Genomic DNA, 121,034 nt, shown 5'->3' with positions numbered 1-121,034 from the left:
GAGAAGAGACTATGGTCCTTGTAGCGCCCCATTTGTCACACATGGGATAAAGGACCATTCTACAAAGAGTTTCTGTATACCCTTCATCCAGATTCTCCACACATTAACATTTTACCGTGTGTCAGTTATCTATTGCTGCAAAACAAATCACTTTAATTTAGTGGTTTAAAACAACAACCATTTCATTATCTCTGTTTCTGTGGGATGGGAATTCAGGAAGAGCTCAGCTGGGTGGGTCTGGCTCAGGGTTTCTCAAGTGGTTACAGTCAGATGGTGGCTGGAGCTTAAAAACAGCAAGGGGCTAACTAGACAACCCTCTCTCTTCATATTTCTCAGAGCTAGCTTTCTCACTACATGGTGGCTTTGGGGCAGTTGGAATACTTATATGGTAGTTGAAGGTTTCAAGGGTGAATATAATAGTAAGAGAAAAGCTGCATCTTTTTTTTTTTTTAAAGATTTTTTTTGATGTGGACCATTTTTAAACTCTCTATTGAATTTGTTACAATATTGCTTCTGGTTTCTGTTTTGGTTTTTTGGCCGCGAGACACGTGGGATCTTAGCTCCCCGACCAGGGATTGAAACCCACACCCCTTGCACTGGAAGGTGAAGTCTTAACCACTGGACCACCAGGGAAGTCCCTGCATCCCTTTTCATAACCTTGCCTCAGACATCACTTCTACCATATCCTATTGGTTGAGAAACATCACAAAGTCTACCTAATATCAAAGGAAGGGAACGTAGGCCACACCTCTCAAAGGGAGCAATGTCCAAGTCACGTAATAAGAGCATGTGGATGAGAGATATTGTTGAATCATCTTTGGAAAATGCTATCTGCTACCCACTACCATCTAATGACAAGAATTCATATGCCACTCAATGAAAAATACACTCATCCCTTCCCTCAAGACCCCCAAGTCTCATTCCATGACAGCACCAACTTGAAGTCCAGGATCTCAACATCTAACTCAGGGCCCAGTGTGGATATGGCTTTTCAGGCCCAGTTCCTTGGATATAACTCCTTGAGTACCAGTCCTCTTGACCTGAAGACCTGTGACGTAAAGAGACACATCATCTGCCTTATACGTACCCAGCATACACTAGAGGCACAGGCATAGGATAATTTCTATGGACATTATCATTTCGAAAAGGAGAAAAACAAGGCACACACAGCAGTTACTAGTTCATAGCGATTCTGAAATCCAATGGGCACACATTGCCAGTTCCTGGTTTAGGGTTCAGACACACTTCCATTTATTTATTTATATCAATGTTGACAGGGATTTTCCCCCCAATGTGTTATAATCCTTTCTTCTTATTATTTGTTTTGATGTTCAATGTGTCACAGATTTGGCCAGTGGAAGAAACTTCAAGTTGGCTCCTGTGTCCTTTGGATTTGTCCCCATCATTCTTTGAACTTTCCCTTGCTTTCTGGTAAAAGATGTTCCAGGCTCATCTTGTACTTTCCCTACCTCAGCCCTGGAATTGGCCATTCACCAGGAAGTGATGAGTCCTCTTGACTTTCTGACATTCCTTTTTCCATTCTCCCTTGCTTTCTAAATCTGCCCTTAAACATCCCCGGGATTCCCATCTCATTTCCCTCTCTCCTCCCTCTATACATACTTCCTGAGTGGCCTCAGGGATTCCCATGACTTCTGAATCTGTATCTCCATCCCAATCAGCTCTTCCAACTGTCAGACCTGTATATGTAATTGCCCTCTAGATATCTCCAACCCTATGTCCCACAGGCACCTCAAACTCAATGGGCTTAAATTAAACTTATTTACCCTTCCCCCCTCACAAACCTAACTTTCCTATATTCCCTATTATTGTTAATGACTTCACTATCCAAGAAAAACTTGAGGGTGATCCTAACCCATATCTTCTCCCCAACTCCTTATACCAGAACAGTTTTCCAACACTATCAATTCCATTTTTAAATAGCTCTCAGGTCTGTTCTTCTTTATCTCCATCACCTTTACCATCTCTTGCCTGGGTTATTGCAGAGCCCCCCACCTGGTCTCTCTTCCTCTAGTCTCTCCCACTTCTGACCCATCCTCAACACCAGCTAGAAGGCTCTTTCTAGAAGATAAATCTTATCAACATAACTCCTCTGCCTAAATCCCTATGGCTGCCCTTCTCAAACTGGCTGAAACAACTTCTGGGCATGGGGGAGTCATGTAAGGAAACATAGTGAGGACCTATAGAATAGTTATATCTTCCTCAAGCTTCAATTTCATTTAGAGATTCAGGAAAAACATTTAAAAATATTTTTTAAAAACCCTGACATATGATGAAGTAGAATGCAAGAATCACATGATTTTAAAGACAAGACGTTTAGAGAGTTTGAACTCAAGAAACCTCCAGGCCTGAACTCTCCACACTGCCTTTTGGGGTACTTTAGTGGAACGTTTGAGAAACACTGGCTTGAAGGATAAAAGTTCAGACTCTTTCACGTGGTAGAGAAGCTCTGTTCTAATCTGGCCCCTACTCACCATTTCCACTTCACCTTCCACTCCTCTTATGCCCCCAGCCTCATTACCTCTCACCATATATGTCAGCCACAAAGAGGAAGCACTTGTGGTTGGCCAAGAAACCAGTTCTGTTTCACAGCTGAGCCACCGTTATGGGGTTCACCCTGCTTGGAGTCCCCCTTTCCCTTCATTCTGCTAACTCCCACTCGTTCTCCAAGACCAGCTTTAGTGTCATCTCCTCTGTGACACTGTCAGGGACCTCCTCCAGACAGCTGACACGTTCTCTTTGGTACAGGTACTTTCTTGTCACGGCCTCACATCGCCTTGTGTTACGATACCACGCTTATTCACATCTCTCCCCACCCGAGGTCCTTACTCTCAGAGACCATATCTTATTTACCTTTGTACTCTTAGCACCTCACATGGGACTGAAAATAGCCAAGCAAGTTAAAAACAACTTGACCTTTTGTGCTTTGCCCAGGGTGACTGGGGAAGCCAAGTGGTTGAGGGAGTCTGAGAGTGGGTCAACTCTGGCTGACAGGGGGCTAGATTTTATGTGGGCACTTGTAGGGCTGCCCTAGTTGTGAGGTGAGGGCAGGGAGGAGTTGCAGTGCTGGTCACTGTTACTGACAGTGTTCGTTATTCATTTGAAACTAGCTAAAAGTGGGACAGGACACTCAAATAGGACCGATTCCCACATATAGGAACCCTTGACATGGTTTTAAAATTTACAAGGGACCCATGGAAACAGTATGTAATTTTGCTGAGGAATAAATTTTAATCCCAAGACTTGAAGCAGGTGACCTTATCTAGAGAGCAAACCTAACACCATCACCCCCACACCTGCTGGAGCTGCACAAGCCTTGGGTCCAATATTTCCTCTTTTATGTAACCTTGGGCCTTGGTTTTTCTCATTTGTTGTTGTGATGGTTAAGTGAGATAATGTATGAAAAATGACTGGCAGTGCCTGATACACAGTAAATACCCAATAAATGGTAACTATCAATAGTAACCAAACTCTCATTAAGGTCAAGAGGTCACTTGATTCTCCCCCTCAGTTATACCCTGATACATTATATAGGAGCAAATATGCAAATTTAGAATTTGCAAAGGTCTTAAGACAAACCTCCTGTGAATATTAATGACCTACTGTATCCAGATTGAATAGCACCTTTAGACCAGTGGCTTAGATTGCAAGATGTTACTCTGCTTTTGGTGGAAAATGCCCACCATGATGAGCAGGTGGGTGATAAAGGCTTGGATTAACTCGGATGAGTCTGAGGTGGACTCCAGGCCTCCAGGCCCCAGGACTTTTTTTTTTTTTTATTGGCATATAGTTGTTTACAATGTTGTGTTAGTTTCAGGTGTACAGTAAAGCGACTCAGTTATATGTATATGTATATCCACTCTTTTTTAGATTTTTTTTCCATATAGGCCATTACAGAGTATTGAGTAGAGCTCCCTGTGCTATACAGTCCTTATTAGTTATCTATTTTGTATACAATAGTGTGTATATGTCAATCCCAATCTCCCAATTTATCCCTCCCCCCCATACCCCCTGGTAACCATAAGTTTGTTTTCTACATCTGTAACTCTATTTCTGTTTTGTAGATAAGTCACTGGAACCCTTTTTTAGATTCCACATATAAGTGATATCCTATGATATTTCTCTTTCTCTGACTTACTTCACTCAGTATGACAATCTCTAGGTCCATCCATGTTGCTGCAAATGACATTATTTCATTCTTTTTAATGGCTGAGTAATATTCCATTGTATATATGTAGCACATCTTCTTTATCCATTCCTCTGTTGATGGGTATTTAGGTTGCTTCCACGTCCTGGCTATTGTAAATAGTGCTGCAATGAACATTGGGGTGCATGTATCTCCCAAGACTCTTCTCTTTCACCTGCCCCAGCTTTTGCATCAGCATCCCCTTGTCCTGCAGCTCAGTGGACACAAATCGTGCTTCTCTTCGTAGCGATCCCCACCTCAAATGTCAAGGGCCAATTCACGCGAAGGCAGCATTAAACAGAGGTTAAGGCAAGGTTTGGGAGCTACGTGGACTTGTGTTGAAATACTAAATCTATCACTCACTAACTCTACGGCAAGCTATTTAACTCAGTTTCTTCATCTGTAAAGTAGGGATAATAATAGTAAAAACCTCAGAGACTTAAGAATTAGGTGGGGGCTTGGGCTTCCCTGGTGGCGCAGTGGTTGAGAATCTGCCTGCCAATGCAGGGGACACGGGTTCGAGCCCTGGTCTGGGAGGATCCCACATGCCATGGAGCAACTGGGCCCGTGAGCCACAACTACTGAGCCTGCCTTTCTGGAGCCTGTGCTCCGCAACAAGAGAGGCCACGACAGTGAGAGGCCTGCGCACCGCAATGAAGAGTGGCCCCTGCTCGCCACAACTAAGCCCTCGCACAGAAACGAAGACCCAACACAGCCAAAAATAAAAACAAATTAGTTAAAAAAAAAAAAAGAACAGTTAAAATAAAAAGGAATTAAGTGGGATCCTGTTTATCAGGTGCTTAGGACAATGCTTGGCATGCTTGGCATTCAATAAACAGTATCAGTTTATTTTTATTTAAAAACTGAAGTGTTACATTCTTTATACAGACCTTCTCAAAGCAGGTAAAGCTCTTTGCTACCCTGGCACTTTTATTTGTCTCTCTCTCACAGTATTTCTTGTTTACAAAGGGGAAATTAGCATTTATTTAGCTGCTACTGTAGCCAGGCATGAACACGTACCATTTCCTATAACTTCCCTGGTCACCTCCTGAGGTTGGTATCATTCCCATTTTCACAATAAACAGTAGAGGCCCAGAGAGGTTAACTAAAATCACACAGCTAGTGAACATCAGGAGCAGGGTGGGAACCTAAAGCCAACACCAAAACCCAAACTTCCACTATCCCATGCTTCCTATGCCTTCTGTACTACAATTATTTCTCAATATGTATTTTCCCCAAACTAATCTCTAAATGCAGAAGCTGCACTTGATTAATTTTTGTAGTATCTAACACATTCCTGGCAGATATTCCATAAGCACGCATTACATGGAAGATGTAAAACTCATGAACGTAAACCTAGAGTTGCCACACGAATATAAGATGCCTAGTTAAATTTGAATTTCAGATAAACAACAAATAATTTTTCAGTATAAGTATACCACAGACACTATTTGAGACATATCTACACTAAAAAATTCTAAAAATTACTTGTTATCTGAAATTCAGATTTAACTGAGCATCCTGTATTTTTGGTTGTTAAATCTTGCAACTTTAACTTAGAGATTGGCCTTGAAAGGGACAACTTCTCCAGGGGTTCTCCTGGTAGCAGAAGGGCTGCTATGGCCCCTCACTCACACTCAAGTTTGACCTGATCCCAAGCTGCTCTGGGGGCTGGGACTGAGGCCATGGTGACCTGGACCTATTGGCCTTTCTTGGGCCTTACCAATCCACCTAGGTTAGGCCAGCTTTGGCACCTTAAGCCAAAGAAGCAGCCACTGATAAGCTTAAAGCGCCACCTGGAGGCCTTTATGGGTAGTACTGTAGCCAGGGGCCATCTCATGGACCCAGGACTTTGGGGAGCAGAGAAAGGCTGCACAAGGCAGAGAGAGGATAGAAGAGGAGGCCAGCCCAACAGTGGAAAGGGGCAGGGGAAGATATACCTTCCTGGCATTTTCAGTGTACAGCTGCTGCTCTGCCCCCCCCCCCCCCCCAGGAACTGAAGGCACTCACTCTTCAAAGGAGGTCATTTCTTAGGGCTTTACTTCTCCACGGCCCTCTGCCTCTCAGGCTGTCCCTTGCAGTCTCCAAGGAGTCATTGTCTTGTAAGAAGCACCAGAACCTCCATTCTGGAGGCTCGGTGCCACATTTCAGGATGAGTGGCATGAAAACAATGCCACGGACCGACAGCTGACAGAAGGGGAGCTGTTTGCTTAGAGCAGTGGTTCCCAAAGTTTGGTTCTCAGCACACCTGAACTTATAGAAGTGTTTGGCCCACAGCAGACCTACTGAGTCAGAAGCTCTTGGGGTGGGGACCGGTGAGCTGTGTTTAAATAAGCCCTCCAGGTGATTCTGATGCAAAGCCAGAGTTTGAGAACCACTGGCTTAGAGGAAACATGAGTGGGGTGGGCAGGACGGAGCCCACAATGAAGTGCACATATGGGAAGAGCTGCTACATGAATGAGGTGGCTATTTGCTCTGTGCTCCTCCAGAGGGAACAGCTAGGGCAAATGGGCACGCGTTGCAGAGAGACAGAATTCAGTTTCAATTAGGGAAGTAATATTGAACAAACAGAGCTCTGGGGGAGTGGGATAGTATGCCTGGGGAAGGCACTTCTCTGTCACTGGACTAAATGTCCTGGATCCTGGGGGCTAGACGATCTGTCAGGGATGTGGTAGAAATTTCTGCAGAGGTTAAATTAGATGTGTGTAAGGAATCCCCAAACTCAGAGAATCCATAATTCATTCTTTTTGCAAATCATCTTTTCTTCATCTGTTCTGTCTCTTTTTTTTTTTAACATCTAGCAGTTGGAAAACACTTTTTTTAAAAAAAAGTTAATTAATTAATTTATTTTTGGCTGTGTTGGGTCTTCGTTTCTGTGCGAGGGCTTTCTCCAGTTGCGGCAAGTGGTGGCCACTCTTCGTCGCGGAGCGCGGGCCTCTCATTATCGCGGCCTCTCTTTTTGCGGAGCACAGGCTCCAGACAGGCAGGCTCAGTAGTTGTGGCTCACAGGCCCAGTTGCTCCGCGGCATGTGGGATCTTCCCAGACCAGGGCTCAAACCCGTGTCTCCTGCATTGGCAGGCAGATTCTCAACCACTGCGCCACCAGGGAAGCCCTTCTTCTGTTCTCTTTTATCAAGAGTAGGGCAATACTTTCTGGTTGTTCTGAGAACCTCTTTCAGCTAAGTATTTATAGCACATTGTGACAAAAGAGCAAATACTGGACCAAATGGATTTTCTAGCCTCCTGGTCAGGATTTTCTCAGGGCTGCTCCTTCCGGACCCATTGTCTCCTAGGCTGCTGCCCAGCTGCCTTCCAGGGGTTTCCCTCTACACCATTCCTGATCCTCTTACCTACGTTGAATCTCCGATTCCCTTTATCCCATGTCTTTCTATTTTTTATTACAGTTTAATATGTTGGGGCACACCCTCAAATGGATTCCTAAGAAAGGGTACAAGAAAGGTCAAGCTTTTCAATCTTGCATGTCTAAAAATGACTTTTCACTGATACTTGGTTGACAGATTGGTTGGGTGTAGAAATCTTGGTTGGAAATTATTTTCCCTTAAAATTTAGAAAACATACTCCATGATCTTCCATCTCCTAGTATTTTTTTTTGACAAATCAGCTTTCAGTTTCCAATTCTTTGTATGCAGCTAGTGCCTTTCTCTTGCTAGCTCTTGACGCATTATTTCCATTAATTAGAAATGTCTTGATTATGTCTGGAAACTCATATATACAGAATCACTGTGCTGTACACCTGAAACTAAAAGAACATTGTAAATCAGCTATACTTCAATTAAAAAAAAAAAAGAGAGAGAGAGGATCTGAGCATATTTGGTAGTTTATGTCATACTTGTAAAAGAAATTTTGGCCTATTACAGTGAGTGCCCCAGAACTAATTTAAAATGTGTAACTTAAGACTTATGACTTTATGTCGAAAACTTACTAAATTTATGCTCAGCAGAGAAATATCTAATAAACCTCTAAGCTCACTATATTTCTAAGTTTGTCAGATTGGTAATAATTATTTTGTACTTGGGAAAGGTTTTTAAAAAGGAAATAGAATTTTAAATGTAATTTTAAATGTTGTAATGTGTTTAAGTTTATAAATTGAATCAAAGTCCCCTTAAAAGTAAATGATAAAATTTGGTAGGCTTACAACTTTTAATGGAATAATAAGGTCTATAAGCTAAACTGAAAAGCTAGGAAAGTGTCCCCAGGCCTTTACCACTCTGCTGCATCCACAGCCACTGAGACCTCACGAGGCCTCCGAGGGTTGTGCGGAGATTCAGGGCTCGTCACCAGAAACTCCAGTCCTCACCCATGAAAAAGGACCCATTTTCCTTGCCTCTCACCATGCCCTGCCCCCCATCTTTCAGTGATGGAAAAACTTTTGATGCCTGACAAGCATATTAATAAACTCATGAATATATAGGCATACCTAAGATGCCCATAAAATTTATTGTCCAAACCAAGACACATTTGAAAGTGAAGGGGGCGCTATAATAATTATTCTGGAGGGCAATAGACTTAAACCAGGACTGTCTGGGCAAACCCGGACAAGATACCTCTAGGTATAAATGTGTGATTTGTAAATATATGAGGGGAAGCAGGTGAAGAACTCAGCTGCCATCATTATAAGATGGTGTCAAGTATCAACAAATGTTAGATCCTTTAATGTTTTGCTGGAAAAGTACTAAGAGCCCTTTCAAATGTGTTATCAGCAACACGGTCAAATAGCCGTTTATTAACTTAGGACTAGAAGGTCTACGCTCCCCGTGTATCGTGAGATTTCTTCTTTATACCTTGGGTGTCATGAGGCCCATCCTCCTCCACTGCAAGAACTGCAAGGCAATTCTTAGTGTTAGGTTGTACCTGTAAATAAAAGTCAGCCTGTAATTGGAGTGAAGAAATTGAGGGTGATGGTTGCTTAGCTGCTGGCTGGTTCAGTTTCCCCAAATGCAGATTCTTACAAACGATCAAGTGTTACCTTTAAAGTCTGAGTCTGTGGTCTTTTGTTTTCCCACAACTACATACGTACAAAGGCAACCAGTGTCTTCCTGGGTATCTTATTTTTTTTTTTTTTTTCTATAAACCACCTGGTACCGTGCACATGACCTGCCAAATGAGTTGCCATGCCATTTTTTTAAAATTAATTAATTAATTAATTTATTTTTAGCTGTGTTGGGTCTTTGTTTCTGTGCGAGGGCTTTCTCTAGTTGTGGCAAGCGGGGGCCACTCTTCATCGCGGTGCGCGGGCCTCTCACTATTGCGGCCTCTTTTGTTGCGGAGCGCAGGCTCAGTAGTTGTGGCTCACGGGCCCAGTTGCTCCGTGGCATGTGGGATCTTCCCAGACCAGGGCTCGAACCCATGTCCCCTGCATTAGCAGGCAGATTCTCAACCACTGCGCCACCAGGGAAGCCCTGCCATGCCATTTTTCATTCAAACACTTACAAAGGAATTTTGGCAGTTAATCAAATTCTGGTGTGCTCCCATGGTATGGGGAAACAGGGTAACACAGGCGCTTTGGCCCAGTATCATCCCAGGGACTTGGCATCCTTCACAAGCCCAATAATGGTATTTCCATCTGGCTCCGAAACCCCATTAGAACTTATACACACAGCTCATTTCATTATAGTGAAGGGCTCTGTCCTAACTGCAGTGTTCTGGGTATTTCTTTTGGTCATGGGCTGCCTTACTTGCAGGAGGGTTGCTTATTTGGTGAGAGCTGGGAAGGTTCTCCGGCTGCCAACTATTTCCCCATTCTACCTAAAATTCCCTCATTAAGGTTTTGTTTTTTGGGGCTAAGAAGTACAAGTGACCCCATAGTACTGGTAGCAACAATTTCACTCACTCTTCAGTGTGAAAGTGTTTGATCAGATAACCCCCCAACCTCTGGCTGAGATCTAAGAGAAGGTAGATTAGTCTTGATGCAGATGGAAGGGTTTGAAGGCACAGTGGGCCAATCCAAAAGATGGGGTTCCGGAGAGCCAGAGAGCAGCCTGCAGGTCCTTCAAAGACACACTGGCCTTGTACAGTCCTTTGAAATGTGATTTTGTGAGACCATGATTCCAACAACCAAGGGTTCCAGTGTGAAGACGGGGCTATGGGTTTCCAAAATGGTAACCAAGAGAATAGGTGACAAAGGGTGGGTGCGGAAAGCCTAGTCCCACCCCCACTCCTGCCTGCCTTTTGTATCTGATGTTTTCCCCTAATTATTCCTGTTTCAGATAACTCGGCCCAAACTTGTCCTGGGAAATTTGGCACCAAAAACCTTGGTTCTGTTCCCACCAGGAGAGAGTACTGACTACTAGCTGTTGGGCCACTGAGGCTCCCATCTCTTAACATTTTTAATCTTCAGTCTCTGCTCAGGCCTCCCAGTGAGCTGCCACCTGCCACCTAACACAAGTGAAGACCCAAAGCTGACTTTTTTAGCAACTGAAGCCTCATCCCAGCCACTGTGGAAGAAGAGGTCCCCTACCAAGCTCCCTCTTCTTTGAAGAAACACAACTGAGACCAAGTGAGAAGTAGCTACAGTTTAATACAAACCTGCACCAGAACACAACGAGTCGGGCTGTTTTGTTTTTGCCTCAGTCAGGTGGCCAAAGCACAGGACCATGTGTCGTCTTGGGGTTGACACAATCTTAGCACCATGACATTTACAGAGGAGCGAGGAAGTCACTTGGGTGCTGGAGGCTCCATCCCGACCCCAGGCGGTGCCTGCCAGCTGGGCAGCTGGAGGGGGTTTGGGTTTCCGAGTGGTTCTGTGGTTTCTGGGTCAGTATCGGAAAAGCCCTCATCACGGCATTGGCTTGACCGAGACCTACTGTGGACTCCTAGCACTACACACACGCGCACACACACGCACACACAGTAGCACAATTTTCTGGTAACTTAATCCCACAAACCTAGAGAGCAGCTAAGGCAAGAACAACAGTATTTATTCAGCAAGTACAAGACCAGTTTGAGAGCTGCGTTCAGTGCAACCAGAGGCCCTTTTCATTCCAACCAAGAGCCAGTGGGGCTGGTGATGGGGCTGGCTGGAGCTCGGCACAGGGGCAGGGAATGGGTGGCAGGGGGTGACCTTTCATTTGGTTCCTTGAACCTCCTTCTGATTTTCATCTAGAAGCTCCTGGGCAAGGGTGGGTCTATGTAAGGGTCAGGGGTGAATGAAGCGGAAGGCCTTCGATGGACCACACCAACATGTGGTCTCCCAGAGCCACGGACCATGCAGCTCTCGGGCGGAGGCACTCAGAGAAGGTAAAGCTTTCCTAGCTCAAGCAGGGATGCTCTGCCCCCTGGCCACCACCACTGCTTGGCTCTTTGGCATCTGCCCAAGGCCCATGACCCAGCAAGGGCTGAAAGGGATAAAGATGATGCGCACTGTACCACGGGGTCAGTGTCACACAATTTCCTAGGCTCAGACCCCACCGACTGTCCCCATGGCCACCACCCTCCATGAGTGTCTTTGTTGCCTCTGCTTCCTGGGTTAGTGTCTCAGTCCTCTCAGCCCCTGAGTGAGGAAGAGGAGCATGAGTGGAGAAGTGAGGATGTGGGGACAGCTCAAACCACATGGCAGGCCTCCAACGAGTAACTGGCTCTGGCTCAAACAGTGATACGCGTCAGTTTGTTTACAAGAAAAATTTATCTACCTGTGCAAAACGAAGCAGAATGCCTACTGGGAGAGTAAGTCTTTTAGTTGGTTAAACTCTCAGGTGGGATCTGCAAGAGATGTCACTCCACTCCTGTCCACAGCTAGGGTACACAGCCAAGCTCTTAAGGGCAGTCCTGGACATTTCTGGAGTCAGAAGGCCTAAGCTTTCTGGGCCACAGCTGTGAAATGGGGAGAATAATACACACTTTGTTATCATGAGGAGCAATTGAGAGCTCATACATGAAAGGGCTTTGACAATGTGAAAAGCACTACAGAAGTGTGCCGGGTACGACCACCGGCCCAAGAGGCCAGGAGCCGCGTGTCAGCCCGGGTGCTCAGACCAAATGTGCAACATGATGTCACTCCCCGAGGGGGAACAAGGCTTACCCAGGGCAGCCTCTAGTGTTTCCATGGAAACCACCTGGAGCTTTGGAGGCAGGGAGGGCCCAACTGGGAGGCGATGGAGGCCACAGACAGGTTAGGGTGAGGTGCTGACCACAGGAGACTGCAGCCCCTGAGCAGCGGGGTTACAGCCAGGTCCTGCTGGCCTGGCCTCCCACCTGGCATCTAGCCAGGCTGCTCCCCCAAGTCCCACCCCCATCTCTCTTAGCAGGCATGAGGCCTCTCGCCAATCACACAGAGGAGCGGCGGGGCCTCTGTCCAGTAGGCGGAAGCCTACAGGCGGCTGGGTGTGTGTGTGGGGTTAGTGCTGGGAGTGACCAGGGCCAGAGATGGGAAAGGCCACCCTGCTCCCTGAGGGTCTGCAGGGCCAGCATCCCGGGCACCCTCTCAGGATGCAGGAAACTAGACCAAGAGGGGAGGGAGGGAGAGGAAGACTCCAGGAAGGGAGAAAAAGGGCCCTCGAGTCCAGTATCCCCCTCTCACCCCTGTCAGCGGTGCCCTAGGCTGTCTGGTTGGTGTCGATGCAGCATCTCCTAAGGTCCACATCTATTGCTGTTTCTATGCTATGCTAGTGACACGAAGCACCGTCATTTTTCACAGGATGCACAAACAAGTCAAACCAAACCACTGCGCAAACCAAACGTGCAAAACAAAATCATATACACGCGCCTGGCACCAGCCTCATGCCCGCCCGGCCAGCCCTTCTGGGCCTGGGACTCCCGGGGGGTGGCAGAGAGGAAGCAGCTGGCAAAGGGCGCAGAGTGTCCCAGCCACAACCAAACAGGGGCGGGAGATGAGTGGGGAAAAACGGGATGTCCTGGGCATGGCTGGGATGCTAACACCGGTCTGACTTGGGGAAAGTGACCACTGGGCCGAAGGGGATGGGGGAGGGAGTCCTTTTCTTTTAAAACACATCTGCTAAAGTGCTCTGGACAGCTGGCGGGTCAGCCAGGGGCAGGGCACTAAGGTCGGGCTTTCCCAAGGCCAGCCCAGAGGTGGGTGTGAGAGGAGGGGCGGGGCCAGGCTCTATGCATTGGGCTCTGTGCATAGCATGGGCCCCCGGGAAGCCTGCCGAGGCCAAGGCAGGAAAGGACTGCAGCAGGAGGAACACATCTCAAAGTGCCTGTTAGGGTCGGCTCGAAGCACAGTGAATCACGTGTCAGACATGGGGAGGGCTCCCCGTGTCCCGGGGCCCCCTCAGGTGGTGCGCTGCCCAGCCCAGCCTCTCCCGCCCCCTGCAGCTGTGGCCGGAGGGCGTGTGGGCTGGTGGCAGCGGTGCATCTTCACTTGGGGGGCTGGTCAGTGCCTTTACCAAATGCCACTTGACCTGCCTCCGGGGGGAGCGAGGATCCGAGCTGAGGCTCGCTTTGGAACATGGTCATCGATCTGAGAACCTGCAAGGAAGGAAGCAGAGGGTGAGCTCCCCTGGGTAATAAAACCAGGTCCTCCGTGCTTAGGATCTAATTTAATCCTCAATCCAACTCCATCCCATTTTACAGGTGGGGAAACTGAGGCTCAGGGAAGTTAACTTGGCTAATGTCACACAGTGTATAAGTGGTAGAACCTGGACTTGAACCCAGGTCTTCCTGGCTCAGAGCCTCCATGATTAACTGCTTTGCTACGCCACCTTCACTGCTGTCAGCCCTGGGGGTATGGTCTCTCGCCAAGCACACGGACCAGGGAGCTGCCTGTTAGCAAGTGGGTCTTTGCACATATGCCTCAGTGAGCAAGAGAGCGAGAAGGAAGGGTGCGCCACTGCTTTGGAAAATCAAAGAACAACACCCCAAAGGCCCCCACGTCTCGAAGTCCCGAGACTTAGAAAAGAAGGTCTGGGGACTTCCCTGGCAGTGCAGTGGTTAAGACTCCACGCTTCCACTGCAGGGGGTATGGGTTCGATCCCTGGTCGGGGAAATAAGATTCCCGCATGCCCTGTGGTGCAACCAAAAATAAATAAATAAATAAATAAATTGAAAAAAAGAAAAGAAGGTCTGTGCCCCAGGGAGTGTGGTGGGACATTCTTCAGCCTGTCCCATTTAGAACAGACGAGGTTTGGGGCGGAGGAAAGGTGAGAGGCTGCCTGATGTCTGCTGAACCTGAGAGCAGCTCCGCCCAGTCTTGGCTCTGCCCGAGACTTGGGTGGGAGCAGAAGCCAGGGGCCAGAGGGGGCTCGCAGCTCTGGGGGCTTTGCTGCTTCTCCCGGGGCTGGCGGCTGCAGGAAGGGGCAGGCCCAGGCAGCCGTGGGGAGCTCCACCTCCTGGACTGGCGAGGCCGGGGCTCCCACTGACACTCCACCCCGCAGATCCCTTTCTGACTCCCTGCACTCGGTCCCGTCGCTGGTGGCAGTAGCAGTGGCCCCCAGGCTGGGGGAGAAGTTATCTCCGTAATGAGATTGGCTCTGAGACGATGGGGAGGGTGGTGGAGAGGACCCCTCTCCACAGGTGGTCAGCTCCTCAGTCAGGAACCACCTGAGCTGCTGCCAGCACACGGCTGGGCACAGAGGAAGCTCAGCGGGCAGCCGTGGCCCTCGGCTCCCCTCTGGTTTAGTTCTTGGCCTCTCATCTTAGGACAGTTTGTGGCTGCCTCTCACCTCCCCTAGGATCTTGCTCCTCTCACCTGCCGGCCCCAGCACGGCTCTTGCAGAGCGGAGGCTTGGTCTGCGCCAGGGCTAGTCGTGAAGGCCGTTCAGTGAGACCCGGCCCCTGCCCCTTTCAAGTAGGGGTCATGGTTTCCAGCAAAGCTGCTTGCAGGACCGAGGCATCTTACAGTCTCTGCCTGCTCTCCAGTGAGGCTCGCCGTTTATGCCGCAATGACCTCCACCTTTAACTATGGCCAAGCACCTGGGACACACGCCGTCGACGATAAAGTCTCTAAGCATAGACACACCCCATATATTCTATATTGTATTACATACAGTACAATTCCTGGCAGAAAAGAAGGTGGCAGACGAGCAAACCTGAGGCTAAGATGAGGGAGGAAAGGGTATAAGGGAAATACCACGACTTTCAGCGAGGCTGGTGAGGAGCGGGGTGGGAAATGGGGGTGCAGACCCACGTAGCACAGAGTTAATGCTTCTGCGCTCAGATCATCTCTGGGGCATCCCTATGTGCAGGGCCCTCAAGATATCTCAAGGGATGAAACTATTTGAACTTAGAAACCATGGGGAAAGGCCCAAAAGGGCCATGGCCTGTTAGAGTGGCTGGTGCCCAGGGACTGGGAGAGCCCTGCCAATATTTGTGTGTCTATAACATGGGGCCCAGCAGTCATCACCGGGCAGGGGATCGGGGAGGGAGGGAGAAGATGGAGAGGAAAGCAGCATAAACCCCTCTGCCGGGGTGGGGTTCCTAGTCCCTCTGCCCTCCTCCTGTCCCCTCACTCAGGTGGAGATGCAGGTGCCAGGCCAAGTGGCCCTTGCTCTTACCAGAGAGGCTGAAGCTGGATTCATGAAGGTCCCTCATGCCTCCGTGCCGGGTAACAGGCCGGGTAGGAGTGTCTGCGAGTGGCGTTCCCATCTCTTTTTTCCCAGGATGCACAACGACAGCTACATCCCCCAGGTAGGGAGTGCGGTCCACTCCCTTCACCTTTAAGGTCTAGTGAAGGTGGAGAGCAGAAAAAGGGAAAAGATGATGCCATCAGAGCACAGACACCATCAACCATCAGGGCCAAGCCACCACCACCACCAGAGCCTCCTTGATGGCTGATAAGACTTTGGACGCTGCCACTCTTCTTAGGACCCAAATTACTGCATGTGACAAAGCCTTCCTACATCTTGAACCCAGGGGTAGAGAATCCGCTTGTACCTCCTAAACAGTGCATATGTGTGTGAGTGTTTGCATGCATGTGCATAGAGATATCCACTGACTCCCCTTGACATTGGTGGAATGTTTTCCAAGGTAGCGGGTAGACTTCTGAGGTATTCAGCTTTAGAGAGCATCCCTCACATGGAGCAATGTCATCCCCTCACTTGCCAGGCTCTCAAGAGGCCAGGCCTTTTATTGTGATCTGACAACTTTGTGGGAATAGAGGTTAAATACAGCTGATTTGGAGATTAGAATCCCCCAGCAGCAATAGTAGTTAATTTTGTACTCACAAAGGCAATAGAGTTAAGAGCCTATATTCTACAACCAGACTGCCTAGGCTTCACTCCTAGCTCTGTTACTTGTAAGCTGTGTGACCTTGTGCAAGTTATGTTACCTCTCTGTGCGTGTTTTCTTATTTATAAGAATACAGAGTTGTTATGAGATCAAATGAAATAGAACACGTAAAGCTCTGGCACATGGTGAGTGACATGTAAGTACCAGCAGCTGTTATTATTGCAGGGGTTATTATTGCTGTTATTATTTCGGGGCTTAATCATATTACAAAGTTCGGCTGCGAGAGGAAGTGTGTTGGAGCGTGTGCATAAGGTCTGAAGGGGCAGCATAAATAATCTACACCCCAGGCACTCTTCAGGGACATAACCTCAATCTCCTTGCTGCACAATGCTTACTGAAACCCTTGTTGAGAGAAAGAACAGATAACGGTGATTTCTGGAAGGCTCTTCAGCTTACATATTCCTTTGTATTCTCCAACAGATCTGTAGTTGAGCTCAGTCCTCAGAATGTCAAAACTGGTCTGAAGTGTTTTAGCCTTTACCAGGCTTCAATTTGGGGTTCCGGGGGTGAAGGGTGGGAGTACAGACCTGGTGAATCCTGGTTGAGTGACCTTGGCAGGACCCGGCTCCCGGCAGCCCCTTGCTTTGGCTTTATACACTGGTCCCAACCCCAGAGCTGCTTTCTTTCCTGAGGACCCTGCTCTGTAGGGACTGCTTATTTATAATTTTGCGGAAATGAAGTTTTTTGCGTACCTGCATTGTTACATAAGGGCTATACCAGAGAATAGGGAATAGAATTGGCTTTTTCTTGAGGACCTTATGTTGTCATTATAATAAGTGCTTTGGATAAAGGACCTCTGAGTTGAATTTATATCAGTCCTAGAAGCTGAGCTCTTCCACTATGTCTGGCCCTAAGAGCGGTCTGCTGTGAATTGGTATCTGTCTGACATTTTTGTGAGGTTGGTTTTTATTTATTTATTTATTTTTATTATTTTTGGCTGCGTTGGGTCTTCGTTGCTGCACGTAGGCTTTTCTAGTTGCCGCGAGCAGGGGCTACTCTTCGTTGCGGTGCGCGGGCTTCTCATTGCGGTGGCTTCTCTTGTTTTGGAGCACGGGCTCTAGGCGCACGGGCTTCAGTAGTTGTGGCACGCGGGCTCAGTCATTGTGGCTTGCGAGCTCTAGAGTGCAGGCTCAGCAGTTGTGGCGCACGGGCTTAGCTGTTCCGCGGCATGTGGGATCTTCCTGGACCAGGGATCGAACCCGTGTCCCCTGCATTGGCAGGCGGATTCCTAACCACTGCGCTACCAGGGAAGTCCCAGGTTGGTTTTTAGAAGGGCTTCAAACACTTTCTCTGCCCTCTTTTGATCCTATTTCCTGACTAAAACATCTCTTTTTGGGAAAGCCACAGAACTGTTTAAAGATTTTTTTTTTTTTCAAATGAGATATAATTCACATACCATAAAATTCACCATTTAAAAGAGTACATTTCAGGGGTGTTTAGTGTAATTCACAAGTTTGTGCCACCAACACTGTGTAATTCCAAAATATTTTCATCACCCCCAAAAGAATCTCCATCCCCGTGAGCAGTCACTCCCATTCTCCCCTCTGGCCAGCCCTAAGCAACCACTAATCTATTTTCTGTCTATGGATTTGCTTCTTCTGAACATTTCATACGAATGGAATCATATAATATGTGGTCTTTTGTGACTGGATTCTTTCACTTAGCATGATGTTTTTAAGGGTCATGCATATTGTATGTAGCATATATTAGCACTCCATTCCCTTTTATGGCTGAATAATATTCCATTGTATGGATACACCACATTTTGTTTATTCAGTAGTTGATGGACGTTTACGTTGTTCCCACTTTTTGGCCTTTATGAATAATGCTGCTATGACATTCATGTACAAGATTTTGTGTAGACATATATTTTCATTTTTCTTGACTACGTATATACCCGAGAGTGGAATTGCTGAGTTACTTTGGCAACTCTATATCTAACATTTTGGGAAATGCCAAACTGTTTTCCAAAGTGGCTGCACCATTTTACATTCATTTGACAATGAATGAGGGTTCCAATTTCTCCATATCCTCACTGACACTTGTTATTTTCCGTTTTCTTATTTTAAATCATTACCACCCTTGGTCAGGTAGTCTTGTATGTGAATGTGTCGCTCTTACAGTTCCTTGTGGCACATCCCCCAGAGGTGGGGCTGAGGTCTTCTGCCATTGTCCACATCTGGGAAGCATATTGGAGATGGGACCATTCACCTACCCGAGAGATCCTGAGTTCGCTTTTGAATTGAATACTGGGATAACTAAAGTCATGCTTTTTTTTTAGGTAATCCAAGTCTGCTCCCTGATAGAAGACCTGCATTTGGGCTGGGGCTCCCAGGCCCTTGGTCATGATATTTCTAAGAACACCCACCGTTTCTAGACAGAATCTGGAAATAGCTAGGCAGGAGCATTTTGAACCATAATAATATTGCTTTATGCCAGAGGAAGGGAAGGGGAAACCTCATGATGCTTTCACCCGTCAGTTTTGTCAGATTTGTTCTTTTCTGATGATTTGGGTTCTCCACCCAGAGGCCAGGGCTGCAGTTGGTTCCCAGCACCCGGAGTTGTCAGGAAGGACAGGACAGCTCTCAAAGATAAGGCTGGACAATCAATCCCCAAGCAACGAGGGAATAGCCAGCCTTCTTTTGGGTGAAACTCTACCCAGAGTTCAGTATCCCTGGGGATAAGGTGGAGCCCCAAGCTTCAGTGAACACCCAGGGTGTTTATGGAATCCGAGGACTGGATGAAACTCTCACGATAAGACCTCAGGCCACACCCCCATGGCCATGAGCTAGACCTAGCTTGACCACTCCACTGGGGGGCCCAGACTCAGCAAAGCCCACCCAGCCTACTGCAGTCACAGGGCGGCTGTGGGGAGTTTGGGGAAAGAGCATCTCCAGGGCAAATATGACAACCCAGGCCAAGCCAGGAGTCCCCTGCCCCGAGGGATGACAAGAAGCCTGGATGCCAGGGATAGCTATGAGTACCTCATAGTATCCCTGGGCTCCGAGGGAGTTGGGGACCCTTCCCAATAAATTTTACTTTGTTACAGGTGCTCCTTTTCTACTATTTTGATTGTTCCCAAAGAGACTATTCAGGCAATAAGATTTGGTGGAAAGACAGAGTGAGAACATCTTTGAGATTTAAAAGTCATATAAGATGCCGCCGCCAGGGGCCTTCAACCTGTTCCCACACGTCTTTTCCGCCCCTGCCCCTCACCTTACCTTTTCTCTCTGGACCAGCTTCTTGTAGACAGTGTCTGGGAAGGACCTCAAGGGGCAGAACTTGCCGGTGCCCTCAGCGCACATGAAGACGCCGTTCTCGTACACGACCCGCCCCCGGCTGATGGTGACCAGTGGGACACCATGGCAGCGCATGTTCTCGTACAGGTTGAAGTCTCCTCCCTGCACCTGGGTGCTGGCTGAGATGGTCCTGGTGGGAAGGCAGTGGCGGGAGAGAACACTCTGAGAGGAGGTAAAGATGTCACAGCTCAACAGAAGGGAAGGTACTTAGCGGGAAGGGATGATGCTCAATGGGAAAAGGTGATGCTCAGTGCAAAGGGATGCTGCTCAGTGGGAAGGGATAATGTTCAGTGGGAAGGGATAATGTTCAGTGGGAAGGGAAGATGCTCAGTGGGAAGGGAAGATGCTCAGTGGGAAGGGAAGATGCTCAGTGGGAAGGGAAGATGCTCAGTGGGATGGGAAGATGCTCAGTGGGAAGGGAAGACGCTCAGTGGGAAGGGAAGATGCTCAGTGGGATGGGAAGATGCTCAGTGAGGAGGGATGACTCCCAAAGGCTAGGATGGACTGTGTCCCCCCAAATTCATATGTTGAAGTCCTAGCCCCCAGTACCTCAGAATGTGACTGTATTTGGAGATAGGGCCTTTAAAGAACTAATTAAAGTGAAATGAGGCCATATAGGTGGACCCTAATCCAATCAAATGGGTGTCCTGATAAGAAGAGGAAATTGAGACACCAGAAGTGCACACACAGAGGAAGTGCCATGTGAAGACAGAGGGAGAAGATGGCCATCTACAAACTAAGGAGAGAGGCCTCAGAATGAAATCAACCCTGCTGACACCTTGATCTTGGACTTCTAGCCTCCAGAACTGTGAGAAAATAAATTTCTACTGTTTAAGCCTCCCGTCTGTGGTATTTTGTTATGGCAGCCCTAGCTGACTAATACACTGGGCTACACTCTAGGGGTCTTTCTGCCAATAGCAATCACTAACAGCCACACCTGCAACAGCAGCAGGGACCAGCCCCAGGCTGGATGCAGAACCCGGCTTCTCAAGTGCCCTAATGAAGAAGCAGTGTGGGGATCCCAGCAGGGAGGTGCGTTTCTTTGCAATTCAACTTTTTACCTTCAAAATCCCAGCACATTTTTGTCTATCTTGTTCACTGCTAGCTTCTGCACCTAGAAAAGTGCTCAGCAAATGGTGGCACTTTTCTATCTGTTGAGTGACTGAATGAAATTTAACATTAAAAAACAATTCCCATTACCCTGTTCAAATCTCTGAGTAAAGATGATGCCCTGGGGCTTCCCTGGTGATGCAGTGGTTGGGAATCCACCTGCCAGTGCAGGGGACACGAGTTCGAACCCCGATCCGGGAAGATCCCACATGCCGCAGAGCAGCTAAGCCCATGCACCACAACTACTGAGCCTGCACTCTAGAGCTCGCAAGCCACAATGACTGAGCCCGCGTGCCACAACTACTGAAGCCTGTGCACCTAGAGCCTATGCTTTGCAACAAGAGAAGCCACAGCAATGAGAAGCCAGCGCACCGCAAGGAAGAGTAGCCCCCGCTCGCCGGAACTAGAGAAAGCCTCCGTGCAGCAATGAAGACCCAACGCAGCCAAAAATAGATAAATAAAATAAATAAATTTAAAAAAAAAAGATGATGCTCATAACAGATGAGTTATCCTGTGGTTTGATAACTCCTGATGCACTTCATTTACCCACTCAACTTGTGTTCATTAATGCCATGGGTGTCAAGCGCTGTGTGCTCAAGGGGACCCACACCCTCAAAGAGAGAAGCAGAGTGGGCGGAAGAGTCCGGAACTGAGTGTCAGGACGTCTATCTGGTTCAGCCAATTATTAGCTATGTCATGTGGGGAGTCCCTCTACTCTCTGCTCTTAGTTTCTTCAACAGTAAAATGGAAATAAGAACTTTAGGCTTAAGTGCTTCTTGGGGCTATGTGAAAAGCAAACGAGATAGTTGATGTGACCTAGCTCTGAAAAACTGTAAAGTGCTGTGCACATGGAGCTGCACTATAGCAGATCTTCAGACCTTCTTGTTCACTGTTGCATTCCTAGTGCTTGGACCATGGCAAGCCCTCAAGTATTTGTTGAATTGAACACACCTTAGGGTCATCTTGCTCTATGCTATAAGTAGTGCAAAGATGATATGCTTTTGGAGTTCTGTAATATAAGGTCCTTAAAATCCCAAGTCCCTCTAGCCCTGGAGACTAGCAGCAGGTTTTACTTTGTAGCTTCTGGGTCCCACACCACCACGTCGGCATCGGCTCCAGGGATGATGCGGCCCTTGCGGGGATACAGGTTGAGAATCTTCGCTGCATTGGAACTGGTAACAGCCACAAAACGGTTCTCATCCATCTTTCCTCCAACCTGAAACATTGCAAAAGTGTTAGGTCAACCGAGGTCCTGTGTGTGTGCCTCAAACCCCAGGTCACCCTTGACCCTCGCCTGAGGGCTTTTAGTTGGTCAGAACAATGGTGTTGAGAAGGACAATGTCACGGGCATGATTTCAGATGAGCCAACCTGCTAGGCTTGGTTCCATGTTACTCCTCTCTCCTTCTTGCAGCAACGGGGGCGGGTGGGCCCTTGTTCCAAAAGGTTGCTTTCCTGGTGCAAATCTACCTCCTGTTTGTAAAACCAGGTCTACTCGGTACTCACTCTGGATAAATCAGGAGCTTCCCTGCATCCACGAAGGGACATATATTCTCTGCTGGAAAGGCATCTTATCGTCCCACCCACGAAGGCACCGTGGACTCTTTTCAAAGGGGATTCCGGAGCTGCCTCATGGGTCTTCCCTGAGCTGGTTGTTTAGGCTTGAGGATTTCAAATCTCTTTGGGCTCATACTCTATGCTGCATCTAATCTGTGATAGGTCAAGACCAAAACTACTTATTCTTCATGGGCAGAACAGGAGGTATTCAAATGAAGTCCCAGTCTCTATTTTTATTATTGGACAAAAGATATCAAGATCTTTAAAAAGGTTCGTATCCCTTGGCCCAGAAATCCGCCTCTAGGAATCTTTCCTCAGGAAATAATTAGAAATGCTGATGTACACTCATGAACAAAGAGATTCTCTGCAGCATTATTTCTAAGAGCAAAAATTTGAAACAGCTGAAAGTTCCAAACATCATGGAAGGATTAATTGAAGTATGGTACTTCCTTTGGAGGGAATATTATTTAGCCATTAAAAATATGTTTTTAAAGAATTTTTACTGATATAGGAAGACACTCAAAATACACTGTTAAATGAAAAGAAGATGAACCCTGTAATTAAAATAATGTACAGTACATGCATAGAGCTGGAAAGAAATACACCAAAATATTAATAATTTCCCAGTATGGAATTATGGGGTTTTTTCCTAATACTTTTCCATATTTTCCAAATTTTATGCTAGGCCTTATTACCTTTCAGATCAGGAAAAAAAAAAGACCTTTTCTGTTTTCCTTTTGAGTGAAACAGGAGCTGTGGTTGACCCAGCCCTCCTAAGGGTGAAAATTCTTCTGAGGCCCAGAGTGGGGAGGGGTCCCGGGAACATACCACTCCTCTCTCCCAGATGACGCTCATGCGGTCCTGCACGCCGCTCACGCCGTGTGGGATCTTGGTGAAGTCCTCCTTGCCCATAGCTTTCTGCTTCGTGGTGAAAGGCCGGTGATCTGACGCCACAATGTTCAGAGTATCACTGGGTAGAGAGAAGGACATGACCAGTAAGGGGAGGGGAGGCCAGGGTCCCAGAGGGTGGGGACAGGGACAGCGAAAAACCTTCACTTGGAAACCCGGCAAAGCTGGTTTCAATCTCGGCTCTGCCACTTCATAGCTGTATGACCTCTAGCGAGTTACCTGTGAGAACCTCAGTTTACACATCTGCAGAATGAGCATATGTGCCAACTGTGGCACAGAATGCCAGCGTCACGGGAGACACTGAGAGTCTTTGGATGTTAAGAGAACTAACGGGTGGAGAAAAATTGAACTTAAGAGTTTAACTAAGGGCTTCCCTGGTGGCACAGTGGTTAAGAATCCACCTGCCAATGCAGGGGACACGGGTTCAAGCCCTGGTCTGGGAAGATCCCACATGCCGCGGGGCAACTAAGCCCATGTGCCACAACTACTGAGCCTGCGTGCCACAACTACTGAGCCCGTGTGCCACAACTACTGAAGCCCGCGCGCCTACAGCCCGTGCTCCACAAGAGTAGCTGCCACAATGAAGCCCGCACACCGCAACGAAGAGTAGCCCCCGCTCGCCGCAACTAGAGAAAGCCCGCGCGCAGCAATGAAGACCCAACGCAGCCAAAAATAAATAAATAAATAAATTAATTAAAAAAAAAGAGTTTAACTAAAGTGAGAGGGTGGAGGTAGTTTTACTTCCATGGAACCATATGCCGACTCCCTCTCATCTCCCCCCTCAACCCGCACCAGGCCCTGCTGGCAATAAGCATGTGCTTGGTAAAACACTCAAGTTCCATGTTAAGCTTTGCTTGGATGTGAGGGCTCTCCTGGCCCGGCAGGGAAGAGGAAGGACAAGACGGAAGAGAAGTCTGCCTTGATGAACCAGCAACGACATGCCAGTTGTTCATCACCGCTGCCATCCGTGAACATGGTCCTCAGATGGTTGCTGAGGTTACGGTGGGTAAGGCACGGCCAGGCTCTCAAGGGGTTCCCGGGCCAGCTCAGAACTCGGGGCAGAGACTTACATCGGTGAGAGTGCACATGGCATGCCACTCTGTGGCATGGGCTGGTAGCTCCCTGCGCCAAAGGCGCTGCTCTGGGCCCTCTCAGGGACTGCGGGAGGGGCTCTTCCACAGAGCAGAGGGTTTATTCTGGGGTATCCTGGGGATCCCCACATCCCCCAGACCTGCAGAACCCACCAGAGATAAACAGAATCTTTAGGTTTTCACTTTCTCCTCAGGGATCCTGCAGACACCTGGGTAGGGCTCAGATCAGAAGATGCCCATCAGAGTCATGGGCTGAGGGTCTGGGACCCCAGGATCCCATGCTTTAACTGACGAGTCTTACTGAGCACCCACTTTTCTAAAAAGGCCCCTACACAAGTAAGTGCTCACTAGGCAAGAGTGAATGGGGGGGCACATTCTAGAGGGGATTTTGGGGTCCCCTGATGCTGCCCTGAATCTGGGAGGTATGACAGACCCACCCCTACTCTTTAAAGTTTAAAACACCACTGCCTTTTGTTAAGTACTTTAAAAATATATATGTTCAAATGAAGAAATTTCTGATCCCTTTGAGAAGTCAGATTTTAAATAAAGGACAAATCCTTATATCTATAGATTGTACTTATTACCCTGGTATATTCAAAGAAACCACATCCTAAAGTAGATCATTATGAAGCAGCTCATATTTTCTTATAGAAATATGATAATTGGTGTCTGGGTTTTCTATCAAGTATTTTGCATAATACCAATTATCATCAATAATGTCATAGAAGCAAAATTATAGTAATCATAAATTCCTAAAAATGTAAAAACTATGCTCCAAATTCTATAAAACTGCACGCGTTTACAATATGCACTGATTAAAAAAGGGATTCAGGGACTTCCCTGGTGGCGCAGTGGTTAAGACTCTGCGCTTCCAATGCAGGGGGCCTGGGTTCGATCCCTGATCCGGGAACTAGATCCCACATGCCGCAACTAAGAGTTCGTGTGCTATAACTAAGGAGCCAGTGAGTCGCAACTAAGGAGCCCATGAGCTGCAACGAAGGAGCCCGCCTGCTGCAACTAAGACCCGATGCAACCAAATAAATAAATAAATAAATATTAAAAAATGGGATTCAAACTATTCTCATAACAGTTCACATGAAATTATAATTCTATTTAAATGAATAGAATTTAGTTAAATAATTTAAATAAATTTGACAAAATAGGCTAGATATAAAAACTTAAATTATTCGATTAATAATACTTTTCTTCCCCTGCCTATTTAAATTTGTGTGTGTTTGGGCACAGTAATTTGGGTGGGTTGGGGGTTTTACTACCTTTTTGTTCTTTCAGGAAATTTGCTTGTGGCAAGCAGAGGTATTTCAAAAGATTCTTTGACCTTGGAACTGAGCCCAAATTCTTATAGTGGGTTCTTGATACTTGTTTGTTTTTGTTGTGTTGATAATGATGAAAAGGAGGCTGGTTTTTCCCAACAACAAGCATTTTTAAAAGAAAGAGCTGATCTGGCATTTCTCCCTTTCCTCTCTCAAATTGGTTAAATCTGTCAGAGCTGCCACTGCTCAGAATCACAGCAAAACTATGGGACAGACTTTAATTACTGTCACTGTGCCACAGCATATCCTGCCCCTCCAGGGGCCACCTTCACCCCGGGACCCTACTGCCTGCACTCCAGTTGTATTTGGAAAGCCCCACGCTGCTCTTTCGGTTGTTAACGTAGCAAGATGTGGAGTGGAAATTTTCCAGTTGTTAGCCAACCAGGACTGAAAACTAAGGACATGGATGAAATAAAAGCCCCATTATCTAACGACAGCCACCTCCAACTGGGGCTGGTCACTTCCCTCAACACCCCCCCACCATCACCCTAACAGAGGTGTATCACCACCCCCAGGTCTTGTAAAAGCAGAAGACAGGGAGGGCGACTGAGGTGTTGGCAGAATGGTGAGTCCTGCAGTCTCTCCCTTCTTCCTCTTTTCATGGGTTGAATGGTGCTTTCCTCTCCCCCAACTAGTCTCCTCAAGAGGGGACATTTCAAGAGGTTCACCTGTGGAGAACAGGGGTGACAGAAGAGGGCACCTGCCTGGGTGGTGGACGGGTGGGCTTGCCTGAGCCTCTGGGTGAGGAGAGCCAGGGGTGGGGGCCAGCCTGCCCTCCCACCGTAGGGAGTGGCAAAGCTGTGTGAGCTTGCTCTGGGCCCAGATACTGTAGAAGGTGGCCAGGCTGAAGCTGCTCGGCCAGATTCTTGTTCACAGGGAATTGCTAGTTCTGGAAGCCGGGAAGGTACGGGAAGAAGAGGTCAAGCTGGACTCCATCTCCTGTGTCAGAGGATTGCGTGAGGGTGGCTCAAGAGAGCCTGTATCTGGGCACATGCCCCATACAAGGAGGGCCCCAAAGGCCAGTCACTTTCAGCCAGAGAAGCAGCAACGATTAGTGCAGGAGGACAGATCATGCTTGGGTATGGAGTGGAATTCCCCACCCCTTTAATCCTAACCCCTACTAATTCTCTGAGCTGGGGGTGGGGAGGGGAAGAGACTGACTTTTAAACTGAACTGGACTTCAATAACCAAAAGAGAAGAAAAAGCAATGGCCTTTACCATTATCAAAATGTCACTAGAGGCAAGAAAGAATTTGAAGCAAAACGAAACAAAATCTTTCCATGTTTGTGTCCCACCAAATTCATACTATTCATTAAAGCGTTTTATTTAGACCTAGATTGAATGGGGAAAAGCAGTGTTAGAAAAAGAGGAGCTGGGGAAAGGGAGGTCTGGAGGAAGATGTTAAGGGGAAAGAGGGAGAAGGTGCAGAAGAAAAAGGGGAAGAGGAAAGAAAGGAGGGAGAAACACACAGAAGGAGGGAGGTACATACAATGAGAGAAAACCACATGGGACATAATGAGAAGAGGGAGAGGTGAAGAAAAAAAAGAGATAGAAAGATGCACAAATTTTCTAGGGTAAGTCAGAGACCACATTCTATAGTTCCCCAGTGGTCTCCAGTGTAAGGTATCAATGTCCTCTGAAATTCTGAATAGCCACTGTTCACAGTTTTATATATGCTCTTTACTCGTCACCTCAGAAGCTCTCATCCAAATCAAGTGGTCATAGGAGCTCCATGGATGGCAATTATCTGATGGGCTTTGGAGAAGCTAACAAAAGCAACATCATCCTCTGGACATAACGAAATCAAACTTAGGTCAGGTTTGGGGCCTCTACGATATCACCTTAAAGATCTACAAATTCCCGGAATGGCGCGCATTGTGAGATAACGCCGTGCGTGGTCCTGCTGAGACACCTTACTTGGCCAGCAGGCTCATGAGGTAGGTTGAGGTGTTGGTGTCCAGTCTCAGGGGAGGCACTGTGACGTAGGCGGCTGCGTGGGACCAGTCCTGGTGGTAGTAGTGTAAGCCCGTCAGTGTGGCATGCGCGGTGGTGGTCTCGGCCAGCACGACCTTCCCTGAAAGAAGAGTGTTCAAACCATCACCAGGAGGCCAGTGAACCTGGGAGATCATTGGTCTGAGCCTCTCATGGGGCAGGTGAAGGAGCTGAAGTCAGAAAGGAAGGGACTTGCCCGAGCTCAGCTGGGCATTTGAGAGCACAGCTGGGGTCAAGGCCAGACTGCTCCCTGTCTCCGTGCTGACTCCAGGCAAGAACAGAAGGGCGAGGGCGCTGACGCGGGGCAGCACTGATCTGTTTTCTGAGCAGGCGGCTGCTGGGAGCAGCTTCAGGAGAATACTGGGGGTGGCATCCGTAGCAGGGGATGGAGGGCAGGGAGATGGAGGTGGGAGGCTGGAACAACAGCGCAGGAGAGACAGCAAAGGGGGTTCCGCTAAAGGAGAAGCAAGAGGCAGGATTTGGAGGGCAGTGTGGTGGGAAGGCTGAAAGCCCTTGCTCCTGATTTATGTCCTCAGGTTTGTGACCGTGACCTGTTTCTCCTGTTACTGGGCCCTCACTGGCACCCCGAGCCGGACTGGGAGTACAAGCACGTACAAAGCCTTCGGGTGCTGCCAGGTGCTCCGACACACAGGTGCCCTGGGGCTGGTACACTGGGTTCCTGAAAGGGATGCTGGGCCCTCACAGTGTCATTTCTCCAGGGACTTCCCAGGCATTTCCCCCCTGAAATGTCCATTGGAACTGGTCCAGGATTTCATGTTGGTTACCAAGGCAACCACTAGCAAAACCCAAGAGACTGAAAAAAATACCAGTTAATGAGTTGATTGAAAACTTGGAAAATTTTACCAGACCCAGGAGAGGTGACGGACACTTCTGTAAAGCTGTTATGCAAACAAATGTGCAGAGGAAAACACTGGTGCTAATGGACTGAACCCAGGCCAGTGCAGGGTGCTTGTGAGGAAGACAGCCAGAGAGAAAAGGGAAAGGCAGGCTCAGGGCCTGGCCTCAGGAGCCGGGCTGGGAAGTGCATGGAGCTGCTGGGCCCCACCACACATGGGTGCTGCTCAGCCCAGCCTACGGACTCACCTTGCATCTTAGCAGCTGCAATAACGTCACCGGCCGAGATGCTGGACACGTTGACCAGGTAGATGGGACAGTGAGTCTAAGGACGGGAAACATGGTGGGAAGGAGAGAGCATCAACCCCATAACCTAACAAGGACCAAGGTGACCGGCCCAGCCCAGTCCTGGCCCCAGCGCCGCTCCCTGCATCGCTTAGTACTCCCCTCAGGGTGGCGGTCTTCCGCTGGGAATGCAGGGCTGGTGGCTGCAGGCTGGGGAACCCCACGAAACAAGGAGGGGACAGGCAGCGCCCAGCACCAGAGCCCAGCAGGGGGACATCAGGGCAAGATGTCAAGTGCTGAACCTCACATTTTCTACCAGCCAACACCAAGACTATTTACAACTTGAAATGAGGGACTCTTAGTTTCCTATTCATGAACGTGATGACCTAGAGACAGTTGTGTATTATATCCCATATCTAAAATGATGATATCTGCCATCTGAGGGCTGCTTTATCAGTAGACAGAATGTACCCTGGAGAAGAAACAATACACAAGAGGTTCAGGGCTCACAGTCTACACCAGACAGGACCGGTCTTGCAAATGGACACCTGGATTATAATACTGATTAGCTTTTCCTCTATCAAGCTGTGTGACCACGGTCCATGGCTTCACTTCTCTGGGCATGTGTTTGAACTAAGAAAATGAGGAGCTGCCCTTTTGTTATTCAGATCTTTCCTAATTCTGGGGTAAGTTTCCATCAGGAAGTAATTGATAGCATAACTATTGTTATGACAGTAAAACAATGTCCATGTCCAGCTCCTGGACTTATAAAGGGCTAAAGGGAAACTGTTTTCCCAAATGTTATTCTAATGCCTTCTTTGCCTATCAGATTAGGAGGATAGAGAATTTAGGGGCTGGCCTGACATTTGATGTGCTTGGCACAAGTTTCCTGACTAATTCTGAGACCAACTGCACCTCCAACCTCTGTGTTCCCCTGGTGTTCCTAACACCACATCCTCTGCTCACAGCCTTCGGGGTAGCCTAGGTCTTTCCGGAGGCGAAGTTCTCAAGTGTTAGCGCCCATTAGGATCATTACCGGGCTTGTTAAAACACAGATTGCTGGGCGTCACCCCCAGTTTCTGATTCAGTGGGTCTGAACAGGCCTGAGCATTTTCATTTCTGAGTTCCTATTTCTTTTTCTTTTTAAATTAATTAATTAATTAATTAATTAATTTTTGGCCGTGTTGGGTCTTCGTTTCTGTGCGAGGGCTTTCTCTAGTTGCAGAGAGCGGGGGCTACTCTTCATCGCGGTGCGCGGGCCTCTCACTGTCGCGGCCTCTCCCGTTGCGGAGCACAGGCTCCAGACGCGCAGGCTCAGTAGTTGTGGCTCACGGGCCTAGCCGCTCCGCGGCATGTGGGATCTTCCCAGACCGGGGCACAAACCCGTGTCCCGTGCATTGGCAGGTGGATTCTTAACCACTGCGCCACCAGGGAAGCCCCTGAGTTCCTATTTCTAACAAACGATGTTGATGCAGCTGGTCCAGAGACCACACTTAGAAAACTAGAGTTCAGATTATCTGAGCAAATAGAACACTTAATGATGGTTTAGGAGGAGAAAGGATCTTGGTACAGTGTTCTACTGTTTTTAAAGTGCTTTTCCTTCCACGACTCCTTTGATCCTCACAACCATCCTGCGAGGAGTGGGTGATATTATCATTCCAATTTTAGATAATAAAATAGTCTCTCGGAGTGGTTGATTGACTTGCGTGTGACTGGAGGCTTGTCTTTGGTCAAGGCCCCAAGGTGTGTGCTCATTCCCACCACCACACTGCATCAGCGCCCCCTTACCCTGAACCATACCAAGGAAAAACCATGAATGGCCCAGAGGCAGAGGTTCGAATCATGGTTCTCTAAGCAAACGTCTCTCTGCTCCTCTACAAGGAACAGATTCCAGCTGCCATGAGGCTCTGTGGTCCCCACCTTGCCCTGCCTCTGCTGGGAGGCATTTCCATTTGAGCAATGAACCAGGTCTCAGCAAGCTCAGCAGGGCAGAACGGAGAGCCGGTGGCAGGGAGGACTCCTGCCAGGTCTGTGGGAATAGCAACATTCATTCAGCAAACGGTGTTCATTTGCGGTCCTGGGAGCCAGGCATGGGGCTGGCACCCGGAGCAGAATGGGACTCTACTGTACAGGCTGGGCTCTGACCCCAGAGTTGAGAATGGGCTGAGGGTGAGCTGGGGTCTACTTACTCTGTTTGCAATGGTGATAACTCGGTGAGTGGCTTCTGCTTCCAGCTGTTAGAAACAGAGGACAGGAAGAAAAAAGCTTCACCATCTCCCCAAGCAAGCTTACATCTCCCTGACACCCCACCTCGTACGCAGAAAGTGCTGGAATGTCTGACTCAGAGCTGGAGTGACAAACAGCACCCACAGGGGCTGGCTTGGGGGAAACCCTGGGCAGGGGCACCAAGCTCCAACCACCTGTGCTCACACTGAGGGAACCCCGGGACTTAGGGTTCTAGGCACGTCTTTGCTGGATGCTACTCAGGGCTTAATTAAAAGACAACAAAACAAGAGCAAACGAAAAGCTGCAGTCACATCTCTCCCTGGTTTCTGGTGCATTCTCTCCACAGCCATCTCAGAACTGTAGCAAAGGAGCAATACTGATTGATTTCAAGCTGGAGATTAGGCTAGATCAGGATTTCTGAACCTCGGCACTAGGGGCATTTTGGGTGAGATAATTCTTTGTGGTAGGGGCTGAATGGACATTGCAGGCTCTTTGGCAGCATCCTTCACCTCTACCTAGTAGATGCCAGTAACATCCTCCCCCCAGGTTGGGATAACCCAAAATATCTCTGGACATTGCCAAATGTCCCTGGGGGACAAAACCTCCTTAGATGCTCCCCTTTAACCAGTAGATGATGAAGGTGGTATTCTTGCTATTACTGCCACTACAGTCAGCACCACGCTCTTCCCCTCATAGAACTCCACAAAGTCCAGTCCTGTGCGCATCCCCCCACCCCTCTGCTCACAGGCACTCTCAGTGCCTTGTTGAAGCTGGTGTGTCTTTCTCTATCAACTCTGAGGTGCCCAAACAGGAGCTACATTCAAGGGCTCTGGCAGACAGAGACAAACCCACGGCAGGAGTAAGGTGGGACCCCCGCCCACACCAGGCTGACCCACTATAGGCTGACTTGGTTCCTGTCTGATGGCAGAACTATCACATCCTGTCTCCAGCTCCTCGTCCCTCAATGCCTCCCCATCAGTCCCTCATGGACATCCAACCACCACTCTGCATTTAAGGCTTTGAAGAAATGGAAAATAGCTCTCCCCTCACCACTGGTAAGGCATGTCCGAACAGGGTCATAGGGCAAGAACACATTATTTATCTAATGTGATCCTCCAGAGCTGAATTCTTCAGCAAGGGGGACCTGGGGGCATTTGTGTCGACACCCTGCAAAACTGTGCAAGGATAAAACCAGAGGGCAGAGGGAGAGCAGGGCTTAGTCACCATCTCAGCAATGAATAGGAAAAGGGGGAAAGAGCACAGACACGCATGTGCCTCTCGTTTCTGGTGGGAAGGGTCCAAAGTCTTCCACAGATGCTCAAAGGGATCTCAGGCCCAAAATGCCAATTCACTGGCTTATAGTCTGGAATTTCTTCTAACATCTAAAGGCCCTTTCAGTCTGTCTTTTCTCTCCCGATTCAATTTTGGCCAAAGCAACCCCTGGCATGTTCACATGGCCTCCCTCAGACCCTTGAAATCAGCTCCCAATGAGGTGGGTCTGTTTCCCCAAAGTTGTCTTCCCCAAGGAAGCTCAAGGCCAGGTCGGCTGTAGCACGGAGGAAGCTGTTTCCTGGGAAGCTTCCAGATGGGAATTTCACACATGAAGAAAGCAATACCATACAACTCGTATTTACTGATGACTCTTCTATCCTAAAGGTTCTGTGAATCTATAGGAAAGATGATGACAGAGAACACGGATGTCTTCCTCACCTCCTCTGGACGGCTGATCTCAATTCCTTCTGGGCCTGTGATACCCAAATCTAGCGCCTCCTTTGCACCCTGAATAAGAGCAAAAGAAAGAAAATTGAGAGAATCATAGAGATACAAAAAATACTGAACCCAAGGGACAGTAAAATATGCTCAGCACAGCCCATTCCAATAGGCTTGCTGCTTTTCTCACTTCTGTAATACTCATCTTATAAAGAGGGCAGGATTAGTACAGGAGATCCCCTGAGTCTCACTTCATAATGATTGAAAATATCTTTTCCTCTTAAAAATACGGTTCAGTCACCAGCCAACAGGCCTGGGACACTAAAGACAAACACTGTTTATTGATCTGCAAATCAGAATTTCCTCACTGGAAATCTAGTTAAATCTCCAGCTTCCACAGATGCCTAGATTAACCTTTACCCCAAGTATCCTACTTAAGACCCAGTAGTACAAAGGGGCTTGTCTGTCTTGGTACCAGTGAGAAGATCTCTATAATACCTCAGGTCCGCTGAGGAGGTACAGGAAAGTGGAATGTTGACCCTTATTTATTCTGTACGTCACATCTCATTAAAACTATTTCTTGGAGGTGCTCCAAATTCCTTTGTGATAATGGAATGTAAGTATCATATTTGAATGAAGACATCATCATCCAAGACTTAAAAACCCTTTTGGACTATACAGAGAGATTTGTTTCTTACAGACACTAGAAAAGTTTGGATTTTTGGACAAAGATCTGTCATCTGGTCTGTTAACATCTCACACTTTCTTTTATAATTTGTTTTATCTGAACCCTGTAGGGAGGGTCATGGGTGGTCAGGAATCCCCCCGAGAACTGTCTCTATTGGTGCTCCCCCAACTTCCCCCAACATTCTCTACTGCCTTGCCTCGGCCACGAGCTCCCCATTTTCAGCATGGACCCGGGCGATCGCCCCAATATCCTTGCAAGCGTGCAACACTTGGTACAGTTCGCTGTCCCGAAGCATGTACAAGTCCTTGTAGGTCATGAACATCTGGAACGAGTTGACACCCTTCTCCCTCACCAGGGTCTCCATTTCTGCTTTCACCTGGAGAGCAGAATGCAAAGGCAATGCCACATGAGTACGGAGAGCCAAGAGGCTGACTGGCAGACGCTGGCCCAGCGCAGAGGAGAGGTGGCTCTGTCGCCACATGACCACCTGCAACCTTGCAGTATCTCACTCTCCTCCCACTCCACAGGCTGCTGTGAGGTCATGTGAGCAAAGGGATGCGGAAGTGTTTTGAAAATTGTCCAGCGTGACACAAATATAGAAACGAGATCTGGGCATGTTTCTCCTATCACATAAGCTTGTCCTGTGTTTCTGCCTCCAAATCAGCCTTATTGGTAAATGCACTAATGACTTTTACACCTGTGGCCAGTTCCCTCCGCCCCCCATAACAGAAGGGGTGTTACAGAGAAGGCGTACTAATGCTAAAAATCCAGAGACCTGGGGAAAATCTAACTTAGGGACAAAGCCAAACATGAAGCAAAGTTATGTGAATAAGGAGATTCATCCCAACATTATTTATACTAGGAAAAAAATGGAAGAAACATTGGTCCAACAATAGGAAAACAAATTGTGATTCATCTACCTGACAGAACATTAGGTGGCCATGGCATTGATGGTCATGAAGGCCATGCAGCCAGATGGAAAATGCTCACACTTAAGCGAAAGAGTTACTATGTAAAAAGCAGGTATGAAAAAATACCAGAAGGAAATAAGCTAAAATAACAATAGTGATTGTGTTGGGGGTGACTGAATTATGTGCTTCCTTTCTTTTCTATTTTTAAAATCTGTAATTAGAAAAAAAAATTTTGGTTATTATAAAAAAGAATTAAAAATTCTAGATGCATGAAAATCCCCACAACCTTTGGGGACTTAGGGATAGCTGACTTGGCCTCAATGTTGCTGGGAATCTAAGCGGACCCTCTCTATTCCAGGCCACCGGAGGAGGGACGGGACAGAGGCTCAGCGTAGGGGTCGCCCATCCAGGAGGGTGTCCGAAGTGGACAAAACTTCCATCTGAGATAAGGGATGGCTAACATTCAGCGTGGTCTGCACCTTTTACCTGGCACCAGGAGGGGGATCTTCATGTGTGAGGTTGGGGGGTTCCAAGGCCTTTCATAAGCACCAGTTTGGATATAATGGAAGAGACTGTGTAAGCCCCATGCTCAAGGCTTGTACCTGAGGGCAGAAGTACAGCCAGGCTTTTAGTCACTGTCTCAGAAGGGAGTCAGGCCCTTTAGATCAGGATCCACAGCTGGAGAACTTTGTAAAATTTCTTAATGCTTATTTATTTTTAAGATTCCAAGGCACCCACTCAAGTACTGGCACATGGTGACTAATGAGCACTTGATGAAAGAATGAATATCCAGGTTGCTTCCCTGGGGTAATAAGCAGTAAGACTCCAGAAGTGAAGCAAAATCTAAATGCCTGTATATCTGTATTCAGGAAGAACAAGGAAGAGGGAATCCGGGGAGCAGGGACTGGACTCTGGCCCTGGGGCCTGGGCAACGGGAGGCCAGGGAAGCCAGGGGCACAGAGGCTGAACTGAGAAAGGGCCCAGTGGGAGCCACACACCAGGAGCAAACTCAGGGTGCCCAGAGCAGGAGCTGGGGCCCAGCAGGAAAGAAGCACCCCAATCCATTCTTACCAGGCAGCACTGAGCCGGGACGGGACCCTCCGTTCTGAGACCTTAGTGCTGTCACTCCAAGCACAAAATGATGTGACCCTCAGGGCTGACCCTTACTGAGCTTGCTACTCAGCAGCAACCCCTTAGGGGTTGCTACATAAGTGGCACCTTATGTAGAGGATCAGGACATGCTGAGCGCCCTGTGGTCAGAGCGCTGGAAAACTGGCTCTTTAAATTAAGCAAAACAGGCCTCCCCCCTTACAGAATCATAAGTGTTTTTTCTTTTGGCATTTGGAGGAGTTAGGATGGTGGTGGGAGGGGTGTTCCACACCGCAGGACAGCATCACCCCCCTCAGCTGGCTCTCACCAAATGGCCCCTCCGCCAAAAAGAGCACTGGTCCTTCTTTTGGGGTTCCACCCAGCGCTGTTACCTTGGGTGCCCACCAGGGGATCCCCACATGGAGGGCGTAGTCACAGCAGACCTTGGGGTCAGCCAGACCCCGGCACTTCTCGTAGGCATCCACAAGGGAGGTCTCCTTGTCAGGCAGAACATGGCCGATGATCATGGTGGTACCTCCAACTAGTGCTGCCTGAGGGAGATGGGAAAAGCAATCTCGTCACATCTCTACCCGCACCCAAGTCGCTGACGTGGGGACACTGGGTCCTCAGGTGGACATTCAGGACAACCACAGACCCTCCCGCACAAGAAGCTGGGAGGCCCAAGTGCAGCAATGTTTGGGAAGCTGTAAGGAGCCGTCAACACAGGAGCCAGTGTGTAATCTTCATCATTACTGTGGATCCAGCACACAAACCTGCTTCTTCCTCATCTTGGGTTGCAGCTCGGTGCTTGGGAAAAACCACTTAGTGTGTTACCAGCGCCTGTATTTCCAAATGAGAAGATTCCCCCCAGACAATTTCTGACCAACTTGAATATATAGGTGATGTAATCAAATGTCTACCACAATGTAATATAAGTCTGTTTATAATATTATTTTAGTTACACATATATATGTAAACCATAATAAAATGTTAATGTGACTATATTGTTTTGTTTCATTCGCTCACATTTCATGAAACAATTCTATTCAAAGTTTTTATAGGCATCTTCACATCAGGGTCTTTGTCTTCAGTTTTTCCAAGAACATTAACTTCATTTCCATCTGTCTTATTTGAGATAGAGCATTTTAGGTCCCCATACGATCTATCAGTGAAAAAATGATCCTATCCACAATCTCCACGAGATACCACTTAAAAAGAAATCTTTTAAAGGTCTCATTTGCAATCACAAACAATGCTCCCAGGAATAATTACTAAATCTGTATTAAAGGTCTGCCCTCACGTACTTTTTTAAAAACCAGTTTGGTCAGGTGACCACCATGAGCTTCCTAAACTAGCACTGACCAAAGGCTATTCCAGGCTAATGGGTTGTTCTCCAAAAAAACTTTATTGAAATAAAAATTGAGACAGGCCCCATAATATGTGAAACTTTATGAGGGCTTTAATATAGGTGACTCTCTTTTCCTGATGAATTAAAATTTGGACAAAACCTACTCTTTTATTTGGATCCTCACTGTGACTGGAATCAGCTCCAAGTTCAAGTCCCTGCTATGCCACCTCCCAGCTGGATAACCTCAGCCCGGTTGCTTGACCTCTGTGATGCAAGAGGTCAAGTACGTTTTTTCTCTTTTTTTCTTTTTGCTTTTAACATTGTTCATTTATTTATTTTTTAAATATTCTGTTACAGAGTCTTTACCTATACCATGGGACCAGCTTCCTTGCTGGAGAGCTGTGAAAGTCAAGAGAATCATCATTTTGTAAAGTTTTGTCCTAATATGTGTGTTTAATTATTCAGAGTTTAGTTGTTTATCTCTGTTTTCTGTATGGGAGGAAAACAGCACAATGAAACTGTCTTGATGATTTCATGCTTCTCTATCCAGTTAAATCATTGATCACGAATCAGAAATATTGCTGGAGAATAAGGGACTGAAAAAAAAATTAGTTCAGTGGCCAAGCAACAATTACAATGAAAGCTCTTGCAACACTGATTTTCCATGCTGACCCTGGCTGGCCGGGTGAGACTAGTCCCCTTGTTGTCCTGGGAAACCCAGGGGCCTGACTTCTTGCATAGCTTAAAGCAACCAACAGAGGGTGTTAGTTCTGCGGCTCACACGCAGGAATCGTGATGTGGGAGATGGAGAGAAGGGGAAGAGCAGCAGATTGTAGCTTTACTAGCTGGCTTCTATTTCTGATTTTGCTGGATTGTGCCAGAATGATTCACCCTCGTAGCAGGTGGTTGTACTCTATTTTGTCCTGAAATGCATTTCTTGCTTTTATGTGTGGACACGGGGGTGTCTGGTATATTGGGATGTTACACACTAAATTGTTTTACTTCTTCTGTGGTTCTAGATTGTTTTCCTTTGCACCCTCGTCTGTCTGTAGACTTGCATAGAAAAAAAAAGGGAACATGGAGACAGCACAGTGGAATAAGAGAGCCAAGACTGTTCTTAGCATCTGTTGGCTTCTGACAGTAGAAAAGGAGGTCTACCTGCTGAATCTCTAGTTATAAGTTACAGATCAAGCTAACAAACTGTTACACAGAGTATATTCTGTGCTCCTACTCTAACAGATATATGTTCATAATGACTCAGAAGGCCAGGCTTGAGTTCAGAATTCTCAGAATGCTTGCAGTTCTGAGCTATACTCTAGGGGATGTTGGCCTTCAGCCTCTGCGCCTGCCTCTAGCCCATACTCTCCAACTCCGGTTATGTGTCCTGCAGCCCGCGGATCTAAGCTCTGCTCACTCCTGCCAAGATGCTGCCCTGGGGCTAGGCGTGCACAGAGTGGTGGTCTGGCCCCCAGAAGGACAGATTCAGGCTAATGTAGGCCCTGGCAGTGCTCAGGCCCTTTGTCAGGGGATTCCAGGGCCCCAGAGTGTGGTCCAGGATTGAGACAGTGGGCTCTGGGCAGACGTGGGGGAGTTGCCTGTAGTGCAGAGCCCATGGCAGAGACTCCTCTTGCCTGGGTCCAAGGATAGTAACTGAAAAGCGTTCTGGAAGCATCAGAAGCATCGGGCAGTGGTCCTGACTTTCCCAATTGCTGGTTGTAATCCTGTGTGCCTGCTCTGCTCTGCACCTCACCGCTGGGGGCCCACAGCAGCTCAGGTGGCAGTGGATGTGAGAACCTCTATAAGCTGGGAAGGGGCATATAAATATCTGGAATAATCATTACTGCTGTTACCCCAAGCCTCAAAGCAAAAGTTTAATGGGATCAGTAAACACTTTCCCAGCTGCGGGTTCGGGATCCCAGACCAGATGCTGGATGCACTAGTGCTGGTTTCTTCCCAGGCAAGATGCACACAGAGCTGGCTTCTAAAATATGCACAGTTCCCACCCACGGGATGAATGCCGACAAGCTCAGTCTTTGCAGGAATGTGATATCACAGATGTGACAGACCTTTTTACTGTCATCCCACACAAAACAGCCTTGTAGAAATCAACAGCAGAGCGTGACCCAATCCTGTTCCGGAGGCTTTCAAAAGGATTATATTTACGATAATCAAAAGGAAAGGTGATTGTGTGACTGCTGAATGTTCATAACTGTCTTTATGCAAGAAAAGTAAGCTGTGAAAGATCTTTAGAAATCAATAGAAATGATGTTCATGGAGGTTAAGTCTTCACATGGAACAAGGGTGATGCTATAACGAGTGAAAAAGACAGAATTCAATAAGCGTACCCAAGATACTTAGAAGTATGTTTAAACACACACACACCCACACAAAGAAAAAAAATAGAAGGAAATATACCAAAACATTAACAATGACTGTTTTGGGATGATGAGATTCTGAGTAATTTATTTTTTCTAATTTTATGAAATTTATTTCATAGAATATATGACTTTCATAATACTGTATACATAAAAAAAATTAATTTGGAGGAAACTAAAACTACTTAAAATTTAGTTAACCATGTTTATGTATTTAAAATACTTTCTTTTAAAGTTATGAAACATTTCAACCATACAGTAAAAGTACAGAACATAATACAACACATACCCATGAACCCACTGCTCAAATTTAACAGATGTTAGCTTTTTACTGTATTTACCTTACATGTTTTTTAATTTAAAAAAATGAAAGAAAATATTTCGAATACAACTGGAGCCCTCCATCCTATTCCCATCCCTTAACCCTGAGGTTGATATAAATTTCTCCCATCCATGTTTTTATACTTTTACTATATTTGTTTTGCAAATCTGAAAAATGTACACAAGTGGTATTATACTGTCCATGTCCTTTTGCAACTTGCTTTTTTTATTTGACAGAATTAAGATTCATTTATGGAGAGATATTTCATTCATCTAAATTAATTCACTGTATGAACATTCCTCCAGGTATGTAGTCATTTCTGAGTTCACGGACATTGACTGCTATACCTGATGCTTGAACATTCTCACGCACACCAGGGTGGTCCCTGCATTCAGGGTATATGGTGCCCGGAAGTAGAATTGCTGCTTCCTGACACATACGCTTCTCCAATTATGCCAGACACGACCATGGAACAGCTAACACTCTAGGGCCTACTGGAGCCTGGTGGCTGACCAGAACTGGCCATTTATCAACCCAGGCCCTTATTTTTTTTTGACATAAACTACTATCTAGCCAAGCATTCCCCACTGTGTATGTGGCATTCATTTCTATTGTGAATGTGAGACTTCACATCTCTCACTGTTAAGTTAATATGGACTTTAGGACCATTTGTTTAACCAACAGACGCAGCATCATCACACACATTTGGCAGGATATGAAACATAATTTTACTATTTCAAAGGGTTACCATTATTTTGTTTTTGATATTGATGACATACCACTGGGTAAATCTGGGTTTATTTGATGCCCAGTCATGTCACATCCACTTGTTCCCTAAGAAAAACCAGTATTCCTTTTTTTTTTTAACATCTTTATTGGAGTATAATTGCTTTACAATGGTATGTTAGTTTCTGCTGTATAACAAAGTGAATCAGCTATATGTATACATATATCCTCATATCCCTTCCCTTTGGCGTCTCCCTCCCACCCTATCTCACCCCTCTAGGGGGACACAAAGCACCGAGCTGATCTCCCTATGCTATGCAGATGCTTCCCACTAGCTATCTATTTTACATTTAAAACCAATATTCTTAATGGTAATCCATTTTATGTCACAGTTTCCAGGCATACGCTTGGCAGGAACTTGTACTGAACTCAACCTAAACCTGTTATTATAAATGTCATCTTTATGCTTCAGAAGTTATCAGACCACTGTGGGCACATGCGGGTCTCCGTATTGACCAGGGACCTGCTCAGCAAGTTGGAAAGAAATTTCAGATATAATTTATTTGCTGACATCACAGCGTTGGAAAGAACAGTGCATTGGCCCTTCCTGGTTTTGTCAGGACAAAGATCTTTGGAGAGTCATTCTCTACCATCTTCTACGTTGCTGCAGCTCTAATCACGTTTTGCTGAGTTCCCAGTAGCAATGGTTTTTTCTCTACCCCTCCACCCTGCCCCCAAAAGGGAAAGGCTTGGTTCTCTGGCTCCAAGGCCAAGAACCAATAGGTCAAGGCACAGACTTTGTACCCTGTTGTTGAGAAGGCACTTGGGCCAGAGCTTATCTGTGGGGTTTTTCATTAGGGGTGGGGGAGGGACTTCCTGTGAGCATATTTTGACACTAGTGCTCAGAAAATGGGTGTGTTTGGGGGGAGGTGATTGGAATCATAATAGCAGGGTCTGCTAGTATCTAGATGTATAGATTAAGGGCAACTCAATCTTCACAGAGGGAACAATCCTACACTGAGAATTAAATAAGAAGTATTTGGATGTGCTTTGTAAACTAAGTCCAATGCAAACGTTTCGACATTTCTTAATGCAGTTGAGAAAGCCATCACTTGTTCAGACGGATCTGCTTCTCTTGGAATTGCTGAACCACTTCCTTTTCTTTTCACATTGAATTTATCTTCCATCTTTTACTCATACTCGCTCGAAGTACAAGAGAAAAAAAAAATAACCAGATCAGTGGTTTCTCTCTTGCTCTGAATAACTTCCTTGCCCTTCAGGGATCTTGTTGGCTGCTCCCTGGCCCTCAGGAAAGCCAGCTCTTAAGCAGCACCACTCCTTGGGATGTGAGAGACTCCCCAAAGAAGGGCCTGAGCATTTCGTCAAGTGAGATGATGTATGTATGGTACCTAGAACCATGCCTGGCACTCAGTAAACACCTTTCTCATCCCGAAACGTACGCCCACCAGCCAACGCCAGCTCCATGGGTATGTGGCTTATGCAGTCCCACAGTGCCCTGTGTTCAGACTGGCTCTGTCCTGGTTTAATCTTTGCTGTCATCTTGAAATTCTTAATAGTTTTTAAACAAGGAGTCCCACATTTTTATCAGCTACATTGACCTGATCTAGGGAGGTCACGCTCGTAACAGGTTTACGCTGGCTTCACTGCCAATTCATCCAGCTCACACTGGGGGCTCAGGACCCTGACCCTTTCTCCGATAATTCCCTTTAAGGCCGCTTGAATGCTGACCACTGCTCCAACCTCTTTTACAGTCTCCCCAACACCTTTTATCAAATGCCCCTTTTCTCTGAAAAACAAACAAAACAACACAAACCCTCCCAGCAACCAGCTTTTCTCCAGGACACCAAGTGATACATGATTGTTCCTTGGGACCACCCACTGTCCCTCTGGCTACATACAGCTCCCAAGCCTTTTCTTGACCAGTTGAGCTCATTCTTCAGCTGACTGGTTTTCTCTAAATTGCACATTTATAATTAACTGCACTTTTCAATTTCCTTTTACTTTTCACTCCTACCTTCTGGGTCTCAGCCTCTATTACTTCATCTAGGGCATGGTCCCACTTCTGACCTTGCAATGCTCTCACTGTAAGCATTACCATATCTAAAACTCACCCTTCATTCTTTGAATTTTCACCACAGGAGACAGGCAACATTCAATCTGCAATATACCTTGGGAAAAGGACATTTTCCCACACTTAACCTGCTTGCCATTTTAAAAAAAATTTATTTATTTTATTTATTTTTGGCTGTGTTGGGTCTTTATTGCTGTGCGCGGGCTTTCTCTAGTTGCGGCGAGCGGGGGCCACTCTCTGTTGCGGTGCGTGGGCTTCCCATTGCGGTGGCTTCTCTTGTTGCACAGCACGGGCTTTAGGCGTGCGGGCTTCAGTAGTTGTGGCTCACGGGCTCTAGAGAGCAGGCTCAGTAGTTGTGGCGCACGGGCTTAGTTGCTCCGCGGCATGTGGGATCTTCCCGGATCAGGGCTCGAACCCGTGTCCCCTGCATTGGCAGGTGGATTCTTAACCACTGCACCACCAGGGAAGTCCCCTGCTTGCCATTTTTAAAACACATTAATGTTATATTTAGAGGCAAAATAGTAGAGTGACAAGAACCAGACTTTAAGGCAGGCAGATCTAGGTTTAAATCCTAGCTCCATCACTTATGGTTATAAGACCTTGGGCAAGTTATTTAATCTCTTTGAGCTTCATTTTCCCCATTTGTAAAATGGAGTAATAATACACCCCTTGTGGGGTTACCATGAGGATTAAATGAGATAATGCACGTAAAGCACCTGGGACAGCACCTGCACATAGTAGGAGCCCAATAAATACTAGTGATTTATACTACTATTATAGCTATTATAGTTAATAAACAATAAGCATAATTTGTAGGTAGCATGAATGTGCACACCGTGTTATGTGTACCAGATGCTCCAGAAGAAGGGAGAAATATAAGTACCTTAGAGTCCAGTCAGCAAACAGGACGAGAAAAAAGTTCATTTCTAATAGAAATGACTTCAAAATAATGAGAGTACAAAGCAGCACAAGATAACATTCCTCAATGGTGATGGCAACATCAAGTTCAACAGACCAGAGGCGGGGAAGGACACAGTAGGATGGGCAGGCTGAGGGCTGGAAGGGGACAGGATGAGACACTCCGGGGTAGGAAATGATGTGGGCAGAGCCGGGGACACAGCCAGAGGACAGAGAATAGATCTGTTTGGTCTTGGCTGAGGCAAACTGTGTGGACCTTGATGAGCTTGGATTCCATCAATCAGCAAAGTTTAGCAACTTGTGTGTGTGGAGGCGGTGGTGATGAGGGGGCTTCGGGAGTGTGGGGTTTAGGAGCACATTTACAGAGAGGACTCTGATCACCCCCATCTCTGGACATGTCTGTAGTCACAGCAGGCTTCCGGGCGGAGCAAGAACATGAAAATCAGACTCCAGAACATGGCCCTGACTGCTCAGTGCAAACTCGACTGCAGTGCTGAGATGATGGACCTCAGCCTGGGGACTGGGATGAATGACATATGTGAAACCTGTTTCGGGGAAGAAGTAGCAGCCAGGTTTGATGACAGAAGAGGAGGGGATGTAAATAACAGGGGAGGTTTTATGCCTGTGTGGCTGAAAAAATAGTATCAGGAGAGGAACAACCAAATTTAGGAGGGAAGGGAGTCTTTAGAAATCTTAAGGCAGAGCTGATGGAGGGACAATGGAGCAGATGAAAATTGCTAATTATAACCAACATCCATTGAGCACATACTCTGTGGCTATTTAATTCTCACAACAGTCCTGTGAAATATGTATTATTATTCCCATTATTCAGATGAGGAAACTGAGGGTTGATATTCATATCTATTAGGTTGGGAAGGACATCTCTTCCCATCCATTTGGGAGGGGGGTGGATAGAGGAGGAGATGACCTGAGGTGACATGGAGGAGAGCTGAGGGTGCCCAGGCCCTTGGTCCCAGACTTCTTAGCAAAACAGAGGAAAGGTTTTGGGAAAATTAGGAGTGTCAGTCTGAGCCAAGACGAGGTTTAAGAAAACTGTATGGGAAATGCACTACAGAATCAACGAGGGAGGGCTGAAGTAAACTTGCCATATTATAATGGGTCAGTTCCATGAAGCCAGGAGCTGGGACCGAGAAAGCAGGCTGGGATTGCTGAGGGAGTGGGGAGTCCAGGGACAGACTGACAAAGGCATCCAGGTGGAGGTCCAGCACAGCCAAAAATGGGGAGGGGTCCCAGAGCAGAGTTTGGTTGGGGCTTAGAGTGACATCTGAATTTTTATGTTTGTTAGAAATACAGTTCGATTCTCCGATGGTATGTGAAGGCAGGGTGCTCTGGTGGGAGAGGCCTGAGCTCTGGAGCCTGGCACACCTGGGTCCGAGATCTGGCTTTATCGCTGAGGAGTCCTGTGGTCTTGAGCAAGTAAGCTCTGGCTTGGGAGGATGGGGGTGCCATTCCTGGAAGCAGGGGTCCCTGGGAGAGGAGTGGGGTTGTGGTGGATGTGTTGAGTTTGGGGCAGGTGCATGGAGGTGTCTAGGTTGTAGCTGTAAACCTGGGAGTCATCAGTAACAGATCACCTGGAGAGAGAAGGTGGGGAGGGGGAGAAGGCAATCTGGGATAGGATCCTGAGAAGCAACCACAGAGGAGAAGAGTAAGACGAAGACAAGACCATGGAAGGAGACTGGGAAGGAGAGCCAAGAGGCAGGAGGAAGAGCAGGCTGGCACAGGGTTATGGAAGCCAAGAAAACCCTGTCACCAACGCAAGAATCTCCCTGGCTCACTGGCTTCAAGAAGAGGTGAGCTGCCCTAGAAGTTAAGATGCCTTCGAGGGAAACCCAAGCTCCCCTTCCCAGACGTGAGCATACCAGGGTAGCCTTCAGGTCTCAGGGACAGTGAACACATCTGCTTGGGAAGCCCTGATTTAAGCCTGCCTGGCTCCGGCTCAACAGGTAGACCCTGGGCACACAGGCCACAACCAGCTGCAAGCGCTGCTGAGAGCGAGAGAAAGGTAGGGATTCAGTGTGAAATCCCCATCTGCCCTCCTCCCTTCAGCCCCGTCCATAAAGAACAGGCCTGACTGCTATGCTGTGGGGAGCAGCTGGGTCAGGCACAGGTCAGACCAGGCTGGGCAAGAGCTCTTGCTCCCCCTTCCCTTCTGTTGCAAATTCCTGAAGACAAAGAGGTGCTGGCTTTCTCCAGGGCTGCTTGTGCAGTGGCCTTGTGGCAGAAGTGCCGGCTGAGCCTGGGAAAGCTAATTTCAAAGGACCCCGCAGGGAAAGATGGCTCCTCGGCTCTGGATTCTCAACCCTGGAGGGGCCCAGGGCAGCAGGGGAGTAACCCCCACATAGAAACTTTGGGATGAAACTAGACCCAGAGAAAATCTCCTGAAGGGATGCAGACCAACACAGGGACCTGGTCCCCACGAAGTGCTGCAGGAGAGGGTCACCTGCACAGCAAAGTGCTGCCCTCACCTAATCTTCATGACCACTGTGTTGGACAGATGTTTTCACCATCTCAGTTTTTGAGACATAAGCCAAGACTGGGATCCAGGTATTTTTATTCCAAATCTCATACTCTTCCATAACACTGAGAATAGATTTGATAGCAACAAATAGTAACTAAGCACAGAGCCTCATAGCCTGGGGCAATCCCACTGCAGATTCAGGGTCTCCCACTTGGTATACTTAAAATAGACAACAGATAAGGAAGTATATACATCAGCCCTAACATTTTCTCATTTTGGAACTAGGAATACATGAATACCAAATGGTGGGAGAAATGTAAAAGCATGCATGGCTTTTATCATGAGACGATGCACATTTCTGTGGTTAAGACATTTCCTTTAAATCTGGGAATGAACTGTGTTAAGTCCCAGACCCAACAGACTAGCATGTCCTAGGGACGCAGAAGCTAGCAAAAAGTGACACCACTCCCGCGGAAGCCATCGGACCACTGTGGCAGTTAGCACCTAGGCTGAACTCACGTTCAGGAGAGAAATGAACATTTACTGACAGCCTGCTTTGTGCAATGTTCTTAATATTATTAATATTTATTATCTTATTTGATCCTCAGAATGACTCTGTAATTTAAAGCAAGGGCTCAAACAGATATTTGTATACCCATGTGCATAGCAGCATTACTCATAATAGCCAAAACGTGGAAGCAACCAAGTGTCTATCGACAGATGAATGAATAAACATAATGTGGTACATACATAAAATGGATGTTATCCAACCTTAAAAAAGGAAAGAAATTATGACACATGCTCCAACATGGTTGAAACTTGAGGACATTATGCTCAGTGAAATAAGCCAGTCACAGATGGACAAAAAATGTATGATTCCACTTCTATGAGGTATCTAGAATAGTCAACTTCATAGAGATGGAAAGTGTAATGGTGGTTGCCAGGGGCTGGGAGGAGTGGGGGATGGGAAAGTTAGTATTTACAGAGTACAGAATTTCAGCTGGGGAAGATGAAAAAGTTCTGGAGATGGATTATTGTGGTGACAACATTGTGAATGTACTTAATGTCACTGAACTGTACACTTAAAAATGATTAAAATGATAAATTTTATGTTATATATATTTTATCACAATAGAAAATTTAAAATACATGATTCTGTAGGGTAGAGGTTACTCCTCTCGTCTTACAGATAAGAAAAATGGGGCTCAGAGGAAATCATGCAGCCAGACTGAATGAGGGTCTATCTGCCACTAGCACCCTAGGTTTCCTTTACATTATGCCGCCCCTTCTAGAGCTCAGGATAGCCCTGGTCTGACTGCGGGGTTCCCTGGCTCCAAGATTCCTCTGTCAAAGGATGGAGAAAAGCCCAAGTGAAATTGGACCTAACTGCAGTTTAGAAACAGAGGGGTAGGTGTGGCTTGGGCTTGAATTACAGGGCTAAACCTGAGAATTGTGCCAACATCTAAAATTATGAAATGAGGATCTCCAGGCGTCTCTCTAATCCAGAATGATTATCTTCACTGCCGAGCATCCAATTTAAATCATTGTGTTTAATACAAAGCCACAGAACAGAGCAGGCTGTCTCCCGACATGCAGTTACCATGGAGACCGGAGATGATCCTCAGAGGGAGTTATGTGGCGGAGAGAATGTGGCTGCCAGCTTCTGAGAAGCCAGAGGGCCAGGGGAAACCGTTCTAAAATAGAGCCCAGAGATGCTCTTTGTCATCTTCCTCCTTAGCAAAGCCCCTTCTAATCCCAAAGCGGGAAAGTTTACAGGTAAGCAGGTCATGACCATCTTTATTAAAAGTCCAGGCTGCCCACAGATGCCAGACAAGAGGGGTTTGTCAACAATCCAGAAATAAACCACATGTAACCCCATCTGCTCTCCTTCCCTCATCTACTCCAGTGTTGGCGAAGTCTTCATTTTGGTCCCAAAGCTCAGTGATAATAGTGCCATCAAGCTGCCGAGGAAGGCTGTCCTGAGGCCGTGCTGGGTGCTGATGCTGGGGAATGCGGGCTGGCGTCTGCTCTGGGAGGCAGGGAGGCCTATGCCTGTACTTACTAGCTTGGAAAGGCATTTCACTCCCTGAGACTCAGCTTCTCCACCTGCAAAGGAAGGAAAATAAGGCCTGCCTGAGGGGGGCTTTAAAGATCATGATACGCGTATAAGGGATACAGAAATGCTGGGCCTGACAGGGCAGTGCAGCCTTCCTGGAGGGGACAGCGGCTGGAAGCTTAGCTGCAGGTCCTACGCAGAGCCATGCACTGCCAGGTGACACCTGGGGGTCTGGGAGCCCAGAGCCCGTGAGAGGCTCCACACGCTCCAGGCTGAACACTGTATTTTCCACACAGCAGGAAAAGCAGCCTCTTTGATGGGCCACTATGTCTGGGGCTTAGAGATGCAGAACGACAGTGCTCTCCCAAATATGAGTCCTAGTTATCTTAAGCCTGGCAAAGTGAGAGTCAGGGCACCAAACCAGGAAAGAGCTACAGCCCAGGCCTGGTGGTAACAAAGGGTACCAAACAGAATGGAAACCTGACAGAGGGAAGGGGAGAGGGTGGCAACAGCTCAGTGGTTAGAATTTCAGTTCATGTAAGTTTTATCCTAACCTAGTCCGCTCAGAACTCCCCGGCCCACTTCTGTTCTCCACTGACTCTAAATGTAAGACAAAGAGGGAGCAGAATGAACTCTTCCCTATGACGTCATCACAATTTATTATACATAAAGATATGGATCATGTGATGATAATATATCGAGATCAATATGTAGCCAAGTATCATGGAACATCCTCATGGACCTCATCTGAACCCCCAGCACCCAGTTAAGTTCCTTTTAACACACACACATCGCAGATTTTTTCTCTCCAAATAACTTTAGAAAATTCTTAACTTTTGGCTAACGGAAAGGGACCATGCTAAGGGCTGAGAAAGTTTATCAGGTGCTTGGTTAATGCACTCAGTTTACTGTTCTCTTAAGTTTTTGGTTTACAGCCTGCACTAAAAAAGTTTGCTTCCAAGGAGATAGAATAGCCAAAACAACTTTGAAAAAGAAGGACAAAGTTGGAAGACTCATACCACCGGCTTTCAGGACTTACTGTAAACCTATCATAATCAAGACATTGTGGTATAGGTGTAAAGATAGATACATAGATCAAAAGAACAGAAAAGAGAGTGCAAAAATAGACCCACACATATATGGTCAACTGATTTTTGACAAGGGATGATCTTTTCAACAAATGGTGCTGGAACAATTGGATAGCCATATGTAAAAAAACTGAACCTCAACCCTTACTGGATACCATATATAAAAACTAACTTAGGGCTTCCCTGGTGGCGCAGTGGTTGAGAATCTGCCTGCCAAGGCAGGGGACACGGGTTCGAGCCCTGGTCTGGGAAGATCCCACATGCCGCGGAGCAACTAGGCCCGTGAGCCACAACTACTGAGCCTGCGCGTCTGGAGCTTGTGCTCCGCAACAAGAGAGGCCGCGACAGTGAGAGGCCCGCGCACCGCGATGAAGAGTGGCCCCGGCTCGCTGCAACTAGAGAAAGCCTTTGCACGGAAACGAAGACCCAACACAGCCAAAAATAAATAAATAAATAAATAAATAAATAAATTTAAAAAAACCAAAAAAACCCCCACCAGCTTAAAAATAATGATAATAATAAAATAAATAAATTAAAAAAAAAAACTAACTTAAAATGAATCATAGACCTAAATGTAAGAGCTAAGATTATAAAACTTCTAAAAGAAAACATAGGAGAAAATCTTAGTGACCTTGGATTTCACAAAAATTTCTCAATTACAGCACGAAAAACAAACTATGAAAGAAAAAGAATTAATAAATTGAACTTCAAAATGAAAAACTTTTGCTCTTCCAATGACATTGTTAAGAAAATGAAGAGGTAAGTCATAGCCTGGGAGAAAATATTTGCAAAACATGTACCCAACAAACGACTTGTAGCTAGAACATATAAACAACTCTGACAACCCAATAAAAAGAAGACAAACAGTGCTCACTTTGGCAACACTAAACTTGGAACAATATGGAGAAGATTAGCATGGTCCCCGCACAAGGATGACACACAGATTCCTGAAGCATTCCATATTTTTCAGTTGTAAGGTAAATAAGTACTAGGGATGTAATGTATGACATGATAAATTAACACTGCTGGATGTTACAGGTGAAAGTCATTAAGAGAGTAAATCCTAAGAGTTCTGATCACAAGGAAAAATTTTTTTTCTTTTTCTTAAAAAAATTTATTTATTTATTTTGGCTGCGCCAGGTCTTAGTTGTAGCACACAGGACCTTCACTGTGGCATGCGGGCTTCTTAGTTGTGGCATGCATGTGGGATCTAGTTCCCTGATCAGGGATCGAACCTGGGCTCCCTGCACTGGGAACGTGGAGTCTTACCCACTGGACCACCAGGGAAGTCCCTCTTTTTCTTTTATTTTGTATTTATATGGGATGATGGATGGTCACTAAACTTATTGTGGTAATCTTTTCATGAAGTATATAAGTCAAATAATTATGCTGTACATCTTAAACTTATACAGTGCTGTATATCAACTATATTTCCATAAAACTAGAAAGGAAAAAATAAAGATTTACCTATTCTTTACATTTCATTAAAAAAAAAAAAAGAAGACCAATGACTCAAAACATAGGGAAAAGATGTGAACTCTTCACCAAAGATATACAGAGGGCAAATAAGCACATGTAGAGACATTCAACACTAGAGAAATGCAAATTAAAACCATAGTGAGCTACCACTGATACATCTGTTAGATGGCTAAAATTAAAAAGACTGACCATAACAAGTGATGGCAAAAATGTGGAGCCTGGAAGGAACAGAAAATATTACAACCACTTTGGAAACCAGTTTGGCAATTTCTTAAAAAGCTAAAGGTACACCTACCATATATTCTAGGCCTCCCACTTCTAGGTAATTACACAGGGGAATGTAAGCATATGTCCACACAAACACTTGTACACAGATATCCATAGTCGCTTTATCTGTAGTTGCCAAAAACTTAATAATGCTAAGTCAGAAACTAGACCAAAAAAGAAATACATACTGTATTTTCCAATTATATAAAAATGTGAGAAAATGCAAATTAATCTATAGTGACAGTAAACAGATCAGTGGTTGCCAGCGCAGGGAAGGATTACAAGGGACACCAAGACACTTTGGCGGGGGTCAGTGATGGATATGTTTATTATATTAATGGTGATGGCTCCACAGTATATACGTATGTCAAAGTGTATCAAACCATACACTTTAAAAATGTGTGGCTTATTGTATGTCAATTATACCTTAATCAAGTTGTTTAAAAAAAAAGTGTAACACATAGAATAAAAAAAAAAAAAAAGTGGCTTCCTGGGCTACCCAGTCGTGACCTTCTTCATTCTGTACATACTCTTCCCAAGAATAGAGTTCACCAACATACATCAAGTTTAATTTTATTTTTAAATATTGAGAACACTGTAGAGAGTTTAAATCTAAAGAAGAAAGTTATTTATAGATGAGGGGTTGAATTCGTTAATCTCCAGTGGCACTTCCAGCTCTAAAACTGTGTGCACGAGTGAGTGCACGTGTGTGTATGTGAGAGTGCGTGTGTAAGTGTGCGACTGTGAGAGTATGTGAAAGTGTCTAAGTGTGTGAGTGTGTGTGTAGTGTGAGATAAACATTTGTGACTGAGGGACTTCCCTGGTGGTGCAGTGGTTAAGAATCCACCTGCCAAAGCAGGAGACACGGGTTTGAGCCCTGGTCTAGGAAGATCCCACATGCCACGGAGCAACTAAGCCCGTGCGCCACAACTACTGAGTCTGTGCTCTAGAGCCCACGAGCCACAACTACTGAAGCCCGCGCGCCTAGAGCCCGTGCTCTGCAACAAGAAGAGCCACCTCAATGAGAAGCCCGCGCACCGCAACGAAGAGTAGCCCTGACTCGCCGCAACTAGAGAAAGCCTGCGCGCAGCAACAAAGATCCAACACAGCCAAAACAAACAAACAAACAAAAAAAGAACCACGCTGGTGAATGAGTAAGTTCTTAACTATAGCTGGCCTACAGCTTTATCCTCACATAGTCACTAATTAGGGATCCTTACAGCTCCTAATTTTTAATTAACAAGAAATAAAAAAGGATCAGAAGGAGAGAAAAACATGGTTGGCTATAGGGATAACCTGAGGGAACAATGAGGCAGAAACCACTTAGGGGAGAAGATACAGCGTCTACACACATTTCTACCTGCCAGTGAACCATTCTAAGATGTGCACCTGACATTCAACACAGAAATATGGCCACTTCAGATAGGAGGCAACCTCAGTGAGGTTTTGGAGAAGAGATATTTTCAACTGAGATTTTTGAAGCCTTCCATAAGGCCATATTCAAATATTTCTTGAAATATTAAAAAATATTCAGTCTTTAAGAAAAGAAATAGGAAGAAGAAAAATACATCATTCATGTACTATATGCATCACTGAAGTATACATACAATACATGATGTATTTTTCTTCTATCTTTTTTTAAACCTCAGAGATGCTGGATGAGAGTATAAAAGCAGAGCTTGTATGAGGTATGAAAGGTTTCCAAGATGCTTGGGTTTAATCACAAAGGGTACATTTATCTTTATTCTTGAACCAAAGGTTTTCAAAAGCAATAATCTCTCTGTATAGATCAATTCTTTGCAAACACTCTTATTCTAGGAATTGAGGAGCTGCTTGGTCACCATAGGAGATTTTTTTCCAATGCTAGACGTAAAAATTTGTAAGAAATGATAGATCTCTCTTATGTTTGTTCTAAGAAGAGTCAACCTGGCCTACATGTTGGCCTGCCAATTAACGTAGATGTACAGTGAAAGTTGCCAGCAAGGTTTTGTTATACGAGATACCTGATTTGAAGCAGGACATCTTTAAATAGCTCCTGCTACCTGCTGAGTTTATGACTGGATATTTCTGTTTTTAAGAGAAAGAAAGGAGAAAGAAAATTATCCAGAAGTCATCACCAGTACTATTTAGGCTCCATTTGAAATCTATAACACACACAGTCAACCCTGACAGTAGAGATAGAAACCAATTTTGTAATTCCTATTTGATGTCTAACACTTTAATATGTATGCTTGTGAGCAAACTGCACAAATGGATTTTCCAGGGGTTGGTCCTCAATCATCACGATCTATTTATTTAACAAAAACACTCATATAGTGCTTAGTAAGCACCAAGTACTACTTTTAAATATATTTTTTATTTTAAAATTTTTATTCATTTTTTATTTTTGGCCACGTGGCTTGTGGGATCTCAGTTGCCCAACCGGGGACTGAACCCTGGCCACGGCAGTGAAAGCGCCGAGTCCTAACCACTAGACTGCCAGGGAACTACCAAGTACTATTTTAAGTTCTTTACCAGTAGTATCTCAACACACATAAAGTATTATCATAATCTCCATTTTCCAGAGAAGGAAACTGAAAGACAGAGAGAGATTAACTCGTCCAAATCACACAACCAGTAAATGTGGAGCTGAAATGCAAACTCTGGCCGTCCACCCCAGCCTGTGCTCACGACTGCCACCCTATGTAGACGTTCATCTATTTCTTGAGCATCTATTGTACTACATGTTTAAATCTTTGTGAGTCTGTGGTGAGTCACGAGTTAAATATAGATTGTCGTCTCTGCCCCTCAAAGTTTTCAATCCAGTTGAGAGACAAACTTTACATAGGAAACAATTTGAAAGCCCCAGGATGACACTTTATTTCAGCTGAGGAGAAGAAAGTGGATCCTGGGGCTGAATTAGCTGGAGGAGGAATGTGACATGAGCTTGGTAGGTCGTGAAGGCCTTCTGTGGACGGGTGGGAAGGGATGGCAGGAGGGAACATGGGACATTCATAGCGAAGGGGGCTGAGAAAACCCCCTTCCTGATGGATGGGCACATGTCAGCAGTGAGGATTGGATGGCGAGGGCAAGGTCAGATGGGGAGCTGTCCAGGGTGAAGATCTAGGACTCCAAAGTAGACAGCAGGGAGCCACTGCAAGTTCTCAAGCAGGACATGACCCTGCTGGCAAAGCCGGGGACATAGGCAGCACGGGTACTAGATGGACAGTAGAACAATCTCATTGCAAAGCCCAAGTGGGTGGATCAAGTAACCCTAGAAACCAGACAGAGCCAAGGCCAGGCCTAGGGTGGAAGCAGGTACTCACAGCCTGGGGACTAACAGTTATCATGCACGTACTCTGTGCCAGGCACTGTGTGAAGTGTTTTTCATGCATCAACTCATTTAATCCCCACAACAACCATTTGTAAATGGTAAAAACTGTCAGTTCTAAGGCACTGACATCAGTGTTATTCCTCTAGGGACAGTGGTGTGTTATAAAGCTGCCATCTTGGGGAGGCAGAGAGCTTACTCTGCTGTCTGCCTGATGCATCAGTTCCTTGATGCCTTTATCTGGTCCAGGCAAATTCGGAGCCACACGGTGTCGAGTTAACTATTTGCATGCAGCCTACTGAGAGGTCACAGGCTGTCTGAAAGGGGTGACTGTCCAGAATCTGGGGTTTCAGGATCCTCTGAGTGATGTGGTGAAAAGGGCCTCAGACTGAGAAACTTACAGTCTGGTCCAACTACCTCTGGGACTTGGGGCAACTCATTCACTCTCTCTCCCTATCAGTGGGAGGGTGGGGCTATATTTCTAAGGTCCCTCCAGTTTTTTACTGGAATGAAGTGAACTTGGGAACATCAATTAATAAGCAAGACTGTATGAGTCTGGATCCCGATAAGCAGGAAGTGTTACTGCAGAACAAAAAGACTGGAAAGACATTTTGGCTAGAATTAAACAGAAATGGACAGAATAACAGAGTCAAGAAAAAAGAAGAAAGGAAGTGAGCAGCATTTAAAGGTTTAATGCCAAAAGAGCAAGTTTCAAAGGCAAAATAGCAAAAACAGTCTGCCCAATGGATAAATGGGTTCCTTGGTAAGAAGGTTGGCAGGCTGGACACCAGAGGGAATTTATTTATGTCCCAGCGGGTCATATCCCAGGACTCTGATAGGTTTAGTCCTCTGCAGTGGGAGGAGGGAGGTAGGGTCAGGACCCTCCACCGGGGGTGGGAAGTGGCAGGCCACCTAGCCTGTGCCACTGTACATCTGCTAGGCTGATCCTGTTCTAGACAAACACTCTTCGGGTTAGGATTTGGCTCCCCGTGTGGTTTGACTACAAGAATAGATGTCCTGCTGCTGATGGTTTTGAGTTAGTGGGAGGCTGTCTCAGTGACCAGATGGCCCTGGCACAGACAAGAGGGAGTCTCTGGGTCATCAAAGAAGAGGGACAGACCCAGCCGGATTTCTATTTGATGACATCTTGACCGTGGCCAATTCGCCGCTCATTGATGATGTCTATGCCGTACAGACAGGAGGGCAGAGCACAGCACCAGGGACACTTAGCAAGTACAGGGGTTCTAGGCCCCAGGCTGGGGCTTGGGAACCCAATAGTGGGACCCTATAATGTAAATAGAAGGAGAAAAACAAATAAATAATACTGGCAAGGGTGAGGCAAGACAAGCCCAAGTTTTCAAAGGGGATTCAGATGTCATTCTGGCACATAAGGTGAGGGTCAGACAGGCAACAGGAGTAACAGCCAAGACAACATGCCATTCAAAATAGCCGAGAAAGTTCCTTAATAATCCGCATGCTAGTGTTAGGATCATCAAGGATGCTTAAAAAAAAAATACATGGGCTTCCCTGGTGGCGCAGTGGACAAGAATCTGCCTGCCAATGCAGGGGACACGGGTTTGATCCCTGGTCCGGGAAGATCCCACATGCCGCGGAGCAACTAAGCCCATGTAGGTTCTGCTGAGCCTGTACTCTAGAGCCCGAGCTCCGCCACCGCAATGAGAAGCCCGCGCACCGCAACGAAGAGTAGCTCCCACTCGCCGCAACTAGAGAAAGCCCGCGTGCAGCAATGAAGACCCAACACAGCCAAAAAATAAATTAAAAAAAAATTAAAAAAAAATACAGATGGGGGAAGAGGCAGACCTAGAGACATTGATTTCATTAGTCTGGGGTGGAGGGTGCAGGCAGTAGAGAGGAGGGGTCTGGACATGTATTTTTTTAAAATTCCCCAAGTAGTTTTACTGTAATTTGCTTCCAAAGGTTGAAAACCATTGGCCTAGACAGTGGTTCTCAGTCTATTTTTGGAGGAGTGGGAGGCAGAAAAGGCATCAAGGAAGCATTTCCCCATTGTCCCTGCTGCCCCCTCTATCACCATCTTAGTGAAGGGGCTGTGCCTGTAGTTTAAAAAGCCTGATTCTGATATTCCCACCGGGCCACGGAGAGCCACTGGTGGGGTGGAGCTCAACAGCCTGCATTAACATTCTTATTATGTAATATTAGATTCACACCAAAGAATAAGCATAACTTATGAGTAAGCTAAGCAGGATAATGATAAAAGACCCCCGTGACCCAAGTGAAATCCTAGACCTTTATTAACATGGTTGGTGTCACTGGCTCTCCTCCCTCCCCTCCTGCCCCTGCCATCCCACAGGAGATAACCCCCTTCCTCCATGGGGGCATTTTTAACAAGCAGGGCGTCCTGGCATCTCTGGAGACCAGGTTCTGGGCCTCTGGGAGGGAGGGGCCTGCAGGTTGGGGGTGTGGAGGAGGAGGGGTGGAGGATGGAGTGCCCGGGCTGTGAGCAAGAGGGGCAGAGGCAGGGGAGCCAGGGAGAGCGCGCCCCAGCCTCTAACAGAAGCAGAGGCGGGCAAAGCGTGTGTTAAAGAAGCGCTAGAGAAACCCCTTCAGACCCAGTACAATGGAGACCCAGATGCTCTCAGAAAAGCCAGGCTTTCAACGGTTTTGTTTTCCCAGCCCTGGCTGCTGCTGCCCAATTGACAGGCAGGCCATAGCTCAGGGGGTGCAGAGTTCAAGGCCCTTCGGATCTGTCAGATGAGAACAAAAAGGCGCAACTTGATCTCTCTTTCTCTATAGGCTAATCACAAGGGTGAGCTTTTCCTTGGGGTTATTATTCTATTATAAACCCATATGCTTAAAGCAGATCAACTGTTACCTTTCTTAGAAGGTGCAAAGTAGGTCAGCGGCAATCTATCAGGGTGCACAGCCTCGGCCTGAGTGCCACAGGCTGTGTGAATAATTAAATCCACACATCCCTGAGATCAGCAGTGCAACAGGAGAGCATTTTCTCTCCCCAGGAGACTGTCAGGAATTAGAGGTAAGAGGAAGCCAAAATATCCAGCTGTAGGAGCACCAACAGGGAGGAGCAATCCAGGAGTGGAGGGGAGGGGGGACGGGGCAGGAAGCCAGTTCTTGGGAGCCTGGGATGTCTGAGGCAGGACTCTGGGCAGGGTCTCCCAGAGGGGTCTGGGGAGGACTGCGTCAGGGGCTGTGTTATGAAACAGACGCTCAATATGAGCTGCGGCACAAGGACAAGGTGCGATCTTACTTAGGGGGTGGATATAACAAAAAGTCAGTTTAGGTGACACGAGCAGCCAGAGTGGCTTGGGGTTTATGGGCCTTAAATTTCCTATAACTTGGGCCTGGCATGGATTGGGGGTGTCTGATCCTGCAGGAACTGGGACCCTTAATCACACAGGGGCTGTTTTGTGCTTTTCCAGAGACAGCTGCTTCCACGGATGAGAAGCCTGGAAAAGATCAAAAGTTATCCACCACCTTGCACAAAGATGCACATGCAAAGGTCTTCATTTGCTATAAAGAGCTGAAGGCTCTCAGGGGAAAACTCGTCACTCCTGGCTAATGAGGCCCCGGCAGATGACAATGTGGAAAATAAAACAAAGAAAGGCCAGCCTGCTCTCCCAGAGGCTGGTAGGCAGCATAGTGACAGTGTGGCATCCGACCCTGGACTAAAGATCTCCCAAGTGGGGAGAGTAACCAGCAAGCTACAATTTTTGGTGCAAGGCTGCACACTGCATACAATTTTTGGTGCACACTGCAAAATGGACCCCAGCATGTACTGGTGTGGTAATCAGAGTTATGTTGGTGGTAAATACTGGGTCCTCTCTTACTCTCTTGCTGGGAGTATAAACTGTTACAACCAAACTGGAAAACAATTTGGCAGTCTGTCCTAGAGCTAAACATGTGTGTCTTCTATGACCCAGCAATCCCACTCCCAGGAATATGCCCAGTAGAAGTGTGCACACACGTTTACTAAAAGACATGTATGAGAACATTCACAGCAACAGCATTTGTAATAGCCCCGAAGTAGCAACCACCCAGATGCCCGGTGATAGCAGAATGTCCAGGTACCCTGTGGGCTCTTGTACAGTAGAACACTATGAAGCAATGAAGTACAACATGCAACAACATGGGTGAATTTCACAAAAATAATGTTGAGCAAAGGAAGCCAACGCAAGGGTACAGGCTGCCTGATTTCATTTACATAAAGCAAACAGTCAAAACCTATGGTGAATATACTGAAAACCACCCACTTCTGCACTTTAAATAGGCGAATTGTATGGAGTGTGAATTATATCTCAATTAAGCTGTTATTTTTTAAAAACTATGGTATTTGAAGTCAGGATAGTTGTTATCCTTGGTGAGGAGTAGTGACTAGGAGGGGGCACAAGGGGGGCTTCTGGGTGCTGGTTACAAGGGTGTGTTCAGTTGTGACGATTCTGTGTACCTTAGAACCTGTGCGCTTCTCTGTATGTATGCTATACTTCAATAAAAATAACCACAAATGAAGCAGGCCTGGCCTGGCAAGGCTCAAGTGCATGGGGATGGTGAGCTGGATGTGCTCACTCTCTTCAGAAAGGCCCCGACTGCCACCAGAGTCCCCCCGAGAGGACCCTGCAAGAGTTTATGAGGATGGGGCTCCCCATTCATTAGTGAAGCATCACCTGCAGGGCCCTGGAGTAATTCTCAGAGGAGAAAGTAGGGCGGGTCCACCAATCACTTCTATTCCCAGGGCTTGGCTCAAGTGGGCAGGTGTGGCCTGGGATGCCAGAGTATTCAGTAGGCCTGGCAGCATCCTTGCTTCAGCAGAGGCTGGGCCATGGCTACTGTGACTCCTCACAGCTCAGCCTTCCGGGGGTCTGATCTGTTGCGCCTGGACTGGGAAGGAGGCATATCCTCAGGGAGACCTTAAGGGACATCTGCCTGAGGTGGGCCAGCCTCTGCCTGCCCGGCAGCCCCAGCCAGGCTCTTCAGGGTGGGTTTGGGGAGCCTTATCAGTTGCTGCCTAACAGCCGGAGCACTGGAGCCCCCAGGAAGATGGATCCCAGGGGGAGTGCACTGAGCATGGGAGAGGGGCTCCCTGAGAACCCCAAGTAGAACAGAGGTGAGATTTTAAGGTACAGGGCCAATGGGAATTTGAGGCAGTGGGCCAGAGTAGGACATAGGATTGCTGCCACTGGTGGACTCCTTTCACCCAGGGAGCATTAGAGGCCAAGTCCTTTATAAATCAGACAGTACAAAGGGCTGCTGCCAGGGCCAGGGACTTCTGACCCTCAAGATGCTGATTCAACTTTGCATTTGAAAAAAGTCTTCATAGATGAATCTGATGCACAGCTGGATGTAGAGACCGCATGGATAAGTATCAATCACGTATTCATTCAACAAACAATTGCTGGCCAGCTACTCTCATTCCAGGTCTAGGCCAGGCTCTGGGAAAGCAGAAGAATACAGTCAGGCCTTGCCCTTAAGGAGCCCATAGTCTGGTGTCCAGGGAGAGGCCTGCATATTACAGATAATTACAACACACAGGGATGACAGCAATGACAGGATTCTGGAGCACAGAGAAAGGGTGAAAGAACCTATCTGGGACTCTTTTGGCGAAACATAATTTCCTCCTGATTCATTTGTTTCACAGGTCTGAATTTTTGTATTTTGCATTTAGGGACATAAAGTAGCTCAGGCCCAGCTCAGTAATTCTTAAATATTGTCCATGATAATTCACTCTGAAAAGAGGGCCTACCGCCAGTATCTTTCAAGCTGTTTTTAAAAAGAACAAGCTAGGAAAGATAATAAAAGATAGTTATCTATGTCTGTTTCATAATTTCTACCATTAAAATCATCTAGAATAGGCATATCTACTTTTCACAATTTTGGGGAAATTAATTTAGCTTATCATACATAAAGCAGTCCTTCAGACCTACCCCCCCCACACACACCTCCCGCCACACACATGCACAATAACAGACTCCAGCTAATTCTCCTCTTCCTCTAGGTCTGTACTACATGACATAAAAATATAAAAATAAAATCAGTTCCTGGCCTGGGTACCTCAGTAAGCGATGTGATCAGCAAAATAGGCTTAAATGCCTTCTTTTCCATAATCATAGAAATCTATGACATTTAGCCTGAAATTTCCTATTTTAGTTGCCACAGTGGCCCCTTCAAGAGCACCCTTCTCCTTTGAGCAATACAGCAGGAGCGCCCTGTTCATGTGGATCTAGTCTGGAGCAGCCCCAGAAACAGAGGAAACCACCGAGGAAGGCACCCTCCCCAAACAGAAGCATTACCTTGGTCCCGTGGTAGAAGTCGTCCACGCATGTGGCGTTCATGAAGGTCTGGTGGAAGTGGGTGCTGGTGTCGATGCCTCCAGGGATCACCAGTTTCCCAGTGGCATCAATCACCTTGGCCCCTCCGGGGATCATGAGCTCACGGCCCACCTGCTGGATGATGCCATTCTCAATGTAGACATCAGCCTCGTGGGTGCAGTCATCATTCACAACCTTGCCTCCCTTGATGAGAATCCGCACACTGGCTGAATTGGCAAGCATGTTCCTGTGAAAGGTGAGAGGGGGCACTGGTCAAGGTCAAAATTCCTTTTCACTGTCACCAAGGTCCCACCCCTTCCTGTGAGAGCCCAAACTCCATGGGAAGAGTAAGTGAGCAGGGATGGGGAGGAAGTTTCTCCACAGCCTGAGGACACTGGTCCTATAGCCAGCTGGGGTCACAAGCCTCCCACTGACCTCACAGCAGGACTCATTGGGAATCATGACACCACAGCAGTAAGGGTGAAGCTGGGGCCCAAAGAAACATCAATTTTCACCTTCTCAAAAAGTTGTGGTGGTTCTAAAGCATTTTCATACCTCTTGTCTCATTTTATTCCTAAAACAACCCAAGAAGTGGCATTTTACAGATGAGAAAACTGAAATTGCTAATAAGGAATTTATGGCTACTAAGTAGCCAAGTCAAACCTAGACGTCTTGTATGACCAATGTCCCCACTATACCATATGGTCCTGAAGATATCAGAGGCTCCTGGGACGTGTCTCAGAGAGCCAAATTCTCCAAGCCTCACAGCTGCTTAATTCATGTCATTCTTCAGATGGATTCTGATTCAGTTCACCCTCCTATGTTTGTCTCAAGAAGTCCATGACCACACTGAAGCTCCACAGCTGGTTGCACGTTGATAAGCTCATCTGATATGCTCAAGTCCCACCCCCAAAGATTCAGTTTTATTTGGTCCAGATTGGGTCCCCAGAATCAACTTTTCAAAAGCCACAGAACTCTACCATACACTTAGAGAAGAATTAACCCCAATCTCTTCCAGAAAATAGAGAGGGAAACCTTCCCAAATCAGTTTATGAAGTCAGTACTGCCCTGATACCAAAGACAGACAAACACAGTACAGAAAAAAAAACAAACAAACAAACTATAAAGTAATATCCCATGAATGTAGATACAAAAATTTCTAACAAAATATCAGCAAATAGAATTCAGCAATATGTAAAAGAATTAAAGAATCCCACTATGCAAATGGGATTACTTCCAGGGATGCAAAGCTTGCTCAATATTTGAAAACCAAACAATGTAATCCACCATATTAACAGTGCTTTTTCTGCATCACATAATCATATAAATTGTTGCAGAAAAAGCACTGGACAAAATTCAACACCCATTCATGATAAAAAACTCTCAGGAAAGTAGGGAAAGAAGTTAACTTCCTCAAGTTGATAAAGAACATCACCAGGGACTTCCCTGGTGGTGCAGTGGTTAAGAATCCGCCTGCCAATGCAGGGGATACGGGTTCGATCTCCGGTCTGGGAAGATCCCACATGCCACGTGCTGCAACTACTGAAGCCTGCACACCTAGAGCCTGTGCTCCCCAACAAGAGAAGCCACTGCAATGCCAAGCCTGTGCACTGTAACGAAGAGTAACCCTTGCTCAGCGCAACTAGAGAAAGCCCACGCACAGCAACGAAGACCCAACACAGCCAAAAATAAATAAATAAAAAATTAAAAAAAAATTAAAGAACATCACCAAAAAACCTACAGCTAATACCAGAATTTATGAAAGACTGAATACTTTCCCCCTAAACTGGGAATAAGGCAAGGATGTCTACTCTCACCACTGTTATTCAACAAAGGGAGTTCTAGCTAGCACTATAACAAAAGAAAATGAAATAAAAGGCATATAGACTGAAAAGGGAAAAATAAAACCATTCTTATTTGCAGGTGACGTGATGGGGGCTATGCAGAAAATCTCCTAGAACAAATGTCAGTTCAGCAAGGTCACAAGGTACAAGATCAACATACAAAAAGCTATTGTTTTTCTATATACTAGCAATGAACAAATGGACACACAAAAAAATTGAAATACTTAGGTAGAAATCTAAGAAAATATACAGAATTTGTATGCTGAAAACTACAAAATGCTGATGAAAGAAACCAAAGAAAATAAATAAGTGGAGAGACATACAATGTTCATGGATTGGAAGACCCAGCATAGTAAAGATGTCAATTCTCCCCTAACTGATATATACGTTTAATGCAGGTTGATTTGGCAACTATCTTGACCATTCAGTATCTGAACAGAAATGATTTTTACTTAGGCTTAGAAAATATAGGACACAATCTGACCAGGGGAGGGAGACTACACCACTGCAGTGTCTCTGTGGGCTCAATAAAGCCCACCTTTCTACACGGTAAACTTATTCTTCAGGATCCAATCAATTGTTCCCTTTTCTGAGAAGCCTTCCCCAACTCTCTCTGTACCTTCATGTGGCACTGGAGTCTATCTCCACCTCTGGACTAAGTCCTCAAAGTCAAAGGCGCAGCAGCAAACATCATTTCTGCCTGGTCCTCATCCCCAGCATCCAGTATAGGAAACTCAAAACTGTTCACAAATGAACAGTTTTGGCTGCATCTACTTGTTGCACGCTGATAATCAAATGGTTTAAAGCAACAAGCGGTAGGCCAATTCCATATTTGTTGTCCAGGACATTTGGCAACTCTATGTCCAGGATAATGCTCAACTTTCATCCCTTTTCCAATACAGCACATCACTGTGAACAGAGCAAAGGAAGCGACATACTATCTCTCATCCTCGTCATTTCATTTTGCCTGCCACTAGGCAAGGTACAGGAAGCTTGTGTCCCAGGATGAAAAGGTCTCACAATCTGTTGAAGGAATAGCTCTTGTAAGGAAATAAGTCAACTATCTGGAGAGCTTAGCCTGCTCTCCTGGACACACTTGGTTAGGCAGTTGTTTTTTTGTTTTTTGTTTTTTTTGTCAAGTTGACCAGATTGGAGTGTATGGAATCTCCACACCAAGAAAGTTTACAGTACCTATTCAGCCTCAACTGCCAGGTCCTCCTGCTGTTAGGAGAGGGTGGTCTGCTGGGGGCGGTGCTGGGAAACAAGACAGGTGGCTGGGAGTGAACCCTGTTCCCTTACACAGCAACATTGTCCCCCATGAACATCTGGTCCCTGCCAGGTATCATTCTGACCTTTGGGGAGAAGGGGTCCCTCCCCTAGTGTGGAAGGCCCTGGGTAGAGGCAGTGGGGAGGAGTTGGGTAGGCCAGAAGGACGGGGGGACAGGGACAGTCACAGCAACGAGCCCATTGTCTGAAGCTGGAATGAAGCTGACATATTTCAGGAGAACTTTTGTCCTAAAATCTGAAAACTGGAATTTTAATTTAACACACAATAATCAGGAAATGAGTTTGGTTCTTAGGTGATGGACAAAACCATTCTGGCCAAAGAAGTCCAGAAAGCCTCAGAGATGCAGTCTCTCTCTCTCTCTCTCTCTCTCTCATTACAAAGCCAAGGCCAGGTGTGACCACAAAATGGGAGATGCAAGTTATCAGAGGGAAATGATGGTAAGACACACACAATCCTCTGTGCAAATATATAATCCTCACCTTTTAAAGCAGCTTTAAGTAAGAGGAAAAATAGGAATATTTATGCTGGGAAGTTGCTGCATAGTCATTATGTCAATGTGGTAAATGAGAATATTGATTTGCTTATTAATCCAGAACACATGCTCATAGCACACACCTGGAGGGCGGAGACTCTGAAAGGGTGATGTGATGATGATTTATGGGGGATTCTTATCTGAGCTTTGATGCTGGAATCATAAGCCAAGGGTGTTTTCTTCAATAGAAATAAGAAAACAGCTTTTAGTAAGCTAACACCCTGTGCCTGGAATTTAATTCACATGGCAGCCCCGAGAAGTAGGAACAAGGCAGGAAGTATTAGCCTCGTTTTAAGATGAGGAAGTAGAGGTTTTGAAAATAACAGCTAGGGACTTCCCTGGTGGCTCAGTGGATAAGACTCTGAGCTCCCAATTCAGGGGGCCCGGGTTCAATCCCTAGTCAGGGAACTAGATCCCACATGCATGTGGCAACTAAGAGTTCGCATGCCACAACTAAGGAGCCCAAGTGCTGCAACTAAGGAGCTGGCGAGCCTCAACTAAGGAGCCCGCCTGCTGCAACTAAGACCTGGAGCAACCAAATAAATAAATACTAAAAAAAAAAAAGTCTACCTTTAAAAAAAAAGAAAAGAACAGGTAGCCCATTAAAGGTCACACCACTCCAGCGTGGAAGGATGGGCTTCATACCCAGGTCTGTGACTTAAAGGAAAGGTTATCAGAGTTAACTCTGGGTAGAAGAGTTTCAGGTGATTTTTATATTCTTGATAGTTTTCTATATTTTTCAAATTTTATACAATAAACTTGTATTACCTTTTAGAATCTGAAAAGTTGTGTTAAGAAGGTTTTTTTTGTTTTGTTTTTGTTTTTTTTAAGGTACAAAGAAGCCAGAAGGAATACAATGTGACCCTTCATTCAGGTCCAGTGGGCTCAGTCCCTCCCTCTGTCACCTTCCATGCAAAGAGATGAAAAAAGAACCTGCTACCACCAGCCATAACACTGAATCCTTCTCTAGAACCCTTGGGCTGCCACCATGACTCACCCTGTCGTTTTCCACTTCCTTCTTGGAAATCCCTGAAGGCTAACCAGGCTCTGAAAAGGCTGGGCTCCCTCAACAATACTGGAGAGTCCTGGAACCTCTCTGGTGTGGAGATCCCATTCACACAGCCTGACCTAGTCCTAGAAATCCAGGCTGGACTGGACTCCCAGGACTACCTTAGAGGGAACTCATTCTCAGAACTTGGAGGGTGCTGTTAATGATCTTAACAATTAGTAAACACCTACTGTATACTGGGCCCCTCCCTAAGCCCATCAGATACATTATCTTATTTGATCTTTACAATACCCTGAGATAGGTACCATTATCGTCCCCAGTTTTACCATGAGGAAGCTGATGCTTAGAAAAGTTAAAGGAACTTCCTCAAGGTCACACAGCTAGTTTGTAACAGAGTAGGAATTGAAAGCCAGATAGTCATTTTCAGAGCAGTTATGAACTGAATGTTTGTGTCCTCCCAAAATTCATATGTTGAAGTTCTAACCTCCAGAGTGGCTATATTTGAAGATGGGGCCTCTAAGGAAGTTTTTAAGGTTAAATGAGGTCATAAGGGTGGGGCCCTGATCAGATAGGATTAGTGTGCTCAAAAGATGAGACAACAGAGAGCTTTCCCTCTCTCCCCTACCCCCTCTCACCCCTGTGCACCATGCTTATGAGCAGAAGAAAGGCCATGTGAGGACACAGTGAGAAGGTGGCCGGCTACCAGCCAGGAAGAGAGTCCTCACTGGAAACCAACTCTGTAAATAATGGCTTCAGTATAAATAGTGGCCTGGCTGCTAGGTCTGATTAGGCACAATACTGTCAGCTCCCTCCAACCCTCTGGCAGACTATCAGCTTCAGACTGGAGGTTGTTGTCATCATAACTACCTGCAGGACTTCAGTCTTTTGGGATCACCAAGGCCTTAGAACACTCCAGGCCTGGAGTGGTGTGTTTGGATAATATCATAGCTCCCTGCCCAAGGTGCTTTTGGAGAATATCTTTTTAAAATGAACATTTATGTGCATGAAAATATTCTATAACTTCACTCCTTCTCAGTGTCAAGCACTGGAGACAACTCTGAAGGGACACAGGACTTGCTCTCAAGAAACTCAGTCTAGTGGGCGAGAGAGACACAAATAATTGCATTACTAAGTGGCTAAAGTGTCCAGGGGACACTGGGTGTCTCTCACCAGGTACCAGACACCACAACTCTGACTGGATGAGGCCAGCAGGTTGGTGATGGGAGGGGTGTCTTGTTACACAAGTATCCTCCCCACGTTTCTACATTTCCAGATTGTCTACATCACCAAGATGTCTAATCCCTCCTGGTCCCCCCTTGCTGTTGACTTGTGTGACGGTTGACATTCATTATGCTTCTCACCTCCCCCAGCAACCTCATTAGCACCTCATTCCTACAGCTTTCCCTGCTAGTCTTTGCTAAATGAAAGAAAGGAAAGACACACTGGCATCTTTTCCCACAGTGTGCCTGCTGTCTGTGACTGTACTGTCCATGTATGGACATTACAGAGTGAGGGAGTGGGTGAGTGGGGAGATAATTTGGACCTCTTTGGAGAGTCCCCCAAAAAGGGAAAGGATTTCAGCACAGTTGTTGAAACACGTGCTTAAGCAGTGCAAACGCCACCGGCTATGACTGTCTTTCCCTCTGCTCTGGTTGGGACAGCACATTCAAAGAACATTCTCGTCAATGGTCATGGTCAAGAAGGTCAGGATCAGTTTTACTAATTCATGATTCTTCAAGTCACCGATTTTATCCCCAAACATCATAACTGTATAGATAGAGCCAATATCCGGCCCACTGGCTTACTACATGCTATGGATTGAATGTTTAGGCTCCCCCTCCCCCAGATTCATATGTTGAAGCCTTAATCCCAATGTGATAATATTTGGAGATGGGATCTTTGGGAGATATTTAGGTCATGAGGGTCATATAGTGCCCTTATAAGAACAGACACAAGATCCCTCTCTCTCTCTCTCTCTCTCTCTCTCTGCCATATGAAGACACAGAGAGAAGATGACTGTCTGCAAGCAAGCAAGTTCTCGTCAGGAGCGGAATTGGCTGGCACATTGATCTTGGACTTCCCAGCCTTCAGAGCTGTGAGGAGTGAGCTTCTGTTGTTTAAGCCACCCAGTCTATGGTATTCTTATTATAGCAGCTCAAGCTGACTAAGATACCACATTAGATAGAAATAAACATTATAATCAAATCATCATTAAGTAACAACTGGGCCTTAAAATAAATACACCTCCTCTAAAGACTTCTGACTGTATCCCCACAATCCCATTCGTTTAACCAAAAACTTTGATCATCCACCTCTTCTGTTTATTCGAACAAAAGGATTCAAACCACATATCTGTCCTCCCAGGAAGAAATGGGGAAAAACTGCCAGATAGTTCAATGCTATTGAACTATTCAATGGAATTCCCTCCAGTCCTGGACTTTACCAACGGTGACCTTGAATCAAAGGGAACCAGTCCAGGACTAATGGGGTGGTGTTATGCTACAAATATTAAGGATCTTAAGAATTTTACAATTTATTCAGGAAATGACACCTTCCACAGCAAGATGGTGGATATCTCCAGTATGCAAAGATTTATCCAAGTGTACCCAGCTCGTATCCCCCAATTTCCTGGTCCTTATGTTCCTAAACCAGTGGTGGGTCAGAGCTAAGGTGATGTGCAGGCTGGGGGAAAGAGGGACTTCCGGATGGGGAGGGACAGCGGTGCAAGCTGGGAGCTCAGTCTTTCATGAGAAAGCCTCTTTATGTTTAAAATAGTAGCAATTATTGCTATCTGCTCTCCAACAACTGTCTTGCTGGATGACAGTACATTTCCCGCACCGCCCACCCTCCTGCCCTTTTTCCTGCTGCTGAGCAGCTTCCAGGGCAGAAATGCGTGGGGCCGGGGGTGCGTCCTGCCAAGTGGACAGTCAAGGCTACGGGCAGCTCTGCTTCTCATTTACGAAATGCACACTCCTAGAAGGTGCACAGTGTTCGTTCCGCCGACCCCAACACCGTGTTTGGAGCTGCCTGCTTCTGTCATCACCTTCCACACTTCCCCGAGCCTGCAGGGAGGCGTGAGACGAGAGCGGCACAGTCTGTCCGGCACAGCTGCCTCCTGCCGGCAGCTCAGCAGGGCGGACGCCGGGCGGCTTCACGCTGGGCACAGACCCACAAACCAGAAGACTGCAAAGGGACACTTCTTACAGAAAGACCTTAAAACTAACCTGACAGTAATTGGTTTAAGATGTATATTTCCTCTTAACAGGCACTGGTTTAAGACTCATATTTCCTCTTTCAGTAGAATCCACAGGAAAATGTGTGATTTTACACACACTTGGTCACTGTGATAGCCAGGAATATGCAAGAGCTACACACTGCCCCGTGACATGAAGGGTCTGTGGCATTTAAGCCTACCCTAATGGCAACCCGGAGTAGAAGCTGGAGGGGAGGTGAAGCTGCTCAGGTCACAGGGGACACGCTAAATGAATGGCATGTCTTGTCCCTTGCTCCAAGCAGATAACATTTGCTAAAGGATCAAAGGACAATATATGTCACAGGTTTGGAAACGAAAACAAAACCGTGCAGCTGTTTTTCTTCTTCTGATCAGCACATAGGGAAGAGAGACAGAACAGTGGGAGAGGGGTGTTTGTGCTTAGAGCACCCTGGGATGATTCCGGAAAGGGGTTCTCTCGGAGTTGAAAATGAGAATAAATTAAAGGTTCAGCAGAACACAAAAACCAAAAAAAGAGAAGTTTGAGGTGAGTGGGAAACAGCTAAGTGCTTAAGTTAATAGATTTATTTTTTAAAAAAAGTAAATTGCGGGGCTTTCCTGGTGGCGCAGTGGTTGAGAATCTGCCTGCCAATGCAGGGGACACGGGTTCGAGCCCTGGTCTGGGAAGATCCCACGTGCCGCGGAGCAGCTGGGCCCGTGAGCCACAACTACTGAGCCTGCGCGTCTGGAGCCTGTGCTCCGCAACAAGAGAGGCCGCGACAGTGAGAGGCCTGTGCACTGCGATGAAGAGTGGCCCCCGCTCGCCGTAACTAGAGAAAGCCCTCACACAGAAACGAAGACCCAACACAGCCAAAAATAAAATTAATTAATTAAAAAAAAAAAAAAGTAAATTGCTTTCTAAATAGTGAAGCACTAAACAGTTCTTAACGAATGCTAAAGCACAGTGTAATTTTATAACTAATTCTTAATGGGCTTTATCAACTCTTGAGTAGATTTTAAATAACATTTATAACCTACATGTAAGGTACAAAGAATAACGACACAAACACCTGTGAACTCAACATTGTTATTACCGTGTTCAAGAGCCAGTACCTCCTTCATCCCAACCCACATTCCCCTCCTGGAGGTAACTTCTCCCCTAGTCAATTTGTATGAATTAATGACTAATAACAATTAGGTGACAAGTAAGAAAAACAAAAGGACAAGATCACAGCTGCTCCCACCCCGTGACCACCTCTCCCCACATCCCATAGTCACACATCACCTGCTCTATGACTGATTTCTTCACCACCTAGTTTTCTGCTTGCCAAGGTAAGAAGGAATCTGGGAAACTCCACTATGCTAAGAACGAAGGAGTGGGGGCGTTTTAATATCATCCAAACGCCCACTGGACCACTCCACTGGGATGTCCTACAGGCAGCACCATTCACCTGGCCCAAAACCAACTGCACTGTCCCCATCACCCACCCAGAAATCTGGGACTTTTCCTGGATTCCTCTCCAACCCAGGCCAGTATCAGTGTCCAGGAGGGCTGGCACGCACCTGGGAGTTTTGTGCAAAAAGTTTTGAGGGATTCTGGAAGTAGAAGTCAACCGTGGGAAGAGGAACTGGGGGAGGTAAAAGGGCAGGTCCTCTGTCTCTCATCTGGGGCTCTCCAAGGACTGGTGGGGACCTGGAGGCCAGGGAACTGGACAGGAAGTACGGCTGGTCAGGCCAAGGGGTAGCTAGCTCAGTGAGGGCAGAGGCTACAGAGGCTGTGGCCGATGTTACACCCACCCTGAGACACACTGTATCCTTCATCTGCTAGCAACACACTGTTTCTGCATCTAACTGGCCAGCCAGGAAGCCTCTACCATCCCAGGGGCCCTGTTTCCTTTAACCCAGGGGCTGGGCAGGGTCAAGGCTATGGGTGGCAGGTGAGGGCTGGCCCAGGGTGTTTGTAACTGGGGACCATCTGTACAAGACCATGAAGCATCTGCATCTGGAATACTGCCACCACCTTTGCTACCACATGGTACAGAAGGTAGAATTAGACCAGGTAGGACAGGAAAGGGCAAGACTACTGGTGAGAGCCGAGCACCAGGGCAGCCTCTTCAGGCAGTAACAGGAAAGGGGATGACCGCAGTCTGTCAATGTGACGGATGTCAATGTGGTGACCAAGGAAGGGCTTGCCCCTGAGAAAGTGTAAAATACCAGCTTAGGACTGGGGAGCTGCTACAAGTAAAGTCCAAGAGGTGGGCCTGGCTTCCGGGAAAGTGTATATAAATCCAAGGGGGGTGAGTCCTTAACAGGCTAAGATGAAGTAAGTGGTTTTAATCCCATGGGTTCATCTGGCCTGGCCTGGCCCAGCAGGGCGCGGCTTACCAAGGGAGCACCGTCAGTGCTCAAGAGAGCAAAAGCGAAATTCCAAAGGATTAGCTGTGAGAGAGTGGTAAGAAATGGAGCCGCAGGCCACTTGTTCAACAAGATTAGCTATGAGAGAAATTGGGTAGTTGTTAGAAGGCAAAGCTGAGCGTGCATGTGAGTGTGTGTGTTGCTGACCCGCAACAGGCTTCTCCGTGTGCTGACACACGTGTGTGTCTGTGTGGGCATCCCGGCCCGGCATGCCCAGTTTCTGGCATTTGGGCAGCAACGTAGCTCCTTTCAGGTGCCCACTTACTCACTGAGGTCAGGAGGCTCATTTGAGACCCGGAGAGGCTGAGCACCAGCAAACACCAGTAAGTATGAGTTAAATCCCCCTTCCGTGAGCCCAGCTGCCCAGGGCCCTGGAAGAAGGGCAGAGGAAGGTGTGCACACACTAGAGACAAGGCTTCCTGACTCCTGACTGAGGCTTTAGCCAGAGAACACCTGGCCTTTCGTGACAAGTAGTGTCACCACCACCACCACCAGAACCCTCCCGGTTCTGGCCAACCCTCTGGCAGATTCCTCAGCCCTGCTGTGCTTTCCATGCTCTCGCCAGCTGTCTCCAGGCCCCAGAAATAATTCCATCAACTCCCTTGGAAGGACGGCAGCTGCAGCTCAAGGGTCTCCAGCGGCCCACAGAGTGGCTGCTTCCTAGAACGCCAGCCAAATGGCAGAGAGGGCCAGCGCCATGGCCAGAAAAGGGGGAAGTGCTCTTCTCACTGAGACCTACATTCTCAGGCAGGGGTTGGGGGAAGTCACAAGCAGGGGAAAGGAATGAGTTTTCCCAACTATAAAAGCATCACAAACCTGGGCTACGTGATAAAGTCTAGATTTGGGATAGAAACAGAGCAGGAAAATAAAACTACTCTTTTAAACTGAAAATGAGTATGAATTAACTACAGCCATATACAATGTCTTGAAAACAATAATTGAAGGAAAGAAGCAGGACACAAAAAGTAAGTAAGGTATGATTCCATTCATATAACATTCAAAAACAGGTAAAAGTGAATTATAGGCACATAGTGGTAGAACTATGAAGAAAAGGCCAAGGAAAAGGTTCTCAGAAAAGTCAGGTTGGTGGTTCTCTCTGGGGGAGAGGGGGCTGTGTTTGGGGAGGGCCACAAGCTTCTTGAGAGCTGCAAATACTCGAGTGTTTTACCTGGGTGGGGGTTAAAATAATTTAAATTTTTCTTTAAACTGTCCATATATTTTCTGTGCTCTTCTGGATGTATCCCATAAAACATTTCACAATTAAAAAAAAAAAAAAAAACAGAACTGCATGCCAGTATACAAAAATGGTATGTCAAGTACTATTACAACCACGTGAAAATATGCATTCAAAAAATAGACCAGATGAAAATAAACAACAACGTTTGTTATGGGATTGTAGGTGATTTCCCCTTCTGATTTTTCAAATTTTCTATATATTAATCTTATAATGAAAAGTAAATATGGTCATTTAAAATGACATAAATACTTCTATATTGTTTGAAAAAAATTGACATAAGGTGAAAGACGTTCTCTCTTCTTTTCAGTAGGTCTTGCCATCACCCTGCCACCTTCTGGAAGACTTCCTAAAAGGACTGGGCTTTGAAACAAACCAATCTCCTTCCTTATATTGACTCTTAAGTAGATTTCAGAAGGACACAAACTTTTTTTCTCTGTGATATGACTCCTTTAAAGAGGTACCAGATATTTCAACTTGGGCTTAAAATGTGCTTCCAGGCCTCTCTCCCAAATGCAATGCTTTTACCTGCCATTGACTTAACACCACTAGTTCTTCCGCTCAATCAGTGACCCACTTCCTGTGCCTGCTTCTGCCAGCTGCCTTCTCATGGACCGGACTCACCTCCATCACTGAGGCAGATGGGTATTTTTACCCCAATCCAGAATTCCTGGAGCCTGAGAAGCAAACCTCATCAGTGCCCAAGGACAGACATGACTAATGGAACCCAACTTTGGGGAGATGGGCAGCAAGGCGGGTGAGCCACGGTGAGCTTATCAACTCCCTCCTAGAGACAAACTCACATGGGTGAGACAGCTGGGCACTTGCGGGAAGCACCTGGAGTGGCAGGCCAAGTGGGCATGCTTAGGAGGCTTAAAGAAAGGACTAGGGATGAAAATGACCAACTTCCCCTTGACTGGGGCAGTGATGCCATTAGCCTGATTGCGTCCGTATTTCAGAGACCTGTTTAAGGGAGCAGCGATTAAGAATGAGTGGGACACAAAGGAAGCAAAGGAGGATATGAGGAGGAGATGGAGTGGGCGACGGGGTAGGGCCGTGTGACTGTGGGCACATCCTTAGCAGCTCCAAGCCCATCTTCACAGCTGTAAAGTAGCCATCGGCACCATCCATCCACATCATTGCTATTAAGCTCTTTTTGTGTCAGCTCTTTTTGTGTCACACACAATTTCATATAAATCTTACAACAACCCTGTGAGGTCATTAAACATTATCATCCCCATTTTATGGCCAAGGAAACTGTGGGTTGGAATTCATACTTACTAGACTGGAGCTCCTAGAGAGCAAAGGTTATACCTTATTTTATCCTTCCTAGGGTTTGCATGCAGAGTGGACTCATTAAATGCCAGTTGAAGGAAAGCAGGAGGATTGATCATATGGACAGCGGTGGGAAAGCATTTTATGAGTACAAAGTGTTAGCCACAGTAATGGGCTGTTAGCAATGGCAAAGAAGGCATCTCAAAAGAGAGCTCTGTGCCAGTTGTGAGGGTGTTTGGTGCAAGCCTGGGGCAGAGGAACAAAGCAGGCATTCTGTGGGATGAAAAAAAGACAAGAGGCAGAAGTAAGCAAAGATGGGCTGGGAACGGCAAGCCGACTAACGGCCTTGGAGCAGAGAGTTTAGGCTGGGATGAGGAAGCGGCTTGGAGAGCCAGGGTGTGCAGAGCAAGAGGCTCAGGCTTCTGAATGAGATCCGCAGGGCCTGGGAAGCCCTGGAGCATTCAGAGCAGGATGCTGAGTATGGTCAGGGGATAGAACCATGATTCGGGGGCTGGTCTTCCTGCTTGTTTACCTGGCACAGGTTGAGTGGAGGCTGGGAGAGCAGTGACTGCTGTGATCCCGGCATGAGGATGCAGTAGGTTAATTACGTAGTGCTCACGGAATAGAAAAGGAAGGAGCAGAGCTTGGAAAGGACTGAATGCTGGGAGGGTCTCTGGAGGAAAAGGAAAACAGACTGGGGACGACAGTAAGAATGGCAGCATGGGCAAACAGAGCGAGCAGAGAGCTGTGGACAGATGGAGACCAGCTGTCAGGGCACGCCTGTGCTTTGTGGAAACGCAATAATAAACGCTGATTTCAGCTTCTCTCTCTAGGAATCCCTTAGGTCAGTCAGAAGATGGCAACTGACCCAATCACCCAAGGTAAGCAGGTGGCGGAGGCCAGACTGTTAACATTTACTGCGTGCTACTATGTTAGGGGCTGTGAAGGCTCATAACACATGGCATTTCATTGAAACAACCTCACAATTGCCCTTGGAGGTGATAGGCTATCTCCACTCGACAGATGATGACGAGGTGATGACTAGCCAACATGACACAGCTTCACGGAAAGGAATAGGAGTAGGGGTAATTCTAAACACCAAATAATACCAGAAGCAAAAGGTCTGGACGGTGCTAATAGGCTAACATTTTTATTTACTCGTTTGTTGAACATTTAGGAGACACTTCAAACAAAACACTCTACTCAAGCACTGTTCATTCTACCCACTAAATCTGTTTCTTAAACTCTTTTCTCCAAACCCACCACCTCAGTCCAGGTCCTTGTCAGCTACCTGGATGAGGACATCACTATTACCTGGATACTTCTAATTGGTCTCCCAGCCTCCACACTCTTAGCTCATTGAGCTTGCTAAGATGCAAATCAGATCACAGGGGCAGGCTTAGCACCTGCTAAATGGTACTGTACCAAGTGCCAGATGCTGCATGCCTCCACCCCCCAGCCCTGGAGCTCACAAGTTTGTAGTGGAAAGAAATGCATAAACAAAAATTTCAATATGAGTTAAGAGAATAGCTGTGTCAGTCCCAGGAGGGGCAGGAAGCACTTAACATTGACTGGGATAAAGGACTGCTTCGCAGAGGAAGTGCCCTTGAGGTAAGTCTTGATAGTTGCTTAGGAGTTCACCAGACAGTGGGGGAGAAGACAAGCATGGGCGTTGCAAACAGAAGCAGAGCAGTGCTTTTGGGATGGTTGATATATTTGATTTATGAGGATGGAGAATAGGCAGAGCCCAGATCATCCAAGGCCTGGTGGGCTAGGCCAAGAGTGTGGGCTAGACGCTAAGTGCATCAGGAAGGCTTGCTGATATGGCAAACAGGGAAGTGACATCATTAGATTTACATTTTACATAAAAAATAAAAGTATAAAGTACTAGAAGGAAACATAGATATTTTTATAAATTTTGGATGGGTTACGATTTTCTTAGCATAATCTAAAGCCAGAAACTATAAAACATAAGATTGATGTAGATATGACTAAAATAACAATGAAAAACTGTGATGCAGCAAAAGATACCACAAACTACTTTTAACAGAGACAAATAAAAACTGGTTATGACATGTTTGCACCATATAACTAACCCTAACTAAGGATACCTGTAATACGTAAGAGCGCTTATAAATCTTAAGAGAAAGACAAACACTCCAGTACAAAAAATAGGCAAAGGATATGAATAGGTAACCCACAGGGGTGGGGGGAATATAGACAGCTAAGAAGCAAATGAAATAATGTGCATCTTTATGAATAATCAAAGATATGTGAATGAAAACAATGAAATTACGTTTTTCACTTATCATAATGGCATAGATAAAAGAGAACAAAGCCCAGAGCAAGTGAGAAAAGCATGTACTCACTCTCAGACACCATTAGTAGTTCAAATTGGTACAATCTCATCAGAAGGAAATCTGTATGAAATCTGTCTGTATGAAAACTTAAAATGTGCATTCCACATCTAAAAACTTCTTCTAAGAAAATAGTTGGACCATTGCACAAAAATGTATTATGTGGGTATTTTGTTGCATTGCTGTTTATAATAGCAAATATTTTGAGAACAAGCTGAAGGTCTATCAATCTGAGGACTGTTTAAATAAATAATGGCATATTCACACAATAGAAGGCTATGCAGCCATTGAAAAGGATTGTTTAGATCTCTGAGTACTGACATGGGAGGCTGTCTATGATCTAGCGCTAAGTTAAGAAAAGCAGGTTACAGAACAGGACCTGTGGTGTGTGTATCTACTTGTGTATTTACATATAAGTGAGATTTCATTATATATATATATATATGAATATTAAATCTCATTTATATGTAAATCTCATTTATAAATATTCATCTATATACATAAACTCACACATAAATGAGCTTTCTGCATAAAACACTATTAACTGCAGTTGTCCCAGAGAAAGGGAATTGCAGCAGGACTCAATCTCTCGGTACTATCTGATTACATAAATATTTTTATAACAAACTAGCTGTGGAATTGACGATAGCCCTGGTCAAGCGAGCAGCAGCGCCGGAGGACACTCTGAGGAAGTCTGTGCCAGCGCAGGCAATCCACTAGCGAGTCAACATCTCTTGTACATTTATTCAACTACCATTCATCAGTGCATCTCATGGCCTATGGGATCGCTCTGCTCTGATGTCTCACTGGCCCTTCAAACTCATCACATCTAAAACTAAGCTCATCATACTCTTTCTGCACCTGGCTCCTCTTCCAGTGTCCCCTGTCTCAGTGAAAGACACCCCACCTCCCACCCTGGGACCAAGCCAAGCACCAGGGGCATCATCTTCAATGAAGAGAGCAAATGGGGGCCACCTCCACAGGCAATAGTGAATGGCCCCCTTCCTCCACTCCGTTCACCGGGGCCCCAGACAAGACAGAGTCTTTTCAAATGGCTGCAAAATAGGAGCTGAACACCCTCTCTAACCCGGCCCATCTGGCTGCTGCCTTCCTTGAATGAACAGTTAGAGAGAGGGTGCAATGGATTGTTCGGGGTCCAAAAGCTTTTCCTGGTTGTTGAGTCTGAAAAAGTAGAGATACCTTCATTCACTTAAACAAAAAGAGCTAATGAGCCTTTCCTTCAGCACTTGCTGGGCTGTGGAGCACCTGCTGTGTAACTGCCAACAAAAGGGATGAATAAGTCTACATCTCTTGAAAGCAAGTAAATGGGAGTAATGGGAAGTCTGGTTGTCTGCCCATCTAATTCACGCTGAATGCCAGCATTTCCTCTTTTTCTTGTTCATCTGCTCATACTAGAAAAGGGGAGGGGTTGGAACTGATGACAGACTCCCAATTACCTTTATAAACACAATTTATTTCCCTTTCCTTCCCAGAAGGGCTGGCCAGATTCCCTAGGTTCCCAGTCCCTGGCAGCCTCCGCTCTAGCCCCAGCCCAGGCCAAGGACCAATCCCTGAAGACAAGTCTAAAGACTAGAGTCCAACATGCTAAGACACCCAGTTAGGACACCTGGCTCTGGACAAGCCCTGAATGTGCGCTCTACCTCTTTTGCTGTAGAGGGTCAGACCCCAGATTCCACATCAGGTACCAGATGCCTTGCGCCCAAGCCTTGCTTGGTAAAGGGTCCACTATCTCATGCCTGGTAGGCTGGCATGCTCTTCCTTCTTGTTGCTTATTGCCTTTTCTGGGAGTCGAGTCCTGTCCATCTGTGTCTGAGGCCCCTCCACCTGTTGGCACACTCTTCTGACACCAACTGCTTCCTCTCACCACCTGTGCCCACACTTCCGTCACTGTGCTCTACCTGCTGTTTTCTGACACATGCCTGGGTTCCTACCAGCTGTGGTCTCCACGGTCATGGGTATGCTGCGCAGTGGAATGAAGGCACTCCAGTGTCTGTGGCTAGTTTTCCCCTCACCCCACCCCCACCCATTCCAGTTCTAGTCCTTCCCAATTGGCCTGCTTCTGTTGAGGGTCATCAAGTGATCCACAGAATGAGGCAGCTTACGTGATTAAAACATTTATCTCATTTACAATAGCACCAAAAACATGATGAATTTGACAAAAGGTGTGCAAAACTTGTACAACGAAAACTACACAACGTTGTTAACAGAAACTAGAGAAGAACTAAGTAAATGAAATATTTACTTTTTTGTTTGTGGATTGGAAGACTCAACATTGTTAAGATGACAGTTCTCCCCAGTTTGATTTAGAGATTCAACACAACCTCAATCAAAATCCTAATATACATTTTTATAGATATTGACAAGCTGATTGTAAAGTTATATAAAAACGTGTACGACCTAGACTAGGCAAACTATTTTGAAAAGGAACAAAACTGGAAGACTTACATTACCTGATTTCAAGACTTACTATAAAGCTACAGTAATCAAGACAGTGTGGTACTGGTTTAAGAATAGACAAATATATGGATAGTGCAGAATGGAGAGTCCAGAAATAGGCCTACATATATGTATGGTCAATTGATTTTTGACAAAGGTACCAAAGTAATTCAATGGAGGGAAAGGTAGTTTTTTCAACAAATGATGCTAAGCAAATGTACTTCCATGTGGGGAAAAAATGAATTCAAAATGGATAATAGACCTAATCATAAATACTAAACTACAAACCTCTAAAAGAAAACATAGGAGAAGGTCTTTAGGATCTTGGGTTAGGACAAAAAAAGCATGAACCCTAAAAGATAAAATTGATAAATGGAACTTAATCAAAAATTAAAACTTTTGCTCTTCAAAAGATACTGCTAAGAAAATGAAAAGTCATAGACTGGGACAAACTATTTGCAAAACATATACCTTCAAAGGACATATCCAGAACATGAAGAGAATTTCTTTACTCAATAAGAAGACAAACAATACAATAAAAAATGAGCAAAAGATCTGAAAAGGCGCTTCACAAAAAAGATACAAATGGCAAATAAGCACGTGAAAAGATGTCAACATCATTGATTACCAGGGAAACGCAAATTAAAACCATAATGAAATAGCACTGCCCATTAGAATGGCTAAACTTAAAAAGACCAGTAATATCAAGGTTAGAATGGATGTGGAACAACTGGAACTCTTGTGCATTGCTGGTAGGAATGTAAAATGGTGCAACCATTTTTGAAAATATTTTGGCAATTTCTCATAAAGTTAGACATACACTTACCATACTACTCAGTAGTCCCACTCTATAGATATTTGCCAGAGAGATATAAAGATATGTGCACACAAAGACTTATCCTTTTAATAACTTTTTTCATAATAACCCCAAACTGGAAACAACCCTAGCGTCTACCAGCAAGTGAATGGATAAACAAATTGTGAGTACAGTACTAATTCCAAATAAACAAGGCAATAATACTCATTAATAAAAAGGAACTAACTCCCAGAGAATGGGAAGAAGATTTGCAAATCAGATATCTGACAAGGGACTTATATCTAGAATATATAAAGAATTTCTACAACTCTGTAATAAAAAGACATAACCCAATTTAAAAATGGGCAAAGGATCTGAATCAACATTCCTCCAAAGAATATATATGAATGACCAATAAACACACGAAAAGATGCTCATTTAGCAATCCGTGGGATGCAAATCAAAACCACAATGGGATACCACTTCACACCCACTAGGATGGTTATAATAAAAAAGACAGATAATAGCAAGTGTTGGCGGGGATGTGGAGAGAAACTGGAACCTTCAGGTACTGCAGTAGAAATGTAAAATGATGCACCTGCTTTAGAAAACAGTCTGGCAATTCCTCAAAAAGTTATAGAATCACTGTATGACCCAGAAGTTCCACTCTTAAGTATACTGTATACCCAAAAGAAATGAAAACAAATGTCCACACAAAAACTTACACAAGAATGTTCATAGCAGCATTATTTATAATAGCCAAAAAGTTGAAACAATCCAAACCTCCATTAACTGGTGAAAGATAAAGAAATGTGTCAAATCCATGCAATGGAATATTATTCAGCAATAAAAAGAGAAGAGGTATTGAGTCACGCTACAACATGGGTGAACCTTGAAAACATCATGCTAAGTCAAAGAAGCCAGTCATGCTGGAGTACATATTGAACCCATTTCTAACTAATGGGCTGCACAAAACCAGGCAATGAGGCTGGATTTGAGCCATGGGATACCATTTGCTTGCCCAATCTATAGCTAGAGTAGGGTTTCTTAGTCTTGGCACGACTGAAATTTTGGGTTGGTTAATTCTTTGTTGCAGGGACTATCCTGTGCATTGTAGCATATTTAGCAGTATTCTTGGCCTCGACCCACTGATGCCAGTAGCACCTGCACAGTTGTGACAATAAAAATGTCTCCAGACTTTGCCATATTGGCCCCTAAGGGGCAAACTCTCCCCTGGTAGAGAAACACTGATCTACAGTGATAGCAGATCACCGACTGGGGAGGGAGAAGGAAAGGGGATTGAACAGAGGGAGGCACAAGGGAACTTTGGGTGGTAATAAAAATATTCCATATTTCAATTGTGGTAGTGATTACTCAGGTATATAAATATGTCAAAACTCTTAAATGAACACTGAAAATGGTTATGTCTATTTTATGTAAATTACACCTCAGCAAAGTTGACTTAAAAGCAACAAAAACACATTAAAAAGAGGACTGCTAAAGGGAACTCAGAAAAAGAAGAGATATAATTTAATAGGAATTATATTTAATGCCAAGCTTCCTGGCAGTTAGAGCAAAGGGGGAAATGGTTTGGGAGGGAAGGGGAAAACTCTTCTTATTATTGGATAAAAGGGAGGCTCCGATTCACCCAAAGGAAAGGCATTTTGAATCCCAAATAATTCCCTGTTCTCCTCTACCTAAACGAACTTTCAAAAGAAAGTCTTAGAATGTTTTCGAGAAAGCAGGTCTGCTCTCTATGTAGATAATTCTAGAAGGAATTTATTGGATTACTCTTTAAGGAAAATAAGAAACAGATATATTTTATTGCAGTTTTGCAGAAGGAGCAGAAATATTTTCCCAGTGGTCATTTTTAATATAGAGCGAACAATCAATAAAAGGCTGAGGAAATATCATTAAATTTTAACTCAGCAATGACATTTCTGTGGAGGTTAAAGTGATATGGTCCAATTATAAATTTACATCTGGTGCTCTAACCTAGAGTAAAAAGCGAATACAAATGTATCTTGTACACCCTTAAACTGGGAATGGTAAGGAAGGTGTCTAAATATTGCTCCTCTAGTTAGGCCACCCCAACCCCAGCCATCGCCTATGCCAAGTTCATCCTCCCCACCTCCTCTCCCCTCAGCCTAGTGTTCCAAAATTGAGGAACGCTACAGGTGATTCCAGAAGGTACGTGTCCCTCCCTCCCCCATCGGAAAGTAGAGCATTCCTATGAAAACCTTCTAAGCAAAATGGCCTAAAGCAAAGAAGCAATTACCTTTGGACACATCTTGCTAATGGATGCACAAAATAAATCTAGATAAAGCACAGATGCCCACAGACACAGTTCAAAGCTATGGCAGCCTGATGCTGAGATGCCGAGTGTAGCTGCCGGGGAAGGAGCTTGGCGGCGCCACTCCTATCTTGAGGTGCGCGTTGCCTCTATAAAGGGTCTCAGCAAAACAAAAGCTGAACACTGTTTTCGCTTTTTGCCTTTGTTCCTAAAAGCAGAAATCCTCTTTCTGTCGGTTAGTGAAAACAGGTACTCATGTAGGTCTTTCGTAAAACCGAAGCAGCCATAAAATGAGCTTTTGAAGCGGGAGACACCTGTACACGTCCCCGGACATAAGTGACCCTGAATCATGAGTGAGGAGGCGGTTTCTTTTCCAGTTCTCTTTTTCTACTTTGATTACATCATGGAACACCTCTCAGGTGGTGGGTGTATCTTGTCTAATACTTAGCACTTGCTAATTTCTCTTTTTTAACAAAAGAGCAAAGTCTAGTTTGTTACTGGAATTTAATAACATCGGTTGGCTTTCATTCTATTTATTTTTCTAGTTATTTATTTATGGCAAACATTTCCATTTACGGTATTGATATAATGTTTCCTTTTTTAAAAAGTCAAGCTTATTTAAAGAAAAATATTAAGCATCTATCTCATAGATGATATTGTAATAAGAAAAACGTTAAGAAGGTGTATAAAAATGACTCAGTTGGAGAGACAATACTCTCGACCAGGGGTCTCCAAACTTTTTCTGTAAAAGGCCTTTGGACCAATTTGGGTTCTGTCACATATTCTGTTTTGTTTTAAGTAATCCCTTAAAACTGTAACCACCACTCTAAGCTGGTGGTGGTTTGCCCACCCAGGGTCTAAGAGCTGTGCTGTCCAATGAGGTAGCCACTAGCCAGGTGTGGTTACTGAGCACCTGAAACGTGGCACTTGAAACTGAGGAACTGAAATTTTCATTGTATTTATTTTTAAGTGGCTAAGGCACTATGCAGTGCAGCCAATGATTAAGGAAACATATAACTATTTCATACCAGCCTTAAAAGAAATGGCAATGGAAAGGTAACTCCCTCTCAACCTTCCTTTGACTTTCCCTGCCTCTGTAGTTCATCAATAGTTGTCAATAAATTACATTTTGATGGCAATTCATAGTCATTACAATCAGGAATAAAGCAGGGATGCATTCTCTGACTACGATTATTAAATGATGTTTGCAATTTGCTTAAAAATGCAATAAGAAAATTAAATCCTCAAGATAAAATGGAAAAAAAGAGATAAATTGTACTATGATTGTATACCTAGAAAACCTGTGAAAATTGGTAAGACAACAGATTATAAGATAAATAAAATCAAAATAATTTTCTCCTATGCTAGCAGTCAGCCAGCTTGAAATAGAAACAGGAAAAGATATTGTGTTCACAATAGTGAAGAACACTGGAAAACACTTAAGCATAAAGAAATAAAACACTAAGAATAGTCCAGAAAAGGCAAATCTAAATATAAAGTATTTTCTCTATTTGGATCTATTTTGTTTAGAGGCTGCCCAAGGTTGGGGGTGGGAATGGGAGTAAATGCACATGGGCTTGAGTTTTCTTTTGGGGGTGATAGAAATTTTCTAAAAGTAAATTGCATGATGGTGGCACAACCCTTTAAATATACTAATAATCAGTGAATTGTACACTTAAAGTGGGTGAATTTTACTGTATATAAGTTATATCTCAATACAACTTCACACAAAAAGAGACCAAAAACAAAAAAACTAAGACAGGCACAGACTCTTATAGAACTCCTCAAAGTACATAAAATAGGATCTAAACACAATGAAACATATATATTCACAGACAGGAAAAGCTAATATCATAAAATGTCAATTATCCCAAAATTAATAGATAAATGTCATGAAATTCCTATTAGAATTCCCAAAGGGTTTATTTTGAAACGGATAATAATGGAATTGAGAAGAGTCAAGAAAATTATGGAAAGGAATACTGTGGGGTAGGTAAAGGACTTCCTTAGAAATAATAAAAGATACTATATGAAATTACTGTAATTAAATCTGTACGGTATCAGCATATGATTAGACAGAGAAGTGGAAAAGAGTAAGGCGATTGGTAGCAGATTTCAATTAAATCCAACAGAAGAGATATTTCAGTTCAGCAGGGGGAAAAATGATTTACTTAATAATAGATGGTGCTGGCATCACTGGCTATTTGTCTGGAAGAAAATTAAGCTGGCTCCCTACCTTACAGCATATACCCAAATCTGTAATCCATCTGGAATTTATTTACATGTAAAACATAAAACAATTAAAAATATTAGAAGAAAGCCCAGGAAAATACATGTATAACCTAGAAGCAGGGGAGACCTTTTACGTCTATCTAGAAACCCAGAAGCCATAAAAGAAAAGTCACATTTCTGACCTTACAAAAATTTTTAAATGTGATATTACAGAAGATGATCTCATTTGATATAAAAATGATATCATAGAAATAAAGTCAATAAGCAATAAATAGCCTGAGAAAACATGTGCAGTGCATATGACAGCTATGAACTCTTACAAATTGATAAGAAAAATACAACCAAGAGAAAGATGGGCACAGGATATGGATAAGTGATACGTAGAAGAGCAAATCTAAATGACCCACAATATATAGAAGGATGTTCAACCTCGCCAGTAATCAAGGAGATGCAAATAAAAGTCATAATGAAGTACCACTTCATATCCATCAGAAATGGCAAAAATTCCAGAGTGATACCTGATGTTGGCAGGACTTGGGGGAGGAGGGGTGGGGGTTGGGAGAGGTTGCGTAGGCGTTGCTGATGGAAATGTAAATTATTACACACTTTTGGGAAACAGTCTGAAAGCCTCTGTTAAAATTTTTAAAAGATCTCTGACTCAGCAACTCCACTCGTAGGGCTCCATCCATCGAAATAAAAGCACAAGAACATAAGGAGACATGTACAGAGAGTCTACTGCAGCACTGCTGGTAGGGCAAAAAACCCAGAAAACTGGAAACAAATTGAATGCCCATCAATGGGGAATGGCTGAAAACCTGTGGTACTATCCAAAGGAAAACTGTTTCTCTATTCACAACACTTCTGACACTAACCACCGGAAGTTAGTGCAGACTCTGGAAGCTAAGGCTCAGTCCCACAAGATTGTCCCCAGCTGCAGATGCCAGTTGTCACCTGTACTTCTGACCATCCAACTATAAATCTGGGGTTCCCACAATGCCCTCTTCGAGTTTGCTAATTCGCTAGAACAGCTCACAAACCTCAGAGAAACACTTTACTTACTATTACTGGATACAACTCAGGAACAGCCAGATGGAAGACATGCACAGGGCAAGGTATGGGGAAGGGACTTGGAGCTTCCATACCCTCTCTGGTGCACCACGCTCCCTGCACCTTGATGTGTTCACCAATGTGGAAGCTCTCTAAACTCCTTTGGGTTTTATGAAGGTTCCATTACACAGGCATGAGTGATTAAATCACTGGGCCTTGGTGATTAACCCAATCTCCAGCTCCTTTTCTCTCCCTGGAGGTGGGGTGAGGGGTGAGAGGTGGGGCTGAAAGTTCCAAACCTCCATCATCTAGTTGGTTCCCTTGACAACCAGCTCCATCCTCAGAGTCACCTTATTAGCATAAACTCAGGGAAGGTGGAAAGGGGCTTATTATGAATAAAAAGACACTCCTCTCACACCAATCACTCAGAAAATTAAGAGTTTTACGAGCTCTGTGCCAGGAATTGGGAATGACGACCAAATATATATTTCTTTACTTTATATCAAAACACAAAAGGGTAGATTGTGGACTAGGGTGCAGATACTGCATTTTTTAAAAAAAAACTTTTGGCCACGCATGTGGGATCTTAGTTCCCTGACCAGGGATCGAACCTGCGTCCCCTGCGCTGGACGCGTGGAGTATTAATCACTGGGCCACCAGGGAAGTTCCTGCATTATTTTTTTAAGATTAAAAAAATGAAGCTTCAACAGTCACAAAAGTGGCTTCCCTGATGGCGCAGTGGTTAAAAATCTGCCTGCCAATGCAGGAGACATGGGTTCGAGCCCTGGTCCGGGAGGATCCCACATGCCGCGGAGCAACTAAGCCCGTGCACCACAACTACTGAGCCTGCGCTCTAGATCCTGCGCGCCACAACTACTGAAACCTGTGTGCCTAGAGCCTGTGCTCCACAACAAGAGAAGCCACCGCAACGAGAAGCCCGTGCACCGCAACAAAGAGTAGGCCCCGCTCTCCGCAACTAGAGAAAGCCCGCGCGCAGCAAGGAAGACCCATCGCAGCCAATAAATAAATAGATAAATAAATAAATAAAATAACAAAACAAAAAACAGTCACAAAAGGCCACATTTGATTCCATTTATATGAAATGTCCAGAATAGGCAAAGCTATAGAGATAGAATGTATATTTAGTGGTTGCCAGGAGCTGGGGTTGGGGAGGGGAATGGGAAGTGATTTAGGGGTAAAGGGTTTCTTTTTGGATGATGGAAATGTTCAAAAATTAGAGAATGGTGAAATCATTGAATCGTACACATTACATGGGTGAAATTTATGGTATTTACATTGCATCTCAATAATGTTGTTAAAAAGGCTTCAAAGCTATTTCAAACTTGCTTCAGGCTAAGCCTGCAGGGCCAGCTTTAAGAAGCAGTAATAGGAAAGAATGGACACTTCAGCCTGACTCATAAGTCGAGAAACACGTTCCCAGGAGGGCAACTGGAGTACAGCTCTGGCAGGCAGTGTCAAGACTGTCCCCGTGGTTCCTGGTGAGCAGCTGAAACTGAACCAGCATAAACAGGGGTGGGGATGCCAAAAGCCTAGAACCGCTGCTGGAGGTTGGTCCGTAGCCCATGTCAGAGCTGTGGTAAAGGGCGTGAAGGAGTACGTGGCTGGACACACCTGAGCACCGAGGGGTGGGCTGGGCCGAGGGTAATGCAGGTAGCTGGCTCCGTGTGAAACTGAAGGGACATTCAGTGACAGTGGGGAGGGGCTGGGCTCCCCAGATGGCTTCAGAGGAAGATGATTATGGAGTTGGGTGGTGGGGAAGGGGATCATCTCCTCTCTCTCTGTAGAGAGCCCCTCGGAGTGGATGTGCCAGATGTTCCAGGGTATGGTCCAAAAAAGGGACTAAAATGGGAGAATGCCCTCAACAAGCACCCTCTCCACCACCAAAACCAAACACAACAAAAACAATGGAGGACAGGCTGAAACAACTTCTGGAATAGGTTACATACATTGAAAAGGGCCACAAGATGGAATGTTGACCACCTCCACGACTGCTTTCTAGCACATTCCTAGGCAGAGCTCTATCCCAGTCTCCCCTCCCCACCAACTTGGGCAAAACGCCCTCCCCCACTCTGCTGGAACTCCACCACAGGGGCCAGAAGTGCCCACTATCCTGATGACTTCCATCAGCCCTGTCAGGGTCAGAGCACAGCTGCTCTCCACCTCTATCCCCCAGAAGCCAGGAGTCGGGGGGCGGGGGGAGGGCGAGCAAAGACTCAGAAAGAGAATGATAAACAAATGAAGCAGTGGGTTCATGGGGTAAAACGGGTGAAGAAAACATGGACTAGAAACAGTGACGCAGGAGAGCTGTGAATTAGTTTTCTATGCTGTTTAACAAATTACCACAAACTTAGTGGCTTAAAACACCGCATATTCATTACCTCCCTTTCTGTGAGCCAGGAGGCCTAAGTTCTCTGCTTTAGAGCCTCACAGGCTGCAATCAAGGTGTTGGACAGGCTGTGTTCTCATCTGGAGGTCTGACTGGGAAGAACCCACTTCCAAGCTCACTCAGGTTGTTGACAGAATTCATTTCCTTATGGTCATAGGCTTCTAGATAGGGGCCACCCAGCTCCTAGAGGCCACCCAATCTCCTGCCAAGTGGGCTTTCCCAGCACAGCCACTTGCTCATCAAACTGCGCGTCTAGAGCAAGTTTGCTAGCAAGATGACGGGGTCTTACATCACATAACAGTCATGGGAATGACATCCCCATCATCTTTGTCGTCTTCTATTGGTTAAAAGCAAGTCACAGGAAGAGATCACACAAAGGTATGAACCCAGGAGTTTGTCTTCACAGCCCTTACAGAGAAAACATGCCCAAAAGTAACCAGAATGCAAAACAGAATGGAACCAACACTCTACATGAGGGAACTAATTCTCCAGGAGGATCCAGAGGTCTCTTAACCTGTCACTGGAGACCAAAGAGGGCAATTATCATAAACTGCCTGCACTGATACAGCTCACTGGAAGTTAAATTGCCCCGGAGGTTCCTCCTCTGTGAAATGATTAAATGTTGTCTAAGGTTTTTTTAGCCCCAATATCCTATGTTGACCCCTGGCCCACTGTAGGTGTTCAGTAAGCACCTGTTCTATGAAGGAAGGGAAGAAGGAATGAGCACATGCACACAGCACTGTGGGAGGTTCATGATGCCTCATTAGTGCTTCTCATCTTCTGCATCCTAAGATTTAAATCAAATTTCCCTGAATAAAAATAAATAAGAGGGAAAATATCAGAAATGCTATTTGCAAATCAGCAGTAGTACATCATCCTCACTTCCTGGCCCCAAAGCCTTTCTTTTTTGAATGGGCTACACATTCTGTCTCTTCAGTAGGCTTGAAAGCCCTACTCTGCAGGCTTATTTAGGGGTCCTCCATCTGGGGGTCCATATGAGAACATAAGCCCTGAGCATGAGGCCCAGAATTCTACCCTTCTCCAGTTTTCTCGAGTCTCTAAGAGGTGAGCCAGAACCAACCAGGGCTGCCAAGTTATTGTTATTGTTTAAACAGGTAAAATATACACATGATAAACATTTAAAACTATAGAAATAGTGAAATGTTCCCCAGTCCCCTCCTCCAGAGACAAGCACCATCATGGATTTTCTTGTGTTTCTTTCCAAGGACAGTCTGTGCATATTTAAGCGTATATGTATATATTTTATATCACATAAATGGCAAACATGCATTAAATATTGGTCTGCCTGCTTTCCTTTCTATTCACGGATATATACTGGATGTTGTTCTTTATCAGATCAGAAATTATCTGCCTTATTTTTTTCAAATGGCTACATAATATTTCTTTGTAAGGATGGATCATAATGTATTTAACTAGCTCACCAATGCTGAGAATTTAGGTTGGGTCTAATTTTTTTGCTAGTACAAATAATGCTGCAATAATATCCCTTCCTATTTTTCGTCATGCACATATACTTGTACATCTTTAGGATAAATTCCCAGAAGTGGTACTGCTGGGTTAAAGGGTGTGTGCATTTTTCGTTTTGATAGATGGTGCCAAACTGCAAGTCTGCTGGTTTGAGCTGGGAAGGAATTGTGACAGTCTCAGCAGCAACACAGCACGGCTGTCACAGATCAGAGCTGCCGACAGAATCTAGTCTCCATCTCCTCACTGTACAGAGGAGGGACCTGAACCATTGTGACTGAACTTCTCAGGTGCTCTCTATTCCCTCTGCACCAGCTATCCTATTGTCCAGCCTATTCATTTGACAATCATGTACTTTGACAATACTGTTCTATACCTTCATGTAGCTCAAAGCACCTAACTTTATCACCTAGAGAATACCATTAGCTCCACTTACTGAGTGCTTACGACGTACCCACCAGGCTCCCTGCATGTTTTCCCTTGAGTCCTCCTTATAAACCTATGAGAAAGATATTAACAACCCTTTAAATCACAAGGAAACCGAGGCTTGGGAAGATTAGGTGACTTTGTCCAAGGTCTCTCACGTCTAGAAAGTAGCAGAGTCAGGATTCAAACCCCATCTCTCTCCCATGTGCAAGCTGCTTCCTGGAAATTGCACTGTTCCTTGCAGGCACTCAGGAAATATGCAAGAGGAGGTTTGAGCCCATCTCAAATAACAGCTCAGTGCAACTTAAGTCCAGTTACTGGATGGTTAGTAAACCTCTCTCACTTGCTAGGCTGCTCCAACAGTCATTTCTGGGTCCTGGCTATTTGCATTCTACTGGCAGATATTTAGAATTTAACTAAGTATTGGATGCTTCTCATAACTGTTTCATCTCTTTGCAACTTTCATTTTTTTCACTATGGCCAACTTTTGGTGCTATCTGCTATTGAGACAACACAATTTTATGGAATTTATTGGTAAAATTGGCTTAGCTTGGAGTCCTTTGTGCTCCAAATTATTATTACATGTCCTGTTTGTAAAATGATTGATTACCTCAGACAATTTTATTCCTACATTTACACAAGTTCTTTGATAAACAACTTGCCAGCTAAGACTGATTAGAAGGCATTCTCTGATCAGGGAACTTTGTGACATGTATTATGCATTTCAAGGAATTAACACATATTTATGCATTTCTCCTTATGTGAAAACTATCAGGTATTATGAGTAAAACTGCATCCCCCACACCAAAAGCTTTTTTTAAGGGAATCTCAATTTTCAAAAACATATTATCAGCTGGGTAATGAAATCATGTATGTGATTTTCACAAAGATGTAAACACTACCTAAAATTTAAAAAATCAGGGACTTTCCTGGTGGTGCAGTGGTTGGGAATCCGCCTGCCAGTGCAGGGGACACAGGTTCGAGCCCTGATCCGGGAAGATCCCACATGCCGCGGAGCAGCTAAGCCCGTGCACCACAACCACTGAGCCTGTGCTCTAGAGCCCACGTGCCACAACTACTGAAGCCCACGTGCCTAGAGCCCGTGCTCCGCAACAAGAGAAGCCACTGCCTTGAGAAGCTCGCGCACCAGAGCGAAGAGTAGCCCCTGCTCTCGGCAACTAGGGAAAGCCCTCGCACAGCAGCAAAGACCCAACGCAGCCATAAATAAATAAATAAATATATTAAAAAATAAAAATAAAAGAATAACAATCGAACATAATCTAAATGTTCATCAGTAAGTAAATGTTTAAATATAGTACATTCTAATGAAATGATAGGCAGTCAATTAAAAGTTTACATTTCTAAATTAGGCAGAGACACAGAAAAGTTTTTTTCTAATGTCAGATGGCAGAACAAAATACAAAATAGTACCCATGTTGTGGTTACAACTCTGTAAAAATTACATTGCGTATATGGACAAGGATTTGATGAAACGCAAACATTACACTAGCTGTATTAGCAAAATGGTCTATAAGTGGTTTTATAATTGATTAAATATTGGAATATACATTTTAAAGTACAAAATTAAATCCTATATTAAAAGAGATATGAAATATCTAAGTGCTTAAGGGACTCAGAGTTCAAGCAGTAAATCTAGGTTTTAAAGCAGTGATAAATCTGATCTCACTCACTTGCTTATATGAGGAGGACCAATACCAAACATGAAAGGCCACATGACAGGAAAATATTCTTTCTCAGGAACAACTTGGGCTGTGAATGGGTCTCATAAGCGAAAACCAGCCAAGTTAGGAATTCGTGACTGCCTTGTTATGCTCCTTTGGTGGCAAAGGTTTCATTACCATCATCCTATAATTGTACCTAAATCGCTGCTCTTGATCTATACTGGCCAAGTTTATCACTGCCATCTCTCCTGGGCCAACAATGAAGACCAGCTATGGAGAGCAGATGGGTTTGCCTATATCCACAATCTGGATAGAGGCTACTGCTCATATCTTTGTGCCTCATCTTTATCGTTTTTCAGTAGTTGCAGGGGGTTTTCCGTTATAATCACGTTGTAATGGGAACTATACTCAATATTTTATAATAACCTATAAGGGGAAAGAATCTGGTTGTTATTTTGGGGGGGGGGCGGGCACCGTACCACATGGCATGTGGGATCTTAGTTCCCTGACCAGGGATGGAACCCACGTCCCCTGCAGTGGAAGCGCAGAGTCTCAACCACTGGACCACCAGGGAAGTCCCAGGGAAAGAATCTGAAAAAAGAATGTGTGTGTGTTTGTGTGTGTGTGTGTGTGTGTGTATATATATATATGAATCAGTTTGCTGTACACCTGAAACTAACACAACATTGTAAATCAACTATACTTCAATTACAAAAAGAGAGGAAAAAAAGAAAATAAATAAATAAATAAGATTAACACCCCCCATAACATGTGCGTTTTAAGTCTTTTTAGAAAAACCCACAAAAAATGAGATATATGCTATACTTCTAATTCCCAAATAAGAAATATGAACTTTGCGATTACAAGCTGACACTTTTGAGGCGTTTTTTAAGCCACAGAAATCACACAATTCAAAACTGCTATCTGACCCAATACAAGAAATCCAAAATAGTTAACCGAATAAATATCACTTGTTAATCTTGTTCAAGGTTGACAGGACATCTCTGGAATGATCTTTGGACCCATGTTGCAATTATAATCTGATTCTCAGCTTTTCCTTAAGAAACAGGAGTAAGGAAATTGCTGTAGCAAGACCAAGGCTGAAGCACATCCTTGGTCTTTAGTTTAAAAATGTTCACTTCAGCTACTGTAGAGTCAGACAGCTAAAGTTCTATTTTTTGCTGAAGAATAAGAGTTTAAAACCAACCTCTGATCAAGCCACTAAATTATGCCAGCATTTAGGGCTTCTAAAGACAGTTTAATCACAGCATTGCATGCCTTGGGATTGACCTTTTTAAAAAAAATTTCACCATTAATCTTACTATTTGGTGTGATCTACTAAAACACAACATATGCATATCCTTGACCTGAATTCTACTCCTAACTATATACCCAAGAGAAACACAGGTTTCTTCACAAAAAGACAGGTACTAGAATTGTCACAATAGCACTATTCATGATAGATAGCACCAAACTAGAAACTAGCCAAATACCCATTAACAACATAATGGATAAATAAATTGTGGTACATTTACACAATGGAATACTATATAGCAATGAAAATGAGCATATAAAATGCAACAAACGTAACACTGAGCAAAAGAAGCCACTTTTTGAAAGAGTACCCACTATACGATACCATCTGCAAAAAGTTCAAAAATAGGCAAAGCTGATCTACGCTGATAGGGGTTAGAGAACTTGGAGAAGAGTAGTGACTGGGAGGGGACTTAAGAGGGGTTTTGGGATATGCACTGGTAACCTGCTTCTTCATCAGGTGCTGATTACATGGCCATGTTTAGTTTGTGAAAATTCAGTAAGCTATACACTTACGATTTGTATACTTTTCTGTATATCTGTTATACTTTACTAAAAAGTTTAAAAAATAAAAATATTTTAAAATACACTCTCAATCCCCAATGTTACTGTTTTATGTATGTGTGTGGCCCACATATTTGGCAATATGCCAAACTTAAAACATTCCGAGTAACTTTCTTAAAGTTGCGTTTCACATCTGTTGGAAACAGGAGCAAAAAGGCATTAAATGAAAAACTTGGGGGCTACATTTGAATTTTATAACAGAATGAATATATTGATCTACAAAGACGAAAATCTGGTTGAAGCGCTAAAAATGGGAAAGGAGGCGACTTCTCCATCAATAGTGGTCATGCTCTGGGGAAGGACAAAGGGAAGGACAGGACCAGACAAAAGCAGGGAGAATAAAGACTGAAGGCCTGAGAAATCAGAGGGAGCCCATGGCGGATTTGAAATCAACAAAGGGAATGCTTGTCAGTGGACAACAAAAGGACACAAATATGGTGTGACTGAGTCCTGGGCACTGCTAGTGTGTACAGAACACATTCACAAGGAGTTGAGGCAGTGACAGACCCACAAATCTTTGCTAAAGCCAATGAAAATGGACAGATGTTGGGAGGTGGGGAGCTCAATTCAGAATGCAGATATTCTCCTGTCTTTTTTTTTTTGGCTGCACCAAACGGCACACAGGATCTTAGTTCCTGACCAGGGATCGAACATGTGTCCCCTGCCGTGGAGGCGTGGAGTCTTATCCACTGGGCCACCAGGGAAGTACCTCTCCTGTTTTGATTCAAGAGAGTCTATCATTTGTAAAACCTCAACCTCACTTGGGCCAAATGATTTTAAATTTAAATGGGGAGTTAGAGGTCTCAATGGTTGGAAAATCCTGTAAAATATCATCTCAATCTTTCAGTTGGTCATTCTTTCAATATTATCTATTGAATGCTAGCTCTGAGCATTATTTTGTGCTAGAAGCTACATGGATGAAAAAAGAGGTCCAAATTCTATTTTCAACAAGGTAAGGAGCACCATTTTGTAGTGGGATAAATAGCCCATTGCTAAATTCTTTAGTTTATTGTAAATCTTATACCCAACAAGTAAGGTTCTTATCTTGGGGTAGTGTTTAAAAGCACGGACCCTGTGATAGTTTTTTGTGTCAACTTGGCTAGGTTTTAGTAGTCAGTTATTCAATCAAACACACATCTATATGTGTTGCTGGGAAGGTATTTTATAGATGTGGTTAACATCCACAGTCAGTTGACTTTAAGATTTTCCCCAATAATGTAGGTGGGCCTCATACAATCAGTTGAAAGACCTTAAGAGAAAAACTAAGGTTTCCCAGAGGAAGAAGAAATTCTGCCGTAAGACTAACCATTATGGGGCCCACACAACCTCAGCTCCCACATGAAAGCTTCCAGCCCGCTGGCCTGCCCTACACACATCAGACTCGCCAGCCCCCACAACCACATAAGCCAATCCTTATTGGTTTTGTTTCTCTGGAGAACCTCGACTTATACAGACTCTGAGCAGGCCCTTTGGGTTCGAAGCTTGGCTCTACCACTTCTCTAGCTGGCTGGTTTCTGTACCTCCGTTGCTTCATCTGTAAAATGGGAATAATGACAGTACTGTACCTAACTCACAGGAACTAGAACAACCCCTAACACAGAGTTAAGTGTTTTGAAAATTTGAAAATGTTTGTTAAATAAGTAATTCTGTGCTGCCAAATTTATTTCTTAGCTGGAAAACTTGAGCTAAGAAATAAACTCAACAATTTTTATTCCCAACAACTTGCCACCAACCAAACATGATCGCTCTTTCCCACACCAAGAACAGAACATCCTCGGAACAACAGCATCTCACCAGTTATGGATGCCTGATTGTTCTTCAGATGGTGTAGGAGCAGGGTGAGTTGCCAGGCCAACTCTATACACAGGGACAATTTGGCAAAGCTGGGGTCAGAGCACTTCTGGAACATTCTTAACTCTGCAAGTTCTCAGCTGCTCAAAACAGCTGTGCTTAAAGAGGCTCAGACTCAGCACAGAGCTATTCCTACTATTTACAAGGGTGGGAGCTTCAGAAAGGTGTCCTAATCATTCTTTCTGTTCCCACTATCGATACCCTACAGCAGCTTGCCCCGGCCCCTGGTGATATCCGCACCAGCTTGCCCTGGATGAAAGATTAAATGGGGAATCAAAATGTTTTTATGGGCACACATTCTGGGGTAAGGGTATGATGATGGTGCTGATGGTGATAACTAACATGTATTGAGCACTTACTAGGTGCCAGACTCTGGTCTCAGTGCTATACATATATTAACTCATATAAACCTCAATGTACAGATGAAGAAACAGAGTCCCTGAGAGAAAAATAACTCATCTAAGGATAGATGGACAGAAAGTGGCAGGGCTTGGATTTGATCCCAGGCTTCCTGGCTCAGACCAAGGCTCTCCCTCCTGTGTACATTGTCTCTGAGTCTGGATTGTGAGGAGGGAGTCGAGGTGGGAGGAGGCAAGGGAACGAGCACAAAACTGGGCTGTGATTGATGGGAGGGTATGAGAGGGTCAGGGGACGCTATGGTTAAGTCCATTTATTTTAAATGGAAGAAATTTCGAAGATTGAAACAGAACAAATCATATACAATATTCTTTCACAAATTTCTTTTGTTAAAGTATATAATGTGTCTGCTTTTATACATATATATCAAAGTTCATTAAAGATTCATACCACAGTATTTGAACCTTTCATCTTCATATAAAAAATTTAAGACAAAGTGATTTTGAAATTATTTCTTATTTATTCACTAGCAGTGCAAGAAAATCAAATACCTTCCTGTTATTCTCATTTGATTTTATTTTATACCAACTTCTCCCTACAGGTTCTCACATTGACAAAGATTTCCTATATTATTCTTCTTCTATAAGCTCCTGTCAACTAAGTCTTAGAAGACTTTTCTGAAAAAATTTTCTTATAGCTCAGAAAACAAATATGTATGAACAGGATCAGATTCTATCAGAATTTGTTTAGTTTTGACACCAGAAAGATATCTTACATACTCTTTTCTAATAATACCAACTTCTCTGGCTCTCAATATTTATCTAAATCCTAACTTACCCCAGAGATTTGTCCACAGTTGTGATGGCCTTTGGCCTACAGTTCCCTGGAGCTGAATTCTGTGTCAGAGGAGCTATTATTATTAAGGAGGGAGAATTCTTAGATATCCATGGCAGGACAAGGAGAGGTGGAGGTACCACAGAGGAAGCCAAACCAAGTCCTCAAACCAAATTTTGGCCAGTTGTGCAGACTTGCCTTGCTGGGTAACTGTTTCCAGAGGTGGAAACATGAAGTGCATTGAGAATACTGAAACTACTCTGGCTTACATCTGCATCTGGGAGAGGCTATGCTGAAAACAGCCAGGTGTTCGTGTCCCATGAACATCTTTTCTATACCTAGCTGAGCTCCCCAAGGGCACCCTGGAATTCTGGGCACATAAAGTCCTTCTCTGGAGCCACTTGTCTCTCCCCTCTGTCTCCCAGGCATTTTCACAGGAGGTGGGAGGGGGGCGTGTTGCTTTCTCTCTATCTTCCCGATAGAAATGGGCTGGTCATACTGGCATCCCTCATCTATGAACTGACTCCCCATGGGGAAAAAATTGGGTTGGATATTCACACAGTGCTTTAACAGGATTACACCCTTAAACAAATCCATAAGTTCCTTCAAGAAGAATAAACCAACAAAACATTCCCTCCTGAAACTTTTCCTTTGGGAAATGACATTAAAACACACTTCCCATTGGAGTTTTTTCATAAGAAAAAACCTTCAGCCTCAGATTTTGGGTGTTCTAATACTGAGATTCCTGGTTTTCACTTACTCTGGAGATAGATAGGTCTATTAATTTAATTAAACACATCCAATGAACAACATTCCAGCTAGTCCTTTGTAAATTCTGAGAGGCACCTCCTCAAAGCACCATCCTTTAAAAGCAGCAGGATATAGCCTACTGCTGCTGCCACTGGGTACAGCCCAGATAGGAGGACTTCACGTTGGCAGCAACCATACGTTTTGGGCAAGAGCCAACAGTCACATCACAGTCTCTCACCTTATGCATCAACCTGAGTAAAACCCTGAGGTTTCAAGGCTAGGCTAAGAGAGCCGAAAGGCTCATCGGTCAACTTCACGCCAAATATGTCATAACGATTTGTCCTATGATGCTCTGACCGTCATTTAGCCAAGCTTCCTCCACTCCTGGAACAAAAATGCTTCTGCCTTGCTTTTTTCTTTTCTTTTCTTTTTTTTAAATGAATGACCATTTCAAAGTATAAATCTATGCTAAAGAGTCACCTTTAATATCAGCTAAACAATTATCAAAGAAAACCTATAAAACAGAATGCTAGTTTCTGGCTGTCATTTCACATGTCAAGACGCTGAGGCGCGGCATGAAAGATGCTTAGACAGCAAGCAAGACTATGAGTGCATGGAAAGCTCTGTTGAACCCCTTTTTGTGTTTCCATTTCTGTCCATCTGCTTTCCCATGGGCAAGGAGATGCCTCCTATCACAGAGCCATCCCTGTCTTAGGTCAGCAGACAATACCAGCGAAAACTGCAGGATGGATACCCTGGCTTGGGTGTGGTCACTGGCAAAGGGAAGCCCTGGTCCCCTGGCTGCCGGCTCTAAGGCCAGGAGTGGCACCCGGGGCGGGTAATCTCCACGACAGCTTCTCTCCATTTTACCACAGTCCGCACCAGCCCTGACTACTCCCTCTAGGAACACACAGCAGACCTTCGATGTGGGCCGCCTCGCCAGACAAAGCCGGCTACTCAGGGAGCCCGCTCAGTACCGAGGCAACCTCCACAGGTCGCCCCAGACCGTCTCGGTGGTTGGTCAACTGCAAGGGGCAGGGGGCGGTGCCGAGGTCAGAAGGCACCAAAGCCAGGGGCGGCGTCTGTCTGCCGGTGCCACAGTCTAGGGGGACGCGCGACTCACACCAGGGAATTAGCGGCGGGGCTCGGTTCCCCAACACAAACCCCAAGAGACGAGCACGTGCCCTGTGATTTCTCCGGGAGCATTTTCTGCACCAGAAAACTGCGCACTTCAGTTCTGGGGGGGGCCGTAGTTCGCTGTCGGGCGGATACCAGTGCCGGCTATTGTTCTCCGGGTCTCCCGGGCGGGAGGCGTCCCCCATTCCGCCTCCCTGGCAGCATCTGCCGCTGGACCAAGCCTTTCAGCTCTGCGAAGAAAAGGGTGTGCCTGCGGCGCTGCGGATTATCACAAAACCCTAAACGAGTCCCTACGGGCTGGTGTCAAGCCGGGAGACAAAGCTCCTCTGGGGGACAGCCAGTTCGGTCCCGGATCCGCCATCCTGGGTCCGTCGCCCGGTGCAAGAGCCACGCCCAGCCAGCCACAGGACAGCCAGGCCCATCGCCAGAGCTGAGGGTCTTCAGGCCCGAGACCCGCGACCCCAGCTGCCTGCCCTTCCCTTCCCCGGAGACCTCCCTCCCCAGGGCGACCCCTCCTCCTCACCGCGCTGGTCTCCTCCTCCCCAGCGTCTACCCGCCTCAAACCCAGGCAGTCTCCACCCTCCAGCATACCTCCTCCCCTCCACATTCTTCGTCAGCCCCAGCCTCGCCTCGCGCCACCTGCTCCAAGCTCCGTCCCTCCCTCCTCAGACCCTTCTCTTTCCTCCTCAAACCTTAGTCTCCAGTTTACCCCTCTTCCCAGATCCAGTCACCTGTCCCCACCCAGCTTCCTCATCTCCCATTTCCCCCCATCTTTGCTCAAACGGAGGCCTCGCCTCCGCCTCCCTCCATCCCAGCTTCTCTCCAGTTCGGACTCCTGCCTCCTCCCCGGGCCTGGGGCGTCGACGTCTCTCGCTCGCCAAGATCGATGCAGCCAGAAGGGCTCCCGCGCTGGGCTCAAGCGAAGGGACCCAGCTTGGCGCCCGCCGAGAGGGCCGCGCCGCAAAAAGCGGCCTTTGTGGTTCAGACAGGTGCCTCGGAGGCGGCTGGCGAATCGTCCTCAGGCGTCCGCTCCGTTAGCCGGACTTGTGGACGGGCCGCCGGGTCCGGTTCAGGCTGGGCAAACCCCAACCCGGAGGGGAGAGGGACAGAGGGTGTCTGCGGATGGGGGTGGGGGCAGAGGACGGCGCCGATCTAGGACTGGGGCCGGACGGGCCCACGGCCAGCAAGCCCCCACCCAGCCTTCCAGCCATTCACTGCGCCTCGACGAGTGAGGCTGGGCGTCTACTGTGTGCTAGGAGTGAACCCCCTTCAACCAAGCCGCCTCCTCACCCCAGTTCTTTGCAATCCCACGAGCACCTATTAAACGCCTACTATGAGCAAGGCACCGCTCGGCGCTCTGGGAGCTCTGTGGGCTTACAAAGAGGAACCGATTCGGGCCCCAGTTTAGCCCGGGAAGGCTGCCGCCATTCCCAAACCACACTTCCCGCCGCGTCCCCCGCAGCCGGGCCCCTAGGCGCACCCGGACCCCGGCCCTATTGTGCGCCTCCCAGAGAAACAGAGACTGTGTGAGATGGATGTCCCAGCCCGGGGAGAATAAGCCCACCGCCCGCCCCGCCATCACCCACTCCTCCGGGATGCCGCGGCTGCGAGGGTCCGTCGGTCGGTGGGTTCTCCTCCGGTCTCGCCGCGGCGCCGGAGCTGCGGGTGCTCGGGGCGGCGGCGGCTGCACGCTCGCTCGCTCGATAGCCGCCTTGGCGCGCCGGGCGCTGGAGTCAGAAGCCGCGAGCAGGGGAGGGGTCTTGGGTGGGGGCTGGAGGCGGCCTCGGCCAATCACCGAAGCGACGGCTCCTCCCCAGCGCTCCCCACCTCTCGCTAGCAGGTTAGGGGGAGACGGGGACCGGCGGCGCCTGGCATCCTCGGCGCCGCTCGCGGCCCCCGCTTTGGGACTACAACTCCCGACAGGCCCTGCCGCAGGGCCAGGGTCCGAGAGGGGACGGAGGGCGCGGCCCGAGAACCCGCCGACCTCCTGGCGCCCTTCTCCGCGTTCCTTTGGATTTCCATGGTGACTCAAGACAATTCACAAAGCCCGGGCGCTTGGACGCGCTGATGCACGGGTCCCCTGGGAGGGCTACCGCGGCCCCTCCCCCTGCAGGACCCCACCCGAGGGGCTGAAACAATGCCCCAGTCGCCTCTCCCGGGCTGCTGCCGGGCTTCCCCTTCCCTGCAGGCTGGGCTAAGGCCGCCTGGTTCCCGCCAAGACCCAGTCCGACGCCTTCGAAATGGGCGCCCGGCTGAATTGCAGGATGGAGAGGGCGGGGGTGTAGTTACAAGAAAATGTTCTCACATACAACGTGGACGGCCACTCGGGGCCACCTAAGTTCGTATCTGCACCCTCTGGGGCCTGGAACCCGGAGTTCATTCTCTCGGCCAGCGCTTCTCCATCCAGAGCTCTCAGGTCTAGCTGCCTGTCCTATTTCTGACACCTCCTTTCAGGGCGTGGTGAAGCCTCTGTAAATGTTTTATAATTCAATTTACATTCGCTTCACCTTTTTTCTTCACGTTTTGAATACACACAGAATTTAACAAAATCAAGTCTAAAAAGGAGAGAGGATCACCATGCCTTTACCACCTCCCTGATCCCCTCTCAGTCCTTCACTGTTTATCTGTTATTTCAGTAGTTGTAATAATAGCTTAGATATGGTTTAGTAATTTGCCTCTTTTCACTTATTGTTACTCAAAAAGCGTTGCTATTGATACGGTGTTAAAATGCAGCATTGAGTCCTCACTCCAACCCCATACCGGGGTCCCTGAGGAACCCCAAGGGGCTGCTGTAGAAGCCCCTCCCCTGCTGGGCTCCTGGGAAGGGGTGAAGATGAGGGAGTTCCCTGTCTGTAGCCGCACAACCATGGCCCCGAGAGATGTTTCTCTCTGCAGGATATATTCAAACAAAATGATGCTTCACTACTCTGGAGGGTCCCTCCTCCCCGTCTCAGCAAAATCTACCCGGGCCCCGGGCCCCACAGAGCCTGCCGAAGTGAGGTCGCCTTAGGCCACTTGCTCAGTACTCCTTTGCAGTGGGCTCAGAGCCTGGAGTAGGCCAGGCTGGCATTTGGGCCTCACTTCTGGATTACCACCATAGAATCTCCACTTCTCCTGGGAGGAAGGTTTACTTCTTTGCCCCCTCTCACATCGTAAGCTTTTGCAGGGAGCCTCCAAATGAGCCTAGGGACTACCTGAAAGCATCCCCAACCCAGAGGAGCACGGGGATGTGCCTGTGAAAACCAGGGGGGAGTGGCTCCTCCTTCCCCCACCGCTCCAGCTTGGGGCACTGCCGTAGGGATTCCCCCAGGCTGGCCAACTTCTGCGCTGACCCAGGGATTTAGGTAAAATGGGTTGAGCTTGAGGGAGGTGGAGTGGAGCCCAGAGGCGGCTCACCGCAGCTGGGTCCGCTGGAAAGTTCCAGGCCGCACTTTTTGCCTAAAGGGGGAGGAAGCCCTCTAGTGGCAGTAAGCTTTTTCTGCAGCATTTAGTGGACCTCATGTTTGGATTCCTGCTTCTTTGCTTTACTGGGCCTACCTCCCTTGGTCAGAAAAGACCTGCCTGGAGGTTATTTGTAGGCTTGGGACATTGCTGAAAGTTGCACCCAAACCTGAGGTTGTAAATAGCCCCGGTAGTTGATTTTAGTTGTATTTATTTATTTTTAATTTAGGCTGTCTCTTGGGAAGTAGAAGGAACGCAGGGCTTGGGGGGTCACACATCCCTAGGTTGGAATCCTTGCTCTTCTTTCTGGACACTTGACCTTGGGAAAGTTACTTAGTCCATCTGAACCTTAGCTCCCCACAGAGCGTGGGGACCATAATATATTCTTTTAAACTTGCTGTGATAATTACATGAGGAAATGCATATAAAAAGGCATAGCACACTACCTGACATATAGCATGTACTCAACAAATGTAGCTATTATTATTCATTTATTCAGCAATAGTTGTTGAACAGTGTGAGGGATATAAGAATATGACACTCCCATTATAACAGCCACAAAAGGCAGTATGCTGTGACTTTTATTGTAAAGCTCCTATGACCAACTGAGGTGAAGTGGAATGTCAATTCAGACAAGAGAAAAATCAGTTCTGAACAGATAGTCAGAGAATGGAGGCACTGGATTTAGATTTCACCTGGATGTTGATTTCCTGAAGGGTTCTAAGCAGAGGTCTGAGATTCCAGGATGAAGGAGTAAAAGTTTGTGGATAGGGAAGCTAAGGGGTGTTTGGAAGACAGCTGAAGATCCCACCATGGCTTGAAAGTCCAGTCCATGAATGGGAGTGGTGGGAAGAGAAGGAGGATGGCAAGGTAGGCTGGAGTCGGGGCCAGGCTTCACACAGCTCAGGGCTACTGGTTTTTATGAGAAAATGTGTTTGGGGTTCCAAACTGCCTTAACAACAAGCTTCTGAATAATGGGCAAGTGAAGGGCTACCATCAAAGGGGTAGGAGGAAAGAGTAGTAGGTGTTTTTAGAACACATTTGACCCTTGCCCCTGCACATGGCAGGTAGCACTGCTCATCTCTTGCAGATGAGGAGATCCAGAGATTCACGCTCTCTAAGTAGCAGAACCATGGTTCCCAGCCCCATCTGCCTGATGCAAAGCTGAACTCTTCCTGCTCCAGCACGCCCTCCCCTACAATTCGCCAGAAGGTGACAGACCGTGGTGACCATGAATGACCAGCTGTCAAGGGGAGGCAAGCCAAGTCATCGGCACCCAGATGTTCCTCCTGCAGTTTCAACCCGTTCCTCCTCGAGGTGCCCTCTGAGAAGGGGTGTTCTCCAACATTCCTGAGGACCTTTGTGTTAGATTTCTTCCTTGGCCTTCTCTTTCCACCTCTTTTCCCCCCTCATACTTCTCCATAACAGCCCTACTCTGGAGTTCACGTTGTGAAGTCTACTTAGCCGTTAAAAAAATTGTGAGCCAGCAGTCAAACCTCTATATTCAGGTCAGGGCCATGGGGCAGGGGCCAAAAAGGAGTCAGGAAGATGGACAAGTGGACACTGAGAGGGAGAGAGAGAAGAGAGAGAGAGAGAGAGAGAACAGAGGAAGCATGAAGACGATTAGATACACAAACAGGGACAATGGGGAATGAGACTGGGAGAGTTTCAGACCCCAGAGCTGTGGCCACCCAGCCTGACACGGAGACACAGGAGAGGAGAACTGGGGAGGCTGGGGGTGGCGGTGCTTGAGCTGAAAACAGCAAAGTAAATTCCAGTGGCTTATCACTACCCTTGAAATGCTGATGAGCTCTTCAAAAATTTAAATCTTTCCTTCTGGCCTTGGAAACCTTTTTTTTTCTTCTTTTATTTCTCAATTTCAAAGTTTAGTTTTGAAATCAAAGTTTGTCTTCTCTTGGAACCAGAAGGAATCGCTGGATGATTCCACCTGCCCCGCCCCATTGTGGAAATCTACAATTTTAAATTTGCATTTATTTCACACACATGTAGAGATTCTTCAAGCCAAAAGGAACCTAGAAATTGCATAGTCTCACAATGTCAACATTATACAGATAAGGATAAGGAGACTTTGTTTTAAGCCATTTTCTCCCTTAACAAATAAAATTCATCTGGGTATTAGCAAGAATAATAGGACAAGAAACACAACTCAAATAGACACAATCACCTTCAGAGAACAAAAGAGTTACTCTAAGAGCCAGATCTTTAATCATCTTTTTGTTTCCCACCTGTCACCCTCTACAACACAATGCTTGAACCCTTGACCAGGGCTGAGGAGCTGAGACTATTGGAAATAATCCCCTCACTCCGGCCACCAAGTTGGGTTTTCATTTATAAAACGAGTCCAAAGAAATACAGCAATAAAGAAATATACCCATTACTGCCTTTACCTGATTTTTTTCTGCTGCTCTTTTATGAAGCCAGCCCTTCTGTTGAGCTATTTTTTCCTCTGTAGTTGCATTAATCAGAACCTATCTCAATAGGAATTAAAGCAAATATTTATCTAGCTTTTCCTGCATATTTTATGTATGTTATTCCCTTAATCCCCACAGCAGACCTGTGAGAAAGATATCATGACACCCACTTTATGGAAGAGGGAAACAGGATCTCAAAGACAAGTAACTAGCCCAAGGTCAAACAACTCAAAAGGGCAGAGCCGAGGTCAAGACCCAGGTCTGACTCCAGAATCCCTATTTGTCCCTTTAGACCACACTGCCTGTTATTGAACATTATTCTGTTCACATTTGCCCTTTTATCAAACCTATAATGGTTATTTGGAATTCATATTGTAAGGACTTGGCCCGTGTGACCAATAGGTCAAGTGCCTGGGTGACCCAGGATGAGTCCCCTCCCTCAGCAGAGACTCTGCTTCCCAACTGTAGGGCAGTGATCATCTCTCTGCTATTGTGAGGATCAAAAGAGGCTGGATAAAAGACCAGGTTTTGGAAGGGTGGGGCACCTTTTGGACACCTGCCTGAATCATTCACTTAACCATGGGATCAAGTGATGCTGCATCTCCAAGTCTCAGTATCCTCTGCTGTACAGGAGGATGGTTCAGGTCCTAGCCACAGCGTGCTTGTGGGAAGAGAGTGAGGTAATGCATGTGAGATGCTGTGGATTAGGCGAGTGTTCAGTGTTTATTCGATGACTTGTAATTAACAGGTTAAAAATGAACAGTGTAAAGCACCATACAATTGAAATGTACTGTTATAACAGATTACCTACTTATGGGGTTATGAGGATTTAATAAGTCAGATGTGTTCTAGTAAGTGCTCACAAATTATTAGCAATTATTATCATTATTATTATATGTTCAGTGAAACGAAGGTCCGTAAGCGTGAAACTACAGTAGACAGATCATAGTCCTAGCAGAAATAAAAGAACTACTCAGCTTCCTCACTCACTGAGTGGAGTCTTTAAGATCCTTGCCATTCCCTTCCTGGGAATCTTGCCTCACCAAACTGTCCAAACCCTTCAACCAGGTGTTTAGCCAGCTTTCTAACAAGATTCAAGTACCTGTCCAGGAGTTGTATTTGGACCAAAGTCCCTCAAATGAGCTTTGAGAGTTTTGTTCTGTGAATTGTCCAAACACAGACCCCCATCTGCCTCCCTCTCCTGTCCCTTTCTGGCAAGGACATCATGTGCCAAGGCTGCTGGGCCTGACATTCAGTGCCCAGCTCCCTGCAGAGGGCCAGGCGGCCACAGCCAGGGACTCCCCGGATAGGAGGATTAGAACGACAGCCATCAGCCCACCAGTGGGTTCTTTACACCTTGGGTACCAGAACCAGAAGGTGGACAAACACATGATCCCCTTTAGCTCACGGCAGCCTTTTTCTCTTAGGTAGGAGCCTGTGCTCAGGCTGGCTACAGTTTAGGTATTCTTTGAGACATGTTAGCAAACCTTTGTTTGTGCTGGGAATGGGGCTCATCTGAATCCAGGCAAAGTGCCTGAGGATCAGACAATACGTTAGGACACTGATCAAGTGAGGTAACATTTAAGAAATTCCCCAACTTTTTGTGGAATTGAATGTAAAGCACTATATCAATGCCAATTATTACTGTCGTTATAATTTGATCTGAGGTCCAAAGAATCCCCTAATTTTGTTATCTTTTTGGTGTGTAGGGGGGAGTTGGTCAGCAGCCCTTACACATCACCTGAATTGATAGAAATATGATGGGTGTAATTTGTAAAATCTGTCATTCCACTAGACTCCAAGTGCAGACAAGATGCGTTAAAGAATTAAGAAGTTTATTAAAATTCTTCCAGACAAATGCACCACTTTATCTGGAAATGGAAATTTAAATTTCAAACTGATTTAAGATGGAGAAGGAGGTTCATTTACTTGTTTGAGAATCCTTCATCTTGAGTACTTAAGGGTGAAAATCAAATTAGAATTTGTCATGTTATGAAGAGGGAAAGCCCTAAGAACTAGACTTAATCTTGTGTGGAATGCTTTATATACCCAACAAGTTTTGTGCACTTATTCAAATCCAGGTAGGTTCCCGAAGAAGAAGAGGGTCACTGCCCAGCAGCCAACAGGGACAGGTGGCATTCACACTATAAGTGCCATCAGTTGCTTGTTCTCCTGAGAAAATGCATTCACAGTAGGCTCTGCAGATCCAGCCTGAAAGAACCGCATGCTCTGTACTAGTCTCCCAGCCTGGACCAGCATGGCCAAAGATTTAGCCCTCTGAGCAGTGTGACCACCAAGAGATACCAGTGTTGAGGTCTTCAAAGGTAAATGTTATTTATTTATTTATTTATTTTTAGAAAACCATTTTATTTTATTTTCCCAGTGACTTTAACTTTTTATTTTATATTGGAGTATAGCTGATTAACAATGTTGTGATAGTTTCAGGTGCACAGTGAAGCGACGCAGCCATATATATATATATGTATCTATTCTTCCCCCAGACTCCCTCCCATCCAGGCTGCCACATAACATTGAGCAGAGTTCCCTGTGCTATACAGTAGGTCCTAGTTGGTTAGCCTTTTTATATATAGCAGTGTGTACATGTCAATCCCAAATTCCCTAACTATCCCTTCCCTTCCCCCTTCCCCTGCCGGTAACCATAAGTTCATTCTCTAAGTCTGTGAGTCCGTTTCTGTTCCAAAGATACATTTTATACTTCTTTTTTCTTGGTCCTATTGTGTTAAGGTCTCCAGCCCATCTCTATCTATAGAAAGGTATAAACTCTTAAATAAGAGTTTCTATATTTTCTTAATCATTCTGTAAATTTTTTTCTTCCACAAGCATAGATTTGATATGGGGACGATTCTTCTCTATTCAATTCAGTTAAATAAAAATTTGCTGAAGTCCTACTATGTTCCAGGTATTATGCCAAGAACCATATGAAATATAAAAATTAAGTTGTGGTTCCTGCCCTCTGAGAACGTAAGACCTTGTGGAAAACATAGACAGCTATAATAAGAGACAGACGGGGTTCCAGGATATATATAGAGGTAAAGAAATTTCTATTAGTGAGAGGCTGCACAAAGAAGTCTGGTAGAACTATACCAAATTGTCAATATCAGTTGCCTTTGGATGATAAGTCTTCAGGATTTTTATTTTCTATTTTTCTGATTCTTCCAAGTTAAAAAAAAATTAGCATGTATTACCTTTTAAAAATTAGTAGACTTTATTTTTTAGAACAGTTTTTTTTAAAATTAATTAATTTATTTATTTTTGGCTGTGTTGGGTCTTCATTGCTGTGCACGGGCTCTAGGCACACAGGTTTCAGTAGTTGTGGTGCGCAGGCTTCAGTAGTTGTGGCATGCAGGCTCCGTATTTGTGGCTCACGGGCTCTAGAGCTCAGGCTCAGTAGTTGTGGCACATGGGCTTAGTTGCTCCACGGCATGTGGGATCTTCCTGAATCAGGGCTCAAATCCGTGTCCCCTGCATTGGCAGGCGGATTCTTAACCGCTGCACCACCAGGGAAGCCCTAGAACAGTTTTAGATGTACAGAGAAATTAAGCAGACAGTACAGTTTCCATATACCCCCCCAACACACACACACCACAGTGTTTCCCTTATTATTAACATTTTACGTTAGTGTAGTATATTTGTTACAATTATTTGTCATGTCTTTTTTTTTTTTTTGAAAATTGACCCCTTTATCAGTATGTAATGGACCTCTTTATCTCTGATAATTTTCCTTGTTCAGAAGTCTCTTTGTCTAAGATTACCATGGCCACTTCAACTTTATTTTGATTAGTGTTACCATGGTATATCTTTTTCCATCTTTTTACTTTTAATCTATCTGTGTCTTTATATTTAAAGTGGGTTTCTTGTAGACAGCATGTAGTTGGGTCTTTTTTTTTTGTTTTAATTTTTTAGAATTCACTTTGACAACGTCTGTTTTTTAATTAATTTTTAATCACACTTAAAGTGATTATTGATATAGTTGGATTAATAACTACCATATTTGTTGAAAGCCAGACATGATGCTCTGGGTAAGAGAAACTGAGGTAATTAAGCTTTTAGTGTAAGGCTTTGTGTTAATGTGGGTAGGAGCTGGGCTGTGTTTACTTTTTTAATTTTTATGTATTTATTTTTTTGCCCGCACCAAGTGGCATGCGGGATCTTAGTTCTTTGACCAGGGATTGAACCCATGCTCCCTGCAGTAGAAGCACAGTATCTTAACCACTGGACTGCCAGGGAAGTCCCTGGGCTGTGTTTAATAATCACTGTGGGTGCCAAAGGCTTATTTCCTTTAATTTCCTTGTTTTTTTTTCTTCCTCTGTTATCTTTGGGTTTCCCTAAGAACTCCTTCTTAAAAAGACTCTGTGACTTGCAGCTTTTTCAGTTGTAATCTGCTGTCATGATCTTGGAGCCTGTTGATGTGGCAGTAAGGTGTTGGGAAGGGACGGATTCTATAACCTTATGATTAAATCTCATTTTTTTTTTTTTTTTAAGCAGGACCGAGTCCCTGGGTTATGACCTTCAGAAGCAATTTTCATCCGTTTTTCTCTCTTCTCTTACATGAGACAGGAAGTTTATAGAGGACAAGAGCTGGATAATTGCCCTTCCCTCAGGTAAGATAAGGTTTTGGTAAGGTTCGCCCTGGAGGGCTCTTATTATAAAGAACCCTCTAGCCTTATTTCAAAATAGTTACTTTTCCCCGTCCCATGCCAGAATCGCAAGGGAGATTTTCTCCAATCTTCACCATGAGAACTTAGTGGGGTTCCTGGAAGTAAAACCTACCAAAGTCTGGGGGATCACACTTTTAGTGTGCTCTGCAATAGCCTGAATGTTTGCATCACCTCCCAAATTCCTATGGTGAAATTCGGACGTTCATTGTGATGGTGTTAGGAGGTGGGGTGTTTGGGAGCTGGTTAGGTCATGAAGGCAGAGCCCTCAGGAATGAGATGAATGCCTTTATACGAGGCAGGAGAGAACTCCCTTGCTCCTCCGGCTGTGTGAGGACAACTGCCTATCTGGTAGAGGCAGCAGCTTCAGCACAATGGCACCTCCCTGGGCAGCGCATGGCAGTGGAGTTGGTGGTGATGACCAGCATTTGGTGCTGGTGGGGTTGGAAGTGCACGCTGTGGTGCAGAGGTGAGCCCTCTGCACCAGTCCTGTCTGTGGTCTCAGGCACTCGCCACTATATATCCTTTTAATAAACGCTTTTCCATCTAGAAGAGTCAGAAATGGTTTCTGTTGCTTGCAATGAAGAACTCTTAACGGTAGACTGTTTTTAGACTTCCAGGTTGTTTCCATTTTTTTTGCTATTATAAATAGTCCAGAACAAACATGTTTGAAGATCTCTCTTGGTATCTTTGTATTATTATTTCATTAAGGTAAACCTCATGGCAAAACTGTTGGTTACTCATAATTTAAAGAGTTTTAAAAGAAAATACTCGATTTTGTAGGGGAGGAAAAATTCTCCTCTATCTTGTTTGGGTCTTTGGTTGGGCCTGAGAATTAAACTGACATAAGACAGATTAATAGGAGAAAAGCAAACAAATTTGATTGAATTCTTACATGTCCATGGGAGCCTTCACGAGAGACGGAAGACCTGAAGAAATGACCAGAGAAGGAGGTTTTTATACTTTTTAGACAAAGAAACAATACATTTGTGAAGAATTGACAAGACAAAGGAGTTTGGGCTATGGGTAGTAAATAGGGAAGAAGTAAGTAGGAGAATATGGGTTACTTTAACCAGTTTTGTTGATACAGGCTTCTCAGCCCTAAATTCCCTGTCCCTGGTGATAAGGATGTCTTCTATCCTCCTGGTACAGGGAGGGTCCCTTCCACATGGGAGATTGATCTCTTGCTTTCAGGAGGACAAAGGAGGGTCAGAGTGTCCTTCTTGTACCAACTGTTTCTTAAAAGTACCTTTAATTCAAAATAATCAGTATGCCAAAATGGCATATTTGGGGGTGACATATTCTGAACCCTTTCAGTTACATTCCCATCTGCAGTCTGCAAATGTGCCTGTCTCCCTACAGCATCTTTATTACCCCAGAATGTGTCTTAATAAGGCTTATTTCTCTGTGTGTGTGTGTGTGTAGCTGGACGCCACCTCCAAGCCATCGTTCCTAGATCTGCAAATCAACTGTTGTTGAAGTAGAGTATTCTTCATTGTGTAGTTTTTTTTTTTTTTTTCTTTCTTTTTTTTTTTTTTTTTTTCATTGTGTAGTTTTGAGCTACTCCTGACTCAGATCCACTAAATCAACATAATTAAAGTGGAGCATGAAATGAACAAAATGAACAAAAATGAATAAAACCTCTGTAGGTCCCTGACCCAGAGGTGAGTCCTGTCCTGCTCTCAAGTCCAGAGAAGAGCTTTATTGATTGACCACAGTTACCAATAATGAATTCAGGTAAGCCCCCATTTCATTTTTATGTGACTTCAATTTCTGTGTGACTCCTGAATCCCTGGGAGTATAGAAAAGAAAAAAAAAAAACTTCGGGGAGCCTGATTCTCCATGAGTTAGGGCTGAGGGTTGGAGCCCTGGGGAGCGGCACTGGGCTTGAGGAGGGGAGTGAGGCTTCTGTGGCTGGAGCTTGGACCTGGCACCAGGGCTGGAAGGTGGGGAGGGGAGGGAGCCACAGGCCTGGCCAGTCCCTGAAAGCACCAGGGTGGAAAAGCATCAAGTTCCTCCTGTGGGAGGGGCTGCAGGGGTCATCCTGTGTATAAAGGGAGACACAAGCCTGGGTTTGGCCCAGTATCATGTCCCTAGGGAGGAAGCAGCCCTTCTCTGCTGCTAGGATGAAGGCTTTGCTCCTTGTGCTGGCCCCAGCTGTCACCTGGGGTGATATTGCTGCTCAAGCGAGTAATTCTCCATCTCCCCTTGGCATTAAATGTGCTTTCACTGTTGTCAAATGTTCTCCCCTTACCAATGACTCCTGAGGGGACATGCCTTTCCTGCGGCAGAGAGGTTTCCAAGGTGCCGTGGGGTGTGAGGAGGTGGGCAGATGTGGGTGGGTCTGGGGTGTATTTTGGTCTCCAGTAAAGAAATCAGTCACCACTTGTTGAGTAAGGTGCCAGGGGTATGCTAAGTGCTTACAAACAGAACCCCATTTAATCTTTCCAACAGCTTGATTAAATTTTAGGTGAGAGAATTGAAGCTCAGAGAGGTTAAGTTACCAACCTAACGGTCACAGCACAAGTGAGTGGGAGAGCTAGGTTTCAGGCTGAGGTCTGTCTGACTTTGAACCCTGTGCCTCTCTGTAGAGGGATTCAGTGGGGCATCACTGGGTGTGGTGTCCAGGTTGTGGAAGTGCAGTTATTTCAGGAGGTCAGGACTGAGGAGTGGAGTCCTTACGACCCTCCACCCCAAGGAAGGCCAATCCCAGGGCACGTGCAGGAGACTTAAGGGGTCCAGGGCTGGGGTCTTACAGAGACAGGAAAGGCCAGCGGGAAGGTGGCAGTAGATCAGCTGTAAGGAGATGAGGTGAGGAAGGAAGCAATGAGTTTGAGAGGACCAGGGAGAAAGAATTGTGTGTTGGTGACTGGCTGGGAGGTGGAAAGGCCAGGCTTACAGAAAAGCCCAAGGTGACTGAGAACTGGAGCATGGTGGGCAGAAGCCCAGCCCCTGCAAGATGGAGGTTGCTTTGTGGAGCCTGGGTTTAGAAACTTATGTTGCAAGACCCCAGGATGTTGAGCAGCCAAGGGGATTTGGAGATATAGAACCCAAACCTGGAGGAGGCTGCAGCCAGAGGGTGGATTTGGGGGCCATCTGGAGAGAAGTCCCAGCTGATGCCTGGGGAGAGTGCAGGAATGCCACGCAGAGGGACAGAGGAAGGACCTTGGGAAACTCATGGCCAGGAGGGCAGAAGAAGGGGAACTGTTGGGGGGTTGGGTGGGCGATGAGGGCCTGCCCTGCACCAGGCATATAAAGCAGCACAGCAAGAGGGATTGTGGAGAAGCAGGAGAGGCACTGGCTTTAGAATCAGGCTGCTATAAACTTGAACCAGATGCTGTGAGCCTCTGTTACCGCATCTATAACCTGGGCTAACAGTACCCATCTCTCAAGGTCATTTAAGGATGGATGGCACAGCACCTACAGCAGTAGACCCTCAATGTATGGTGGTTATTATTATTCAGGATATTGAGAACAGTGCCTGGTGAGCAGTTGCAATGTAAGGGGTGAAGGTGAAAGTCTGCCTGTGGGCTCAGGAGTATGTGGTAAAAAACAGAAGCAACCACGGTTGATAGTCAGGGGAAACTTGCCAGGGAGAGGAAGGGCCAGAGCTGGGATGGCTAAGAGGAGGGGCAGCAGGGTACGGGGGAAGGTTTTTCCAGCTGCAGGTACATAGCCATATGAAGCTCTGCACGGGAGATAGAGGTGTAGAAGGGTCGAAGAAGGTGAGTCCTGGGACAAAGAGAGAGGGGAAGGGATTGAGAACATAGGAGGAATTTGGGGGAGCCCTAGGAAGGAGAAAATAGCAAACATGACAATGCATGGAGGTACCAATGTGCAGCAGTGCATGATGGGAAAGTCCTCACTTGGGAAAGGCACTCAGGCTCCCATTTACCCATCTGTAAAATGGGGTCAACCCCACCTGTCAGTTTACTTCCCAGAGTGCCACTGAGGATAGGTGCAAAAGCCTTTTGCTAGAACATACAGAATTATAAAGTCTCAGAGACTGACTGATGTCAAGCGGAGCTCACAGGTGAAATGTGCTTTTCCCCCACTGGCTTCTTTCTCAGAAAAGTTTAGAGGAAATTATTTTCAAGTGCTTTGATCTCCTTGGCAGAAAGACACCAAATAAATCCAAGATGTTATGGTACATTAGTCCCTCTGCTTGGGAACTGAGGGTGACCAATTTTATTCAATAGCTAACGACAACCTTTCAGAATTGCTTAAAACACTTAAGCCCCCCACCAAGTCCTAGCGCCTGAGACCGCTGCCCTCTGAGCCCTCGTCATGCAACAGTCCTGAAATAGGGCTCCTGTGAAGGTGATTTGAGGGCCAACAGCGGGTTTATGTGGCCGTACTCCTTGCTTGGTACCAGGTTGTCCAAGCCTGTGAATTTGGCCCGAAGACTGTGGTCAAGCTTCTGCCACATGGCCGCTCAGCCTCCCTGAAGGCGTTGCTATGGAACCGTGATAACAATAGCAGCTGCTGCCGTTTATGAGGAGGCAGGCGCTGCCAGACCCTGCAACGGGGCTGACGGGGGATGAGCAGCTTGCCCGGGTTACGGAGCCACGGTCAGAGTCGGGCTTCAGACATGGGGCTGCCCGTGCCAGGCCCAGATTCCTTGCTACTCTGGTTGTTTCACTACCTCGTGTGGAAGGTGAGGTCCCAACAGTCCCCTCAGAGTTGTCAGGAAGGACAGGTGAGTCTCAGCCACGTGAAAGCCTCTGGAACAGGAAGGTTCTTTACCAATGGGTTCCGTCTCTCTTTTTATAGTTATTTTCTAATTTAAATACCTGCACAGATGTTATGATCTAATCGGGTTTCTTTTCCTTCAGGTTTCTCCCTGGGCCTGTGGCCTGTGGTTCTTGCCCCACTGGAGGTTAGAGGTGAGCCTGGGGCCTGCAGAGCTCTCTTCCCACCGTGAGTTCTACAGTTCTCCTTCCGACTCAACATCCTCTGCCCCGGGGTGCCGGTGGAAAAGGCCAAGTGAGTCTGGGACTCCCTCCCAAGCACATAGGGACTGGTTCCTTCTACTGGGCATGTTCACTTGCACAGACCCGAGCCCTGCTGCCCTGAACAGCCCACGCCCTGTGTCTGCCGGGGTGACGTTTCACCTCCTCTCCCCACACCGCCACACTCGCTCTCTGTGATGGGCCCAGTGTCCACTTCCACCGTCACACAGCCTGTCGTCTTGTGGATGCCGCAGTAACAGTGAGATCCAGGTGATAGACAAGGGCTGTATTCGTTTGCAGACATACAAATACCACGTGGGGGGGGGCTTAAACAACAGACGCTTATTTTCTCATAGTTCTGGAGGCTGGAAGTCCAAGTTGAAGGTGCCAGTGGGGTTGTTTCTTCTGAGGTCTCTCTCCGTGGCTGGTAGATGGCCATCTTCTCCCTGTTTCTCCACACGGTCTTCCCTCTATACACGTCTGTGTCCAAATTTCCTCTTCTTATAAGGAGACCAGTCACACTGGATTGGGACCCACCCTAATGACCTTGTTCTACCCTAATTACTTCTCCAAAGACTCTGTTTCCAAGTACAGGCACATTCTGAGGTACTGGGCATTAGGACTTCAACAAAGGAATTTGCGGGGGACAGAATTCAGCCCATAACAAGGGCCAAGGGCATATTTTAGAGGGGTCTCCAAAGTCAGAATCCTGTACCAGTGAGGGCAGTGGCAGCAGGGAGGGAGGGGGACAGGAAGTGTCCCTGACGTCCTGCCATGTCTGTCGTACCTGGCCCTGGTGGTCACTAGGGCTCCCACCCTTTCTCTCCTGATGGAAAGGTGAGGGCTGGAGCGTTTCCTGGGGCCCCAGAGGAGCTGGACTCTGCTTTTTGTAGGAATGGGTTTGAGGAGAACAAAGATCCTGGGGCCCCTTGGGATCCTGGTGGTGACTCAGCTGACTGCTGTCACAGTCTAATGCTGTGTCTCTTTTCTTTGTCCCTTCTCTCCCCATGGTGGTCTCCCTGGCTGGTCGTCCGTCCCCATCTCTGCGGTAGGACTAAGAACCATCCTCCACCTCATGCCTGCAAAGTCCCCTTGACCTCAGTCAGGGGAGCTTCTTTGCTCAGGAATTCACTCAGCCTCCCTGGGTTTCCATTTCCTTGGCTGTGGAAGGGGGAGGCTGGGAGGGACTCCAGGGAGAGAGCCCCGTGGGGCTCCAGGCCTATGCGAGCCCCTGGAAATCTTTTGAGTGGTATCGCAGGACTGTCCTATCCTGACCTCTCCAGGCTCCAGGAGAGGACGAGAGGCGCCTGGTTACTGCTACTCCCTCAGGCCAAGTGTGCAGACCTGTCATCATAGCTGCTCCACTTCCCCCCAACGCAGCTTCAGGGGTTGGTGACCTTGGATTTGGTGTGCCATGATTTTGGTCCCAGTGACCATCGGTTAGCACGTACGGCCTTCTAATCACCACACCTAACTACCAGGCCATCTCCTCACTGTCATTCATATATTAATGTGCCTGGTAAGTTTTAGTTGAATTGTTTTTCTATACTCAGTCTACCAAGTTTGTAGTTTACAGAGTAAATTTATCTACTCAACTTTTAAAAATTTTGTAAAAAATACTGGTTCAGTTGCAAGGGAGAAAGGAGGACATCAGGCAGGGGGAGAGTTGTGATGGTGGCCAGAGCCTTGTGGTGCCCAGCATGGGAGGGTCAGAGACAAGCTGAAGACACAGCAGTGCAGGAAATGAAGGCACCGCCTCTCGGCTGGCCCATGCCTCTTCCTCGAGACTGTAAGCAGCCTGGCTTTAGATTGTGAACAGATGGGTGCATGTAACGCTCCTTAGACAATTAGAAAGCCCAGGGTGGTCCTGGGAAGCCAGCCCCCTCCACCCCTACAATGCCCCTGTCCTACCTTCTCCCCCAGGAGACCTGAGAGTGAGCAACAAAGGCCTGGGGGCAAGAGGCTCCCCTGGGGGAGGGGGAGGTGCTCTGAGAGGGCCTTTGTCTGGGCCTGGAACCTTCCCTTTCCTCCTTGATTTGAATGGCAAAACCAAATTTTAATAACCTCCAAGCCAAGGAGCTGAAGTCTCTGATCTAATAGTCATGACAGTCAGTCCAGTGGTGACTTTGGAGCTGTCACTGGACTGTCTTCTTGCGGGAAAGCCTGTCATGTTGGGGAGGAGTGAGGTATGACCTATATGGGCCCCAAGAAGGGGAACTGGAAATGGTAGGAGGAAATTACTGATTCTTCTGGAGTCAGAGTATCAGGTATGGAATAGGCTGCCTAGGGAACTAATGCGCTCCCTGTCAGTAGAGGAGTCCAAGGAGAGAACAGCCGGCTGCTTTGCAGGGAGGTGTGGGGAGGACGTTGTTAGAGAGGAGATTCAGGCATAGGTGTGTGTATACACTGGCTGGTTATTACCGTTATTCCCAAACCTACGAGTCTGATTCCACGAAAGGGCTTGAAAAAAACTAATTTTATCTCAAGTGTACTAACAATGCTGTCTCCTGCGCCTTGTGGTGGAATCTGGGTCTAATCTGATGTTGGCTGCCTCCTGTTCTTTGCTGCTGTTTCTGTGGAAAAGTTGCAGGTGAGTCATGCTATTATTAACAGCAGAGTTAGGGTTTCAGTTCTCTGGGTGTCTGAGTGTGATCTGATAAAAGGGAGTAGAGTGAGCTTTGACCCTGTGTGCACACTGGTAAACCGAGGAAATCTAACACTGAAGAGGCTTGGAGAGACACTTGTTAGGCAAAGGGATGGTTTCGTATTTTTTGGACAGAATGACAGTTCTCTTTCTCTCCACAACCTTCGCTGGCATCTGGTATCTGGCCTTCTGCCATCTACTCTGAAGACCCTGCTCCGTGCAAGTTGATGGTCAGAGCAGAGAGGGTGTCCACACTGACTCGGTTGGCTGGGGTGGAGTGGGGACCGTCCAGAACTTAGCAAACGCCCAGAGAGAGGCACCTTGCCAGTTCTCTTCAGCTCACTTAGAGACTCTGAAACGCAAGTCTCTTGTTTCTCTCCTGGATCAAGCAGCATTTGATACTCTCTGGGTGCCATTTCTTGGAATCCTCTACAGTCTGGGGATTTGGAACTAACTGTACATTCTCGTCAGACAGTTTAGCCAATAATGAAAATAGCTATTATCAACTGGGATTTAAACATAAACATTCAGGAATGAGTCTCATTTTTTTTTCCCATTGGAAAGATATAATATTACAAAATTTGAAAAAAATGTTATTGAATGTTTAGAGTTACAAAACTAACATTCTTGTTGCAACATATTCCTCTATTCAAGTCCTTTGCTCATTTTTTTTTTATAGATTTATTTATTTATTTATTTATTTTTGGCTGCGTTGGTTCTTCGTTGCTGCCCGCGGGCTTTCTCCAGTTGTAGCGAGCGGGGGCTGCTCTTCGTTGCAATGCGCGGGCTTCTCATTGCGGTGGCCTCTCTTGTTGCGGAGCACCGGCTCTAGGCGCGCGGGCTTCAATAGTTGTGGTGCGCGGGCTCAGTAGTTGTGGCTCGAGGGCTCTAGAGCGCAGGCTAAGTAGTTGTGGCACACGGGCTTAGTTGCTCCTCGGCATGTGGGATCTTCCCGGACCAGGGCTCGAACCCGTGTCCCCTGCGTTGGCAGGCAGATTCTTAACCACTGCGCCACCAGGGAAGCCCCCTTTGCTCATTTTTGAATCAAGTTTTTATTGTTGTTTTTAGTTCTTTATATATTCTGATATTAATCCCTTAACAGACAAGATTTGCAAATTTTTCTCATTCTGTGATATTTGTCTCATTATCACATTATACATCATTATATGTTATGTATACATCATCATATATCATATATATCTCATTATATATGTCACAAATATTTGTCTCATTCTGCCTTTTCACTCTGTGGATAGTGTCCTTTGATGCACAGAAATTCTTAATTTTCATGAACTCAAATTTGTCTATTTTTTCTTTTATTGCCTGTGCTTTTGGTGTCATATCCAAGAAATCATTGCCAAATCCAATGTTGTGAAGTATTTGCCTTATGTTTTCTTCTAAGAGTTTTATAATTGTCATTCTTACATTTAGGTTTTTGGTCCGTTTTGAGTTGATTTTTCTACATGGTATTAGGTAAGGTTCCAACTTCATTCTTTTGCATGGTGATATCTGGTTTTCCCAGAAACATTTGTTGGAAAGACTGTCTTTTCCCCATTGAATGGCCTTGGCACCCTTGTCAAAAATCATTTGACCATATATGCGAGGGTTTATTTCTAGGCTCCCTATTCTATTCTGTTCTAGTCTATTCTATTCTATTCCATTGGTCTGTCTTTATGCCAGTAGTCATTTAGACCACTCTCCTACTGAAGACAACTAAAAAAAGTTGGACAACTATATTTTTTCTTCCTTAAAAGCATTAAACTGCTAACAAGATAGTGACTACTTATTAGTAATTACTGATCCAAGATCAAAGAGAGGACAGAAATCTAGAGATGAGTTTAACAGCAGGTTAGGCCTAACACTTTCTCATGGGGATGTTTGCCAGTCCTAAAAAAGTAGCTGAGGAATGAGGTATGCTTTTGGTAACCTTGTGGGGTTTAGGGAGACAAAGGTTGAAGTGCAGGCCTGCCAAGGTAAGCATGATAAGCTGACCTTGGAGGGCAGGTTGTACCTTAGGAATAAAGTGAATGAGAAACAATTCCAACCTGACACTGTACCTTGGCTTTGAAACATCTGGGTGGCTCAGAAAATCTCAAGCTCTAAAACTGAATTAAGGTGGTTCTGAATGTTTACTGCCTCCAAGTACATGGCAGAGAAAATGCCAATCCTCTCTAGAGGAAGGTACCATTCTAGGCCTCAAATTATTTCCTCATATAGATGTGTCGGGCATACTATCAAATGTAATCAACACCAAAGAGAAAAAAACATGAGTGAGAATCAACAGAAACCACAAATAGAAACAGATCCAGAGGGAGTCTAAATATGAAAGTTATCAGACACAGTCTGTAAAGCAACTATGCTTACTATGTTAAAGGATATAAAAGCCAAGCTTGACATTTTAAGCAGGGAACTAGAAACTATAAAAAGTGACAGGACAATTTTGAAAAGAATCAAAAATTCTAGAACTAAAAATACAATAACTGAAATAAAGAAAATGGTCTGGTTTAAAACTAGATTAGATATAGCTGAAAGAAAATCAATTAATTACAGGGTAGAACAGAAGAAAGAAGATATGCAGCAACGATAGAAAAAAGATGGAAAATAGAAGAGCGGAAGAAACATTAAGGATGCAGTGAGAAGAAGGCCCAGCAAACAGATAATTGGCATCCCAGAATGAGGGGAGAGAGACTGCAAAGGGGCAGTGTTTGATGAGAGAATTTTCCAAAATTGATAAAAAGACATCAATCCATACCCAAGAAGCCCAATGAATGCCAAGCAAGACAAATAAAAAGAAATGCACACTTAGACACATCAGAATGACATTGCAGAACACCAAAAACAAAGAAAAATCTTCTAAGAAGAGAAAGTCAGAGATAACATTAGCTTCCAAGGAGCATCTGTTGGACTGAGAGCTGACTTCTCAACAGCAAGAACAGAACCCAGAAAATAGTGGAACAGCTTTCTCATGTAAAGAGAGAAAATAACTGCCAATCTACAATCCTATAGACAATAGGAAGCTCAACATAAATTCATAAGGATGGGGAAGACAGGACAGGAAAAAACAGTAACAAAAATCCTGAAACTTAGAAAGCAGATGGACGAGTAGAAACTGACTTCACAAACCCAAGAGAGTGGAATCCTAAACTAGCAGTGGGGCAAGTTAAGAACCATCACAACCTACAAGGCAAAATCTTTATAAGGCTCAGGAACAAAAGAGCATCAATTACTTCCGCAACTGGGTGTCAGTGAGGGTTGGCTAAAATAGAGGATTGGTTAGATGCTGCTTAGGAAACAAGTCCCTAAATGTTCCTCTCCTACCACTCAATCACTGGTGACTCTCTTTCCCCCATCCCAGCGGAAGCTTGGAGGCTGATTCTCAAGAGAAGAGAAAATCGAGTCTCTGGACTTCAGGAGGCCAAAGCCAGGGAGATTAAGGAAGCTTATGTACAGTGAACTTTGCATATGGATATCCTCAGCACTCCGCCACTCAGCTCCTAGACCCAGCTGGGCCTTTGCTGTCCAAGTGGTAAGGGTTGGATGATTCTCCCCTGGGGATCTGGCTGGCCTAAGAGAGCAGGATGTCCCCAACAAAAGACCCACCTGACCATTCTACAGTAAAGCTCCAAGTCAACAAGCCCCACCAACATGCTCAGAACTACCTATTAGCTTTTCTGTCTCCCACTTTTAAACGTAAAGATTGTTAAACATTAAAGGAAAACCTTTTAAGTGAAAGGGAAACTAGAACTAACAGGAAAAACAAAAACAACTTAGAGGAAACAGGATGATGCAGCAAAAAGAAAACAAAAACCAGTAGCAAAATTATAATAAATATCCTTAAAATGGTATTGCATCCATGAAACAAGATTGGGATTGGGTGCTGAGAGAACACGTCCTGCAGATTGTGTCTATTGGCCCTCACAGCTCCATTCTCACCCTTTCAAGGTCTCGTCCCTAACACAAGGGGGTTAGAAGGCAACGGTTGGGTTCTCAGACTCCCTTGCAGCTGCTCTGTCTAGGTTCTGCCAATGGAAAGTGCTGGTGGGGCCTGGCAGGTGGGAGTTGAGACATTTCTCTGTTGTTTTGGTAGTGCCTTTGGCAGCGGAAGCAGCAGCGGATGACAGGAGCTTCCTTGGTGTCAGTGGTGGCTGCAGCAGCATTGGCTGGAGCGGGGGCTCCTTATTCCTGTTCAGTAGCATTGGTGTGGGTCTAACGCAGTGGTGGCGGGGGCCCTGCTTCCAGCCGAGCAGCAGTGAGTGTGGGCTTTGAGCACTGGAAGCTTCCTGATGCTGGGGTAGCGTCCTCTCTTCCCTTTAGCTCTTCCAGCCCTCTTGACATCATTTAACCAATCCCTTCCATTAAATTCCACTTGGCTTGAAATATCTAGATTGGTTTTTTTTTTTTGAGTAAATACTGATTGGGATGCTATAAAAAACATTCAAAAAATAAGAGAGTTCTTGGATATTAAAAAATGTGAAAGCAGAAATAAAAAACTCAATGGAAAGGTTAGAACATAATGTTGGTGAAATCACCCAGAAAGTAGAGAAAAACAAAAACAAAACTCCAACAACATCAGCAATGTAAGTGCTCAAAGTTTACAGTAAATTGTAATGATATCATATAACATTATCATGGTGTAAATTACTTATTCTCACGTTACTGTATAAATACTCCGTGGTGCTGAGCACACATCCTGCCTGGCATTTGCATGTGACATGTGACCATGTGTTACAGTGGGGTCCTGGTTAGTACAATTTTAAGAGAGCAGAGAAGTGTCAATTTAAAGAAAACTAGAGGAAGAGTATGATCTTCTGATTAATAACATACTGACAAGAACTTTAAATATAGTCATAGATAAGCTTTATTCCAATGTCTACATAAAAATGAGTTGATGTCGAACAGGAAACGGTTTTTCCAAAGGGTTAAAATCTATCACACAACAGAACTTGGTCCTTTTCCCTTTAGTTTGTCTCTCAGTTGGCTGACACATCATTATTAGTGTCCGCCCTCACTAATCATTTTCACCACACACAATATCTAAAAGTCTTCGGGGGGCACTTCCCATTTCTCTGGAAATCTCTTAAACTGCTTTCAGTTACAAGAGATGGGCAAGGTTTTTATCTGCTCACGCTCTACTCCACCGGAGACAAAAACACATCCCTGAATTCTCTTGTTTAAATTGTGGCTGTTGGCAAAGTGTCCAAATGAAGAACTTAACGCTAACACACAAAGGACACAGTATAAGCTCTGTATAATAGTGACTTCGCTTCAACTTTTTCTCATTAAAGAATTATTTTTATTATCTCTCCACAAGGGAGTTATAAAAAATACCTGTAAAAACATTGAAAAGGCTCTTAAAAGTCCTGGAATGAAAAATTCTGCAGTATAAATTATGATACATCGTCTATGACTTGCAAATAAGAATAAAATAAATTCTACAAGCTAGAATTTCTGAATGATTTTGATAGGAATTTACCAGAAGGAGCCAGAACATCAAACCTTAACGATTTCCTGTTTTCATCACAATTGAGTTTTTGAAAAGCTATATAATCTGTCGACAGGCACAATCCACACAGGAACTTGCTGCTGCCACTAATGATGAAATCAATCTGAGGGACAGAGATTTGTATGCTGGACGCGCCAGGCTCTTCCAGGCAACTGGCTGAAGTGGTCTTCTCTTATTTTTCCCCTTATGTTTTAAATAAAAGTAAATATACATATAGTAAAAAATTTAAATGGTACAGAAAGATCTAAAATAATCAGTAAATATCCTTTTCTCTCATAACCTAGAAAATCTGATGTCTTCCAAATCATCCGGTGTGTGAAAAATTTGCAAAGTGAAGTCAAACTTGGAGTCTCTTCATCTGAAATTATTGT

The 121,034-nt window shown here is 45.6% G+C and overlaps 2 protein-coding genes and 1 non-coding gene across 4 annotated transcripts in view; 1 reads left to right on the top strand and 2 right to left on the bottom strand.

Moving 5' to 3' along the window:
- Nucleotides 1-12,973: 12,973 nt before the first annotated feature.
- Nucleotides 12,974-98,775, bottom strand: DPYSL5 (dihydropyrimidinase like 5). Its single transcript, XM_061210503.1, has 13 exons — nucleotides 98,602-98,775; nucleotides 60,201-60,465; nucleotides 35,852-36,010; nucleotides 33,656-33,835; nucleotides 32,772-32,840; nucleotides 31,025-31,069; nucleotides 28,800-28,875; nucleotides 27,621-27,777; nucleotides 23,201-23,342; nucleotides 21,891-22,033; nucleotides 19,630-19,837; nucleotides 15,676-15,844; nucleotides 12,974-13,651 (listed from the first exon to the last, which is right to left on the bottom strand). The coding sequence occupies exons 2-13, from the start codon at nucleotides 60,459-60,461 to the stop codon at nucleotides 13,566-13,568; spliced, it is 1,695 nt and encodes a 564-aa protein (XP_061066486.1). The 5' UTR covers nucleotides 60,462-60,465; nucleotides 98,602-98,775; the 3' UTR covers nucleotides 12,974-13,565.
- Nucleotides 49,723-49,830, top strand: LOC133074865 (U6 spliceosomal RNA). The gene has a single exon (XR_009697270.1). It is a non-coding gene; the product is annotated as a U6 spliceosomal RNA (small nuclear RNA).
- Nucleotides 98,776-121,025: 22,250 nt separating the features above from the next.
- The window catches only part of CENPA (centromere protein A), a 6,939-nt gene continuing 6,930 nt past the window's right edge, over nucleotides 121,026-121,034 (bottom strand). For both annotated transcript variants that reach the window (XM_061211336.1, XM_061211335.1), the window contains one exon: nucleotides 121,026-121,034. This exon is cut by the window's right edge and continues 193 nt beyond it. The gene's annotated coding sequence lies outside the window, so the exon portion shown is untranslated.

Source organism: Eubalaena glacialis, chromosome 14 (genome assembly GCF_028564815.1).
Source record: "Eubalaena glacialis isolate mEubGla1 chromosome 14, mEubGla1.1.hap2.+ XY, whole genome shotgun sequence".
In the NCBI taxonomy this organism is placed as follows: domain Eukaryota; kingdom Metazoa; phylum Chordata; class Mammalia; order Artiodactyla; family Balaenidae; genus Eubalaena; species Eubalaena glacialis.
This window is presented reverse-complemented; position numbering and strand designations above follow the sequence as displayed.

Bases quoted from the DNA above. Each gene is read 5' to 3' on its own strand.
- DPYSL5 (XM_061210503.1), bottom strand. From the start codon at position 60,461: ATGCTTGCCAATTCAGCCAGTGTGCGGATTCTCATCAAGGGAGGCAAG. The intron at 27,778-28,799 runs GTGAGTCCGTAG...CTCTTCTTTCAG, and splicing joins TGCAGCTGCTAAGATGCAAG to GGAAGGTCGTGCTGGCCGAG. The intron at 19,838-21,890 runs GTAAAACCTGCT...CCTTCCCACCAG, and splicing joins TGGGACCCAGAAGCTACAAA to GACCATCTCAGCCAGCACCC.